Source organism: Carassius gibelio, chromosome B2 (assembly GCF_023724105.1).
Source record: "Carassius gibelio isolate Cgi1373 ecotype wild population from Czech Republic chromosome B2, carGib1.2-hapl.c, whole genome shotgun sequence".
Classification (NCBI taxonomy): Eukaryota; Metazoa; Chordata; class Actinopteri; order Cypriniformes; family Cyprinidae; genus Carassius; species Carassius gibelio.
In genome coordinates, this window is record NC_068397.1 from 3,711,836 (window position 1) to 3,834,094 (window position 122,259).

Sequence of the window (122,259 nt, forward strand, 5' to 3'; positions counted from 1 at the left end):
TTGGTGTTTCATTAGATAGTGTGTTGAAACTGGATAAGCAAGTGAATTCTTTTGTCAGATCTTGTTTTTTCCTTCTATGTATGCTGACTAAAGTTAAACCTTTTCTATGTCCCCAAGCTTTTGAATGGGTGATACATGCATTCCTGTCGTCTCGACTAGACTACTGTAATTCTCTATACTATGGAATAAATTCAACAACTCTAACACGTCTTCAAATAATCCAAATTGCAGCAGTGAGACTTCTAAAAGGCACTCGCAAACGTGAACATATTACCCCGATCGTAGCATCCCTTCACTGGTTGCCGGTTCGCTTTAGGGTTAATTTTAAAATTCTTTTATTTGTCTATAAATGCCTTAATAACCTAGCTCCCCTCTATCTATCTGAGCTCCTAGAGCATTACAATCCTTCCAGAGATCTTAGGTCAGGTACACAGAAACTTTTATCTATACCACGATACAGGTTAAAACACAGAGGTTATCGTGCCTTTGCCATTGCGGGCCCGACACTATGGAATAGCTTGCCTAATCATGTTCGCTCTGCACTTGACTTGTCAGTTTTCAAGTCACGCTTGAAAACACACTTTTATTCAATTGCTTTTAATAACTTGTAACTTGTGGTTTTTTTATGTCTCAGTTTGTCGTGTGATATTTTATTGCTTTGTAAAGCACATTGGTCAGCTTGTCTGTATAAATGGTGCTATATAAATAAATTTTGACTTGACTTGACTTGATTATGCGCAGAGAACATGAGGGTGAGAGAGCTTGAGGTCTGCAGTCTTGGCCATTAGTTGATTTCCTTGTTTTTGTATAGGTAATACGTTGTCATAAATGTTTAAACTTAAATAGACTACCTATACAAGTAGTTATGTCTCTTTGTATTATTTTGTCCTGTTATTGACGTAATGCGCGTCATTGACAACATGCGCAACCAGATTTTCGAATAGTTCAAATATTCGTGTTTTTTAGAGGGAATATTCGAACATCATTTTTGAGCAATTTTGACAGCCCTAATACCCACTGAGAAAAGGTAAATAGATAATGCCAACTGCCAGATACTCAGACGGTCAACTGTTCAGGAGTGGACAAAGAGAAAAGTTGATCACAAGACGGGGATCAAAGGGCAATGGAGGAGGTCAAAGCCATATGGTGGATGATTGCCCTCAGATTGTGTATACATGGCCGGGACCTGTGTCAAATCAATCAACACCTCTAATCCTTACATCAAGATCCAACAACTTTTTTTCTAAGTGAATATCCTGTTTCACGCAAAGATTCTTGTTGACTTTACTACTATTTGTGAACTTCACTGCTGGCAGTCATACGAGCCAACATAAACAGTGCAAGCTCAACTAGGAGATATCAGGATTATCACCTTAGAAACCCAATATAATAAAATCAAATATAAAAGAAACATTCAACTAGAGAAGATTTTCTATGATTTTCTAAAAATCAAGGTGAATTAAAACAGTGACCTAACATATTAAAGAATTTAATGAACAAACAATATGATGGTATATGAGGGTGGCATCATAAAAATGTCATTATTCTAAGAAAATTATCAACAGCTTTCTATAGCTTATTTTTATACATTTTAGGGTAACATAAGATGGAGCATTCTATAGGAAATGATTTCACTTTTAAATTGTTTACTTTAGCACTTAAATATGAGACACCCTTTTTTCTTTACCTCCTTCTACCCCACCATTTCTAGCTAATTTGCTGCTAAATAATAATTTTGTAACAACACGCATGATGTCATTTCCTCCCGGTGAAATAGCAACACCAAGTGCTTGGTGACAGTACATCACTGTAATCACTGATAAGTAACTCCAATGATTGATTACCTCTAAAGAAAGACAGGAGTTTATCCTGTGTCATTTGTGCCATGGCAATTGATAGGTGTGGTTGAAGAAACACTGGCAAGGTCGAAGAGAAGTTAACCTACAGTGTGTCTGTAGGCCAGCTGAATGCCTATGACATCAGGGGGAAAGAGGAACTTATCTCAACTGTATATCATGGCAACTGTCCAGGGCTTTTGACAGGTTTGTTTTTTTTAGCTTATTCTGATATTTGAACAAGTGCAGGATACATGAAAGGCGTCCTGGTCCCAGCTTTAACATTTGAGAAGGCTTTGCCGGACTTTTTGTTCATTTGCTGTTCTAAAACATGAATACACAAAGGTAGAGAATAAGTAATCTTAGTGAGCCGCAGTCCGCCCAGGGAAAGTCGCACAATATGTAAGAAAAAACTCCCTTGAGAAGGGTGTACCAAAACAGGTTTGACTCATATTAATAGCATTATTATCATCATAAAAATATGCCATGGTAACCATAGTTTATACCAAGATACCATATACTGTAATTGCTAAAAATTTCTTACTATAGTATAAAACATTACGATGATAAATAAATGTGTGTGTAGTAGTAGTAGTTGGAAATAAATTGCAATAAACATCAATATTTAACCATAAAGCCATATGAAATAATATTGAAAAAAATAAATAATTTTATGTTACTGGAACTTAACTGTAATGATGGAAATTGCTAAAATCATTAACATAGACTCTTCTCTTTTATAGGTTTCACTAGCTACCTAGTTAGCAGGCCTATTTATTTCTGCCTGCTAGTACAAGTGCTAATACAACAAGAGACTATTGCTGACTATTATTTACTGCTTTGGTCCATCCTTGACTTAAGCATAGGCTTTACTCTTTAGCAAAATCGTTACCTCCAAAATGTCTCGGGTTATACTTATTCTCAGCCTCAGACATCACGCCCATAGACCATTGGCTGAACGTCTGATGCATATGGCACACAAAAGTGGAAACACTTTAGGAGTGTCAGAGTCGTCATCGGATTGGTTGAATTCTACAGGATTTCCATGAGATGAGTGTGTCGCGTTCTTTAACGTTCTGCCTGGAAACATAGATAACATGGAGCCAAACCCCCCTTACGAAAGAAGAAAGCCTAGTGTTTAAACAGTGACAACGAGTGCTTATTAGGATCAACTAAACACTGGATTTTCAAAAATATGTGAAATATAAAAAATTCATGGCATAGAATCTTTAAAATATGTTCAAAAGCTTTACACACTGGTCTGTTATTGTGGCAACATTTCCACGCCTCACAATGTGATTTCAATAATGCTAATGAGAACATTATCTGTTCAGCCTGTTGTGAAGCACGTGTGTCAAACACGCCAAGAATTTTGCAGGTGACATCCTTTGATTACGTGCAACTGTGGGTTATAAATATACATGAAATGGACAAATCCTTAGGTTACCCTTTTGTCTGAAGAGACGTCCAGGCATGCCTACAGTGCAGCTTTGAGGCTCAGCATCATCAAGTTTAAAGTCACCCAAAATGTTCTCTATCAAAAGCTACTCTTGATGCTGTGTTGCGGTAATACTAATGGCAATGAGAATACCAACGCTGCCACACTGGAAGTGTCCTGACCCCCCAAGGTTGTGTAGTGTGTTGTAGTTTGACTACAGGACATGCAAGCCCGGAGTAGCATGGATATCCAAACTGTAGAATCTGAAAAATGTTGGGGGAAGAGGACCAGCCTGCTACACCACACACTTGAAAAAATCTTCCCTGAGCCACGAGATAAAAGATCTCTCCTAACTGGAATCGCCCATGGTGAGATCTGAGGACCATACTCTGGTCGACCAATAGGGTGCTATCAGTAAGAGAGAAGGCCCTTGTTGAAGGACCTAGGCGAGGGATCGGAGGAAATGCATAAAGACGCAGTCTGAGTCACATATAGGCCACTGCATCCAGATCTATGGGAGTTGGAGAAGTTAGAGAGACGTAGAGGGGACAATGTGGTGTTTCCTGTGAAGCACAGAGGTCTACCTCCACTTTGAAAATTTGTCTGACTACCTTGGGGTGGAGTTTCCATTCCCCATGTAGCGGAGACCACACCATTGAATTGCAGAGTATGATACATAAACCGCATCCTGTAGCCCTTTCTACAGTCCTTAAGACCCAAGAAGAGATTTTTTGGCAGTAGCTTTCACACTGCCAATTCTTCTGAAAGGGACACAAACTGTAACACTTTGTTTCACTGAGGGGAATGTTGAATGTTTGGTGTCCTGAAAAATTTTACTGGAGACTGCTGCTCTCCGAAACACCGGTGGTGGCGGTGGAGGATGTACAGCGATCCCCTAAGGGTGCCAAGAAAGAACCCCATTTCATCTGTTGGAATTTTCCATGTCCTTGGGCACAGCCTCAGGACCTCTGTTTGGTTGTAATGACCATTCTTATGTCTCTCTGGTTGTTAAGTTTAGTGCTAAGAGCTGCTCCCCAGTCTTTACAAGGGGGCGCATGACTCGCCACACTCTCTCTTTGAGCCGCTTGTCTCAGAAGAGCTGGACCTGGTCGGAACTGGGTGGCCAACAGCCACAACACTTGAGCACAGTGAGGCAGACACTTGTTTAAGAAGATCAGCCTGATATGCCTGCAGAACCGCCATGGTGTGGAGGGCAGCACAAGTCTGACCCACTGTGTGAAACACTTTCCCTCCAAAGCCCCTTTCACACTGCCATTCCGGCAAATACAGGGGTAAAGTGTTCCTGTAATTGTTCCCTGGTGGCTAGATTTGGCACTTTCACACTGCCAGTGATGACCCGGTATATGTGCGTGCTTTCATACACAACCCTTGAAGATCCCGTAACGACACGTGACATCAGCGCGTGACGTGTAATGTACGAGTCGACAACGCTTGGCACGTTATACTTTAACTGAAGCAAGCAAACGATCTCAGCGTCAGCGCGGAAAGTGAGGTACTAACTGATCTCTGCTTCATTATAGTTTGCACATATGTTTTCGTCGCGAATGTTGATCTTCCTTCAAAACAGTCGGTAAAAGAGTTGCGCGATAACGCGCGTCATCACTTCGATACGGAAATAGATCTGGCTTTTGTTCACACAGCGCTCGTTCCGGATCGATTACAGCAATGTTACTAGGTCCTCGACCCGGGTTCAATTCGGTAATCAATTCCGGGACGTGGTTGCTTTCACACAGAAGGCGACCAGGCAATGTTACGGGAATATTGACGTCACTACCGGCGCGACTATAAATACGCGCCTGTGGGACCCGTCACTGATCTTCTTTGTCTTCATTGACTGTTTTGTTTGAAGCATGCATCTGAGAAATGACCAAAACGGTAAGAGCGATCTATTATTGTTATCATAGCATCCACTAGCAAGGCATTTAAACAGTGTGTGCATCCATGTCAGCATTTTGACACCTGATGACACACAGTCTTTGTGTCTCTTGTTTGGGCGAAGAGCACGCGCGCGATGTCCTTGAGGGGGCAATCTGCGTGCACTGCTCCCGTTTTTCTGTGAAAAAGCTCCGCTCTCATTTGTCTCACTTTTCAAAAAAAGAAGGAAAAGCCATCTGGCTCCCGCAGCTCAGGAACCGCCGTTGCCGAGGCACGGAGGAAAATGAGCTCGTGGGGGGTCACAGGTGGATCTCGCTGAGGAGTGTAGAGAGGAACTTTTCCTTTCACACTCTCCGGCGGCAAACGAGAGTGAACTTCAGGAGGAAGATGAGTTGTCATTAACCCATTCTGACACTGAAGTTAGTGCTATGCTGGGTTCTACCCAGAAAGAGCAGGAGATGTCTGAGAGTGGCAAAGAAGCTGAGGCTGAGCCTTCTCAATCCTCCTGCCCTGCGTATAGGGAGCTGTTAGAGGTTATGGATTGTGCCACGGCAAAATTAGACTTGCCATGGAAGCATGCCAGAAATGAACTTTCAGTAACAGGCTATTTGAGTGAACTTAACTAATTTCCTTTAATAAACTTGACTTTCAGGTTTTACCTATAAATTATTGCAGCAGACTTTATAAGCACAGAGCCTTACTGTGTGCAGAGGGTAAAAGTAGTAGCCGGCAGGACTTGGGGGGGGGGGGGGGTGTTGGGGATGTTGACACATAGTTAAAGATCCTGCTTTGAGTGTAATCCTACTTTAATTAGCTCAGAGATCAAGGCAAATACAGTGCTCTTCTGACTGGTTGTGTTCTACAGTTTTTCTTCCTTAGTACAAAACAACAGTGCTCACAAAACAACAAGCCAACTCAGACCAGGGCATTAAAAGAGATACTCTAAAACAAAACAGTATTCTCTGGGCAATTAATATGGGAAGTATCCTCTGATTACCAGGGATGGCCTTAAACAATAGGGAGCCAAACATTTTACATATATTTATTAGGGCTGTCAAAAATAGCGCGTTAACGACGTTAATTAGTTGTTTGTCGTTAATTACGGCAAATTTTTTAACGCATTTCACGCATGCGTTAGGTCAGGAAAGTCTCGTCGATCTCTGAATTCTCAAGATAGTAAAAAACAGCGGCGAGTGCTGCGACGAAAACACAGAAGAAGCTTAAGGTTTTACCCCAGTTACTCTCAAATACATTCATGCCAAGCTCGATAAACAGAGACGACTTTGGTAGTTGATACGCTGGAGCTTCTTCCTGTTATAGCGTCCTGTGTTTCACAATGCCCATGCGCAGAACGCCTACATGCAATGCAGCGAAAAGTACAGCTGTTTGAAAAAGCATTTGCATTTTTACTTGGTTTTACTGGCACTTGAAGCCTTCAGAGCGTGAAAATATCGATCCTAAAGTATTGTGGCAGAGCAAATGAACACCTCCCAAAAACAAGAGTGCCCAGAGTGCAGAGGGCGCATGTTTGTGTTTCTGAGTTCATTCTTTCCAGTTTCTCTATGCATAATTTCATAGATATGTGGCTATATTTAACCACTGGTTCACCTAAAACTCTTACACTATCTGTAGTTAAATGGCATGGTTTGATATAGTGCTCAGGTAAATTTGATTAAGTAAATGTTAAACTTTGAAATTCAGAAAAAAAAGAACCACATATTGATGAATCAATACATGAAAATTATGTATCTGTGTCCTGTTATTTATCTTTTGGTACGCATTTCAGAAAAAAAAAAAATGGTTAGGATTCAGGTGTAATTGCAAATAGTGATTAATCATGATTAATCCACTGAAAATTCTGATTAATTTGATTAAAAATTTTAATAATTTGACAGCCCTAATATTTATATATATTAGGGGTGGCACGGTTCAAACTTTCACAGTTCGGTTTGTTTCACGGTTCAAGAGTCACGGTTTCGGTACAGTTCAGTATGTGCTATGTTTATGGAGAAAGTATATTTAAAAAAAAATCTATCTAACTACGAGCAACAGCAAAAATAAATACAATAGAGTAAAGATACAAATAACATTTTTTTTTTAGGGAGGTCTAGCATTAGGTTCAGAAATTGAATAATCAAATGTAAAACAGCATCGCATATTTGACTGTATAAATAAAAGATTGTTCTTCATTAAAGTTACAGAAGCTTTTTAATCAAGAGCAGTGAGTGATTTCTTTGTTGTTTTTGTTCGATTAATATAAAGACTGTCACTTTAAGAGAATACACTGATACAGTGGCCTACGTTCAGCCGGCTGTGTCTGCTGTACATAGGATACTTACCAAGACGGGCATTTTGACATCATTTTTGTCAGAATTTGTCATTTAAACACAATACTTTAAATGAGAGAACTTATATTTGCGCGTGTTCTGAGGCATGGGTTTGCGCACTACGGATGAGTGCATGCACAAATCTTCTCACTGCGCGGGCGAGCTCGCATCCTCTGCCTCTTAAATGTTCATATTCTGTCTGCTACATTCCCAGTGTTAGCAAACTCTAGCTAGTCTGTTAACATGAATATCGTAACTTTATTTGCAAGCCTCCAAGCTGCTGTCCCATTCCTTGTCATGCCATCTCATTTTCCCTCCTTCTTTTTCTATTTTTAGCCCCCGATAGCTTTTTTTATTTTATCCATCTTTTTTGAGTTTCAACGACAATGCACTAACGTTACTGCTGCTCATTCAGCGCTCACGGCGCCCCGCCCACTCGCGAGAACGCCCTTCTATGTCTAAATTATATGATGGAATATTATGAGGGCACCGGCGCCTGTTAGTTAAATTTATATAACTTTTTTTAATATATAATTTTTAGTATAAATGTATAGAAATTTTATTATTAAAAAATAAATAAAATATAAATAGTCATCGCTTTGACCCCCCCCCCATGGTCTATATGCACTGGAGAAAGGTCTGAGAATCTGTCCTTTGTCACTGAAGTTCAGACCAGTGTCTTATTCTCTTCATAACTGAGAATCCAGTGGGCAGCACAGTGTGAGGACAGACTGCAGTAGTCTGAGAAAGTTTGGAAATTTGTCCGTCCGTACTCTTTAAATCTCTCAAAACAGATCAATGCAATCGCACATTTCACGTGCTCCATTTCAGCTGTCACAAGCTAATTGTGAAGGCTTGTGTACATGCTTAGTAGAGAACTATGCTTGCTTTAGTGTGATGTTGAAGTTCAAGTTCAAATTCAAGTTCAAGTTAAGCTTTATTGTAATTCCGCTACATGTGTGGACATACAGTTGAATGAAATCTTGTGCTTCACAGGACCACGGTGCTACATAAATACATTAATACAACAATGACATAAACCGTATAAACCTATAAACAAATAACCTACTGACAGATTATGACTATAAATATACTACATATAAATGTTTACCTATACATAAGCTAAACTAATACAGACTATACGAATGCTTCACATAATACTATGCCTATACACAACTAACCTACTGACAGAATTGTTGTTGTTAAATATACTATATTCAAATGTTTACCTACTGTATACATAAACTAAAAAAATAAAATATATACAAATGCTTCACTTAAACACTGTACCTATACACCACTAACCTACTAACAGATTTTGCATATGACTATACTACACATACAGACTGCCTGGCTCAGTGAGGTGTTGAAGATATCTGTTAGGACTACTGTCAGCTGTGCAGCACAGTCTTTTAATACATGGCCAGGTATGTCGTCAGGACACGCAGCCATGTGTGGGTTAATCCTAAAACGGGTCTTCCTTACCTAGAAAGGGTCTATCTACCTATCTAGGTACGGGTCTTCCTTGAAGATCCAGATGCTTAAAGAACTGGATGGCTAAAGCCACAAGTTGCCCCTTCCCTCAACAGGCAGTAGAGCAACATCTCTCTGTGTGATAGTGGTATTGTTGAGTGAAGCAACAACAAACAATGGTAAGGCTAATTTGTCGCTAGAAGGCTGCATTAACTGCTTCATCCTGTCAGCTCATGCAAGGGAGGCTTGTTGACAGTTTTTAAGTGCTTCAACCAGTAATCCTCAGCCAAAGCATACTAGACAGGATGTAGCTTCTACAGTTCCTGCCCTAACCTAACAGGTTGAGGACCTTGCTTCCTGCCTTGAGTACTCAAGCTCAGCATCTACTATAGTGCAACCTGATAATCCCTACTTTAGTCCAGAGTTATCAGTACCAGATGTGCTTGAGGCCAATTGTGAGTCTATCACTGCCTTGCCTGATGTACTAGAGATTATGCCTACCTAGACTATTATTTTTATTATTTTTCTATTCTTTCTGAGACAATGTCTGAACAAATGTGAGGCCTGAACTTGTGCATGGGAGATGGTGGAATTTCTTCTCAATTTAATTGCAGACTAAAGCAGGTGCTGGGAGAAACTGGACAAGGTACCATCTTACTTGCAAAAAGGGCCTGCAATCATCCGAAAAGGTGAGATATTGTATACTCCCCTGCTGAAAATTTCATCTTAAAACATCATGAATACCATGACTGTCCAGGCTCGTTTATGCTGTTTATTGATAGTATAGAGCTGGTCTATCTGGTGGAATGGAGCTGGTTAAGCTGGTTCACCAACATGGTCTTGCAGGGTTGTGTACATTGCAAGAATACAACATCCAGGGATATGAAACGAAAGAAAAACCCCAAATTACAGCATAATTATAAACAGTTTGATCAATAACAGGGTTGTTAAGAAAAGTGTTATTGCTAATAAAGAGGTCTTGATAATGAAAGTTCAAAATTGAAAGTGGCTGTTTTAAAAGAGTAATGCTAATTTGAGAACTCATGTGTAAAAATCCAGCTGTCAGACACTGGTTCCAAAAAGTGTACATAGTAAAAGGCATTTAATTGCAGTTGGGAGCAGGAAATATTGTAGACAATAGTAATAGCAACCAAAGACAAGGGTCTAGTGCCTGAATCACCATAATGGTGACTTCAAACAAAATAGTTTATAATAATTGAATATTGAGATGATGATTTTGGAACTGTTAATCATGCTCTGGAGATATCATTGATTTCATTTGTGACCTGTGTTGTGCTAGTAAAATGAGTCTCCATGATCAAAAATGAGTTATTTTTATATATACATTCTCTACTAAAAGAAAAAAATGATGTATGATGTATTTTTGGAATCGGATGAAAAGTGTATTAACTACACCTGACGAAAGGGTCAATTTAGAGAAAAAACGATTCATATTTTTCTGAAGGTTCCAAAGCAAAATCACCTAGCAACATTACTTCTTCCCCCACTTCTTTTTTAAATAATTATTACTAGATTAATAATCACAATATATGTAATATATATATAGATTATCATTATCATTAATGCAACAGACGACATGTGTATGTGTAATACACATATGTAATATAATGTTACACATCAAATGTTTTTCCCCAATAGTTTTCCAAATGTTCACTTAAGACATAACAGATTACGTTTGTGTGAATACTTAAATATATTAGCCTACTGTAAATCTGTGTATAGCTGTTTATGGGGAAAGAGCACATACAGTGTCATCTTTATGCTTGAGCTTCGGATCTCAGTCAGTGTGAGAAGCAAATAAAGATACTTTTAGATGTTTAGTTACTATTTGGAGCACTGGGATCACTAGACGAGGGCTTAATGAACTCATGATTTGAAAAAAACTCAAATTCAACCATTAATAAATTTTCCAATTTTTTTTGCCTGTAGCTCAAAATAAAATAAAAAGTTTTTTTTTTTGTTTTTTTTTTGTGCTCTTTCCGACTCATTTTTGCCAGCACAAGTCACATTTGCAGTTGATTTCATCTAGGGCTGTGTGGCTGTGAGTCATTTGTAGCTGTGCTGTCTGCTAATCTCTTCCCTTTCTTCTGTTCTTGATGTCCCTCTTATCTTCAGTGATGTTTGTTAACTGCATTAACACTAATGGTCAATCTTGTAAAATGAATCTACTAGGGACCATATAAAACTGAGCAGTGTTTAATACTGAGCATTTTGCTGTGCCATTAAACATGTAACCTGCATCATATGGTTTCTTATATAATTCTTAAATATTTTTTTTAATCATTTATTAATAATTAATTGGTCTTTATGATCTATATACACACCAAGAAACATGATATGTAAAGGATACATGAGTTTTGTTGTGGTTTTGCTGGAATCATACCAACAATCAATAGATCCACCAGCCATAATTCACCATAATTCAAACCTGGTCCCAGCATGTAAAACATAATGTATGCTGGTCCACCAGGCACACCTGGCACCAGCACACGGTGTTGAAGACCAATCAACCAGAAACCAGCATCCCATGTTGGAGACCAGCAAACCATCAACCAGCATCCCATGCTGGGCACTAGCAAACCATCAACCAGCATCCTATGTTGGAAACCAGCAAACCAACAACCAGAATCCCATGCTGGGTCTAAGCAAACCATGCAACCAGTAGCCCATGTTGGAGACCAGCAAACCAGCAACCAGAATTCCCAGGCTGGGCACCAGCAAACCAGCAACTAGCATCCCACCAAGTTTGGTATCTTTGCTGTCTCTGATGTTCAGATAGTTTTAGGGTAGAAAAAGAATAAGGAGATTAAGAAGAAAACCCTCATGTACTTGGACCCCTAAAAATGTGAAGGGATTTTGCCTTCTCATTTCAGAAGAACACCACGTCACTGCCATGTAATGTAAGTAATGCTGAGAACTGGTGTATGTAAAACTATGAAAATATGCACAAATAGCTGAACAAAAATTTTATTATGCTTCATTGTAGAACCTATTCTCGTCATTGTGCAACAAACGAAAAGTCACTTTGAAATGTATCTTCATACCATAATGTTGAGGTTGTCTCTGGAATCAATTTAAGTTTGGACTTGGTTTTGAGAACATAATTGATGCCCACATATCATGGAAGAGAATCTAAAACTTCAAAAAAAAAAAAAAAAATAGCCTTGTCCATGGTTTGGTTTTACTTAAAGTTAACATACTCTCTCAAAAGAAAAAATGATAATGGTAAACATATAGCCTCAGATTTAAGTTTTATAGGCCTGTCTGGATTCTGGAAACACTTTTTCCTTATTCTGTTTTGGGTGTCAGCTGGAGAGAATGCCAGTAGTTTGGAAAAGTGACACAAGATCATGGTTTTCCAGCTTTGAATGTGTGATTCTTTTAGAGGGCAAGACTTTGAAAGAGAAGAGAAAGATAAAACAGGATGCAGGAAAAAAGCCATTCGATGCGGACCCCAGAAGAACCCCCTGCACACTTTCCACTGTTGTACACATACACACAAACACATTTAGGCTCAGTGCACTTCAGACCACCCATCCCAGACTTGACTCATGGTGTCCGGTATTGGAGAACCAGATAGATGTGATGTTCCCATGTCATACATTTTATTGTTTTTGGCACAGGGGCTCTGACTCGATTACACTGAGAGAGATGTTACCGCTAAACATTTGTCAAAGAACTACTGTAATATTTGGGTGAATTTAGAGCAGAATCTAAATGCAGATGAACTTTTATTAAACAAAATATCAAAAATATTGAAGGAAAACTGAGTGCAATGAACCAAGAATCAAAGAAACAAGTGAGAACAACCAACTTAAAACCTTCATGACGAGACCTGATCATTGAACACGGGGAACACAAGGGCTTAAATATACAAGGGTAACAGATTAACAAGACACTTGTAAACAGTCAAGTAAGAGGGGAAAGAGGAAACAGAGACAAGAACTGAAATACAAACTAAAAATGCATAGTACAAAAAGACCTATAATAATTTTTGTCTTATTAAGATAGGACAGATCAGAACTGACAGGAAGCAAAGTGGGAGAGAGACTGGGGTAGGTTCTCAAGTCAGGACACCTGAAGCACAAAGGCACTGTATGTCAGCACACTGTCCACAAGGCTATTGGCGCCGACAGAATTATTATTATTTTTAACATAATAGATAATACACTGAGCAAGGCAGTGTGGCGTTTCAGTAGGTAACCCTGCTGTCTCACTACAAGCAAGCCTGTGGTTTGAGTCTTGGCTCGGCAAAAAGGCCTGTTTGCATGTTCTTGATGTGTTGACGTGGATTTTTGGAAAAGCAGTTTGGAAAATGGGTGGATGGATGTTGAGCATGTCAGATTTCAACTCTTTGACATCCTTTTGTTTTCCTCTGGTAAGAATTTCCACAAAAAAAAGAAAGAAAGAAAGAAAGAAAGAAAGAAAAAACGTCTGCACCTAATGCCACTATTCTTACAAACATTTACTAGTTGCTGCAGTAGTACTACTGTATTTAAAGTACATTTTATATCAGTTCTTCGAATTAAATAAAAGAAACAAATACTACTTTTTGTTTGATAGCAGAGTTTTGACGGGCACAACACATTCTATCTAGTTATTGATTGCAGGAATTGTTGTGAGCTTTAGTAATTTTTCGGGTGTTTATTTATTTATTTGTTGGTTAGTACATAAAAGAAAATATGATGCATATTTAAAATATTATCTAGAAAAAATTTATTAAACATTAACTCTTATTTTTCCAAAATATCCAAACAATATCTAAAACCACAGGAACACAACCAAATCACACGGAGCTGAGAAATGACAACCAAACTAAGTAAACAGAGTATAAATACACAGGAAACTAAAGAAAACACAGGAGAAACTGATCAGAAATGAAGAAAACAGACAAAGAACGAATACTATGGAAGCAAATGATCTAATGTCAACCAAGAAAGCCAAAGCAGGAACTGATCACATGAAAGTTGTGACAGCTGAAACAAATGACAGAAAGACTTTACAACAATGAGGTGCCAAAATGTATGGATGTTAACTGATTAAAACTATTTCAAATTTAAAACTTAAAACATTTTAAATAACAAAGTGGATTTACTCGAGTGGAATTAGAAGCCATGGGATTCACACGCCACAGACAGAACAGATCATCTCTTGGAATCTGATTGATTTCATTGAAATCAAGATGCTATGAAAGTTTATTCCTCACACGCCAGTATCACTTCCTTTATGGCAAACACAGTGCCTGTGGGAAATGCCACAGCAGACAGTTCCTCAGCTGCTCTTTCCAACATAAGGTTTTTCAGGAGACAGAAGGAAGGTTTTTTTTACATGAAAACAACCACTTAGTAAATTTAAAAGTGCCAGGAAACCTCCGTTTTCAATCTCAGTGCATCCATAATGGTCTGATGTCAAATTTGTTTTAAATGCTGTGTGTTTGAAGTGGTGATTGGCCACTGTGTATGTTGGAAGTGAGCCTACTGTTCCATGTGCAGAGAGCTGGGATATCTACATAAGCAGCTTTTATATGGTTTCCTTTAGTGGCTAAAGAGAAATAAAACAACATGAAGAAGAAAAAAAACAGGCAAAGGATGGGCCACTGGGTTTATATGGATTCTCTGACAGTAGGCAACGACCTTTGCTGTCAAACAGACACCCAAACATGCACTTATAGGCAAAGGTCTTTTGCCTGGTTCCCACATCCTTTCACAGAGAGCCTCGTGTTGTCTGCACAATGTATTTCCAAACACGCAAGAACACGTAAGCTTTTTCCTGAAAATTTATACAGGAAAAGACGAAATATGCCGTCTGGTCTGGTGAACTCCTCAAAACCCCAAACTACCACCACAACTAACCCCCACCCTTTTAAAAAAGTAATCAAAAGTGCAACTTTCAACAAATATAATATTGTGGTCAATAAAAGAAAATGCATTTGAATTATGATTCATACCACAACATGTACAAAATAGCAACAAATCAATCAAAAGTCATACATTTCCCCTGTTTTTTTGTAGGTCTCTGCTGTCAGACAGTCTGAGGCCTCCTGGTCTTAATGTCTGGCTCAGCTGCTATATCTAAAAACTGAATATCAGTAGTCAATAGTATATCAGTAGTCCCATATTTCACAACTGTGACCAAAATTTTCAGGATATTGCCCATGGCTTAACTGCAAGAAAAATAAAACAATCTCACACACACACACACACACACACGCACGCGCACACACACACACACACACACACACACACACACACACACACACACACCGAGCAGTATGTATTTATTTTGTTAAATGGATTAGTAAATCTATTTAATTATTACAGTATGTTTTGTGATCATTTGTTAATTAACTGTGTCATTGATTTTTTTTACTGTGTCTAATGACATGGGTATTTTTCAATGTAATCCAAATGGCTCGAAACACATAATAAACAATGTTTGTTTGTTGATTTATTTATTTAGAAATTCAAAAAATGCCTGTGAACCTTCATTTTCTGTGAGGGTTAGGGGATAAAAAATATGATTAGCTCCATATAAAAATCATTATGCCTATGAAGAGTCCCTGTTAACCACATATACAAGTATGTGTGTGTGTGTGTGTGTGTGTGTGTGTGTGTGTGTGTACCTGGTATCCCCAATATCACGAGGAAAAAAGTTTATAAATCATACACAATGAAGCGTTTTGAAAATCTAAAAATCTAAAAGAAAGTTTTGTTTGAGGGGTAGGCTTAGGCTAAGAGGACAGAAACTAGAGTTTGTACGGTATTAAAACCATTATGCCTATGGAATGTCCCCATTATGGAAACCTGTGTGTGCGTGTTAAAAAACAAAGTATATTGTAACATTTTCCCTTTCTTTGTCTTTGCATAATTGGCATATATATTACAATGTAAAACAATGAATCTGAATGAAGTCATGGCCCAGCTGTACTACATTTGGTTGATATTAAACTGTTTCTCATAAAATAACTTGAATTGCTTGAATATATACATATATTTTTAGTCAGTTTGAGAGGTTTAAGGGGTAAGGGACTCTTAGGTTTGAATTCATCCTTTATTCAAGTTAATTCATTGTTTGAATGATATTGTCAGACTTTGCTGGTTGGGTGGTGGTGGGTGGTACACAATGAACTATTATTCTCAATTACAGGGCGTTCATTGTTTGGATTAGCTCTTATATCAGCTCATGGAGATAGAGCTCAAATGGTCCCACATCTATTAGATGTATCCTTAGTTCACAGTAATAACAAATCAACACTGTACTTTGGCACTTGCCATTTGGATAAAGTTTCAGGTGTTCGGTTGCTGTTCTTCTCTAAACACTGTACCTAATGGAAGAATACAGGACATTTTATTATGGCTTTCAGATATTATTAGTAAACATCTGCAAGCTGATAGTATCTGTCGGGACATCCCAGAATGACGAGGACAGGCTGTGGGAAAGTGGCACAGAAGTGCTGATCCATCTGCTGATGGTCAGTAATTTCTGTTCCCTGAGCCCCTCCCCAAATCAGAACTCAGAATTCTGTCACTTCCTATTCGCACATAATGATTGGAGCGGTGCTCGATGTCAGCAACAGACCCATTCAGCCTTATTCAGTGACAAATGTCATTTAATGTCATTAGAAATATGACAATAAGCAAACTAAATACAAGCACTGAAAAAAAAATGATTGCTAGAAAAGTAAATTATATAAAAAAAAATGTTTGTCAATTAAAAATATAAAATATGGCAATGCTGAGAGCATCACTGTGAAACGACAGAATGTGTGGATTAAATTTTTAACTCTTTCCCCGCTATTGACTGTTATATATTAGGGGATACATTCGTTGATTTTCACGGAAATATTGTTTGTGAATCACGCAGCTGACACTGCCCTTACGAAAAATAACCATGGTTTTATTATAGTAAAACTGTAGTAACCCATGGTTTTTTGGCGTATTGACTGCCATTTGTAAAACCACAGATTTACTACAAATACCATGGTTAAACTATGGTTAATATAGCAAAACCATGGTTAATTTGTGGTTACCATGGTTTAACTACAGAAACCATGGTTTTTTGGTTTTATTTGTAGTAAAACCATGGTTAATTTTCGTAAGGGTGAATAGCACACGCTGTTTACGTTCACTGGAAACTAGGGTGACATTTTTTTATAAAGTCGTTATTTTTGTTTTCTTTGTGTACAAAAAGTAATTTCCTTGTTACGTTTCTGAACCTTGATCGTGGTAATTGCATTGCTGTCTATGGGAGGGTCAGAGAGCTCTCAAAATTAATAAAAAATCTCTTAATTTGTGTTCCGAAGATGAACGGACATCTTACGGGTTTAGAGCGACACAAGGGTGAGTAAATAATGACAGAATTTTTATTTTTTGGTGGACTAAATCTTGAAGTTTATTTCAAACCTCCTTATAAAATTCCTTCAAAAACACTGATTTTGACAGGTTTCTAACAAAAATATTCAGTTATGAGTCCTTGGTCTCAGACCTTTTTAGTCTTACGTTAACTTGCATACTGTAGTTTGTGAATATGGAGGGCCAGGGTCATTGCTGTCATTCCAGGGTCCTATGTTCCCCAGATTTATATGGCCCTTAAGGAACAGATGACAATGTTCCTTAGGCTATAAAGTACTTAAGCACTAAAAGATTCACTTATTATGTGGGCTGGCATAATTAAGCTAACTGTGAGTCATGGCCTTATGGTTAGAGCATCAGACTTGTAACCCTTGAGTTACAAGTCCGTTTGGAGGTATTGTAGGTGGGGGGATGTACAGCACCCTCAATACCATCTCTGAGGTGAGACCTTTGAGCGAGACAGATGTGTGTTCACAGTGTATTACACCTATGGGATGTCCCCACTTTTCACAAAAACAAACGTGTGTGTGTGTGTGTGTGTGTGTGTTCACTTCTCACTAGGGTGACCATATGCACCGTTCATACGGGACACGTCCCAGCCAGAATTTTAACAATGCCTTAAACATCCAGAGCAGCTTGACCAATAACATGCAGGTATTGTATATAGTCGACCAATCGTGGGGCTGCGTGTGAGAAGGTGAGATCTAGAGAGAACAATCAAAGCTATGCAAATATGCGCACGTGTTTGTTCGTTCGATTGACTTGAAGCGTCGCTGCGCACAAATCCCAAAAAAACAAAAACAAAGTGCGCCACAATCCTTCAAGTCAAACGAACGAACATACACGTAAAAGGGATTCAAAAGCATAAGGAGCGGTCTGCTCTGCTCTTTATAGCTCTCATGAATGTATCACAACGATCAACCTGCACAGTACAAACAGCCAAAACCTGGATATTTTAGGCAATATTAAAATCCTGGCTGGGACGTGTCCCGTATGAACGGCGCATATGGTCACCCTACTTCTCACTGCTGTGTGTGTGTGCAATGCAGAGAACAAATTCTAAGTATGGGTCACCATACTTGGCCACACATCACATCCTTTCCTTTCAAAAAACAAAGTTAATGACAAAATAACCATATAAACTTCATACACAACATAGTTGAGTACATAGTACATAAGTACAAAGTATAAATGCCTAGTGTGTAGGCATTCGGATCCCTGATTAATATGACTGATTGTCTTTTAATGCAGCTGAAACTTTACTTTTATATATTCATTAATTGTGATGCCACACTTGTTTGGTCAACATGCATTAGAGATCACATATTAGATACTGGAACATTCCCATGGCGATCACTGCTATGTTTACACTGCCGCCCCTGTGAACAAGCGAGCCACACACAGACCTCTCTTACCTCAGCTGCAAACCCAATAGCTATCAGAGCAGCCAAATGCCTGTGCTGACCTGACCATGAACCACAGTATCCCATGAGTCACCTGCGTTATTGGGCGCAACCCTCTCCACCTCAGTCTTTCCCCAACACTGACAGAGACTCCAAACAACAAGACTCCCTCCTCTGTCTACTGTCAAACCCAATGCCGTCAGGCCTGACTTCCATCTGGAGAGCTCGCAGAAAGTCTTTTCACCTTTTCACACCTCTTGGCCTGATTGTTTTTGTTTATTTATGGAGTTTATTGACATGTACCAGAGTTATGACCATGAGGCACTGGGTGGAGTGATGGACAAGGAAAGGTGCAAGTGACTCAAACTACAGCAAGCAAGCAAGACAAACAAGAACGTGTACTGCTGGATAGGTTGTGTGTGTATTTACTTCGCCAATTATTGATTTGTTAGGGTTGGCCAGTCAGCATCTAGGTTTAGGATATATCCAAAGAGAGAAGAACCCTGTCTTGGCATCAACTAAAAATGTTTGCTTGTTTTGATTGCAGAACCTATATGCAGGACATGAATAAATTCCTTAAAATTCCTACTTCATGCACTGAAGAAATATTTCATAATCCATGTCCTCTGTAGGCTCACATGGATGCTAGAGCATATCCCAGCATCTCTGGTCACAGGCCCACTTAAAGAATTGTCATAATTCAAAAAACATATTGACTCATCTGTAAACCTACAGCGAATGGTTACCGTCCTCTCTTTGATTAGTGAGTTGTGCATTTTATGTGATTCAGATCAGAACTTTGTTTATCAAAGGCTTTTGAAATGCACTGGAAGCCTGGGAACTGGTGCAATGGTGTCTTTTTTTTTAAACAACAGCAAATTTGCCATGATAAATATTTACACAGCGACAACAATTTAGTAAGGATTAACATTCCAAATGTTTCTCTTTACACAGCAAGCCTGTGTGGGATTATCAGGGCATCATCTTATCACTAACTCTTCTACTAAACACATGTCTCAAGGGTCTGTAGAGACATGATGAATCATGAACCTCGTCTTAGCCTTGTTTGAAATGTTATCATTCTGCTGCACAGTCAATATTGCCGCTAACGACAATCTGTTAGCCAGCAAATGATCCCACCCACCTTAAAAATGATAAAATGAAAAAAACGAAATAGTCAGTAATTATTCTTTTTTAAATTGTGGGCATTGAAAATCTGATAAGTGAGAGGCACAGAACTCTTTATGCATACTCTGTTCTCTTCTGTATCTGTTAATGATATTGTATTACATTAACAAACTATGTAGAGGAGAGTGATGTAGATTTGTAGATTTGTATTACTGTGCAATATATATATATATATATATATATATATATATATATATATATATATATATATATATATATATATATATATATATATAAAATCATATATTGTGTGATGTCATTACGGTCATTTAACTGCTCCCGATCAAGACAGAGAATCCCTGAGCACAAATTATAAACATCAAACATGTTTTGATATGGCTGCCTCTGATATACAGTCATAGAGAACAAGCAAGTGCAATGGAGAGCCAGCTCACAATGCCGATTGTCCTCCACATGTTTTTCTTCTCTAGTCACGTTTGATCTCTCAAGTTCCCATGAGATCTCATGTCACTGTGAAATCGTTTCCACAATCAACAAGTGTGTGGTCTCTGGTCGAATCATCTAGTGTGCACTTCCAAAGGATTATAAGGCTAAAATTTTAAGTTTAAAACTGTCTTCGTGTCTGTTGTCTCCCAAGGTTTTAAAATCAGTTAAGATTTGAAAATATTCTAGTGTGTCCCAAGACAAAGTGAGTCTTCCTCTGATAATTAGCTGTCTGCTTTGATTTCCAGCATTATCTAGGGCAGTGCTTCTCAGAACTGTCCTGTAGATCCCACTGCACATTTGGATTTGTCTCTCATTGGTCACACTTATTTTTTGTCATCTCTACTAATGAGCCGATGAAGTTTGTTAGATGAGGAAGAACAGAAAAAAATGTGCAGGGATGTGTCTCCTATTTGAGGGGACAGCCATTTGTAGTGGTGTCCGGAATGATAGTGGGTGTTTATCACAATGATGAGAGTAAGGCGATGTACATTCAGCGGTAAGGGAAAACCCATACTGTCCTGTGAAGGTTGTGATGAATTAATTCCTAAATGGGGTCAGCACTGCTTTTTACCCTGAGCTATGAAACCCTGTTCCAGTGTTGACCCTGCTTTGGGGTGCCAAACTCGTACAGTGTGAAATTATGCAATGTTAAAATGTTGCAGCAACAGACATCCAATTGTGTGCTTCATAGTCACATGCTTTGGACAGTTGTGCGTTTCAGTGTTTGAGTGGAAAAATTTCAAATGGTGAAAGAAAATGCATGACGGATTGAAGGGCCAGTTGTAACTGATGGTGGGCCGTGTCCCAGACCCTCTCGCCCTCTCGGAACCAGTAGTCGACAGATAGTATGTCCGAGTGTTCACCTGACCATGGGAAGAGTGGAGGCTGGTAGCTGAGCACGCACTGGAATGGGGTGAGTCCAGTGGAAGGTTGACGCAGTGAGTTCTGTGTGTACTCAGCCCACCCTAGGAACTTGTTCCAAGAGTCCTGGTGGCCATGGAAGAAGGTACTGAGGAAGCGGCCGATCTCTTGGATCTTCCTCTCTGACTGCCCGTTTGACTGAGGATGATATCCAGACAACAGGCTGTCAGCCACACCTAGCAGGGAATGGAAAGCCCTCCAAACTTGAGAGATTAATTGGGGGCCTCTGTCGGAGACGATGTCCTCAGGGATGCCAAAGTATCGGAAGACGTGGTTAAACATCAGTTTGGCGGTCTCCATGGCCGTGGGCAGTCCCTTCAGGGGAATAAGATGACAAGACTTAGAGAATCTATCAACAACTACGAGAATGCATGTATGATTATCTAAGGATGGTAGGTCAGTGATGAAGACCACCCCTAGGTGCGACCATGGGCAGTTAGGAACGGGCAGAGGGAGGAGTTTGCCAGATGGTAGGTAATGGGGGTTCTTCGAGATGGCGCATTCCTTATATCCTTGCACGTACCTTCTAATATCAGAAGCCATGTTGCGCCGTGTCCTGGTGACATACTGCAAGCCCGGTGGGGTGTTGGTGGAGGAATTGGAGGAGGGCAGAGTTTTGGCTGACCAGGTTATGGGGCTGACGATTACCTTGTCAAGGAGTATGGTTTGGGGTTCCTCCAGGTTTTCTTTGGCAGTGTAACAATAGGATAAAGCGTCAGGCTTGACATTTTGGCCCCTGGCCAGTAAGAGATGGAGAAATTGAAATGAGTGAAGAATAGAGCCCAGCAGGTCTGTCTGGGGTTTAAACTCTTGGCTATGCGCAGATAGTCAAGGTTTTTATGGTCTGTGAGTACTAGGAAGGGGTGTTTGGCTCCCTCCAGCCAATGCCTCCACTCCTCAAGCGCCAGCTTGATAGCTAAGAGCTCTCGGTTGCCGATGTAGTAGTTAGCCTCCGCCGGGTTGAGCTTGCAGGAAAAGAAGGCACATGGATGGAGCCAGCTGGGGTTCCTCTGCTGCTGGGAGAGCACCGCTCCTACTCCGGTGGTGGAGGCGTTGACTTCCACGATGAAGGGCCTATCGCGATCGGAATGGACTAGTAGAGGAGCGGTGGTAAAGGCCTCCTTAAGGGAATTGAACGCCTCTGTGGTGGCTGGGGTTTAGTACAGAGACTTGGGCTTGTTTCTGAGAAGACTGGTGAGTGGGTTGGTAATGGAACTGTAACCTTGAATGAATCGCGGTAGAAATTGGCAAAGACGAGGTATCACTGGAGTTCTTAAAAGGTGGTAGGAGTTGGCCAGTTCCAGATGGCGTCCACCTTCCCCTCGTCCATCCGGATGCCACTGCTGTCAATGTAGTATCCAAGGAACTGCACTGAGGGCTGATGGAAGGAGCAATTTTCTGCTTTGAGATACAGCTGGAACGCCCTCAGGCGTTGAGGACAATGTTCCACTAGGCTCCGGTAGTAGATGAGGATATCATCGATGTAGACGAGGACGAACTTGTGGAGAAACACCCGGAGCACCTCATGTATGAAGTCCTGGAATATGGAGGGGGTGTTGACTAGACCATTAGGCATTACAAGATACTCATAGTGACCAGTAGGGGTGATGAATACTGTCTTCCACTCAGCCCCACTTCAGGACTTTGCCAGTTTTCCATGAGATGATGGGGTTATGCTGCTCCAACCACGGGCACCCTATTATCACGTAAGTGGTGGATTCCTCCAGAACCAGCAGAAGGAATTCCTCCACATGAAGTAGTCTGATCTTGAGGGTAAGCGGGCTGACACTGCGGCGAATACATCTCCTACTTAACAGTTTACCGGTTATTGAATGAACCTGGTAGGCTGCCGCCATTGTTGTGGTAGTGAGGTTGAACTGACGGCAGAGGGCGCCGGAAATTAAGTTGCCGGCTGATACTTCGAAGGGAAAATGCCACTCACCATGGGATGAGGAGGGCGCATCCACAATATAGACAGAGATTCTGGGCCAGCCGTCTTTGCCGTTCTGCAGCCGAGACTCTACTTGCATGGGTTCGTTGGCTGGTTCTGGGGAGCTGATGGTCTCTGGATGGCAGAGGGTTGAGTTGGTATATGACTGGCCCTGGTGCTCTTCGTGGAATGACTGCATACGAGTGCCGAAGCGGATGGATAGTTGGATGAAGAGTTCGAACCCGATGGTGTCCTCGTGTGCAGCAAGATGAAACCGCACTCGAGGATCCAATCCCTGATGGTAGGTGGTCAGCAAGGCTACCTTTAATCGCTCGGTGGGGTACAAGTGCAGTTGCATCTCCAGGACCAGCGACCATTGGAGTAGGAATCCGCTGCAATCCTCCGCCGAACCAGAGAAGGATGCTGGCTTGGCCATGGGGCTGGCGTGCACGTTTGGTGAAGAAGCGGTGGTGTTGTTACCGGAAGTGCTCACTGCTGAAGGGGGTGATGGAAGGTTGGTGCAGGTTTGACGCAAAGCCTCAATGAGGTCTTGGAAAGGGTCTGTGAGGTTGTGCCAATCGGTCTTGGTCCGGTCTTCTGTTACGGTAGTCAGGGACAGGAGATTGGAATAACAGGAGAACACGTTTTATTGAGGCACAAGCAGAGGAGCAGGTAGTGAATGGTGAGCAATGGGTGAGGATATGGTGCTGGAGGCTGGAGTGGTGAGATTATCCGGAGGGCAGTGACACAAGGCAATGGAGGCAGATGACACACACACACACACACACGATGGAGACAGGAAGATTCCGGAGATTGATGGAGAGAGGTAAGCAGGGTAAATGGTTAGTCCTTTAGAGTTAGCAGGTATGTAATGATCTAGTTGCGAAAGAGATCGGACGGTGACTGAGTGTGTGTGTGTGCCTTTTGTAGGAGGGGTTGATTGCAGGTGGATGAGGAGCAGGTGGATGTGATTAGTATTCCAGTGAGGGTGTGCAATGTGATTGGTTGGTGTTGGAGCCTGGCGTGTCCGTAACATTTATAGTCCAAAAAATCCTTTCTGTAAAATTTGATTGTACCATCAGGAATACAGTGTATATAGGAAAAAGATGAGCAACTCTATAGACTTTATGTAAACATTTCTCATGTTCGTCCAATCAATGACTCTGACAACACAAATATGCAAATATAAGAATGTAAAAGGGTTACTCTACCCAAAAATGAAAATGTTGTCATTAATCACTTACCCCCAGAGATGTATAAAGTACTAGAGAACCATACTTGAGTAAAAGTACAAGTGCTCTTTTAAAAAAGTGACTTGAGTAGAAGTAGAAGTGCTCTTTAAGCACCACACTTAAGTAGAAGTACTAAAGTATTCAACATTTTTTGTACTTAAGTATTGCAAGTAGTCTATTTTAAAATTTACTACTCCAGTACTGAAAGTAAAAGTAGAAGTATTGTGTTATGTAGCTATTAAAGGGGGGGTGAAATGCTCGTTTTCACTCAATATCCTGTTAATCTTGAGTACCTATAGAGTAGTACTGCATCCTTCATAACTCCAAAAAGTCTTTATTTTTATTATATTTATAAGAGAAAGATAGTCTGTACCGATTTTTCCCGGAAAAACACGAGCGCCTAGAGGCGTGACGTGTGGGCGGAGCTAAAGAATCACGAGCGCCAGTAGGCTTTTGAGTTGAGAGCATGTGTAAGCTGTGACACAGATCCAGAGGCTGAAATTTAACAAGAGCAGCATCAGCAAAGGCGGTATGCTATGTGGTATGTACTGAAACTGTATATATTTGCTTAGCGGTTTTGGAAAATGACTAAGTTCCACTTTGTCGTCTTTTTTTTTTTTTAAGCTGTACATGTGGAAACTGCAGTTTGATGACAACATCGCATGTTGTTTACTTGATAGAAGTAACTCGGTTACTCGGTAGAAGAGCGCGCACTTAGGACCCATATAAGGAAATTCCGCTCCATCTAACGTCACACAGAGCCATACTCGAAAAAAACTTTCCGAAACTTGTGAACAGTATTTTGGAACAAAAATACTCCTTCAAACGTACAACTTAATTTTTGAAACTTTGTCCATGTTTAGCATGGGAATCCAACTCTTTAGCAGTGTAAAAAAACTCAGTATGCATGAACTAGCATTTCACCCCCCCTTTAAAGAAAGTAGTCAAAAGTTTGAACATATTGTTTTTACTATTTCAAATGATTAACCTAAAGGACAATCACAATTCCTTTGACTGTAACTTCTTGTAAACAAAAAATGGTTACTAGGGTTAGTTAGCCCAATTTGCAAAATGATGTCATTAATAACTTACCCTCATGTTGTTTCAAACACGTAAGACATCAGAGGGTCATTTAGAATTTTTTGAAGCATCGAAAATACATTTTGGTCCAAAAAGAGCAAAAACTACGACTTTATTCAGCATTGTCTTCTCTTCCGTGTCTGTTGTAAGACAGTTAAAAACAAAGCAGTTTTGTGATATCTGGTTCGCGAACGAATCGTTTGATGTAACAGGATCTTTTTGAAACAGTCCACCAAATCGAACTGAATCGTTTTAAACAGTTCGCGTCTCCAATGCGCATTAATCCACAGATGAATTAAGCTGTTAACTTGTTTAATGTTTCTGACACTCCCTCTGAGTTAAAACAAACCAATATCCCGGAGTAATTCATTGACTCAAACAGTACACTGACTGAACTGATGTGAAGAGAGAACTGAAGATGAACACCGAGCCGAGCCAGATAATGACTCGTTCATGAGTCAAGAACCGTTTCTGTCAGACGCGTCCGATTCGTGAACCGAGGAGCTGATGATACTGCGCATGTGTGATTTAGCGTGAAGCAAACCGAAACACAGAGCGTCTGAACCGAACTGATTCTTTTGGTGATTGATTCTGAACTAATTCTGTGTTAATGTTATGAGCCAACGTGCAGTCAACGCCAATGACGCCATTGCATCGAGCGCAAAAGAATCGGTGAACTGTTTTCTTCAACTGGTTTATTGAATCGAACTGTCAGAAAGAACTAACGTTACTGGTCATCCGAAAACCTATGCAACCGGTTCTTGACTCGTGAACGAGTCATTATCTGGCTCGGCTCGGTGTTCATCTCTCTCTTCACAGCAGTTCAGTCAGCACGCGCAGTCTCGCTTGATTCGCTCAATGATGTGCCAGCGTAATCAAACCTCTCATCTACAGTTCTGGCAGTGGTTTGTAATGGAATGATTCGTAACATTATTATAATTGTAACGAGTAACGATGCAGCACATAAAAAAAATATTGGAGTAAAAGTATTAAACTCAGCGAAAATATGTACCGAAGTAAAAGTGGAAGTAGGAGAAAAAAATAATACTCTAGTAAAGTACAGATACCGCCTTTTAGTACTTAAGTACAGTAGTGAAGTAGTTCTACTTCGTTACTATACATCTCTGCTTACCCCCAGTCTCAGACTGCCATTTTTTTTCCAAAATATCTTAAATTGTGTTCTGAAGATGAACTAAATTTTTATGGGTTTGGAACGACATGGGGGTAAGTGATTCATGAAAAAAAAAATCATTCTGGGATGGAGTATCCCTTTAACGCAAACATCCTGTGAAAAGTGAAACATCCTGTTCTGATCTGTCCTGTTCTGGAAACCAGAGATGGTTCAAGGTTGTGTCATGGGGACATAACGTCTCCGTTCCCTCCATCAGGGAATGAGGGTTATCTGTTGGTCACTTAAAGTTATGTTGTGACCACATATGGGTCCATGGAAAGCACCACAACCTGAACCCCTGTCACAACCCTGGAGTGCTGCAAATGTAGACAACCAGCCGCATGTCAGACAAATGCTACACAAAGGTCGTAACCATCACTGCCCCAGCGCAAATTCGCTGACCTTGGTGCTGGAGATAGCCAAGCCGCTGTTCCTATGACAAAAAAGATTTTCTTGAGAGAAGAGATTTCGACCTTCATGAAAGGTGCTTCATGCATTTCCTTTTTTTTTTACTCAACATAAAGCCAAGTATGGTGACCCATACTCAGAATTCGAGCTCTGCATTTAACCCATCCAAAGTGCACAGACACAGCAGTGAACGCACACACACTGTGAACACACACAGCACAATACCACACCAGAGCAGTGGGCAGCCATTTATGCTGTGTTGCCCAGGGAGCAGTTGGGGGTTCGGTGCCTTGCTCAAGGGCACATAAGTCGTGGTATTGCCAGCCCAAGTCTAGAAAACACAACCTTAGGGTTAGGAGTCAAACTCTCTAACCATTAGGCCACGACTCCCCCCAAACTATTTTTAACAGCTTGGCAGTAGCGATGGGAAAGCAAGCCTTGTGGAGAAGAGCACTATGGAGACCACATCCTGCCAGTAGGGAGGTATCATGTGGAGACACAGATATGGACTGACCCAGGCCTGGGGCAGTATTTCTAATGGAATGGGTCTCTGAGGCTGGTCCTACCTAGGAGTAAGGAGGAACGGCTGCCAGCAGAGACTGACAGAGTGGTCTATTAAAGGAAAGACACGAGTTCACAGAGAGGAAAACCTTACAGTGGAAGAATACACAAATGGGATCGCCCGCAGGGAATCAAGCCATATGGACACCTAACACAATAAAGGGGCTGACCAGAAACCCGGGCAAGCTAACACTGATACCGGGCCTGGCAGGGGTGCTGGAGGACACTCAACCAAGGTTGGCCATCCGGGCAACTTATTGGAGGAGCAAAAGGTGCTTGCATCCCCAGGTGAGGCGGAATGGTGCAGCAAGAGTTGCACCGGCTGGCCTTTCCCGCCACTTACCTTTTACCCAAGACACGGGAAGAAACTGGATCAATGCGATGACTGTAAAATCTCACTAAATTGTTTGGTGTTGCCCAGCCTGCAGCTCTACAGATGTCTGCAAGAGAAGTGCCGTACTCTGTGTCGAGTGAGCCCTCACCCTCAGGGGGCACAGCTCGCCTTGCAATTGGTAGGCCAAGGTGAAGGCATCCAATATCCAGTGGGCCAACCTCTGCGTGGAGACAGCCTTCCTTTTCTGCTGACCTCTGTGGTAGTCATAGAGCTTCTCAGAGCTTCTGAAGCTCCGGGTGTGCTCCATGTATATTTGCAACCCTCTTATGGGACACAGCAATGCCAAGGCTGGATCTGCCTCCTCCAAGGGCAGTGCGCATAAGTCATTCACGAATGCAGCTTTAGCATGTTGGATGCCCAGATAAGCGGATACACCTATTGCCTATTTATACCTGTATGCACAGGGAGTGGCTCAGGTTTGCAAAATCAACTAGCCAAAATTCATTACCATTTTCTCTGAAAGTCAGAGCAGATTGGGGCTCTCCAGTAACCCCTCCCAACCAAACCACCCCCACCCCCATGTCGTAACAACATAACTCGTAGTGACAGACAGATAGGAAACACAGGGTTCTGTTTACTCAGGGGTTTAGAATGACCCAGGGTTAACTATTAGAAGTCATACAGAGACTTATAGAAACCAGAGAACAAAATATCATAGAGGCTGGGGATAAAGGCTGTACTTTTTAACCAGTTACAAAACTAGCCAATCAGAAACACTCTCTGCTTGTGATTCAGGTTTGCTGATGTTGGATTTACTGCCATATCTTTCTTTGGAAAGTGGGGTTTTGGAGAATGGATCAGTGACATTAGTGAAATAAGATAAGTTAAGAAGTAAGAAAACATAGAACAATGTATAGAACAGTGAGCTTAGAATGCAACTGCAAATGTTTGGGTCAAATCTACAACTCAGTGAATTTTAAAATAATTGTCACACTGTCCAAAATTATAACTATTACATTTACAAATTTAATGTGACTGTGAGCAATGACACATGAGATAGAACTGCATATACCGATCTTGTTTGTGAAAGAAATTATGTTACATAGCTAAGTCACATCTGATAACACTTTATATTAAGAACCAGATCTCACTATTAACTAAATGCTTGTTAGCATGCATATTATTAGCATATTGGCTGTTTATTAATAGGGTAGAGTGGGGGAAAACGCCCACCTACAGTTAAAAATGAATAAATAAATAAAGTTTTGTAACTACAGTATAGACTACGTTGTTGAAAGTGATGTAGAAGTTTTCACCATGAAGCTTACACTGGTACCAGAGAGAAAACGGATTTCACAGTAAATTATCTAATTTTCAGCAGTAAGAAAAAAAAGTTTTAAGCCTTGTTGTTTTGTAGAACATCACAGTTATGTAAAATATGAGAACATTAGGGCCTGTAGATAGGGAGTACATGTCATTTTATAAAATAATTTTTATAGTCAGTGGGGTAAAATGGCCCCAGGTGGCAATAGGTGATTTTTGTAGTTATTCTGTTCTGAACATCAAATCCTCTAAAACTATGATAACTTTCCTGAACAAATGTAACTTTTGTTTAACAGAAAAAAATATGTATAAATCACATACAGTATTAATAAATTATACTGCATGGCCATATTTTATATTCTTTAATCCATCCCCATGCCTACACTTAAAACCTACATACCTAACTATTAAGGCAGCAAGTTAGGAGTTTTTTGAGGCAAAGGTTGTAGTCAATAGTTAGTTAATGATGAAAATTTGTCCCTCAACTAAAGTGTGATCTCACTTTTAAAATAAGCAAAACTCACAGGTTTTGTTCAGAAAAAAAGCAGCAAAGATCAAACTAAATGTGTTGTTGTAGTTTGGAAAACAATAAATGAGTAATATGTTTACAAACCTGATTCAAAATCACATTTATATGTGGTTTAAATATAGAGTTAGTTATTTTTGAAATTTTTATTATTATTATTATTATTATTTTTAATTAACCAAGCTATTCAGAAAATCAAGTCGGATTTCAAGTGTCATCTTTAGGACATTCAAGACACTACACGCATTCACATCACCCACACAGAATCAGGATGTCATAATAGCATGGACAGAGTCAAAATTTCCAGTTTTCTGTCCTCTCTTTCCACAATGACAGCTAACTAAGGTGCTGTAAAGGAAAGTAACTTGATGTTGTGTTGATACTTAGGTCATTACTATAGCAACCAATGTAAATATCAGATACAAATGGAAGTGCAGACAGTCAGGGCCTTTTCTTTCTTCCTTTTTTTTTTTTTTTTTTTTGAATGATTGCAATGAGCTAATATCTCAGCGTATGCTTAATAGATGATTTAAGCAGGGCAGTGAACCTAAAATATTAAAAGTTGTACAGGTAATATACAGAATATAAAACTTTTCTTGTGGTTTCCTTAAGATTCAGATGTTAGGTCATTTCAATTCTTATTTTACTGTTAAAGTTGTCCACCATTTGGACATAAAGGATTTGAGGACCACTGTCTAGAGCAGGGATGCCCATTCCTGTTCCTGGAGATCCATCTTTCTGCAGAGTTCAGTGAAAACCCTTTTCAGTAGATATCATGTTCCTGAAGATTGTAATTAGCTGGTCCATGTGTGTGTGATTAGGATTGGAGCTGAACTTTCCAGGAAGGCAGATCTTCAGAAACAGGATTGGGAATCCCTGGACTAGAGTATAAATTTAAAGAATAAAGTTGAAATTCATTTAATAGTTTTTCCTACTAATCAACACGTTTCCACAACAGACTGAGATAAACTGCAACACTGCCCACCATTGGCAAACCAGCACCATTACAGTCATCAGGCCTTAAACCCACCACAAGACCCAAGGGTGCTCTTAAGGGCCTGCATTTGGTGCTCATCAATGTTGAGAGAACAGATTGCTTGGGGACCATGGAGCTGACATGCATGGCACATTCCCTACTAACCCCCCTTGCCGAGTGTGACCGCACTCAGTGCAGCGTTCCCCTTTAGCGGGGCTGGCAATCTAGTCTGAATTTGTTGGGCAGCAGCTTGGGCTAGCTTATTAGATCCAGATGGGCCCAGGCTCTGTCTTACAAGCTCAAAGTAGAGAGAAAAAACACACACTCTTTCTCATTGGCTTCTCTCAGGGCTTCTCTGGGGGAGCTGAGAGTTGCTGGTCCACCCATTTCCTTTCCTTGCCCTTCCCAGGCATGTCAGAGCGGAGCCTAGCCAAAACAAATCAGACCTGCAGTGGCTTCTGGACAAGCTTTGGCCTTCACCAATATAGTAATCTTCCATAGTTTGTAAGCAAAGGTGTACACTATAGAGGGGGCGAGGGAGCATCCTATGCTAAGAGTTTCCAAGAACTTAAAAAACTGAAGAAAATAAATAAAATTTTCAAAAGTCAGGATTGACAGCAACTTTCTCTGTACAGTATATATGTGGACCATCACTGCTTTTGAACGAGTGAAACTTGTAAGCTTTTGAAGAGCATCAAACATTTCCATTGCAGTCGTGAATGTTGCTCGTGTACAACAAATGTTTACATTTGACATTTGCAGAAAGTCTGTGGGAAAATAATCTAAAGATCATTTAGTCCTGCCGTATGAAACGTTTCTGTAGCATTGCTTCCTTGAATTCCTTGAACTAAATTGGTATTCACTCAGAAGGCTTTGACCATACAAATGTTTGTGGTTGACTGTTTGAGGTCTGGTGTTTCCTTCATTTCTCCCGTTTCATTGAAGGCAGATTTTTAGTTCAGTCAGGGTAGAACTGACAGGTAAGAGGTTCAAGAGTTGGGTCACATAATGAAGAGCCCCTGACGGTTTATATGTGCAGAAAAACAAGATTAATATAATTAAATAAATGTTTTTAATGTGCAAGCATACTGTGAAGGTTACCTACCTTCCAGTTATGTGTTAAACACTAGTTACATCCAACTATGAATCATTTACAATAAGAACAAGCATCTGAATTTGTGTTGCCTTTAAAGGTTACCAGATTTTACATGTTAAAACACTTGAAAGATGTGTAAGTTCTTAAATAGTAAAACACTTTCTCTCATTCCAGCTTAAACCAATTGTCAGCTTATTCCCCTGAAAAGTAAAAAAGAAAAATGTGTGTGAATGTGTGTGATAAATACCTATCATTGGGAGTTTAGGCAAGAAAAGGCAAGTTTAATTATACAGCACCTTTTATACACAATGGTAATTAAAATGGTAAATCAAAAAAGAAAAGAAAATAATCATAAAAAATAAAAAAATACAACAATAGTTTACATTAAACTGTTTGTATGAAACTATGTGGTGCTACTTAAAAATATATATAACCATAACTCCTTAACATTATATATGCATATGTTATAATGAGATCAGTTTTATAATTTCACAGAAATGTTACATCCAATTTTGAGGATACCAAGAGAAGATGTGACGGAATTAAGCAAGACAAAACTCCAGCTGTGGGAATTATGTCAGAGACTAATTCACCTAAAACAGTACAGCTCCTCTTCAAAAGGATGATTTAGATAACTTTATAAATATTTTGTATTGAATGATTCATACGGAGCCCCACACATGACATGCAAGAAAAAAGAAAGAAATTGAGTGCACGATTTACTAATTTGTTCCCTCAATGTACTAAAATGTGCACACGATTATTATTGCGTTCCCTCGATTTACTATTGCGGTCACTCTATTTATAAATTGTGTGCACGATTTACTAATTTGTTCCCTCGATTTGCTAAATTGCGCACACGATTTAGCAAATCGAGAGAACGCAAGAGTAAATCGAGGAACACAATAGTAATTGTGTGCACGTTTTAGTAAATTGAGGGAACGAATTAGTAAATCGTGCGCAAAATTTATTTATTTTTTCTTGCATGTCATGTGCGGGGCTCCGTAGATTCATGCTTTAAAAAAAATATAATAATAATCATAATAAAAATTAATAATACTCTTCATATTTTTATACATTTCCCCTATAGACATTACTTCAGACGAGTTTTATATTACAATACAACTCAAGATGTTTGTATTGTGTTGTATTGTTGAACATGCAATCCTAATTAGTATCATTGTTTATTTGAATTATCAGCCAGTTTATTAGTCATTTGACAAGCAATTAAACATGATTTATGTTTGCAAAATCTAAAATTTCTTGTATGGTGACAAATATTATCCCATGTCATTAGTAGGTGTGTTCTTGGGGAATTCGACATTAACTGTAAACATGATGTAAAATAACATGAATGGTTAGCAGAGATCTGTTGGAATGACTCATTCTGCCCAGAAGGAGCGCTCAGCATAAGCAAATGTATTTAATAGCTGCCTCCTTTATGATTCTACACAGAGACCAAGTGCATGAAAGACATTTCCAAACAGGTGGAGAAATTTTACAAGCCTGTTTAAATTTCCTGAGACGGGGAATAAAACACAACAGGAACTTGGACATAAGCTGAGGCTTATTAGAAGGGTTAGCATGTTTTTTTTTCTGTGTTTGCAGGAATGGTATGGAGTGTTGTAATGTTGCTGTTTTGTTTGGGTGGCCTTGCGCTTTCAGAAAAAAGAGGGAGAGCAAAAGGTAAAAACAGAACAGTTTTTCCCACTCCTTATGATATAATGTCATAGTTGAGGGATGAGTGTTTCAGAGAAAGAGTTCACACACACACACACACACACACACCATCAATTTGTCAGAGAGTGGGCCCATTTTGAGGCGCTAAACAGGACTACCATTGCCAAACCAGGGCTATTAAATTATGTTAAAAGGAAAGTTAAATGATTACTAAAGGCATAGTTCTCCAAAAAAGAACACTTCATCATCTTATCCAAGGCCAGACTGAGACCAGAATAGGACAAGACTAAGATCAGAGAGTACAGATAGAGATAGAGTCACATAATTAAATAAAAATAGTGGAAACTAATATCTTTTTTTTTTTTGCTTAGAATCTATGTTAGTTTAAATAAAAAATATTATCAACTGAGCAAGTGACCGATGTCTTTATGAATGGGTCGTTGAATCACTGTCATGGCCACAAATTAAGAATATGTTCATTTTAATTAAAAGGTCCCCCTCAGTAGGCCCACAATCAGCCAATGCATACCTTGCAAACCCAGGCGCTGTGCCCCGTGCCCACAGTAACCAGCTTCTGTGCCAAAAAATCCAGCATTGCTGGTTTCCAGCATAAGTTATGTTTTGCCATCTGGGACAGTTTGGAAGTGCTAGTGGAACTTTTGCATGCTGATATGAACTCAGCAAAAACCACAACAAAACTAACGTATGCATTACATATCACCTTTCTTAGTGTGTGTTCATAGATAAAGACCAATTATCCATTAAATTTTTATATATTATTTAAAAACACACATGTGATGCAGGGTGCATGTTTAATAGCACAGCAAAACCATCAATGGGACAGTGAGTCATATTGTCTGAGTCAAAAAAATCCACCCCTTCCCAGCTGAAGCATTGTCAAATCAGACCGACTGTCGGAGGGCATAATCTTGTGCACTGATAGAGATTCCAGCATACATACTGCTCTTAGGGACAGGACTTATCCTGCAGCCAAAGGAAGATATCCCACAGCCCCCTTTGGTGATTCTAATTAGACAGGGTTGCAGAGATCTACCTACCTGCACAGTTCAGCTCCAGCCCTGCTCTGACACACCTGTCTTTAATTATCAAGTGCTCTTGAATATCTTTATGAGCTGGTTTAGGGTTGAAACTGAACTTTGGTTCAGTAGATCTCCAGGAACATGACTGGGCACCCTTGAAATAAGGTATCACTGACATGAGAATAATAGCAAAGCATATCACAGTTATTATCTCACATGCTTATTATTATTAGTGGTGCTTGCAAAGAAAAGGATCACTACTGTTATTGTATAATATTATTATTATGCACCAAAGGTGCACATGCACCTATCCGTTATTGTTCTTATTAGAGGCCAAGTTAAGGCTCCAGTTAAGTCAAGTGACCTTTAGTCTGTAATGATTTTAATCGAACGGCTGGTCTCTTTAGATTCAGTGCAGAATTCCTAGTTGAACGAAACCCAATTATGACCCATGTCAGCCATTTTCTGTGACACCCATTTTGAATTTTAGTGTACAATGCTATATTTTATGAACACAACAGTATATCATTATGAAACTCGGCTTATGTCCCCTGCACCACACCCTAAAGGTAAGAAAAAAGTTTTGGTACAGCACCACCTTGTGGTCATAAAGTATAATAAAAATTATAGCAAGGCTAGCATTTTTTTTTTATTAGTTTTGCCTGTTGTCATAATTCAATTAAATGAAATTCAAATTATTTGAAAAATAAATACAAGACGTAGTCAGCCAGACGATGAACATTATTAATATTATTAATTAATAATTATTATATGATGCAGTCACACTTGTAGCAATGATTATTAGTTCTGTTTGTTGATTCAGGGTTGGCATCATCTGGGGTCCTCTGAGGGTCAGCATCATCTCTTCTCAGGTGTTCTGGATCCAGACTGGAGCTTGTGTAAATCCTAGTTACCACGGGATGTAAATCCCAGCAGAAACAGAGAAACACATAGAGACATCATTAGCATAGCTGCTGTTCAAAAAAAGTAAAATTAGTTTAACCCAAGCTAAAGAATAATAATGCACATTTGATCAGATGCAACTACACTCACAATTTAAGAGATACATTATTTGAATGCTTGGCGAAAGAGATGTGTTTTTAATCTAGATTTAAACAGAGAGAGTGTGTCTGAACCCCGAACATTATCAGGAAGGCTATTCCAGAGTGGGAGCCAACTGTGAGAAAGCTCTACCTCCTTTAGTGGACTTTGCTATCCTAGGAACTACCAAAAGTCCAGCGTTTTGTGACCTTAGGGTGCGTGATGGGTTGTAGCGTGGTATAAGGCTAGTTAGGTACGCAGGAGCTAAACCATTTAGGGCCTTATAGGTAATTAATGATAATTTGTAACTGATACGGAACTTAATAGGTAACCAGTGCAGAGACTGTAAAATTGGGGTAATATGATCATATTTTCTTGACCTCGTAAGGACTCTAGCTGCTGCATTTTGGAAGAAGTAGGACAACCACCTAGAAGTGCATTACAATAGTCCAGTCTAGAGGTCATGAATGCATGAACTAGCTTTTCTGCATCAGAAACAGATAACATGTTTCGTAGCTTGGCAATGGTTCTAAGATGGAAGAATGCTGTTTTTGTAACATGGGAAATATGATTTTCAAAAGACAAATTGCTGTCTAATATAACACCCAGATTTCTGACTTTAGAGGAAGTAACAGTACATCCGTCTAGTTGCAGATTGTAATCTACAAGATTCTGTGTAGTGTTTTTTGGTCCAATAATTAATATCTCTGTCTTATCTGAATTTAATTGGAGAAAATTATTTGTCATCCAATCTTTTACATTTTTAACACACTCTGTTAGCTTAGATAATTGGGAAGTTTCATCTGGTCTCGTTGAGATATATAGCTGAGTATCATCAGCTTAACAGTGGAAGCTAATTCCGTATTTTCTAATAATATTACCAAGGGGCAACATGTATATTGAAAATAGAAGGGGACCTAGGACGGATCCTTGTGGCACTCCATATTTTACTGATGATAAATGAGATGACTCCCCATTTAAGTAAACAAAATGGTAGCGATCGGACAGGTAGGATTTAAACCATCTTAGAGCCTGCCCTTGAATACCTGTATAGTTTTGTAATCGATCTATAAGTATGTCATGATCTATGGTGTCGAACGCAGCACTAAGATCAAGTAAGACTAGAAATGAGATGCAGCCTTGATCTGACGCAAGAAGCAAGTAATTTGTAATTTTAACAAATGCAGTTTCTGTTCTATGGTGGGGCCTGAAACCTGACTGAAACTCTTCATACAGATCATTTTTGTGCAGGAAGGTGCTCAATTGAGCAGACACAACTTTTTCAAAAATTTTAGACATAAATGGAAGATTTGAAATAGGCCTATAATTTGCCAGTACACTAGGATCTAGTTTTGGTTTCTTAATAAGAGGCTTGATAACCTCCAGCTTGAATGGTTTTGGGACGTGACCTAAAGATAACGACGAGTTAATGATATTGAGAAGCGGTTCTTCTGCTACAGGTAACAGCTCTTTCAGTAATTTAGTGGGTACAGGATCTAATAAACATGTTGTTGGTTTAGATACAGTGATAAGTTTATTTAGCTCTTCCTGTCCTATGGTTGTAAAGCACTGCAGTTTATCTTTGGCTGCGATGGATGAAACTGAAGTGTTAGATGCTGTAGAATCTACATTCGCTATTGTATTTCTAATGTCATCTATTTTATCAGTGAAGAAATTCATAAAGTCATTACTATTTAACGTTGGTGGAATATTTGAATCAGGTGGCGTCTGGTAATTTGTTTAGCCACTGTGCTAAATAAAAACCTTGGATTGTTTTGGTTATTTTCTATGAGTTTGTGTATATGCTCTGCCCTAGCAGTTTTTAGAGCCTGTCTATAGCTGGACATACTGTTTTTCCATGCAATTCTAAAAACTTCCAAGTTAGTTTTTCTCCATTTGCGTTCAAGACTACGAGTTACTTTCTTGAAAGAGTGAGTATTACTGTTATACCATGGCACAGTATGTTTTTCTCTAACCTTTTTCAATTTGATGGGGGCAACAGCTTCTAATGTATTACAGAAAATAGTGCCCATGTTGCCAGTCATTTCATCTAATTCATGTGTATTTTTGGGTACAGATAGCAGCTGAGATAGATCAGGCAGGTTATTTGCGAATCTTTCTTTGGTGGCTGGAACAATAGTTCTGCTCAGACGGTAACGCTGAGACATTTAGTTAATATCAGTGATATGCAACATGCACGATACAAGGAAATGGTCTGTAATATCATCACTTTGAGGTACAATATCTATAGCAGTAAGATTGATTCCATGAGATATAATTAAATCTAGTGTATGATTAAAACGATGAGTATTTTTCAAACACCTCCAAGAACACTGGTCCAATTTTCACCAATTTAACTTGGATCATGTTCAGAAAATGGCAGCAAAATGTTATAACAAATTTGATGCCATTATGCCAGATAGTAGCCTATCAGCTGCATCTCTGCAAAGTTTTGACATATTGACAACAAACTTTTTGTTTCTTTTTGACCCCACACTGACCACACCATATTGATATAAACCAACAGGACCACCTATTAGTCAAAAATGATGAGCAATTTTTGTGGTTATTTTATTTTTTTTTTTTTGCATTTTCAATCACTGTGCTTGAAATCAACAACAAATATCATTAATTACTTTTTTTCAGTTAGCCTGATGCTCCCTGCCAAGTTTATCACTTTGACTGTTGTGCTTAGTCCCTTAAAGGGTTAGTTCATCCAAAAATGAAGATTAGCCTGTGTTTTACTCACCTTCGAGGCATCCTAGATGTATTTGATTTTCTTCTTTGAGATGAATCCCAATTGGAGTTATATAAAAAAATTGCATTGTAGTGGGTGGGCATTTTTGTTCAACAGTCCAAAAAACATTAAATAAAGTGTGCACATTTTTAATAAAAAGTGCCTCACACAGGTCTAAGGGGTAAATGAAGACCTCCTGTAGTGAATCCATATTTCAAACATAAACACTTTTCTATCACTTCCACTATCTGTCATTCATGGAAGCCTTTCCGGCGGAAGACATAAGACGTCGGCGATGCGTGATTAGTGACGAGCGCAGAGAGAGAACGAAACAAAACACCTATCATGAATCAGAAGCACAAAATGAGGATTTGTAAAGAAAAATGTCGAAGGATTTAGAAATAAGTCAGCAAAAGTGAGTGAAAAGTGTTTTTTACATATGAACATATGGATATTTTTCTTACAAAAACACATTGATTTACTACAGGTGGCCATCATTCACCCCCCTGGTGCCGTGTGAGCCATGTTTTATTATAGATGCATGCACTTTTTTTAACGTGTTTTGGACTGTTGAACAGAAACACCCATCCACTACAATGATAAAGCTTAGAAGAGTCAGGACAATTTTTATATTACTCCAATTGGATTTGTCTGAAAGAAGAAAATCATATACACATAGGATGCCTCAAGGGTGAGTAAACACAGGCTAATTTCCAATTTTGGGTGAACTAGCCCATTAATTGCTTGCTGCTTAACATTGTTTTTTACATTCAGCATTTTTATATTTTCAATAATAAAACAAACATTATTTAGTACAATTTGTAAGCTATTTTCCTCATGGGGGACCAAAATCTTATCCTACAACTCAATTTCAGACTCAATCGTTTAATCTTGTGTAATGAAAGACTAGCATGTTTAATCTTTTTTTTTTTCATCATACCCGGCAAATTCCACCTGTGACACTGGCCAATAGGAACACAGAAGCGCCTTTGTACAAGCTTTCAAACATGCCGAAACGAAAGATAGACAATGGTCTCGGTCCTGCTAGGTGTAATTATACAATGGAGGAAATGTTCGTCGAGCTATGTCAACAATACTTCTGCATTTATGAGAAGGGGGCTAGTAAGGGGCTAGTATACCGCAACACTGAAAAAAGGGTCAAATAAAAACTATTTTATCTCAGTTTTCTTTGACAGTTCATACCATACTCTTCATAACAGCCAGATTTGTCAGGTTTTCTTTTTCCTTCATTTTTGAGCTTTTCTGATGACAAAACTGTTTGCTAGACATTGTTTGTTTCGCTCATAGCACCATCTGTCTTGTCTCACTGTATCGATGACAGCACATACGATGTTAATGATCAAAATCTTCAAAATCAAAATCACAAAATCTGACAAAATGGCTGTCGTAACTGAAAAAAAAAAAAGTCTGAACAGGGCTTAAAGATATGGATTAAAGAAAATAATGTATTAAATAATATTTACATTTACATTTAAAACACAGCCACAGACCAATCATTTCACTTACTAAGATCTCTATGTATCGTCAGGAACCACAGGTGTTAATTTTATGTTGCCTGATATAACTCTTTTTTTGACTCTTAAAGTAACTTGTATTTTATGAATCACTAACATTTCAGGGAAAAAAACCTGCTATACTGTTCCAGAGAAAAACTATTCACCTTGGATGGCCTGTGGGTGAGTAAATTAACAACAAATTTTCTTTTTTGGGTGAACCTTTTAATCACGTCCATCTGCAAACAATCACAGCCTAATCAAGGACTGCTTAAAAGCTCACCGGTAACTCCCAAACAATGTCTGGTTTCTCAAGTGAACATACCACTCTTCATAATAATGCTCATCTATCACTGCCATCTTAATCAGTTCTTTTTCCGTACACCACTACTTTGGGATCAGTCTGCACTGTCATCCCATTGTTGTGACTTGAGTTTGTACTCCATTCAGTTAGGGATCTCACCTCTGTGCAATAAAATCCTGCTAATGGGTTCATCACCATCCGTGTGTCTCTTTCATAATTTCTGACCTTACATTCAAAGATAATTTTTTGGAAGTAGAATTTTTTTTCTTCTCTGTTTAGTTATAGCTCCTTGTATTCTCAGGTCTACTTCCATCAAAAGAACATGTTGTATTTGTTCATTCATTTAATTTCTGGATCACTTCCTTTTTCTTATATTAAATATTTATATCAAATGTAACTCTTGCACAAATCACAATTATTCCTTGGAGGTAGAAGTAACAAAAAGAATATAGTACACTGTCCTTTTCCCCTGTAGAGTCTAAAGCATTTTAAAGAAACTTCAATCGCATGTTTTAAGGTTTTGCCTGATGGAGTTAGTTCCTATGCTTTGAAAGTTTTGTTTTTCTTGAGACCTGAAGCCTTTTAGTCTGAGGTGTGATGCTGTTTCATCAAATTGCTGAGGTCTGAGGATGTCTTGATAAATAGATTGTAATGGTTGGATGTCTTCTCTGAAAATCCCCTTGAGGAAATGAATTCCCCATCCTGAAGAACTGGAAGGTAAAAGTTTGCCCTGGTTCTGATAATGTCTTTCAAGAAGCCAAATTAAACTCCCGGTTCAACTGCCTTATGGCAATAGGGACTGATATGATTTCTTTTGACATATTTGGTCCTGATTTAAATGCGTTTAGGGTAACAATCACCCCTAAAATGTTCCATTTGCAAATAATGAGCATCTGATATTGTAATGTGACAGGATATCTTTTCGCTATAAATCTACCTCTGACATTTTTGGAAAAGGCTCTAGATAATGATTATTGTGATTCATAAACAGACATCTGGTTGAGCATTAGACTGGAGTTAAGCATTACTCTGGAGATTTAGACAGAGGACTTGAGCCTAAAGCAGAAAGTTACAATAGAAGCTCAGATGAGGAGAATTGGTGAACTACTTCCCCAATGTGCTCAGGGATCTCAGGCAGCTGGGAAATTTTGCAAGGCAATCGACCTTCATTGTGATTTTCCCCATCTGTATTATAGCTGAAACACATTACACTCTAAATCACTCTAGTGGGAAGGATCTTGACAATAACAAATTTAATGGTGTTTTATGGGCCTGAGAGGGTATATGGTCAATTAAATGCTGGATGGATATTGTTTTGAAAAAAAAAAATAAAATAAATAAATAAATTATATATATATATATATATATATATATATATATATATATATATATATATATATATATATATATATATATATATATACAGTACAGACCAAAAGTTTGGACACACCTTCTCATTCAAAGAGTTTTCTTTATTTTCAAGACTATCAAGGGCTATTTGACCAAGAAGGAGAGTGATGGGGTGCTGTGCCAGATGACCTGGCCTCCACAGTCACCAGGCCTGAACCCAATCGAGATGGTTTAGGGGTGAGCTGGACCGCAGACAGAAGGCAAAAGGGCCAACAAGTGCCAAGCATCTCTCGGGGAACTCCTTCAAGACTGTTGGAAGACCATTTCAGGTGACTACCTCTTGAAGCTCATCAAGAGAATGCAAAGAGTGTGCAAAGCAGTAATCAAAGCTAAAGGTGGCTACTTTGAAGAACCTACAATATGACATATTTTCAGTTGTTTCACACTTTTTTGTTATGTATATAATTCCACATGTGTTCATTCATAGTTTTTGATGCCTTCAGTGTGAATCTACAATTTGAAAATAAAGAAAACTCTTTGAATGACAAGGTGTGTCCAAACTTTTGGTCTGTACTGTATGTATATATATATATATATATATATATATATATATATATATATATATATATATATATATATATATATATATATATATACAGGTGCTGGTCATATAATTAGAATATCATCAAAAAGTTGATTTATTTCACTAATTCCATTCAAAAAGTGAAACTTGTATATTATATTCTTTCATTACACACTGACTGATATATTTCAAATGTTTATTTATTTAAATTTTGAGGATTATAACTGACAACTAAGGAAAATCCCAGATTCAGTATCTCAGAAAATTAGAATATTGTGAAAAGGTTCAATATTGAAGACACCTTGTGCCACACTCTAATCAGCTAATTAACTCAAAACGCCTGCATAGGCCTTTAAATGGTCTCTCAGTGTACTTCTGTAGGCTACACAATCATAGTGAAGACTGCTGACTTGACAGTTGTCCAAAAAACGACCATTGAAACCTTGCACAAGGAGGGCAAAACACAAAAGGTCATTGCAAAAGAGGCTGGCTGTTCATAGACCTCTGTGTCCAAGCACATTAATAGAGAGGCAAAAGGAAGGAAAAGATGTGGTAGAAAAATGTGTACAAGCAATAGGGATAACTGCACCCTGGAGAGGATTGTGAAACAAAACTCATTCAAAAATGTGGGGGAGATTCACAAAGTGTGGACTGCAGCTGGAGTCAGTGCTTCAAGAACCACTATGCACAGAAGTATGCAAGACAGTCGGCGTTATTTTGCCAAGACAGACATGTCCCTGGATCAACATCTTTTGTTGATCCTGGATCAACATTACTTTCCAAAAATACAGACTTAACCCAATCCCTACCCCTAAACCTAACCTTACCCATAATTTATTCTTAAAATAAGAGGGAAATGAAAGTTGATTAACAAGGGTGTAGAATCACCTAATCCTGATTGTAAGCCTAAAACTGACATTTCCTGAAAAGTTATCGCTCAATTCTGATTGGTTGATTGGAATGATATCCCTGGATCAACAAAGATGAACATGTTGTACTTGGTGAAATCACGCTCACCTATTCAAGACATGGGTTTCAGCTGTCGCATTCCTTTTGTCAAGCCACTCTCGAACAACAGACAGCATCAGAAGCTTCTCGCTTCAAAAAGGACTGGACTGCTGCTGAGTGGTTCAAATGAGTGTTCTCTGATGAAAGTAAATTTAGCATTTCCTTTGGAAATCAGGTTCTCAGAGTCTGGAGGAAGAGAGCAGAGGAACACAATCTACGTTGCTTGAGGTCCAGTGTAAAGTTTCCACAGTCAGTGATGGTTTGGGGTCCATGTCGTCTGTTGGTGTTGGTCTACTGTCTTTTCTGAGGTTCAAGTTCAATGCAGCCGTATATCAGGAAGTTTTAGAGCACTTCATGCTTCCTGCTGTTGACCAACTTTATGGAGATGCAGATTTAATTTTCCAACAGGACTTGACACCTGCACACAGTGCCAAAGCTTCCATTACCTGGTTTAAGGACCATGGTATCCCTGTTCTTAATTGGCCAGCAAACTCGCTTGACCTTAACCCCATAGAAAATCTATGTGGGGTTTTGTGAAGAGGAAGATGCTATATGCCAGACCCAAGAATGCAGAAGAGCTGAAGGCCACTATCAGAGCAACCTGGGCTCTCATAACACCTGAGCAGTGTCACAGACTGATCGACTCCATGCCACGCCACATTGCTGCAGTAATTCAGGCAAAAGGAGTCCCAACTAAGTATTGAGTGCTGTACATGCTCATACTTTTCATGTTCATTCTTTTCATTTTTATACTTTTTAGTTGGCCAAGATTTCTAAAAATTCCTTTCTTTGTATTGGTCTTAAGTAATAGGCTACAAATTTGAATTTTCTGAGATACTGAATTTGGGATTTTCCTTAGTTGTCAGTTAATTATCAAAATTAAAAGAAATAAACATTTGAAATATATCAGTCTGTGTGTAATGAATGAATATAATATTCAAGTTTAACTTTTTGAATGGAATTAGTGAAATAAATCAACTTTTTGAGTGTGTGTGTGTATGTGTGTGTATATATATATATATATATATATATATATATATATATATATATATATATATATAGATAGATAGATAGATAGATAGATAGATAGATAGATAGATAGATAGATAGATAGATAGATGACTTCAAATGTTTCTAAACCATAAATAAAATGTTAAAGAACTTGCGCTATTTTTATTTACAATCCTTGACCTGGAAGAAAATATAAGTAGTAAATCACATTGTTTAATGCAGAAACATTGAATGTAGCAGGAATTTAAAACTAATTTGGATAATGGAGCCTACCCCAGGGTCTCAGGCCACAGGCAGGGAACACCCTGAATGGATGGGCAGTCTATTATATGGATCACACACAGACGTACACAATCACTAATAAGTTATGACCATTCAAGACTAGTGTGAGCAGTTTATGCAACTGGCCCCTGGTTAATTCTTGGTGATTTTAACATCCATGTTGATAATGAAAAAGATGCATTGGGATTACACACATTCTATTCTCTATGGAAGTTAGACAACAAGTGTCAGGACCCACTCATTGTTGTAATCATACTATAGACTTAATTTTGAAATCGATTCTGCAGCAAAGCATCTTACTCTATTTAACCAAGGCTGCAAAATCAACTCCTTGTTACAAATATTGTAAAACTATCACTTCCACCACTAGAGATTTCTTTGTTAATAACCTTCTTCAAGCGTCTCAACACCTCAGCATGCAAGACAGCTTAGAAGAAACATGACTGAATTGAGCTGGATGCTGACACTACTGTCTTCTATAGAGCTGCTTTTTTGCTTAACCATTTTCAGTTCAAATTGGATGAAGTATTGAACTTAACTGAATCAACACTTAACTGACTCGAGCTAGATAATCTTACTATTGTATCTCCTCTTCGTAGAGCAGTAACTGAACTAATTTCATACTATTTATGCTTCCACACCAGAAATATCTGTCAGAAAATATGTTTTGTCTGATAACAGAACAACTATAAGACTTTATTAATAGTCTTCTCTCAGACAAGAAGTTGACTGAGAAAAGCCAGTGAAGAGCAGAAGCGAGAGACAAAGTGATGATGATAAAAAAGGAACAGAGATTATTGTATAAACTTGTGTTATTCAACAAGTGTTATTATACCACAAGTAATAGCATTGAACAATTAAACATTAAAAACGCTGAAAGGTGAAATCCTCTTATCTTGACTCATGAACACAAATATCCTTCGAAACCATACAATCAGAAGACTAAACAATGAAGAATATAGCATAAAAAAATAATAAACCAAATTTCTCACCATGATAATATAAATGAGTAATCAATAAATCAATTGAAATGAGAATATATTTTTTAAAACTGTTATTATAATAAATGATTATATTATTATATGAATAATACAATTATTACATGTCAAATGATCAATTATTATAAATAAATGAATATAATAGAAAGAAAGTAAAACACCAATGTACTGTTTGTATGATTGCTCTCTTGTATGCTGTCATATTACCCTTTTTTATTTTTCAAAAGATTATATCAATATAATGGTGATATTAGTGCATTTGCAAGTATCCCATCATTAACAATCCAAAGTTTAAAATGAAACTCAGCTAAGAGTCATAACATGGATATGGTTCTAGAGAAATTGCTCTACGCAGGTGTGATACCATACACGCCAACATTACCAATTCATAAGGACATTCTGCTGTATAAACACTGACCGTCCAGCACAAACCCCTTTCCAGATGTAACACATTTTTCATTCAAAGTTAGTTTTTCATTATTATTCAAAGCTTCTACGGTTTTGAACTCTTTAGTGTACTGTTGATCATAAATTGCATTGTGTTTTGGAAGTGATGTGATTTTTAGTAATATTTTTTAACTAAACTGTCTCTTGACAACAGTGAGCATTCCCATTTTGGTAACTTTTCATATTTCTTCCCTTTATAATGTACCCAGAGGGTAATCTTTGAGGACATTTGTTGTCATTCGAACACACTGCTGTAACTGTTTCAACTGTTAGACTCCAAGGTTATGACTTACACTGGAAAAGTCATTGTTCATACCTAACTTACTGAATCCAAGTTATGTCTACAAATCAACTGTTGGGACATATGTTTCAGTGGGTGTGCACTTCAATTCCAGGAAGACATTGTAGTTCTTCTGGCACTAAACGGCAAATTAGTTGTACTATTAAGTCTTACACCTTATTTCCACTGTGGTTCTAAAGCATATTGTAGTGGATTGAATTGCCAAAAATTCTGTCTCCTAATCTGTTTTCCCATGAGCAACTCCAGGAATCTTTTCAGTCTGCTGAGGTGATACCAGCTGGACCGGACAAAAGGCAAATTATTGTGGTACCATTCTAGTTTGAACTGAACAGATGTTTTAGCATTTTGTTTCACCGGCGATTTTGGGGAAAGTTACTTTTAAAGTAATGCATTACAGTATTACATTAAAAAGCAACGAATTGTGTTACCGATTTACTTTTTACGAAAAGTAATGCATTACGTTATTTTCATGTTACTTTTTGTTGCAGGAGCTGGGCATGTTTATTTATTTGAAATAACTGAAAATCCAAGAGTTATATTTTTGGCAACTGCGAAGTGAATAAATGAGACAACAAAGTAACTTGCATTTTGAAAAAGTAACACATATTTTCTTGTAAATTTTAAAGTAAAGTGTTACTTTAATATAGTTACTTGAAAAAAAGCAATCAATGCAAATGGATAACTTTTTTCAAGTTTTTAACCACGCCTTGGATAAAAACACCATTGGTGTGCATCTTGAGACAAAACAATGAAATTGATATGTTTTAAATCAGTCAGTATAAATTTATTTCGGTTAAAGCAGCCCACAAATGCATTTTAGTCTGGCATATTTTTCTATTCGTATATTATTTTTATAGTAAGTGTTCAATAAAAATAGTGTTCAGTTAAAAATGTGTCCTTTAGTGTAAGGCATATTTTGGTAAAAAAATAAATAAAATACATATATACGCTCCAGACAAATAAAGTTAAAATATGCATATTTAATAAAAAAAATTTTTTTGAATATCTTGGAAATAGTGGCGTTTTTGTGTTTTAGTATATTTCTCTTTAAAATGTCCTTACTTTCCTGCCACTTGTTTGTAGCTGTCCAACACAACAATCACACATTAAACACAAGTCTTCTCATATCAAGCTCAAAGCACTTTGCACAATGCCAAGTCTACACTTAAGAGCTCCCTAAGAATACCACCTCCACCCTTGGAGAGGAAGACTTGGCCTGAAACCTTATCTCCACCCTGCCGCTGATAACCGTGCAGCCCCCTCCCAGCCACATGCTCCTGAACACTCCTTTATGACTCACCCTGTGGCCCGGCAGAGGTGGAGAGCCCTGTGTGCGCTATGGCATCACTGAGGCTGAATAATTTATTGTGGGAGCTAAGTGTTTCCATTCGCAGCCAGGGCCACTAAAAACAAGCAGGATCTGGGTTTCTGGGGGGCCCTCTCATAAAATCACAATCAAAAATGGATGCATAGGGCTATGGAATTTTTGCACTTTTTACCACCCAGCAGGCGAAAATCAATCAGTTTCAAGTTTGATTTTTTTTTTTTTTTTTTCAAAAGTAATAGTCCATGTCTGCTGTGTGGGAGGAGTTACATATCTGCACTGAAAAAGTATTTAAACTAGTTCTGTCAAATGATTAATCACAATTAATCACATCCAAAATAAAAGTTTTTGTATACATATATATATATATATATATATATATATATATATATGTGTGTGTATATATAAATACACTCACATGCATGTATATATATTTAGGAAATAAAATGTTATATTTATAATTAATTAAATATATATTAAATATATATTAAATATATATAAATACATGTATATATTTTCAAAATATATGCTGTATGTGTGTGTCTTATATATATATATATATATATATATATATATATATATATATATATATATATATATATATATATATATATATATATATATATATATATATATGCATAATAATTATACACAACACACACATATATTATGTAAACAAATTTGCAATTAATCATTTGAAAGCATTTATTTAAACAATCATAATTTCTTCATGTGACTTTCGTATCATCGAATTAAGTTAAGTAATCATATTAAGTAGCTAGTCTGAAATAGATTTTATACAGATTAATTAATTCAATTTTATATGCACTTTTCATCATAGCACTGAATTGACCCTACTTAGGGAGTTTGATTGACAGGCAATCTGACCAATCAACGCTGAATCTGTCATTTTTGTTTGACACTCGAACCAAAAGAGACATTAGATTAACATTGATGGACTTGAACTTAAAAATGGTGAGTACTGACGTATTTTGGCAGTTGAAATTTGATAGCTTATGATGTTCGTTCCTTTTTATTTTGTACTGTAACTCGTAAAGAGGAACAGATAATCGGTTCATGTGCTGCTTGAACTGAGGCACTACATCGATCTGTCACAACACATTAGATAGACACAAAATGGTATTTATTGTTTGAATTTCTTAAAAAAATATATAAAATTTGAAGCTGAGACTTTGTTTCATACTGTATCTAAAGTAACCTGCTCTGCTTGTCTATGGGGTCTATGGGAGTTGTCAATTTTCTCTTTGCTCTGCAATGTATTTTTCACTGCGTGAGAACATGATGTGTGGTGTGAGAGCAGCTTGTTGGACATAGCAACAGTAATGAAGGGGGGCGGGTCTTGTAAAGGGTTGTTAGAGTACTAATTAGTTAACAAACTGTTAGTGAGCGATAGCACATTTTAGCATGATGCTAAATAATAGCTAAATCTGCTCCTTAAGTAAGGAAGCTTTGGAACATTTTTAATTTTTTCCCCCATCATATATTTTAATAATCATTAGATATCATTAATTAGATATCAATTATATATTATTTGAAAGCTTAAAGAGTTTTATTTTTTATTTTTAGAAAAATAACCATATATAAAACGTAATAATCACTTTAATCTAGCTTGTGCTCACTGAGCTCATATGTAATTCCCCCGAAACTGCTTCTGTAAACAAAACGGAGAGATCAAAACAAAACAATCGTCACTAATTAGAAGTACAAAACGGGCATTTGTAAAGAAGAATGTCTGAGGATTTCGATATAAGCCAAGAGGAAACTGGATTTCCTTTGCTAAAGTAAGGAAACTTTGCTTCCTTTGCTCCTGTAAACAAACATTGGTTTTCACCTCGAACCAGCGCATGTGCAACTCTGACCTCATACGTCATGCTCCCGGAGCTGCTTCTGTGTACAACTGTTGGTGCAAGCTAGATTAAATCAATTATTAAGTTTTGAACATAGATATTTTTCTTCCAAAAATTCATCAATTTGCCACAGGAGGACTTTGTTCACCCCCCGGAGCCGTGTGAGACACTTTTATATGGATGGGCACTTTTTATTTAACTTCTTTTGGACTGATGCACTGCAACACCCACTGAGTGCTTTTGAACAGCTTGGAAGATCAAAGACCATTTGTAATATAACTCCGACTAGATTCGTCTAAAAGGAGAAAGGCATATACACCTAGGATGCCTTGAGGATGATTAAAGGGGGGGTGAAATGCTCTTTCATGCATACTGAGTTTTTTACACTGTTAAAGAGTTGGATTCCCATGCTAAACATGGACAAAGTTTCAAAAATTAAGTTGTACGTTTGAAGGAGTATTTCTGTTCCAAAAATACTCCTTCCGGTTTGTCACAAGTTTCGGAAAGTTTTTTCGAGTATGGCTCTGTGTGACGTTAGATGGAGCAGAATTTCCTTATATGGGTCCTAAGGCACTTCTGCCGGAAGAGTGCGCGCTCCCGTATAGCAGAGCACTGAGAGCACAACAGACTTCACTGATCAGAGCGAGAGCGTCGCCAAATGTCACAAAAGAAGTGTATTTTTGGTTGCCAGGGCAAGACAACCCTGCACAGATTACCAAAAAAAAACAGCATTAAGGGACCAGTGGATGGAGTTTATTTTTACAGAGCATCAACGGAGTTGTGCAAGTGTTTGTGTTTGTTCCCTGCATTTCGAAGATGCTTGTTTTACAAACAAGGCCCAGTTTGACGCCGGATTTGCATATCGTTTATTTCTTAAGGATAATGCAATCCCAACGAAAAAGGGCCACGATCGTATGTTGGAACCGCAGGCGGTGAGTAAAACTGCTTCAAATATCTCTGCCTTCTTGTTAGTGCGTCCCCTCCCATGCCGAGACCCGGGTTCGAGCCCCGCTCGGAGCGAGTCGTTGCTGCTGCTGCTCTCGTTCAGTTTCAGCCTCGGGTTCTGATTCTGGATCATAAATAAACGGCTGAATCTGACTGTTAGCCATGGTTTGTTTTGGTTGGTTTTTTCCTCACGGTGTCACAGCTTCCAAACGCTCTCAACGCAAAAGCCTACTGGCGCTCGTGATTCTTTAGCTCCGCCCACACGTCACGCCTCCAGTCGGTCGTGTTTTTCCGGGAAAAATTGGTACAGACTATCTTTCTCTTATGAATATAATAAAACTAAAGACTTTTTGGAGTTATGAAGGATGCAATACTACTCTATAGGTACTCAAGATTAACAGGATATTGAGTGAAAACGAGCATTTCACCCCCCCTTTAATTTATGGGCTAATTTTAATTTTTGGGTGAACTAACCCTTTAAATACTCAAAATACATCCAACAGACATTACATTAACATGAATAATGGTACTTTAAATCCTTTCAGGCTCCTCCTCCTAGTGTGCAGTCTCTTCATAATACAAATGTATAATTTATAAACAAAACCTTTTTCTAATCTCAACAAAACGCATTGAAGGAAAGGTCTGAGTCTCAATGTTCATTATTTGGCGATAAAAGTAATATTGTGACAGTACTTCATAGATTTGTGACAGCAAAAATGTGTTTTAAAAATTTCTATTGAGTTGGGTGTCGCCCGGTGGATATTTTTGATACAGCGCCTAAACAAAATCTCACATGAACTTTTGTAATATCAACTTCACATTTGGAACATAACTCATTTTGACATATGACTTAAATTTTATAGAAATTTTTAATTTCTAAATATTTTGTAAAATTTTTTAAATACATTAAAATGATTGTATATAAACCAATTATAAAAAACAGTTTACTTTTCTTTACAGTAGACTTAAACTTCCCTAAATGTTATAAACTTAGACTTTTTAGTCTTTAGTCTTTTATTTACTCTTTAGTCTCTTAGTAGTTTAATACCTAGGGTTAGGGGTTTGTTCATATCACTAACCATGAGCAATAGTAAATATAATTCTTGTCCTTCTAGGTGTTTTGGGGTGTTGCTGCATTGCCTGCCTTTTATTTTTAATACAAATTCATAACATTAAGAATAACACTCAAGTAATTCCACCTAATTATAAGTAACTTTCCGTATGAGCTAAAGTCAAAGAACTCATAAGATTGTGTGTAATATTATGGCTAATAAAAAACTTGGCTACTCTTAGATGGATGGATATTGAGGGAAAAGCATTTTGAGGCAACTGGGACTTTCCTAGATTGATTGCTTCCACTTTTAAAATATATTTCTGGGAAGGTGCTGTAGTGAATGGTCATAGGAGGTGTTCTGGCAGAAATGGATCATAAGTCACGCATGCGAGAATGAGTGAGTATTTCACAAGAACCATGCATAAGTTGGAAATTAGTTTCCATTGTGAAGACATTCAGTGCGTATTGTATGAAAGTACAGTACTTAGGTATAAAAATAAATGGTCATGACATCTCATGTTGAAGTCTGCTGGACCTATGAAGTATGTATTTGCTCTTAATTTAGTGAAAGAAAAAATTATTTAAGGTCAGTGTTGCCACCTGCAGAGCAGTGGAGGACTGCTAGAAAGCTACTTATTTTAAATGCATGGTGTGAGAATAAAGAGAATTAAACTCCATATTCATAATGTTTTTAATGCATTACCCAGTAAGGAATACAAGTGAAGCAAGTATAAAGTATATCTAAATAAACAAAAAAGACCTATTCATGACCAATGGAATAATAATAATAATATTTGCAGGAGGCTGATGATATCAGATTCATCTCTGCATGGATCTTCAGTGTTAATGCATGTGCTTTACAGTCACATTGAGGACATTCATGCTGAGACAGGGATCTTTGCAAGGTGTTACTACCCACTGAAGTACTAAAATGCTGTAGTCTGATCAGCTTAAATCAGTTTTTGTTGCCTTTATGTCACATGCCATGGTTTGTGTTTGCATGTTATCAAGAACATATATGAAAACTATTGTAACATAATGGTGACCGATTGTATTGAAGGAATTCTTGATATTGTTTTAGCTTAGGTTAACAAACAGTGATCAGAGCAGCTGTTATAGGAATGAGGGTGACAAATTCTTGTTTTTTTAATTTTACCAACATCTGAGTAAGTTCATGGTTCATGGAGTGAGATGAGATGCAATGGCCAAAGATGTGCCCGATGCATTTTGTACATAAACCAACAATTGTTACTGTTAAATAATTGTTGCTCAATTACATGGTAATGACACGAATGTCAAAAACACAGCTGAAGGCCTGCTTGGGCCAATATATGTTTAAATGTAAATTTTCTAATGTAGCTCTGCAAATAAAGGCTTTTTAAAGATTGCACTGACATGGCATTTTGCTTCTTTCATGAGGAAGGATCCACTTATAATTGTGTAAAACAAATGACTAACAATAAATAGATAAATTATTAAATTTGCATTTTATTAAAGGAAATCAAAGTATAATTATTGTATTTTTTTATTGTTGTTTCTATTATTATTTCTATTATTAACTATAAAGCTTGTGCTGTTATGTATATGGCCCGTGTGCCGCCTGTTGCCCACACACAACACATGAAAATGATTTGAAAAGTGTAAATGGTCCTGAAAATAAAACACTTCACCTGTTCACGGTCAAAAATAACCACATTGAAAATGCGAGAATGGGAAGCAAATTTCATCTAGTAGAAACTTTTGCTACTGCTCGCAAACAAATCCTACTGTAAGCTAATTTTTGAGTTATCAACCTCAAATTTGTAACACAACTTGTTTAGATTTATATAACTTTGCATGTTTTTTAACATTTCTATTTTATGCAGTTTCAGAGTAAAACATGTTTTGTTAAATATATATTTAATAAAACATTTAAAAAATGTATTTTTGTTCATTTTTCATAATAATAAACAAACTTCTATAACTCCTTAAATAATAGACCAATCTTAAGTCTGTGCACTAAAGCATTCAAGATTTACAACAATTTAATTAGGAAATCTCATTTCCAGATCTATGCTCTATAAAGTGGTTAACAGGTAATAAACTGACTATTGCATAAATATAAATTGGTACCATAAAATCTGGTAAAATTACAAAATATAGTTTTAGTCATTCCTGTCTGTTGCATGCTTATGATAATTACAGTCCCATATATTCTCAACCATATGCCATATAAATCCATGTGTTTGTCTTCAAAGAACAGGATAACAATAATTAAATTAGTTGGCAGTGATATCAAAGATTATTTTGACATGCTTGGTAATAAAAAGCATGTTTGTAGTTCAAAGTAACCTATGTAGAAAAAGCAACCCAACAAGCGCAAATTTATAACCAATACTACTCAACTTCATAATCATTCTACCCAAACTGTATACTGGGACCGAGCAAAACCACAATACAGAATCAAAGTCCATGCCCTCATCAACCTTTTCCCATAACTGAGTCTGAAACTGATTGATTTACCATCAATAGAGACACCCATCTTCCCAGAGTTGCCCACCCCAAGTCCATCATGTAAACAGACCAGTAAGTCAAGGCCAGTAAAAATCACTAGCGTCTCCACACCATCCGCTGCGAGGCAGAGCCGGATCTCAAGTACAGCGACTGTGGTTGGGCCAGACCGCCGCCACTTCCTCACATTGCATGGCTGCTTCTAACCACACCAGTATGTGTTCATTCTCTCCATGTCTTCAGGCTACCCAATCCAAGTAGCTGAAAGGTACGTGTTAAGAGTTTACACAGAAATTCCCAAAAGAGCTTGCTGTTTATCACGCAATGGAGAGCGAGTGTCCTTGGGTTTAATGCTTAGGATGGATCAATGTGCCTAGATTTTCCACAGCAGAAGTGAAACACGCAAACAAGCACAGCACTTAGCTTATGCTGGATATACACTGCAAAATTTTCACTTTTCACATTGACAAAAGCCCGAAATATTAAGCGAATTGGTGCTTGTTCATGTGAATGACGATCACATGAAGCGAATCAAAGATGCGATCTGAGGGGCCATTTAAATGACGTTTTCAGCCAAAAACTGGAAACTTTTTATACGTTTTGCCTGTTCGTTTACACAAAACTGTCATGTAAACATCATTTATCATGAAAACATAATGTCAACATAATTTTTAAAACAGATTTCAAAGTGCAAGTTTTTGAGAACGCCACCATTACCGTTTCCATGTTAACACCCAAAATGGGAATACTGGAAACGGTGATGTCATGCGCGTGCATACTACGTGTCAGGTATGTAGACATGCGCAGTACATGTCGATTTTAAAGGCAAGCGAGAACAAACATACACAACAATGGCAGAGTATATGGTACTGTTGTTGCTGCTCAAGAGTTTGTTAACGCTTCTTCGGCAAAGTGTGCATTTACTTCACCAACATTACAACCAACAGCAGAGACGCTTCGTATGCACACGACAACTGGTACTGTTTACTAACAAGGTGACAGCACCAACTACTGGCCTGGCATATATAATAGAGTGTTTTTGGCCATTTTCGTGGATATGTGTAAACGCAAATCGTTTTGAAACCTTGTGTATATATGAAACTTTTTAAAAACGCAAGGGAAAAACTTTTCCATTTTTGACTACATAGGATGAGAGAAGCTCTAATGCATCACAAATTCCAAAGGGATATTTAAAAGGCTAAACATCTGGTTGCTATTGAAGTCGAATACTTCCCTATTATATAGTATGTGAAAAACAGTGTGCTAAAAAAGCAGTATATCTAAATTAATAGTTTTGCAAAAACAGTAAGCAAAAAGTAATTGGATGACATACTCATTTGAATGACAGAAGTTTTATGAATGGCAGTGAAGCATTATAAAGACTGGTAGGTGATGTGACATTAAAAGCATGGTGGATGTAATAAATCCGAAATGAATTCATAGTATATATCATTCATATAATTTTTTTTTTAGAATGTAGTATCTACTCAATACACAATTTTTGTCATGCCGAAAGTATGAAATGTGTTTTAACTAGAAATGACACTGGTGCTGACCTACAGCCAATGAGAGCGCACGATACATGGTAAGGCAAATCTCAGACAGAGGAGATATATTATTATGTTATGTATCATTTCTTGTGCATGCAATTTGTACATGAGGCAGAGTTGTCTGAGATTATTCCTAGAGAAATATTATGTAACATGAGACCCCCAGACACCGGCACATTGTGTAACATGCAATCCACAGAAGATTCATGATACCAGAAAATTGTGAAAGCAGATGCTTAACTTCTTGTGCCAACCAAATGCTGTAATAACAAGGTTGTTAGTGTGTCAGTCTAAGGGGCATTTACATGACGCCATTTTCAACCATTTGGCCATCCATTTACACATTGGCATTTTGGGGGCCTGAAAGCACAGACTTCTGAAAATGGGTTTTTAATGGCAAGTTTTAAAATAATATCATCATTGTCTATGATTTTGTAAACTACAGAAATGTGAATTTATGAAAACATGCGTATAATGTTTTCAGTCTATAGCTATGTGTGCAGTGTTTTTCTTTATAAAGTGACATCTTCAGGCATGATACAGAGTTTTTAGTTGTTTTCAAGAATCAGTGTGAACGGGGATCGTTTTGACAAGGTTGTTGTCTGTTTGTGAAACTTTTCAGAAGTGCAAAAAAAGAAGAAATTTTCTGTACATTGTTGTCATGTAAAATGAATCAACGTTGAACTAAATTGAGATCAATAATGGCACTATTGTTGGCAGATCTGCTTTATAGCTGATTTGATTAGGTTTCATATTTGATGAACTCTGCAACATTAACACAGTTCATCTCTATTAAACTAATTTATTGAATAATGACATAATTGTCTTTTGGAGAGCTACAGAATCAACTTTAACACTGCTATGTTTCTGTTTATTTCTGTGAAGTTGCTTTAAAATAATTTTTGTTTAACTCTAAATTGAATAATCGACAAATCAAAACCCTCACAGAAGAGAGACAACAAATAGTGACAATAAAGAGGTCGGAGTTTATTTTACACTTGATCACAAAAAAACATATACAGTAAATAAATATAGCATTATCGGTTTACGCTTATCAACTAAGTAATTTAAAAAAAATTAAATTACCACACATGAAACAATGACAAAGCAGGATTCTAGTGCATTACTGTTAAAGGGTTGATAATGTACAAAAGCTTCTGAAATTTTGAAATGTCACAATTTACACAACAACCGAAAATTGATTACAGTGTTTAAAATCTGCCGTAGTGCTCTCATTTGTTTCCTTCCAGAGGGGTGAAGTTGCTAAGCCATGCAGAATGACACTGGTTGCAGATCCATGTGGACCTGAAAAAAAAAAAAAAAAAAAATTCTATGATCCTCAATAGAGCTCAACAGTCACATTATAATCAATAAAAACTCTATAGCAAAAAAAATTTAATACATTAGTATTTTCCTGTAGATAAGGTTTTAACTTGATCCAACAATCAGATGCTGTCAGACATCATGGAAAACAGCAGCAAGTGAAAGTTAACTAGGCAATTATTACATTGTATTATTGCATTTTTAATAATAAAAACAATATCACTTACTTTGCTTCTCAACTACATGTATATGCAGTGTTTGGAGGGTTCCGTGGGATCTTTTTTTTTTTTTTTTTTTAACCTAACTACAACATTAGTTTGCATATGAAAAATTACATTTTTAAAAACTTTAACAATGATCTAAATTTACACTGTTACACTGTGTGTGTCCCGAGTTCGAATCCCAGACTGTGGACTTTTCCCGATCATGCCCCCCCCCTCTCTCCCACTTTGCTTCCTGTCGCTCACTACACTGGCCTATCTAACAAAAAAATAAAAATAAAAAAATATTTTGGGCTATTGAAAATATTAAGGGTAGAATAATGTAATCTGCTGGTTAGAGAAAAACTTACATTGTAGCGCTTAGGGACTTAGACGTGACAAAGAGAGGATCTAAGTGCAGATTAATTTTAATAAAAATTAAAAACTCTGATCAATAAAAAAAACATAAGAATGGAGTAGAAGAAGTGGAGAAGGCAAAAAGGGGCCTGGAGCCAAAAGCAGAGCAGGGAACCAGCATGGAGCCAGAGACTGAGGTGGAGTCGGTGGAGATGGACAGCACCAGGGTGGGTCCAGCATAGATGACCATCAGGGTGGAGCTGAGTATCCCACGAGATCATGGAACTATCAGGGCAGAGCTGGAGACCATGACAGAGGCGGAGAAGGTGAAGATCCTAATGGGGCTGGGAGAGCAGGAAGCCAAGGCAAGGCTAGCAGACTCAACACATTCTCACTCCCAACTTGTCACATATTGACGCTTGGTCAGAAACCTCTAGCGTCATTTTGGGAAGACAAAGACTGGGAAGCCATGGCAGAACAAGGGAACATTACGGCCGAGACAAGGACTTTCATAGCAAAGCGGGTTCAACAGGGCACCATAGCAGAGCCAGAAGACCATTGGGGATCTAGGAGCCATGGTGAAACTTAAACAAGGATCATAGGGATCTGGCTTCCATGGCTGTAGCAGAGTTGTCAGAGAGCACAGAGAGTTCAAGGACAGTCTCTATGGACATGGCCGTGAGCACAGAGAGTGCGAGGGTAGCCCTGAGAGTTTACAGAGCCAACGGGGGGCACTAAGAGTTCAGAGACAGACTCAGTGCCTTTAACCAAGCAAAAAGACAGCTTAGGGGATACTGTAATTGCATTACAGTTGTCATTACAGGAAGTACAGCTGACAGTGGAGGGACTACCAGACTTGAGGCCTCTGGGATCACCAGACTTGCGAATATAGAGACCACCAGACTTGGAAGCACAAGCAGTGCAGAGACCTCCACACTTTGGAGAGCGTTGGGACCACAGGAAGTGTAAGGTGAGAAACTGAGTCTTAAGGCCAAGTTGAAATCTAATAAGGACATCAGTAAAACAGTCCATGTGACATCAGTGGTTCAACTGGAATTTTACGAAGCAGCTTAAATGTAGATAAGTTTAATAAAGAATAATAACGAAGATAAAAAAATTCAAAAAACAGACCAAGGAACAGAACCAAGTAACCTCAAACATGGAAGGATAAGACCAGACAGTGAACACTAAAAACATGAGGGTATAAATACACACGGACCCAACAGGATAACAAGACAAAGGAGTGAACAATGAGGGACTAATGAGAGAAACTTATTTTATTGGCTTTTCTATTAATTGCTAATGTTGCATAAACCAATGGTGTTATTCACAAATACATGTGCTATTCAAAAATTCCCAAATACAAATGTGAGCATTCAAAACTACCTGGCTCCTATCTGACACTTAACTTTTATGAGAATGCTATTGCTATTGTATGTTAACATGATCAGACATCCGTCCCCAACCAAATTTGTGCATTCAGCTCTACAGCTTTCTAAATAGCCAAACCTTACTCATAAAGATCAAATGAATTTTTCAAGTATAAAGAGTGCTCTATTGAGAAACACACCCCTGTGTATACCTGTGCATATCTTACCATTTATCTGGTGACATTAAGTTCAAAGTAGTTTCCTCATGCGGCGAGTGTGTCTGTTAATGTTCATGGTGTTGCGGTCAGCAGAACAGCTCAGTTCATCCAGAGCCTCGTCTTGACGCTCCAGCTCGGTCTCAGCCTCCAGGGCTAGATTCTTCAGCTGCTGGAGCATCTACACACACACAGCACAAGATAATCATGAGGATAATGAATTTTTGGAATTGGAGTCCAATATAAGGATATTGGGGGTCACCTTTAATTTTTTTTTACTACTTGCTTTGGTACAGTGATTGACTGACAGATCAGTCTGCAGTCTAGATGCTGGTGTTCAGCAGACATCAAGGCGATATAATGGCGATGCATTTCCAACTACCTCAATGCTTTGAATGATGAGATAATCCAGACATCTACATTTGCATTTATTGCTGTCCATTTTCTGATCAGATCACCCAATATGGATTTTAATGTGTACATGTGATAAAAGTGACAATAAACCGATTCTGTTTTGCTACTCGCTACTCTTAGACAAAATATATCATTTTAAATTTAACTTATTTTGTCTTCTGAGAAACATGAAACTATCTTCTGTAGACTCCGAAGGGCAGTACTAAATTAACAAATAAAATAAATAAGGCAAACTATGAAAATATATATGCATCACCATTCTGTACAAAAGTTTTCACCCCCCGGCTCTTAATGCATGTTTTTTCCTTCTGTAGCATCAATGGGCGTCTGAACCTTCTGTTATAGTAGCATAAGAGTCCCTCAGTTGTCCTCAGTGTGAAATGATGGATCTCAAAATGACACAGTCTCTTTTGGAAAAGGTTAAAATATGCGGAAGATGCTGGAAAACCAAAGAATCTGCAGGAGATGGGAATTTTTTCTGAAGAACAGCAGGCAGTTTAACTGCTCAGGACCAAGGCAGGACTCATGAAAGACTAGATCAAAACAGAAAATCGGTCGTGGATCATCCAGGAAACGATACATAGTATTAAGATTCAAGGGTATGTAAACTTTTGAACGGGGACATTTTTATAAATTCAGTTATAGTTATTTTCTTGTGGAGTATTACATATATATATATATATATATATATATATATATAAACATCTGTTATGTGAAATAGCTTATTCAGGACAGTACTAAAAATATATCATGCAACATTTCTAACATTTCATGAGCTTTCTTAAGCAGAGTTCAGACTGTACAGTTTTAAAAGTAGTCGGGTCACTGTTTATTTCACACTGCATGACTATCACACTGCACGATGGATCGGCGACAGAAGGTTTCACACTCCTTGACTTTACAGTAGGAAGAATCGCCGACAACTCTGTCTGGCATGCAAACTGCGTTTCACAACCAAACATATATATGTACACACACACACACACACTCCCTGGCCACTTTGTTAGGTACATGTTGCTAGTACTGGTCTGGACCCCCTTTTGTATGTAATACTTGATCTTACAATGATCCTCGATCAATATTTCTGCCAATATTTTCAGTGATTGTGAATGTGGGGTGCAAATAGAAGAATATAAGGTATTTTATTCTTTTATTTGCACCCAACATCCTCAAATCGCTGAAAACAGGCCCGTGCCTATAGAAGATTTAAAGTTTTTATAACAATACAAAGTTAAAATGTCTTTCTTTATGGGCATCATGAGATTGAGCACTAGCAATAGTTTTCCTTCCTATTGTGGAGAGTGACAGGTTACAGTACTTTTTTATTTTTATTTAGCATTATTATGAACAGTCTGTGCTGAGTCTATGCATTACATTCCCATAAGACAAGCTGCCCTGCCTTACTCCTTTAAAACTTATTTTCCATCTCCTCATGACATTTTAACATGTTTGTTTTTAGTGTTTCTCAACCCCAAAACCATCCTGAAAAGTGATATCTGTGATGGTTGACCAACCATCAATTATCTCTGGTCATAGCAATAATATTGTGTTTTGAAATGGTTCAACACGAAGAGCACCATTCTGCACATCACCATTATAATGCACTCAATGAAAAACGCCTGACTGTTTTTGCGTCAGTGTTTATGTCTGGTTGCTGCCTACCATGCAGCACCTCGGCTGAGCACTGAAAGGGTTTTACAGCTGGCACTGTGGCCGTCTGACGATGATGGCACTGAGACCTTATATCTTTGTGCGGTGGGGGAATGCCTAGAGTCAGCTGCCCACTCCTGTCGCACAAAAAACACAAGCCACAGACACGTCACACTGTAGTTCAAGTATGTTTGCTCTGTTCTTGTGTACTTTTTTTTTTTTATTCTTTTTTTTATTCTGATTTGAAAAAGCCCTAAGCCTGATAAATGTAACTTGTCCCAAACCGTTACAACTACGGACATAAATTATACCTAAAATTGTGCAGGTTGTTGAAGAGAGGTGTACGGTTACTTTTCTAATCATTCGAAAATGCCTGAAAATCCAAATCAATCCCATAGACTCAAGGAGGAAACTGAGGCACTGAGGGACCAAAATATCATATAATAGACTCGTATGGGCCTTTTTGCCACCACTTAGTAATGCTCGAACCTTCAAAAGTTTACGAACAAGTTAAATCTTAAGTGTTTGATTCCAGTCGTCCATTCCTGGATGATCGATGACTGTCTTCTGTGATAGTTGTCCTAAGCAGTTAAAATGCCCACTGTTCCTCAGAGAAAATGCCCATGCCATTCACATTCTTTGCTTTTTCCAGGATATACGACTGGGTATATGATTATGAGATCCTTCATTTCAGACAATTGAGGGATGCTCATCAAGGAAACACACAACACAGAGCCAGGGGTGTAAACTTTTGAACAAGATGACCTTATCTGAATTATCTGAATATTGAGACCTAAAGGTGTGGATGCAGCCAAACACAAGTTGCAGTTATCAAGACTATAAAAAAAAAAGTGTGTGTGTGTGGGGGGGGGGGGGGGGGGGGGTCATCAGATGCAAAATTCACTTTTAGATGTTTGAGCATGTGTGTTGGCAGTGTGTGTACACAACCACCCTATAATGATAAAAATCCATTTTTTAATCCCCAACAATAATGATAACTTTTTCAGAACAGACGGTTCTGAGATTCTTGGCAGAGTGACATGGTTCTGCACAAGCTCCTCCCACGACTGTTGATTGACACTTCTGTTTTACCTTAGACTCGCCCTGAGTGAGCGGTCATCAGTCTGTCATCATTTTCACGACAAAGTTCTTGTAGACGCTTCTCAGAGATTGAGGTGTTGTTTTGTTGGCTGTAATAATGAACAGTCATTTACTCCCGACATCTGAGCTGCTGAAGACGCAGTGGATCACGTTTGTTTTTGAAAGGAATGCGTCCTCTGATCTACCTAAGTGCGTGTATGTTCGCGCAAATCATTCGTGATCTAGCCTCACCTACAGAAGAAGGGACTATAAAGAGTTTTTTATGTTAGCAAGTTCTTTGGCTACAGTTAACAGATTACAGTCTCAAAGAACAGCTCCTCACACAACGGAAAAAAGGGGGCAGGGTGAGCAGAGCTCATTAACATTTAAAGAAATATGCACCAAAACGGGTTGCTGTGAAAAGAGCTGTTCTTGGCAAGGTAAAAAGAGTGTTGTTTTACACTACCACTGAAAACTAAAGTATGTTTTAGACGTTTAATTAAGACCCTAAAGAATTATATCAACTTATGGAAAATGAGCATCCGATGACCCCTTTAATTTGGGAGTCATTTGTTAAATGGCCAAAAGCGTCCAACAATAAAGGGTTACCAAGATCAGTATTTAACTGATCACGTGATCACAACTTTTCTGCCCCCCTGAGACCATATCCTTCTAAAATATTTATCTATTGTTAAACATTTATTATGTGTAAAAATAAAACCAACTGATTTGAAACCTGTCTTAGCTCCTGTGCCTCTGCTTCAGTTACAGTGGGCTGAAGCACTTGCAGTTGCAGCTGTGTGAGTTCCCCAGCAGACACCTCCACTGGCACCTCCACATCCTGCCCATGACCTGAAGACACACAGAACCAAGACATTTATTTCCTTCACATGCTGATAAGATTAGAATAAAATGTTTGTAAACATTAACTTCTAAGTGTACAGTGGGATCTCTCTCTTTTAGTGACCTGAAGTAGATGTTGGAGCGTGACTGCCACCATGTGGTAGAAATACTTCATAGCCAATGCATTGTTAAAATAAAACACAACTTTAAAATGTCATGGATTAAACTTTGTTTAGTTTATGAACCTGTCATTCAAATTACATTTATCATGTGTAGTGATGTCAAATGATTATATTCATTATGTATATATAAATACACACATACATATGTATTTACATTTTTTTATGAAATATACATGAAGAAAGACAAGCATAAATAGTGATGAAAGTCAAAGTGTTAAATACTGAATTGTTTACTGAGAAATTTGTTTTGTAGATGGGGGTCAAGATAAAAAAATTTTCACCTGAAATTTTGAGCCAAATTACATGAGGTAAAAATTAAAGATGGCAGCATAACTGTATTTTATTTCATTTTTTGCTAAAGTTTGCATGCCTGTAACTCAACTATATACCTGTTACACGATATCTGCAGTTTTATTTTATTTCATAGATTTCAATGCGGCTCCATGTCCGAGATTTTTTTTTTTTTTTTTTTGTAAATGTGACTTTGGTCACATACTGTACACACTGTGGTAACTCACACTGTACGTTTTTGTAAATGCGGTTGTCATTACCTGTATACATTTGACTGTGGAATGCGGATATCACTCCTGTAAAGCACTAAAATTGGGCACTAAAAGGTGAATCAATAACTGAATTTAGCTGCTATGTATAAAGTCTCTGTGGGTGACTTTGCAAACAGCTGATATTTAGTGTATTAAGGGGAATGTCTGATGAACAAGAATAAATATAATGCAGACAAACAACTGATAAAAGCTGGCTTGCTGAATATTAGATCCCTTTCTACAAAAGCACTTTTGGTACACAAAATAATCACAGATCATAAGCTTGATGTGCTCTGTTTGACAGAAACCTGGCTAAAACCAGACAATTACATAACCTGAAGGGCACAAGGAGAGGTGATGCTACTATTTATAGTATTTTTTCAGTATATATATATATATATATATATATATATATATATATATATATATATATATATATATATATATATATATATATATAGGGATTGGCAATTACATTCATTTATTTGGGTCAAACTCTTAATTTATGAAACTTTCTGATTTGTCTGCTTTATTTCCTCAGCGTAAGATATAACTTAGAAGGTGCTGCAATAGAAACTACAGACTCTCTCTTTTCTAGCACATTAGACCAAGTTGCCCTTTGTGCTTTAAGACGAGTAGTCTCAAGCACTGCTATAAAGAGTGTACACGTGGACCCCAGAAATTGGAGCACTGTTGGAAGAAAACAAAAAGAGCTATTTTTATTGAATGGAAGGATAGTTTTTATACCTACAAAAAAAGCCATAACCACTTCAAAAAGGGCATAAAAAGTCCAGAGCTGCTTACTTTATACCCCCTTTAGAATAAAACCCCATTTAAAAACCCTATCAATCCCTGATGATTGGCAGCTGCTCTTGTGTGGATTTATAAATGATATGTGAAAAGTTTCTATTTACAATGTTTTTCAGACTTTAAACAGTGTAGCCAATCACAGTCACACACTTTGGTGAGTGCGAGAACACAATGGTCAATCAGAGGTGTTCAAGTTAGTCAGAATATAATCAATGTGCCACAGTTTTCTCAGCTTGAGCTCTGCACACAGACTTTTTTTAATGGGAGTTTTAACTCAAAACTTGCACTTGTGCTGCGGCTGAACAGTGATGTTGGCTTAATTTATTATGAAGGAAATGCTTGGAAACTTCATAATTTTACAAGTCCCATTTTTCATGCTGCTAAGGATATCATGCAAAGTTTTGGGAGTGCATTTGGATGGGTTGAGATGGAACAACCCACTTGCATTTCTTGCAAATGGCAAGAAAAAAAAAAAAGAAAAACAAGTGCAAAGAATCAAAGATTGTCTGGGAAGCTGCAAATGAAAGATCATTATTTGAAAGCTTTTTTTAAAATATTTGATCAGTTTAATGCATTCTTGACTAATAAAAGTATACATTTTGGTGTGCCTGAGGAGTTTGCAGAAAGTGATTATTTTAAGTCATGTGTCCCAAGGTATGTCTGTCCAAATAAGTGTACCTGCACTCCAAGGGTTTCCTCCACCTTCTGGACTTCCTGTAGTGTTTGCCAAAGTTGCCTGAAATTCTGCATAGTCACGCGTGATCTCAACTTTCTTCTTATACTGCATCTCCAGTACAGATAAAGCTTCAATCATCCTGGCTGAGAGAATTCGGAAACAGATGTCAGGTTTCCCGATGAAGCGCTGCCGAACACTGATCTCGTAGGGGCTGTGCACATAGACATCATCCACCTCTTCCTTCTCAAAGCAATGGAGGAGCTGTCCGTTTGCATCTCGAAGCTCCAGAGAGGAGACCAACACTACAAGGCTACCTGGTTTCATGGTTCCAGAGCTTCCAACATGGGAGACAATAGCTGGAATGCTGGTTATGACTTTTTGGCCCTTGGCCGGACCTTTAGCACAGGCCGCTTTGGCTGCTGCCTCAGACTTGGCCTGCTGGTGGCTCTTCCATGGCAGCTTGCCAAAAGGCCACCAAGAAGGACACTCAAGTTCAGAGAGAAGTCTGTACGAAAGAAAAAAAAAATCATCATAAATATTATAAAACAACCCGTGACTGTAGTGTTTGGTGACAGCGGATGTTCTTGATCTCCCATTTAACATTAACCAAAATACCTTACACATGAGGAATGCAACAAACTAAATTATGACTGTAAAGAAAGACTGTAGTATCAAGAAACTAAAATACATCAATGTAATGAACCAATAACAAACCGTTCCCGATTATGTTCATATGTAAAAATATCTTCACAGCTTCCAGCTAGCTGGACTTTTTTAGGTTATTAACACATTAGAGCATTGATCTCAAACTCAGTTCCTAGATGGCCACAGCTCTGCACAGTTTAGCTCCAACCCTGATCAAACACACCTGATCCAGATAATCAAGCTCTTCAGGATTACTAGAAACTCCCAAGCAGGTGTGATTTGGAGATGGTTGGAGCTAAACTCTGCAGAGCCGTGGCCTTCTAGAAATTGAGTTTGAGACCACTGCATTAGAGCGATAAAGAAAGATGGGTGAATGAGAAAGTATAAAGTGGGACATGCTTAACATTATAACGTGTTATTAGAAGCACAATAAGCCGTGAAAGACCTTAATGTATCATTCATGTCTCTAGTAGTTATGCATCTGAGCAAAACCTACTTATCTGCCACGCTCAGGTCTGACTCGATCTTGTCCAGGCCTTGCATCATGTTGTCAAACTGCTCTCCCTGGTGGTTCAGGACTTTCCCAGTGTCCTCCAGCCTCCGCTGGGCTCCAGATATCAGGCTGATCAGCTCCTGGCCCTTACTGAGAGGAGCCTCAGCTCCACGGGGCTCTGTGGGTGACAGCAGCCGCTCTCTCCAGAAGTGCTCTAGCACGTGGTAAACCACAGTACGGCAAGGCTTGAGAGACCCAAACCAGTGCTTGATGTTTCCCTGCTCCAACACAGTAAGAGCACTGAAAATGAAGCTGGACGACTCCATCTTGATCTCCATGATGCGGGAGAGCCTCAGGCTGATCAGATTCTCCTGATTCGGCTCGGAGTTGAAGCAAAGGGTGGTGCGAGATAAAGAGAGGATGCCGCTGGCCCAGCGTTTCTCGCTGTTGATGTAATAAGAGCCGGGCCAGCTATGGATGGATGCCTCCTGGCTCATCTTTTTATGACTTAGGAAGCCCACCTGCCAAGTGAGTGGTGTATATCGAAAATTATTAAACAATCATCGTCTGTCACTTTTTTTTCTTACATGAACAACTTATGCTTATTTTCTCAACAACACCTGGGCTGGGTTTCCCAAAAGCATTGTAAATTTAAGGTAATCCTACAACTGAAGCTCATGATGCTTTTGGGAATCAAAGCCATGTGCAATTTTCTTTAAGAGGAACACAAAAGCAGGAGGCATAACAAACTGCCAACAATGCCACAAAATTAAGATTTCCTTTACTAATAAATTATTATACCTAATATTAATATTACTTTTTTTTTTTTTTAAGAAAACACTAAATGAAGATGAAAAATCGAAATTCTTATTTTCTTTCGTTTTTATAGAACATGCAGTTCATGAATCTTCTGGATTTACAAAATAAATGGTTTTATTAATCCAATTTTTTTATTTAAAAACATTAGTTGAAGACCATTTACATAGATTTTTCTCATGGTTCTGTATGCACAGGAGCAGTAGATACTGGTGTGGTTGGCATTACGTGATCTACGCAAAACAAACACCATGGAAATCATTTATGTCTTACCTTTTAGGATTATGTTGACTTTCAAGTGACAGCTACAGCAGCGTGTGACGGATTTCACGCATTAAAGCAATAACATCTCTACGCATCGTTGTCAGTTGCGAGACCTTTACTGTTCCGCATCAGTGTTTGTCGTTAACGTTTAATACAACGCCCTAAATAAAGAAATGTGAAAACAAAATGTCAAACTCTGTTTCCCTGTCGCGTCGTAGCGATGTAAACACAGCTGAACGCAGCAGTGATCGTTTTAGCGCGCTCATGTTTACACTCCGACGTGCACAAAAACTTTATTAAACGTTCCGCTCAACGTCACACATCTGTATGATGTGGTGATAGCTAATCAGGGGCGTCGACTTAGATTAATTTACAGGTATTTTAATGCTATTCAAGTAACTTGCTTTTTTGTATTATACAGCTAATTTTATACGCACGAAGAAAAGCAAATAATTTGGTTGGTGTTCACACGTTTCTTTTCCGGTGGGAAACTGGGCAGACACGATCCAAGCCATGCGCAGAAAAACCCAATTATTTACGATTTAGAAGCATACAGAAAAAGATAATCGCCTATCGTCGATAAATTAATTACACGTACGCGTGACGTTAAACCGTCGATACATTAGTTGCGCTTCTACAGCCTAAAAATAACCATGGAACGCTGTCATCAGAGAAGCATGAGGTTGAGAAAATGTGTTCTGCAGTGCTATTAAGTCAGCAGTATTGAGTTATATTTTAAATATTATTACATCAAACATGAAATAACCTGCGGAAACTTCGTGTTATGTCATGGATAGGGAAACCTTTCATAACTGCAGCAGTTTGGTCAAAATGCCCAGGCAGATCCATCAACAGCACTGCTCCTCTCATTTTATTCAGTACTTAGAGAGAGAAATAGCCTACTCCAAATTCTTCAAGAACTACTTGATCCCGAACCAGCCCTGCATGTTTTCCAAAAAATTCACAGAAGACTGGAACTGCAGAAAAAAGTGGGTCACGGCTGATGGCAAACCTAACTTCCAAAGACTTCTGCAGGAATTTGGTGAGCAAAGAATGGCTCTTTTTTTAATTATTATTATTATTATTATTATAATACTAATAATAATAATAATAATAATAATTCTTGCGTCATTGTGTCATGCAATATATCTTAGTAATACTTTTAAACACGTACTGCTTCATCTCTAAAATTTCGATTGAGGAAATGTGTGAAAACCGCATATTACAGAACATTTTTCCTTTCAGCTTATCTAAGGGTGATTTGAAACATGTATCTCACATTGCTAGATTAAAATCTAATTGACTAAATACGTTTGCAATATCATTTCGCTGTGTATTGTTGAAAACCAATTCTTGAAAATTGGCCAGTTATTGGTAAATGTATAAATGTCTACTAAATATGTTACATCCACAAATGGCCTCGTTTTATTATGCAGATGAGACTCCTGTTCCTGTTGCAAACTGTAGTGCAAAAGAATACAACTCCAACCCGAAGCAGATCATGCCTTTTAGGGAGTTTATCCAGTACTGGAGAGAGTACATTCAGAATGGGCATTCTTCACCCAAAGGATGTCTTTACTTAAAGGACTGGCATATGCAAAGGTACAGCTCTTCAGAAGAGGGAAGCATGGGTTATTGTTCAATAGTTTTGAATGTGATGCACAATACTAGTTTGGAAACACTGCATAAAATAAAGAAAGAATAAGTGTGTAAAATGATTCTACTGTTTATGTTCATTTTAGGAACTTTCCTGAACACAATACTTACAAGACGCCAATTTACTTCTCCTCTGATTGGCTGAATGAATATTGGGACACAATTGAAGTGGATGATTATCGGTTTGTCTACATGGGACCGAAGGGGTCATGGTACTGTGTCATTTATTAATCATATACAGTTTAAGTGTGTTTCCATATTTAGAAGTTTTGCTACATTGGTTCTACAAACAATTTTGGGTGAGATTTTGAAGAAACATAAATAAGCATTGGAACATTATGATGCCAAATTAAGAAATGTTTATTATTCTGCATTATGTAATTTGCACAGAAGGTCAAAATCATTGGAAATCCAATCCGTCGAACATTCTTAAATAATGTGCTGTAATTAAAGCAAAAAGAAGACCTACCAAATGCTAAGAGATTTTGCTGTACATGTTTCATATTAAACTAGAACTTGAACATATGATCTTCTTGTCACCCCTTTAAATGTCATGCATTAAGTGATTTTCTTCTTGCCTCTAGGACCCCTTTCCATGCAGACGTGTTTCGCTCTTACAGTTGGTCTGCCAACATCTGTGGACGTAAGAAGTGGCTCCTGTACCCTCCAGGCCAGGAGGAGTTCCTTCGGGACTGTCACGGCAACTTGGCCTATGACGTAACAGCACCCGTGCTTCAAGACAAGGGTCTGTATCCACAGTTTGAAGAGGCCTGTCAGCCTTTAGAGATCATTCAAGAAGCTGGGGAGATCATCTTTGTACCTAGTGGTTGGCATCATCAAGTTTACAATTTGGTAAGTAATAATTGTTTAGAGGTGTCCATATATGCTTTAGAGAAATCTTCCTTGACCAGCCCTTCTAACTCTGTTTCAATAATGCATCTTTTAATAATAGGAGGATACCATTTCCATCAATCATAACTGGCTGAATGGCTGTAATTTGGATATCATGTGGCAGTTTCTGCAAGAAGAGCTTTCTTCTGTCCAGAGAGAAATCGAGGAATGGCGTGATACTATGGATAGCTGGCATCAGCATTGTCAGGTAACTCTTCATTTTTGACATCAGTCATCATCTATGTGGCTAATAAAGACTCACTGTGTGCTGCAGTACTACTGAAAAATCATACATCATTTTAACATTCATGTGTATTAACTGATTTATCATCTTTTTTCAGGTGATCATGAAATCGTGTACAGGAATCGATTATGGGGAGTTTGCCTCTTTCCTTAAAACTATAGCAAATAATCGAATGTCCTTTTTAAATTCATGTCCCAGAAATGCAGATAACAGCCAAGACGGCCTTGCTGAAAGTCTGTTCGCTTTAGGCCCTCAGCATGCGGCCTTTGACCTTCAGAGAGTATTGCATATATTTGAGAGCATGCTTAGTAATGAAGACTTTAAGAGACTTGACCCTTCAGCTCTGAGCTTCAAACCTGAGGAACTGCTTCAGGAGATCAGAGAGTCTGTTCGAACCATTGTATAAAAGCTATACTGTGTGTATCATCAGCTATCAGCTAATAAACATGTTATTTAATTGCGGTTTATTCTGTCATTATATTTTTATTATGGCAAACAGTGTTGGACAGTTACTTTTAAAAGCAATGCATTACAATATTATGCCATAAAAATTACTTACAAAAAACAGTGTTATTTTTGGCAGCTGTAAAGGTCCTTTCATACCAAAAGTGAAATGAATGAGTCTCAGGCTGAAGGAAATGCCTCTGAAGTTCACTCCTAATTGCTCTCAACATGGCAACTTGTTGCTGTAAAGTAATGCTGATTTTTTGTTGTAAAATTAATGTATTACTTTACTAGTTACTTGAAAAAGAAATCTGATTATGTGACTCCCGTGACTTGTAATGCATTACCCTCAACACTGATGACAAATATTAGGTTATGAGCACACAAACCTTTCATTAAAGATGTTGACATGCTTCTTCCAGTACATCAAAGATGATAAAACAATGTTTTAGATGTCTTGTTTAAAATGTCAGTAATGTGTTTGCTTTATGCAAATTAAATATGGACCACAAAACCAGTCATAGGGGTCAATCAAAATAAAAAAATACTGTGATGTACACATCATCTGAAATCTGAATAAATAATCTTTCCATTTATTTATGGTTATTTAAAATAGAACAATATTTGGTGAGATTTGGCAAATCTGAGTGCAAAAAAAAAATCTAAATATTGAGAAAATCACCTTTAAAGTTATCTAAATAAAGTGCTTAGCAATGCATATTGCTAATCAAAGATTAAGTTTTGATATTTACAGTAGGAAATTTACAAAATATCGTAATGGAACATGATCTTTACTTAATATCCTAAAGATTTTTGGCATAAAAGAAAAACTGATAATTTTGACTGGATACCACATAAGGGAAATGTGGCATCCATTTATTTTTAAAGAAATTTACCCTTTTTTTTTTTAGACAAACATTTTTTTTTTTTACATTTTATTTCAAGGTGTCAACTAAAACATCATCATCAGATTTCTGTGTGAAAGTCATTTTTATAATTAGCTAAATAAATATGATCTGCATCACAATTCACTCAAGTGGGCCTTTACCCTTTCTAGTGTTGCGGATTGATTAATCTTTACTGTTTTTTGGCCACCAGTCAGGTACAGTAGCCTTTAAAGTCACCGTCACGCCATCGGAGGATTTCAGTTTTAGTGGCTCTTTGGCATGAGCCAAGCGTACGAGGCTCAGTCCCAGCGTGTCCAGTCCTGCCCTGTGTTTCCCAGCTGGCTTGCCCCCCTCAGTCTCAAGAGCGGCACCATGGTCCAGGGTCTCGGCCGGAGCAGACATGGTGACAGGCATCAGGCGCTTCCTTATCACACCAGTGTGGTGAGTTCTGGCAGTCAGCTCCTGTCCGATGTAGCATCCCTTTCTGAAGCTAATTCCCTGCATGTAGACAAGGTTAGACTCCAGCGGAAGAGCCTCGCCTGGAGGAAGGTCTTTCACTCCTTCAGGCAGTCCTGTAGAAATGAGTTCAAGATCACCAGAAAACCATCAGATCTTTCAGAACAGTCTGCAATACTACCTTATTTAAATATACAGAATGCTACTATTATCAAACAATATCCATATGCACTTAGATGATGACTATTGCTTATGATTAACATACTGTATATATGAGTCAATGACGTTAAGACATCCTCATCAAAAGAAATTTACAGAAGTGATTTTAATGGTGCCCATAGAAAGCACATTAAATGTAAGTGAAGTGTCCAGGTTCCAAATAAGTTTTAGGAGAATAAAATGTGTTAAAATTCAGTGTCACACAATATTTATGTAAGAATTCAAACAACATGCTTATTCTGACTTGTCCATATTAAAATATATAAAAGAATGAGCAAGCATATTCAAATGTATCGTGTTTTAAATAAGTGAACATTTCTGACTTTTAGTCGTTTAATACCGATTTCATAGCGATGGCTGTGGTATTCTTCAGTGTTGCCCTCTTGACAAGCAGAGACGAGCTCCTGTGGGTTATTCTGACCGCTAGTGACCATCCTCCAGCCCATGAGTTCAGTTCTTGGGTCTGGCTCCAGTACTAACACTTTATCTGCTGCAGTAACGTCCGGCTTTGACTGCCCCGCTCCTGCAGCTTTATTTGGAGGTAACAGAGCCCACAGCGAGAGACTGGGACACAAGCTGAAGTTTACTTTGCGACGTATCTTGTAAACCTTCAGAAGCTGCATGACGGAGTCCTGTACAGTTCGGTCACACTCCAGAAGCACGCCATTAAATCCATCCGGGTTCCCTTTTAAACTGAAAAAAAAGCTCCATTAATACATGCATGAAAAACATGCAGAACTCGTTTGTTTAGCACAGAATCTCTAAAAATGTTTTTCTACTTCAAAATGTAATGTTACTATTTATTTGTGAGATTAACTAGCAATTCATTTTTTCCCTTGGGTTCCTTCGCACAGACGTTTGTGCCGTTTGCTGCAACTAAATCTGCAATAAAAACATCTCAGTTGTGGCTGAAAGATGTACTTGTGCAACTTCTGTGTCACAAAGACATCATTGTTGCTTTATCAGAAAAAGAACAATGAAATAATTTGGTTTGAGTTCATATTAGAAGGTTTCGCTTTTGAGAGAAGCATTGGTTTTACATATGCAGTTTATGATAGCTAATGATTTGCATTTGTGCAATAGATTCATTTCTCCAACTCTGTTCGCAAGAAGAAACAAGCTCATCCACATCTTGGATTGCCTGAAAACTAGTACATTTTCAGCAAGTTTAGATTTTTGGGTGAATGCATTTGATTCTCATTTGTAAGCGCTTTACATATCAACTCCTTATGATGTTTATGGCCTGCTAAACCATGCTGGCTTTACTGACACGTAGAAGAAGAGAGCAGAAGAACAACTTCTTAATCATATATCAGTAAGTTAACAGTCCAGGGTGGGACAGAGAGATAAAGCTGAGGTCACGCCCACATCTTACGAACCTTACTTACAAAACTTTTAAAATCACATTAATATGACTTTTCGTGTATACTTTACAATTCAAACAAGCTAGAAATATTCAAACAATGCGGTATATTACCTGTAAAGGATGATGTCGTACAGTGTCCTTCCTTGAACATTAAGGATGTGAGCATACATCGCGCGCACTGCGTCCTCTTCCAGGAGAAACATGTCATTGGTTATTATTCCTTGAAGAAATGAGCTCGTGTCTTGTCCGGACACATTGATGAGAGTCCTGTGCGGTAAGCTGTAACAGCTAAAGTGTACTCGACCATCGCTGGGTTGATCTTGAGAGTGTTTTCTAAACTGAGTCCAGCACGCATTCTCATGTCTCGAGCAGCGAAAACAGCGCGCGTGAAGTCCGCTTCTGAACGTACTGCTAAACAAAATCAACCTCTGCATTGTGTTGATTTCCTCAGCGCAACTATTAAAGCTCACAATTGCTCAGAACGACACAGGTTTGTGTTGTGTTGTCTCTCACCTTCCATTTTAATTCCCATGCTGCACTGCGTGTGCGTTTGAAACGACACGAATCCTACTATGGTGAAGGTTTACCTCATGAATATTTATTTATAATCGCGTACGTCGTTCCTGGCCCGTCCAATCAGATACGTGTTTTATTAATATGCATGAAACATCGCTCGTTCGCGAAAATGGTTAATATTTGAGTGTTTTCTATCGACCCTTTAAACTTTTAAACACCGCTTTGTAAACTTTATGCGATTCTAAAATAACATAGCAATGTTTGGTTCCTGAAATTTGGTGGCACTGATCATAATATTTCTTTGTTGTGGGCGTGTCCTACAACCCCTGCTGACGGAATCTCGGCATCTCAAATCGCAACTGATTTTATTGGATTATTTCGAAAATCTAATACATTTTCATACAAATTTGTCGCCGTCTTAGCTCCCTGTTTTGTAAACCTTTCCTTGGTCCTTATCATAGTAATTTGAAATTTGTAAAAAAAAAAAAAAAAAAAAAAAGAAAGTGACAATACTCAAGTATGATTGGATGAGCTTGTTTTTGGGAGTGATTGGAGTATACCTCCTATCCCAGCAAACCCTGATGGAAACTATTCAAGAACAACATACTATTAAGAGTTTTTCATAGTGTGCTATCAAAACTTTTACTTATTTCAATCTGAATACATACCTAGTTCATCAAGAAAATAGACTGCCTGGAAATAATAACTGGTAATACAGATCTAGAAGTGGTTGCTGACATGCATGGTTTAATTTTTTTTTCCATGACCATAGTCCGGGAGATGAGTCTGTAGTGCTTCAGGTTGTGTTATGATTGATTTATGTTCTTATCTGATATCCATTTGCTTATCCACATTCACGTTATCAATTTACAATTAGCTACATTTATGCATTTAGCATATGCTTTTATCCAAAAGCAACTTACAAAAGAGAAAGAATAAAGTGGTTTGTAAAAGAGCCAACACTATTTGTAATACACAGTGGCAAGTTTATTAGACAGGTTTGTTATCCATGTGCTTATCCGTACATATCCGGACACAAAGTAAAAAAAATACAAAGTAAGCTCACCTTTGACATGCCAAGTGATCCAGTTCTTGGTCAGCTATCACACCTTATACATGAATCTCTTGTGTTCATTTCTGGATTGCCATTCACACACTTGAACACTGTAATAATGCACATTTCTGAAATAATGTTTTAGTGTACAGTATATATACTAGTGGGAAAAAATCTCAAACCCAGTCTTGATAAATTAACCCTAGTTATTATTATTCTTAATCATCATAAAACATCAGCAGTAAAGCTGTAATTGGCAAAGGCACATTTTGGAATAGTGATTCTAAAGAAAACTGCTTTGAAATCTTGCTTCTCAAAAGTCCTACCCAAGAATGCTTACAAAATAATACTCACTTTTTTGTTGTTTGTTTCCGTATGAATCAAATCATAAAAATTTAACTTAATTTGCCACCAACACACCAAAACCTAGTTATATCTACTCATAGTTGTTACACCACACAGAGGTAAATTGCATGCGTAATGTTCTTGGAAACCATGGAAAACAAGTTAAATCAAAATCAAAGAAATGCTGCTTTAAGTCACCTTTGCTTCGACAGCCGTGACGGTGTTTACAGAATGACTGATGATTGAGATGCTCTTACCTGACCATCTTTATGAGGATAGTAGGGCTTTTCTGTATTTTTATTTGATGCATAATATAATCAATACCACCCTCTTTGACAAGGAACAAGTACATGCCAAATCATTTAAACTGTTCGTTAATTTTATATGAAATAAAAAAGATTTTAAGTGAATAATGATCTAAATTCACAGAACTGTTTTAGTGCTTCAGGAGACTTGAACTATAACACACAAGTCATATGGATCAATTTTTGAGTCCTATTGAAGCTTGAAAGCCTTAGTCCTCATTCACTGTAATTAAATTTCCTTCTTGCATCTTTAAAATATGCTTTCATAAGACAATGGTACAACTTATACCACTGTAGGCTCAATCCATCATTTTAGTGCCATATAACATAAATGCAAAAATAATCTATAAATGCACATTCATTTTATATGCACATCCATGTTTTTTCTTATAAAGAAGGAACCAAGAAAATCGTCATAATCTTTTTTTTTTTTTTTGACTAATTAATTATTTTGGCATCCCCCACCCAAAAATGCTCTCATCATTTACTTCCCCTTGTACTGTCCTAAATGCGTAGATTTCTTTCTACTGTGGAACACAAACAGAGATTATTAGAGAAATAATTCCTCTCTATAAGTCCATATAATGCAAGTAGATAGGTCTCTCAAAGCTGACACGTTGTAAAAACCCATACGACCCAAATAGATGAACCAATGTCTTCTGAAAGAAAACAATGAACTATAAACCATAGATTCTGGCCAACTCTCAAATGCAGGTTTATAAGTCGAAACTTGCACAAGAAGTGACACAGAAGCACAGAGGACGTCACTTATCACGCAATTTTCATAACAAAATAAAAATCTTTTGATGTCTAAGAGGTGCTTGTACTATAAAAACAAATGCAAGTTTTGTCAGTCCAAAAAAAAACTGTTTTTATTGAAAATAAGCTGCCAAAACAACTTGCTAAAAAATTCCAGATTTTTATTACATAATAGAGATGGATACATCAACACAAGGCTGCCTGAACAGACACTCAAATTCAGTCCTGGAGGGTCGTCACTTCGCACGCAATTGTCACAAAAAAGCCTACATCATGCTTCACAACATGCTGATGTTCACAGTAGGGTGACCGTTAAAGCAATGGTTTTATAGTCTATTAGTATTTTTCTATCATTCTACTTCTGAAGACATTGATTCTTCAATTTGGGAAGTGTGGATTAACATTGTTATATTTTGCATGGATTTAAAAGTGTCAGCCTGCATTATATGGACTCACCAAGAAGGATATTTTCTCTCAAATCTATGTTCGAGTTCCACAGAAGAAAGAAAGTCATCTAGGATGGCATGAAAAGTGAGTAAAGGATGAGAGGTATCCCTGAACCTCAAGCTGCCTCATTTTCTACTGTCTTTTAAGCATCATAAGATACATAGGTACTAAGCAACAATATTAAATGTCACTGATCAGCACAAATAATTCACAATTGACACTGACAATTGGTTCCAATTGTATTTGGCAAGATGTGATGTTATGAAAAATACATAAGCACATTCACTTGTGTCGTGTGAAAGTGCATTTTTAATTAGATAATTTTGATTAATACATTTTTTATAATATATACAGCAAGTATATTTATAGAAGGGTTGCTCTTCATCTGCCATTTGTGATCACATTTTCATCACAATGCATTCTGGGATTGCTTTATCCATAAGATATACAGTGACAGTGACTTTGGTTTGGAACAGAGCCATAGGTTAAGGGGCCGATTACACAACAAGTTTTTACCCCAAAACTTTTCATGCATTTTGCCTGTTCGTTTACACGACAATGACATTTTGGGGACTGAAAACAAATGGTGACGTCATACATGTGTGTAATAAATGTAAGGTATGTAGACATGCGCAGTACATGTCGATTTTAAAGGCAAGCGCGAACAAACATACACAACAATGGCGGAGTATATGGTACTGTTGTTGCTGCTCAAGAGTTTGTTAACGCTTCTTCAGAAAAGTGTGGATTTACTTCACCAACATTACAACCGACAGCAGAGACGTATCAAATACAACATATAATCCTCATTTCCCTACAGTTACTGTTTATTAACAAGGTGACAGCGCCAACTACTGGACTGGCATTCGTAATACAACATTTTTGGCCGCTTTCGCATATATGTTTGACGCAAATCATTTTGAAAACGTTGTTGTGTATACGTGAAACTTTTTAACAACATAAGGGAAAAATTATTTTCCGTTTTTGACTACATCATTGTCGTGTAAATGTAACCTAAAAATAATTAGACAACATAAAGAGGAGAACTTATAGGTCTCACAGTAGATACATGGGGTTGTTCATATATAGTCAAATTAAATAAATGATCCATTAAAGACTCAATTGTTTGACAGACTTCTAATATGGTCAATACACTTGCATGCATTGGAATTTAGAGGAAAGTCACACTTAATATATGTAACATATCTATAAAAGCACATAAGTAATTATTCAGAGGAAGGGAGAACACAGTAAAGCAAGGTAAAGAGTTTCATAAATGAATACTACCCTTCTACAATATATTTATTGTTCAATTTTGTTTAATGTTCAACAGAACTTGGGTACATAATGTTCAGTCATGCCCTCACTAACTAAACAATATGTTTTGGAGGATAATGCATCATGACTAGTCAGATAAGAGTTAAATCCACACAGAAGTCTTTCCGTTTCTTGCTATTGTCCCTGCCTTGTCAGTGCTGGCTTTAGGTCGTGCACCTTGTTTCTCCTGAGCTGTATTGACCCGGTTCTGCTCTGTCAATGTGCCACCAAACACAGGGCTGCTAGCTCTGGAGATATGAGCGTTTTTTGTGTTATATGTCTGAAACGCCATGTCAAGTTGTTCCTGAGCTATTCGTAAATGATGATGCAGTGTAGCCAGGTCAGAGGGAATATTCTCATCAGGACTTGTGCAATGCTGTTCAGGAATCACTCTGGCCATGTTCTGGTCCTGTAGGATGATGCTGTTGGGAATGCGACCTGGTTTGTCAGATTTAACCACCAGGTTGTATCCAGGCGGAGAACTAGAAATGTTCCTGGAGTAAGGGTAGCCATATGGAGGTTGTTGACCATTTCTTCGACGTTTACGAAGAGTGTCACGAAAGGCACCGATCCCCAAGTGGAACATCTCACAAACATTGAGCAGCAGACAAAGACAGCTCACCACGTACATGATGAGTAAAAAGATGGTCTTCTCGGTGGGTCGAGAGACGAAGCAGTCTACTCTGTGCGGGCATGGGATCTTGTTGCAGACATACGAAGGGTTAACGCGGAAGCCGTAAAGGAGATATTGTCCCATGAGGAACCCCACCTCAAAGATGGCACGGGATAAAAGCTGAAGCACATACATCCTCATCAAGCCTTCTTGCATGATCCGACGGCGGCCATCATGCTTCCCTGGATCATTGCATTTGCCCTTGTCTGTCTCTGGTTTGACCTCCTGCTCATCCAACGTGTCTTCTTCATAGATCATTGGCTCGGCGTCGTCTTCCTCCAAGACCTCCTCTAGGTGGTGTCCATTTCTCCACCGACTGTGGCAGTTCCTCTTTTGATAAATCTTGTTCTTGCACCGTTCCTCCTCTGAGTCACGGGCGATCTTATGGATGGCGTAACCCAGATACATGACGGAGGGGGTGGAGATCATGATGATCTGGAACACCCAGAACCGGACGTGTGACAGCGGGGCGAAGGAATCGTAGCATACGTTGTCACAGCCGGGTTGCTTAGTGTTGCAGGTGAACTTTGTCTGCTCATCAGAGTAGATTGACTCACCTCCCACAGCGGTCAGAACGATCCGGAAGATAATTAGCACAGTCAGCCAAACTTTCCCCACAAACGTGGAGTGGTTGTGGATTTCCTCCAACAGTCGAGTGAGAAAGCTCCAACTCATGTTGGTGACAGTAGCTCTTTACTTATGTTCTGCAGATAAAGGAAAATGAGAAATGTAAGCCAAAACAAATAAAAAATTTGACATGCATTCATATATAAAAGATACAAAAAAAAAAAATTACACAAAAGACTTGATTGCCATGACCTGTATTATGCATTTTCATTAACAAAGCAAGAAAGCAAGGAAGAAACTCATAGGTTTGGAACAAGTGGAGGGTGATTAAATGATAACATAATTTTAAATAAAGGCCTAATCTCTTTAGCATAGCATGCACATAACACATAATCACATTTGCTTATATCAAACTTTAGCATTTTTGCTTAGCTTATCCTGTTATATTGGATTCCTTTGTTGCGTAAATAAATATCCTTGCCTCAGCTTCACTCTTTTCTGGACCAACCCGTGACTGGTGTAACTGAAAGAACACCTTTACTTTCCTTTAAAAGCTGAGTGATGTCTGGTGTGTTTGAGGTACTGGAGAATAGACATAATGGGCTGTGCTTTTACATGCAAAATCCTTAAAATAGTCTATCGTAAGTTAAATACATGTAAGAGGTAGAATATTCTTTGTAATAATCAAATTTACTCAAATTTACAAATTTAAGGATGACTGTGAATGATGCACATTACAAACACCTTATACATAATCAATGCCCTTCTCATAGATCTTCCTGAGAACACTTCTTGGATTTTTTGCCAATGGTTTCCTATGGATGAACTTCCTATTGAGTGATTTTTCTGCAGGTAAGGTAACAGGATGTCTGTCACACAATGAAGCATTATTCGCTCTCACTACACACAAATCAAGTCATTTCCGGACTCCGGTTTATTTCAGGTCACAGCTGAATTGTTCCTAAACAAGACCCTAAGGACAAAACTCAAAACTGCAGTCAGAGCTCAGCCCATGGGTCTGTCTGACAAAGATTATTCAGAACATGATCCGACACATAACTGAGTCTTTTTAGCTCTTTTAAAAACAAAGTGATATCATAGTAAACATTATAAAATCATATTAAATAAACAAAAAACAAATATATAAAGACATTTTATATAGTAAACATTCTACTATTTCAAAAATTATCTACAGCACATGTGCATTAAACATGTAATTAATAAAAAAAACTATTTTTGACAGAAAACATTCAGTTATTTGTTAAAACCCAAGCACATTCTAAACATTAGATGCATAAAAAGGCACTTAAACTTTGGGAGGTGCTGCATTATTAATTATTTACTTACTTATTTTGGAAGGTAAGATAAGTTTATAATATTTTATACTATTACATATACTATTAAATTCTATATTTGAAGTGTTCATATACAAAATATGCAAAAAATAAATAAATAATAACATTACAAATGAAGAGTTCAGATGCAAAATCCTCTAAGTACTATCTGAAAATGCTGATTTCAGAAGATAATTCCAGATGGTTGGACTTCATTCTTGAAGTTTTTAACTTGATTTGTTTCATGTTCCAGTTATTCTCTATATTCTGGTTTCACATTGAGTTTTCTTGTTCCTAGTTTTTCAACGCTGAAGTAAGCTATTTTCTGTTTTCTGCAAGAATTATTTTTTAATATGTCTGGTGTGCAACCATCTTAATAAAGTAAAACTGTTTGCACTACAAAGTAGAGTGTTTATAATTATGATGATAAATTCAGACAATGATAAACAATTCCAGTTTGCAATATCAACCAGCATAATGAACTGCTTTTGTACTGCCAAAATAACTGGAAGATGCTGACAGCAAAAGTCCTAAATCCTAATCCTTTGGAATCTATGGATCTGATTTACTATTTACTCTCTTTTTTTCCCGTTGCTTGGGCGAATGGAGAAAATATTGCACAAACAAATTAAAAAGCAATGCAATAATTTATGACTGTGTAACAAACAGTTATCAACAAGTATTATGCAGCTTCATTTCAAAATAACTCGTTTATCATTGTGTTGCACGGGGGTAACTTCACACAATCTGCACCGTGACGTCAAAATCATATTGCATTGTGGTATATAGAGATGTCTGACATGTGTAGACTCACTCCCTCGATCAAAATCAAGGATAAGGATCCAGTTCATTAAAATCTCAACAGAGCGAGTAAGATCAACCCCAAGGGAAGGAGCTTAGAAAACAGCAAATTAGAACATAGATTTACGTGTTTGGAAAGGTTTGCAAAAGAAAAATCAGTTTCTCCCTGGAGTATACGAACTGGCCCCTGTTCGTGTTTTCAACATGCCATTCCCTAATGTGGGATTTGCCTTCTCCCATACCATCTGAACCGGCAGGAATGGCTGCCACAGGCTCACATTGTGTATCTTAGAGGAAAGCAAGGATAACTGGACACAGATGGTACTCACTATTTGTGGAACCTCATAGCCTGAGACACCTCAGGGAAAATAGGTGTTTGGTTGAGTGGATCCTTTCAAAGGAACATGTTAAAAAAAGTGTGGCATCTTTAAATGCAGCTGCTAAAACCTCAGCAGTGATTTGAGTCTGAAATGAAATATTTCGAATTCAGTTTTTCAGGTTGTGTACATGGGGTAAAGAGTAAAGAGGTTGTCATTTATCCAGGTCAGTTAAGGTAAGGTCATGTCGAGTTCAGTTATGGTTATGCATTTCTATTAGTCACTTTTTTGCCACTCAAATCATTATCAATCAATGAGAAATAAGTCCTATTGTTACCACTGCATATTATTTTACATTCAACATTGTTTATGACCTTATTACTTCAGTCTCGTTCCTGGAATCAAATTCTCTTTCCCAGAAGTTAATAACACAGATGAGATTCAGTTGTAAATGTTTAAATATTTCTTAGCACATGGGGCTAAATCTGCAGTTACAGTACTGTGTGCATCTGTTATCTGTTCTGTCCATAAAACTGCGAAACACAGACAAAACTGAAGTAAATCTGCAACGGAAACTTACACAATGTGCAATTAAACACCAATACTGTCACAGCCAATTCAGTGAGGTAAAACACGTGCTGTGTTTGATTTACCATAGAGTTAAGGAAGACAAAATGTCTTAAAACATGCCCAGTGAACAAAATCTGTTGGCAATAGTCTTGTTGATTTGAGCCGTTTTCAAGAAATCAACTTATATTTTTTTATACAGTACAGAGAATGTGTATAAAAACGAATTAAAGGGGTAAGCATTTTGTGATGAAAGCAACATTTATTTTACAAAATGTTGGTAATCTACATTTTTATGTTAATGGTCTGTAGTTATGATACTATAGTACATTTCACACATTTGTTCATATACATTCGAATATGACTGAAATTAAGTCACTTACAACACATACATAATATTCTGCATGGACATCCAAATGAATCAAAGTCTGAAAGCAAGTCGTTTCTTTTACTGTAAACCTGGAATTAAATAAACTAACAATCAGAAAGTTTAATTTGAAAAAAAAAAAATGGATCTGCTGTAGCCTTTATGTGTATATATATATATTATTTTGTATGTATTTTGTATCTGTATTTTGTAGCGCTCATTGCATTGACCTGTGGTTTGGAGTTAAAGGAAGTGTCCTTAATATTAATAGTTAAATTACCAGTAGCCTATATAAAGTTTTATTTATTTATTTATGTATTGTTTTTGTTTTATTACTTATTTATTTTTGACATAAAGAAATTCTAAATACTAAGAACTACTGCATTATAAAATAAATACGTTTAACAGACGAATAATGTTCGTGGGATCTTTAGATCGCTGATATCTTTGGTCTGTCACGCGTGTTATTATGATGAAACTACAGACCTTGGGAAGTTTCGCCGAGGAAACACCTCCAGAAGACGCGCGCTCCATCCGGTCAGAACTTCCCGCCAAACTGCGGTGAGCCCTCAGCGTTCCATCTCAGGTGCGCGCAGTGAAGCAGTCAAAGAAATCGTGATCCATCATCATCATCATCATCATCTAACAGCCGCAGAGATCGCTCCGCATCCCGTGAGCCCATTGTAGACCGCCAGTCAGTCTCATTGACGCCTCACACTCATCACTGACTCTCGCTTGCTCCGTCGGGAGAGGAAGTATAAAGAGAAAGAAAAAACCGCGAGAGAAAGAGTTCCTCGGGCTAATGGCCCTGAATCAAGAGTTTAAACTCCTAGACTGACCGCTGGTGTGTTCCACTTCCAGAACACTTGCCATGGCGCCCTCGCGTGCTGCAATCATAACAGAATCACTTAAATATGCTACAAGAGAAAAGATCAAATGTGTTTATAAAAGCGTGACTGGCTCAGTGTTCTACATGGAGGAACAAAACCTAAACATACTGAACACGAGCAGCTTAATCGCCTACTTTCAGCAAGATTGACTAAATATAAAGCATCTGTGTGCCTGGCATTTGATGCGTGCCATAATATTTAGATGTTATGCCCATGCGAGGAGTAGGAGATGGGATGGAAAGACAAGATCTTCAATGCACCACACGGTGTCTTATCCAACATATTGCTTGGATGTTCTCCAAGGAACACTGTAGCATATTTGGGTTTGGCAGAGGTTCTTATTCTTGATGGTGAGCAGGTCAACCAACTCTGTGTCCAAGTGTATTCTGGCTTGCAAAAATACTGTTTCAATTTAAACAGTTTCCACCAATAATATCTATAAAATATGTTGAGTGTCATGATAGTTTTTAAGAGGTCATCTTGTTAAAGTATTGGAAATCAGAGATAGGCTACATTCAGAAACAGTCTGGAGTAATTGTAAAACCAAAATTCAAGTAGATTTTAGATCATGCTCATGGTATTTGTCAAAATGTAGTTGATTTAGCTGAAAATGTATTTGTCATTGACATGTTATTTCAAATGCTTCATGTGTCTTCCTGTAATATTGCTTGACCCCCATTGTGGATTGTTGGCTGTCAAGCTGGCATTGGAAAAGTGGAGACATTGTTTCGACGGGGTTCAAAATGCATTTTTGGTTTGGATGGATCATAGCAATCTGGAGTGCCTCCAACAAGACAAACATTGACTCTTTATTGGGCTTGATGGCCTCTTTTTTGACCAGTTTGATTTCACTTTATTTTACTGTCCAGCCACCAAGAAGTAGCTTTCTCCAGACACTTTCCATCTCATCTAGGGAGGTTATTGTGTGTCCCATCATTCATGCATCTCAGATTGTTGAACTTTTTCATTAAAGGGGGGGTGAAATGCTCGTTTTCACTCAATATCTTGTTAATCTTGAGTACCTATAGAGTAGTACTGCATCCTTCATAACTCCAAAAAGTCTTTAGTTTTATTATATTCATAAGAGAAAGATAGTCTGTACCGATTTTTCCCGGAAAAACACGAGTGGCTGGAGGCGTGACGTGTGGGCGGAGCTAAAGAATCACGAGCGCCAGTAGGCTTTTGAGTTGAGAGCGTTTGGAAGCTGTGACACCGTGAGGACAAAACCAACCAAAACAAACCACGACTAACAGTCAGATTCAGCGTATATTTATGATCCAGAATCAGATCAAGAGCAGCATCAGAAATCATTCTCTATGTGGTATGTACTGAAACTGTATATATTTGCTTAGCGGTTTTGGAAAATGACTAAGTTCCACTTTGTCGTCTTTTTTTTTTAAGCTGTACATGTGGAAAGTGCAGTTTGATGACAACATCGCATGTTGTTTACTTGATGTGCTTAAGCGCCGATAGCTAAGTTAACAACACAGAGATATTTGAAGCAGTTTTACTCACCGCATGCGGTTCCAACACACAATCCTGACCCTTTTTCGTTGGGACTGCATTATCCTTAAGAAATAAATGATGTGCAAATCCGGCGTCAAACTGGGCCTTGTTTGTAAAACAAGCATCTTCGAAATGCAGGGAACAAACAAACACTTTCACAACTCCGTTGATGCTCTGTAAAAATAAACTCCATCCACTGGTCCCTTAATGCTGTTTCTCTTTTGGTAATCTGTGCAGGGTTGTCTTGCCCTGGCAACCAAAAACTCACTCGTTTTGTGACATTTTGCGACCCTCTCGCTCTGATCAGTGAAATGTCTGTGCTCAGCCTCGCTATACGGGAGCGCGCTCTTCCGGCAGAAGTGCCCTAGGACCCATATAAGGAAATTCCGCTCCATCTAACGTCACACAGAGCCATACTCGAAAAAAACTTTCCGAAACATGTGACAAACCGGAAGTAGTATTTTTGGAACAGAAACATACAACTTAATTTTTGAAACTTTGTCCATGTTTAGCATGGGAATCCAACTCTTTAACAGTGTAAAAAACTCAGTATGCATGAAATAGCATTTCACCCCCCCTTTAAGATGCAATACTTGCATCATCTAATTGATTTCCATGCATGGGCATTTAAACATATTTTAATTTATTTAAGGTAATTAATTATCTTATTAAATGCCTTTGTGTTTTATTTTAGGTCAAATGTTTATTTGATTATTTATTCAATCAGTCAGAATACTGTAGGCTGTTACCAATACAATTTTTCAACATCAGCAGAAGTCACACTGCAAAGGTGGTAATGAAAGTAATGAAATCATCACCCTCAGTTATTTCCTCAGATATTGTAATAATGATTTTTAATGTTGATTAATAGAACACATTAAAAATTGCCACATCTGTGAGAAAACTGCGTGTCATATTATAGTTGACTGCATAGACAAACTAAACTGAGAACTGTTTATGATGTAGATTATTGCTTTTATGTATTAAAATAGCAAGACTTCTCATATCCTGTAATCTTAGTAGTATGAAGAACAAAACAGTTATTCAAACTGGGAATAAAGTTAGCAATGAACATTCCCATTCCCTGAAGCAGTCAATGATTTTAATCATGACTTGTGTGGGCATATTTTGGTGCCATTATTTCCCCGTTCCCTGCTTATTTCGAACCCTGCAGAGAACGAAAATTGTATATATTCTGTGTCTGACTATACTTGAAAAAAATATATATGATCATGTGAATATATAATAGTTGTACTTTAGAGCACAACAGAAATTATGCAGTATTAATGATCTGAATAAACATGTAACTAAAAAAATGATTATTCAGAACTTGAATGCAGAAAGATGGAGATGAACCTTAATATCTTTGTGTTATATAATGGTTTTAATTTGTTAAACTCATCACAGCTCTGCAGAAGAAAGGCTGTTGTCTAGAGGGAGTGCCTTACGATCTCATTCGCTGTATACGTGCCATGACAGAGCACTGTATGTTCAGTGAGCAGAAAACTATCAGTGGACTTCCATGGACGTGTGTTTTGAAGCCTGATGTGCAGGACTCATTCAGATGGGCTCTTGGCCTCCATCCTCCAGAGGCCATGCCACTCTGACCACTTCCATGACAGAACACATTGCAAATTGCATTAAACCCTTCATTGGTCATTCTCAAGATGAGTGTCTGCTAAAACTTCATAGCCATTTAGGTACAGCACCCATTCATGTCACCCGTTCTAGGGATGCAACCAAGTCATGTGCCATGCATTGCTCCAAAATCTGTAGGACTTCAAAAATGTAAGCAAAAGCATCCATATGCAATAACTTAAATACTTAAAATCAATAAGCAATCACCAATCATCATAAAAAAAAGAACATACATTGTATGCAAATATGTATTCTGCACATGTCTGTGGTTTATCATGATCAGAGGAGACATGTGCTAGATATCCTGGTCAATCTGTACTTATAAAAAAACTAAATGAACTCTTATTCCTAAATAAATAGAAATCTGGGAAAACTCATAATTTGCACACTCTCTAAACCTGATTGACTTTCTCTCTCTCGTGTATAACACAAAAGCTGAATTTTTGTAATGAAATGGAGACTGGAGCTGTCAAGCTTCAAAATGACTAAGCAAGCACCATTAAAACAGCATAAAAGTGGTCCATCAATGACACAGTATGCACTGATTCACCATTTTCATCTGGAATCTATAATGAACATAACCTTAACTGTCAAGTATACATTCATGACATGATCTTTATGTATTGTAAAAGTGGTGCTCAACAGCTTTTAATCGACACAGTCTCCGATAAATGGTGGTGAATGTAATGATTCATTAAATTTGAAATATATTTAAAGAAACATTAATTTAAAGCGATCTACTGTCTTACAACATTATGGTTAGTATTACTGTATTTGTCAGGGACATCATTTCATGCATGAAAACCAAATTTAAATGGTCACTTTAACTAGTTTCAGTAGTGGGTGGGCAACATCGTCTGTCCTCAAAGCTTTGGTTGCTTTCTTCAATCAGAATGATGCAGCTGGACTGACAGGTGAAGTGAGCAACCAATATTTTCTCTTTCTAACGTCAACTTTAGTTTCTCCAAAAATCTTAAATTCATGGGGATGGTCCCAGGTCACAGATGTCAGGGTTTATGTAATAAATCAAGTTCAACTGAGAAGTGGCCTCAGAGAAACACTGACAGAAACCCCCATCTAAACAACAAGCATGTTTCTCCAAAGCCTGTCCAAAGAACCGCTATCATATACTGACTCTCCCTCTGTCACACACACACACACACACACACACACACTGGGAGGACCCATCAGCTAGTGTGGCAGGCTAACCTATCGGCAGTTTCTGTTGTGGCAGTCTCATTTGGTTACATCTCATCATTGAGCCAGGCTTAGGGCTGCCTTTGGGTCAATGCCACTTACAGAGAGTTTGATGAAAACATGAATCTACTGAGATGACTTAGAACAACTGCCCAAAGGTTCATGCCAACATTGCCAAAGAAACTTCCCTGAGAAGTCTGAAGTGTCTCGTGCGGCTAGCACTATATTCAAGTGCAGAAGGACTTTGCTGGAACATCACACAAATGACAAGATCATGTATATCTACTGCTGCACGCTGTGAAGAGGCTGTACAGAGTTACAAACACATTCCCTTATCCAAGATCAGTGCGCTCACACTTAAACCGGTCAGTTGTTTGAAGACAAAACTGTAAAAATTATAGATCAAACTTAAATACAAAAAAAAATTATAAATCTGTAATCTGGAAAATCAGTAATTCAAAGCGTAGCTGCTGAAAGAAAAAACGTTTCTGTCTGTTCAGTAAATCATGAAGTGCTTCACTTTTATTGCAGAGAAGAGTATAAATTGTAATCTTTTCTGGATTGAAATGGTGTTTTCCTGGATCCGAATCTTTTTTCCATTTCCTTCAGTCCAGCTGAAGTTGAAAACAGTATTTCACAAACAGCAGTTTGACAGACGGACCGTTCTGTTCTCCATGGCTAGGTCACAGATAAATACCTGCATTGAATAATAAAAACAAAAATAAATAATAGCTTTAATAGATAAAAACTTTGACATATTCTGAAGAAAAACGTCTCACTGGCACAGGTTTACCGTGTTATAAGCCATTTCTATTCAGTTTCTTATTTTTTTTCTGAGTTTTTTTTAGCATGTCTGTATTTAATATTTTGGTCTCTAATTGGCTTTGTTTTTTTTCTTTCATTATAAGTCCATGGATTTGAAAGTGAACCCAGACACCAGAACATGTGGAGCTTACAGCTGTTGCATGCATGCCAACACAATCATAGACACTGCGCTCGTCGTATGGAATAGTTTTTAACACTCCACTTCAGCAAGCCTGGGGTTATTTCTCATTCACATGATCTTGTCAAAATTTTCCATGTCATGCAGGGTGTGAGGCGAAGCCTACGGACTCTTCTTCACTCCCGGGGTCGCCAGTGTTGTAATAGCAAACGGAGAGCCAGATCTCTTCCTCAGAGGCGTTCTGGGTGAACTTAGCCAACTCACACACCCCAGGCCTCCTCACTTCAGCTCTGACAGCAATAATTACTCTCACGAGTGATATCTCAGGCGATCATATATAGCATGACTGACATGAGAAGAAGATATGTGCATAATTTATGCAATGATGATGCTTCTGCGATACTGATAAACACACTGACATGCATGCTGGTCTCACAATATTTCTGGTTCTGTCAGGTGGCTGTTATCCTGTAATCAGATGTTTTGTGCTCTGGAAAGTAGCCGACATATATCTGTTTTGGAACTGGAATTTAGAAGATGACATCATGTCACTGGTAACATCCCCCGATTCCATTAAAGTATTCTATTATCACTTAAAAGGGTTACTTCACCCCAAAATGAAATTCCTGTCATTAATTACTCACCCTAGTGTTGTTTCAAACCCGTAAGTTCATCTTCGGAGCACAAATTAAGATATTTTTAGGTTAGTTAGATTTGTTGTCTTTCATCACATACTTCAATAGTATCTGAATTTGCTGCTGTGGTATTTTTGGAGACCACTAGATGGCAGGACTGTGAAATGTAGTGTACCCCTGCGTACACCATGAGCTTAGAGTGACTTTGCTTTCTATCCATTTAAATAAGTGTTCATGTAGAAAGATCCATAACCCAAAAAATGAAGTATTCAGTTGTAATGAATTAGTTAAATGAAGACAAAATGTGTGAGCGAATAATAGTGTGACCTGTGCAGTAGAATTTCTCATCGACAAATTATATATAATTAAATATATTAATTTTGCACTCATTAGAAAATTCAAATGATGGACCCTCAAGAAGTGTTATGCCATTATGTCAGTGGTATCAAAAGCTCATTGGCCTTTGCTTGCTTCATCACTAGTTGCAGCCCGATTGTGGATTATGGATTGTGACCAATGTTTTTAAAATGATAAAATCTAGACTAATGAAATATCCAAATTACAAATGCATTTACAATTATGATTAATTTAAACAGAGTCTCAGCCTTTTGAGATCTAATTTGAATTAAAGCCTAATTAAATTTATAATTGGGTTCAAATATATTTGATTAGATTTTAATTATTTTAAAATACAGCTTCCAAAAGCACAATATTTACTTGCAGGAAACCTTCACCCAATCTGTAGGTGGTGATTGTATGCAAACAAGAAATGCTGATATAAACCCTCTCTTGCAGACGCAGGAGCTAATCCAAATAAAGTTGAGCATTTTAACTTGGGTCAGAAGCCTCATATTGTTAAATGTTATATCTATAAATAAAGTTTATAGAATATACAGTAAATTCCTCATGTGTACAGTGTCCTTGAATATTAGGGTGTAGGCTACATTTAATGATGTATGAATGATGTATAAATGTTATTGCATGAGATACAAAATACAGTATTGGTTTTAAAACGGGCACATTTTCAAGCAAACATATCTGATAATTAATAGTTTGCTAATGTGAGGCTTTCAATAACGGATGGTCAATAACTGATGCAATGCCATGCAACCAGCAGCGGCTCCTGACCGTAAATTTAGGTGGGGCAGATTCTGGGTCGTAGCGATAATATGAAAAACATTTTGTAAGCTTTATCTCTGAACACACAGGGACAATATTTCAACAGAGATGTCCTTGCTTTATCAAATATATATGCCTTGGTGAAAATAAATGCATGGGATTGTAATATATATACTGCTTACTTTACGACTTAAGATAGTCTAGAATAGTCCCAAAAAAGTGTGTATGTATATATATATATATATATACAGTATTGTTCAAAATAATAGCAGTACAATGTGACTAACCAGAATAATCAAGGTTTTTAGTATATTTTTTATTGCTACGTGGCAAACAAGTTACCAGTAGGTTCAGTAGATTGTCAGAAAACAAACAAGACCCAGCATTCATGATATGCACGCTCTTAAGGCTGTGCAATTGGGCAATTAGTTGAAAGGGGTGTGTTCAAAAAAATAGCAGTGTCTACCTTTGACTGTACAAACTCAAAACTATTTTGTACAAACATTTTTTTTTTCTGGGATTTAGCAATCCTGTGAATCACTAAACTAATATTTAGTTGTATGACCACAGTTTTTTAAAACTGCTTGACATCTGTGTGGCATGGAGTCAACCAACTTGTGGCACCTCTCAGCTGTTATTCCACTCCATGATTCTTTAACAACATTCCACAATTCATTCACATTTCTTGGTTTTGCTTCAGAAACAGCATTTTTGATATCACCCCACAAGTTCTCAATTGGATTAAGGTCTGGAGATTGGGCTGGCCACTCCATAACATTAATTTTGTTGGTTTGGAACCAAGACTTTGCCCGTTTACTAGTGTGTTTTGGGTCATTGTCTTGTTGAAACAACCATTTCAAGGGCATGTCCTCTTCAGCATAGGGCAACATGACCTCTTCAAGTATTTTAACATATGCAAACTGATCCATGATCCCTGGTATGCGATAAATAGGCCCAACACCATAGTAGGAGAAACATGCCCATATCATGATGCTTGCACCTCCATGCTTCACTGTCTTCACTGTGTACTGTGGCTTGAATTCAGAGTTTGGGGGTCGTCTCACAAACTGCCTGTGGCCCTTGGACCCAAAAAGAACAATTTTACTCTCATCAGTCCACAAAATGTTCCTCCATTTCTCTTTAGGCCAGTTGATGTGTTCTTTGGCAAATTGTAACCTCTTCTGCACATGCCTTTTTTTTAACAGAGGGACTTTGCGGGGGATTCTTGGAAATAGATTAGCTTCACACAGACGTCTTCTAACTGTCACAGTACTTACAGGTAACTCCAGACTGTCTTTGATCATCCTGGAGGTGATCATTGGCTGAGCCTTTGCCATTCTGGTTATTCTTCTATCCATTTTGATGGTTGTCTTCCGTTTTCTTCCACGTCTCTCTGGTTTTGCTCTCCATTTTAAGGCATTGGAGATCATTTTAGCTGAAAAGCCTATCATTTTTTGCACCTCTTTATAGGTTTTCCCCTCTCTAATCAACTTTTTAATCAAAGTACGCTGTTCTTCTGAACAATGTCTTGAACGACCCATTTTCCACACTGCTATTTTTTTGAACACACCCCTTTCAACTAATTCAACTAATTGCCCAATTGCACAGCCTTAAGAGCGTGCATATCATGAATGCTGGGTCTCATTTGTTTTCTGAGAATCTACTGAACCTACTGGTAACTTGTTTGCCACGTAGCAATAAAAAAATATACGAAAAACCTTGATTATTCTGGTTAGTCACATTGTACTGCTATTATTTTGAACAATACTGTATATATATATATATATATATATATATAGCCAACACTGAACCCCCAGGACAGTGATCCTGATTAAGCTTGCATTCAACATTACTCTTAAAAGCATAGAGCCATCTAATAGAGGGGGTCTCTTGCATTCAAAATGGTTTTGGCAAGCAAATAAGCACACATGAGCCAGAATGCCTATCCCCAGAGTCAAAAACAATTGGGTGCATTATATTTTGAGATTTAACTCTGAGAACAACGAATGAGAGACATAAAGATATAAATGCCACTTATGTCACTAAAACCAAGTATAACACTAATAATAAGCATTGACATGACATCTGAATACAGAGAGGACTGCTTCAACAGCAACACTGCTTTCTAAGGTGAGAAGAGCTAACATTATCAGGCTAATAAAGAAAAGAAAAGAAAACTGAAGTCAGAACCCCTGGGCACAGAAATGGCATCTTAAATGCTAAAACTCATTTAGAGTAGAAATTGAATTCACTAGAAGTTCAACAAGCAATGAAATATCAACCACAAGGGAACACACCACTTTAACACCTCTCTGAACCTGCTTGTGGACACCCTGAGAATCACTGCTCTCCATAAGCCTCAAAAAAAAACCCTGCTTGTAATAGCCAAAGTATACCTCTTTCAGGGAACGTTTCCCAGTTAGCATTCCCAACCCCAATAAAAGAACAGTAAAAGCTCTGTTGTGTTTCCAATGATATTAAGTGCTCATTAGACATCCAAACAGTGAGAATGATTTTGCTCTGTTAGAATGTTTGAGTGAATATCTGTTTTGCAATCTGGTCACAGTCAAGTGCATGACCCTCATGTTTGTGCCTGGCTCTGTCATGGATCCAGACCACACAGGAAGCAGAAGAGAACCGCTGCTGTTACAGTCTGGTCTCTGTTTTGGGGTACATTTGCACAATGTACTCAAAACAGTACATTGAAGTGTTTCCTTTGCATTTAAAGTGTTGCGTACAGAGAACAGCACTGTCAAAACCATTCCCTTTCACAAGGAAATGCAAAAACGACTACAAATGCTTTATTATGCATGCCAGGCCAGTAGTTGGCGATGTTGATGTCCCTTTGTAACGAAACACTACACGCATACACACTTGCTGTACCTATATACTGAACATGTAATAAGCAATGCATATGACATCATTTTCAAACCAAATACATGAGACACATTTTCAAAAGTTTGCATTTTCAGGTCCCCAAAATGCTGTTGCTGTGTAAATAAACAGCCAAAAATGCATAAAAAGTTTTAAATCAAAAACGCTGCTGTGTAAAAACCCCCTTAGTTACTTGTAGAATCCCAGTAAGACAATGCTGACTAAACTGTGCTTTTTATATTATTTTTAGAATAGGCAAAAAGGCACAGAATAACACTGGATAGGTACCTTTGTGCCCCACATGAGTAAATGACTCTTTGGTCAGTCAGTTCACAGAACGAGATCACCGATGTAGGTCAAAGATTTGGCTGCAACAGTAAAGAGCCCTTAAAAAACACTTGCTGCACACACTAGAGATTTACACTCAAGTGCACTTCGATCTGAACAATTGGGGTTACTTTAGGTAAAAATGTGGCATTAACCACAAGCATTTAAATTAACTTTATTACATGACATGAACTTATTTTTATAAGGCTGTCAACAATGTGAAACTGTATTGTGCAGTATTAAATGGCTGAAATGTTGTCTTGCCATAGGTTTTGCCATATTTTATTTTTCAAGTTTTTTTTTTTTTTTGTCTGTTAACATTATTTTGTTTTGAGTAATGATTTTTTTTTTTTTTTTACGGTTTGATTTTCAGCACTTTTTTTCCAACTTCTGCACAGTTAAAAGACTTTGCAATGGCCTCTGCTTACACCATTTTGATAACATAATTTAGATTGCAGATTTTACAGAAATTGCAGATTGCAGTGACTTGGAACGCTGCTTATACGACTTTTAGTTTGGAAGACAGATTGTGATCTGAGAAACATACATTGCGATGTAGCAACAAATATGAGATTTTGCATAAAATTAAAGAAATTGTGCTGATTATTTGACACTGGTTTACAGTGAAATCATGTTCAATTAAAATTATTCAGCAATGTATAAAATTAAAAACAATAATACACTTCCAAGAGCATGCAGATAAAACCACCCAAACACTAACAAATGACAAACACACTGAAGAGATCACCTACCACTCCATAGCAGATCTCTTCACCAAGTCTTTGAAGAATCAGCTGGAACTGATCACGAACCCACAACCTTTGACACTATCGCACCAGTGAGAAGTAAAGAGACACAATGGATCATTTTCTCTCAAAGCCATTCACCACCAAGTACAGGCAGTGACCCTCAGGAGCAACACTACACACAAATAGAGCCATTGTTCTCCCTTCTGTTTGTATGTCTCTTTTATTGTGGTTTCCGACGTGATTCAGTCAGAGAGATTAGTCAACTCTTTCTAAGTCTAACCCATTTTCATTTTTTTCTAGATTTTAAAATATAAAATTGCTGCCCAGGCAATGGAGATATACAGTAAAAGACATCAAATCTAAATATGATAGTGTTTCAGTGGCATTAGAAAGTCTCCTATCACAGCTAATCATAAGCATACGGTGTGTTTTTCACACTGGAGCCAATGTGGGATGCTGGTTTTGCTTATGCATTAAGCATGTTAAAGGAAAACACCACAATTTTTTCCATATTCCACTATGTTCTTCCCTCAACTTAGACGAGTGGATGCATTCCTCTCCCATCTCAGGGAGACGGGGAGAGGGAGGGGAGTTTTCAAAAGTGATGATATCACTAAACCGAGGTCGAAGTGCTGCAACCTGCTCTTCCTCCATACATTATAATGATATTTTTTTATCTGCTTAGGAAATTGCCACTGTTTATTTTGTAACATCATACTTACTTGTGTAATTACTCATGTAAAAGTCTTTAAATAGGGAAAACATGAAAGTGTTTGGTGGCTTCTATTAGGTTCGCCTCACCGCTCCCGGCCAGAGCCGGATTATCCATAAGGGCACTTGGGCCACCAACTGTTCACAACAACTAGGGGAGCACCACATGACACAAGCTTTAAAAATATTTTTCGTAAATGTTAATGAATTACATTTGAGAAATGACCTTAATTATGTCTGATGGGGGGGGGGGCTTTTGAGGTACCACACTGTCTTAATACAGCCCTGCTCCCGGCCTGCGAGGGGTAATGGGAGTATGTGATGAATGGGGGCGGGGCTGTGGGAACAGAACAAGGCCAGTGCAGTGAATCCACTCACAGGTCTTGAGTCCCACGGAGGAGCCCTGGAAGGATAAAAAAGAGGAGCGACAAAGAGTGAAAAACGAGAGAGGCCTGGATTTTATTTTGTGCTTTGGTTCTTGTTGTTGGTGCACAACAGTCATCTGTGAGGGGCTGTTGCACTATTTTGTGGTTGTCTTATTATTAAAGTTTTATTAAAATGTTTGCCAGTTCCCGCCTCATTCTTCCCGTAATATGAACACTGTTACAGTATTTACTTACTAGAAGCTTTTATCCAAAGCGACAAATGAGGAAAACAACTATAGCTCTGTTCAGAGCTTGTTCTTGTGAGTGTCAATGAAGTTTATTCTTCTGTTTTTATGACTGAGTCTTTTTACCATTGTTGGGTAACAGACCTGTGTGTCGTTATTAGGGATGATATTTTGCTGATCCCTGCATTGCTACATTAGAGAAACAAAAGAGCCCATTTTTCATTGGTCTTTCAACAGAGAGAGTACAGTGTGCTGGTAAACCAGCTTCTAACAAGAAATTATTGTGTGTTATCAACGATTTTCTTTTCCAGGAAACTTCCTGCCTACAAAAACTGACCTGGACATGGTTCCTTCCTGTTTAACAGAATAAACAAGATCTCATACGGTATTCCACTCCCAGAAAAGGCTGACAGAATGTAAACACAACATGTTAAACTGTCTTCCTTATAAAACTGATGAGCAATATCCCTCACTTGTAAACAAGTACTTTGGAATGCAGATTTTGTCAAAAAGCAAAGAAAATTTTACACGTAGGAAGGCTAGCTCTCATACTTTTTACTCCACAGATTTCTCGGGATAGGTAAAGTAAGTCATGTTTGTATAGACACACACCTTACTAATCTTTTTTCACTTTATCAATGTAATTTGCCTGGGAATTAATCATTTAGTTTTTAGTTTGTGAGGCAATTCACATAAATATTTTAATTGACACTTCACCCAAATATTATCATGTACTCACCCCTCATGTCATTACAAAATTTTCTGGCATATGTTTTTTACTGTTTTAATTAATCAAGCTTGAAATATTATGCAACAAAACTCATTGGGGTATAAAACAATTAGAACTCCACTAACATTGTGTTTGAAGAAAGACATACATGTTTAGTAAAACATGAGGTTGTGTAAATGATGTTAGAATTTTCATTGAACTGTGGAATTTTCATGTGAACTTTTCCTAAAATGTTTACTCTGAAAAGCATAGCAAAAGTGTTCTCTCTTGCAGGGTCATAAATGACCTTTAGAGGCAACAGTTAGATGCATAGCCATCATGCTGTCAGAGACAATAGATTTTAATGATCATTTTATATTTATTTTCATTTGCTGGGGTATTTTATTTGGTTTTAAGGAGATTTAAGCACATTTCAATCACAACACACAAATCACCACTTTGCACTGTGCACTTTGCAGACTGGAACATTGCATTAAAAATAATAAATCTATTAATCTTTTAACAACTTCTAGCACATCTAGTTTATTTGGACCAGGAGTGTTCAATTTTTATTATTTGTATTTATTTATTTATATATATATATATATATATATATATATATATATTTATATATGAATAAAAATAAATTCATGTTACATGAAAAAAAAAATAGGAGAATAAATTTACTTTAGACTGAACTTTTGTTAGAGTTCCTTGGTGTAAAGGTCAAGACAATAAAGTCAACCCTATATGAGACTTTTTTCCCTGAATCACAATAAGGAACAACAAAAAGGCAAGGAGTAAAATATTTATTTTATTTGATATATAACATATACCTCATATATCTTGTTTTTCTCTTAAATCGCAAAAAAAGCAATCTGCACAATATGTTGAAATTTTTATAAAAATGTAGATTTATTATGCACAAAATTACATGTTTTTATAAATACATTGTTCCTGTGTATGCAGTATAACCTCTGTTCTTTGCACTGGCACAGTTTTTGGGCAACACAGAGTAAATGCAAAACTCATTGAACTGTTGAAACATTCAGGTTGTGAGATACTTTGGGATAATTTAAGACCCAGTAAATGTGAGCATGCATGTCAGTTTTAAAGCATGCTTTCATTAAGAAATATTGTTGAAGCTTTAGTGTATGGGATCGCAGTGTAATATTAAGATGAAACCTTTTAAAATCTGAGTCTGTATCTAAACTGGACGTCTTTAGTTGGCTGCATGGAGCCAAAGCCCCATCGTCTGATATCAATACCTGGAATCTCTTCATTGGGATTTTTCAGCTCAAAGTCAAAGTAGGACAGCATGAGAAAGACAAACTGCTTCAGCTCATTTGTGGCGAAGAATCTTCCGGGACACATAGTGGTTCCTGCTCCCCAAGGCATGTTGTAGTACTTGAGTTTCTTTCCACCTTTGTAGAAATCAGTCTTTTTGCTTCCATCGGGCGTGAGAAAACGGTCGTACTTGAAGGTGTAGGGATCTGGGTGAACTTCAGGGTCCACCTGAACGGCTATGTAGGGGAAAATGGCCACTCTGTCGCCCTTTCGGATCTTGTACTCCAGTCCGCTGGCCATGTTGATGGTCATGTCCTGCAAAACTGCTCTCGTAAGGACCGGGGCAGCTGTCAGACGGAGGGTTTCCTCGACTGCACTGTCTAGGATGGGAGTTTTAAGGAGCATATCCCTAGTCAGGTCAATCAGCGGCCCGCCTCGTTTCACCTCCTGTCCCGTTTCTCTCAGAATCTCCTCGACTTCTTTCTTCACGGCGATCATTGCATCAGGGTGCTTCATCAGATACAAGAGCAGCCAGAACGCAGCAGGACCCGTGTTTCCCTGAGAGGCCCACAGAAGCAGAAACATGTATCGATCCTGCATGAACTCCTGCATGCCCTGTTCGTCTCTCATCTGTTGCTGCTCACTGACCCAGCCGCTGATGTTGTCTCTCGATCTCATCTTCTCTATTGAGAGCGTGCTCCAGAACAGCCTTTTCAAACGCTCGGCTTCCATCTTCTCGCTGGGTCCCAGGACACCATAAGTCAGATTCGGGAACAACTGGTCATATTTTCTGAATTCCTTGAAAAGTTCGTCAGAATTCTGTCGGTCAATTGCCTTCGCTTTGTCTAAATTTCCTGTACTTTTGACCGACTCGTTCCCAAACAGAGCCAGGTAGCCAGCACGAAACACGATATTGTAGCTGTATGTAAAGAGTCCGGTTTCTTGCCATTGCTTGTCCTGATCTCCTGATCCAACGCTATGGAGCATCAGATTCTGAAGATTGGACATCATTGCCTGAGTCATGACGACCAGACCATCTCCCATGAGATGTTTGGTACTTGAAGCCTGGAGAACCTTGTGTTCATTTTCCATGGAATGATAGCCAAATACTCTCGCAACTAGCTGCTCTGCAAATTTAGAAAAGTCCAGTTTTGTTCTGGCTTCTTTGACCACAGAGCCAAAAGAGAGTGGATCTGTGATGAAATGGAAATAAAAGCCTCCCAGCTGGATGGTAAAAATATCTCCATGTTTTTCTTTCATTCTCTGCAGGAATTTGGCTGTGTCCTTCCTGAATTCCAGCACATGGCCAAACCAGGGAATAGGGCCCTTATCAAGAGGGGGTTCTCCAGCTCGTCTGCGGCGAAAAGACCCCAGAAGGTAGAGAGCACCTATGACAGAGATGAATAGAGCAAGCAGGATTTGGAGAAGGCTGCCCATGTTCCTCTTTGGCGTTCTCCTGGCTGCGCTCTGCTGTTTTTAATTCCTCTCTCTGGGCAACGGTGTTTATGTCCCGCCCCTGCTCTCATCATGTGACCTCATGCAGGGGAAGATATGACTCTCAGTGACTCTAAAGTTTCTTTACAATATGTTTTTTTTTTTGTCTCTGGAGATACCATTTTTGTAATTATATAATGCTTTCTGCCATATTTTGCAACACCAAACACTATCAGTTTTTAATAAACATTAAATCATTTAATCTTTAAAACTTATGCTATAATTACTAACAAATGGTCTGAGAAAAGAAGAAATGGGGTTAACCTTAGTTCAGAGGCCATTTGACACAATTACCTAGCTATTTATTATCATGCCTGCATGATCATATTTTAGATCCCTTGATTATATCCCAAACCTAAATGTAACAACTACCTTACTACATTTTATGAAGTATATAGAGGCAAAAGTTGTACTTAATATTTATTTTTCAAATCTGTCCTCTAAAGTGTGAGCAAAATAGGATTTAAATCACAAACTGTAAGAATAAAAGATTAATAAAACTTAACTAAATTAAAAATGTTATTCTAATTATTCACATACTATGGCTAGCTGAAATGAAACAGCAGTGAAGAATAGCTTATGATGAATTTAGCATATAATGTCTAGCTCCTACATAACATTCTGCAGATAATGTAGTGATGTAGAAGGGAAAGGATCAAGGTTATTCTTATCACTGAGATAAGAGCGATCTGGTTGCAGTTGTTAGATATGACCTTGATGGTGCAATAAAGGTTACCTTCAATCACTGTCTGTTGCTTAATGCCTTCCCATAGCTACATTTACCTTACACACAGCTGAGCAATAATGAATTAGATAATGCAATGAAAGTGGTGTCTTTTGTCCAGGCCAACAGAGACAGGCAAATTACAAACTGAAATGGTGGAGTTTTCAAGCTGGAACAACAGGTAAAAATATTTATCATCTGTGTTTATAGAGAAGTTGTGTGTCTTAATGATTGAGTCCAGTTAGGTGCAGTATATTTCAAAACACTAAAACCAGTCATAAAGTAATGCCTTATTTAGTAAGACTTGGTGCATGATAGATCATGATGAGTGGAAAACTCTAGAGTGTATGGCACCTAAAGGGTGCTTCATCCTACAGTACTTTACTGATAAAATGTAAAACAAGTGAACAATATACAGCAGCCGGAACAAACCACTCAAGGTTCCAAGAAACAGTGTAACTCTTGGCATCTGAATGTGAATGCACAATGACCTTCCTTAAATTTTTTTAAAGGGGTCATTCACCTAAAAAAGAAAATTCTGTCATGAATTTCTCACCCATATGTTGTTCAAAACCCATAAAGCTTCATTTCCTCTTCAGAACACAAATTAAGGTATTTGCAATAAAATCTGAGAGGTTCCTATCCCAAGTGTTGGGAGTAATTTATTACAGGTAATCAGATTACTTTTTTAAGTAACTAGTAAAGTAAAAAGAAAACTCTTGTTACTCTTTCAAATGACTTTACAGTTGCCAAAAATATAACTAATTGGGTTTTGATATATATATATATATATATATATATATATATATATATATATATATATATATATATATATATATATATATATTTAAACAAATATGCAAGCTTCAGAAGTAATGCAAAAGTAACGCAATGCATTACTTTCGATAAAAAGCAGTTAGTTAATTTTTGTGTACAGTAACACTAATTTTAAAAGTAACTTTCCCCAACCCCGCCTGTTCCTCCATTGACAGCCTACACAACTATCACTTTCAAGGCACAGGAAGTTAGGCGATGGAAATGCTTTTTGAGCACAGAAAAACAAAAATAACTTGTTTCAACAATTTCTTCACTTCCTCATCAATCTCTAACACATGTTCATGAAAGCACTGTGACGTCTCTGAAGTGATGCACTGAAGAGGAATTGTGTATGCAATTCTGCATTGATGTTTCTTAAGGTCTTAGTTTACTATTATTATTATTTTTTTTACTCCTGCCTGCTCTTGATCTCATCTTTTGATCTCATGTGCACTGATTGCTAGTTTTGATCTCTTCCCGCCTGGACACTATTTTGTTCCATTTGTAATGGGTTTATTTAACTTTTAATAAAGCTTTACCAATATCTAGCACCAGTGCAAATCCTCTTTTGGTGATAAAAATGTACTGTCAGGATTTAAAGACATTAGCAATGAAAAGGTGTAGACATTTAATTTCACAGCTGACCTAAATGCATATACATTTATATGAGTTTCTTTTTCAGATGCTAAATTTATGGGAGGGTCAATTTTATATTTTAAAGATTTATTAAGGTTTGCTGGGATCAGTTTACAGGTCAGTCACGCAGTTACAAACTGAAGACTAAGGCAGCATACAATGGAAACAATCCAGCGAATACAGGATACACATGTAGTACTCTGACTTTAACATCCGTCCATTCTCCAAAACAGCTCATTCTCTGAGCACATGCATGCTGAGGCCACAGGGCACACACACACACACACACACACACACAGAGAGATAGAGAGAGAGAGAGAGAGAGAGAGAGAAACAATTGGATGTCTCCAGTTGACTTATGCAGCATTTCTTTGAATTGTAGGGGAATCCCACAAAGACACAAGGAGAACAACTTAACACAGAAAGTCATCTTGGCTAGATTTTGAACTGTACCTTCAGAATACTTGATAATTTCTTAGAACCCTTTTCTCTAAAGTTTTTACAAACTAAAACATTTGTTAAACAGTTGCAATATCAATATTACCTCCTCAAAAATACACCATAGAGTATTCATCTATAGGCTTTTAGACTTATCTTTTCAGCTGATACAAGTCCTGATACAACACAGCTGATAAAAAATGGGTAACACATGTTCATAGGTGGACAGCTGTCATAAACTGTAACCTCACTTTTTTGAGCTGGAGAGCGATCATTTAAATGGGCCTTGAACTTTGCATCATTGATACAGGTTTTTAGTTAGTTTGTGTTTTACTATGAGAGACAAGACCTTTAAACAACAAATAAAGATTGAATTTGACCTTCCATTCTGACTTTCTGGGAAAGGATTAAAAAAGTTCAAATAGAAAATACCAATGGCCTGGTTCTTTCATTTGGAATTTAATGTTTACATGTTGTTCAAATAAATCCTGGTAAAGACATAAAGATTATTTGGATTAAAAAAAGTTTCAAAAAGTTTCAGTTTCAAAAGTTATTGTTTCTGTTTAATATATATTGTAATAAATATAAAAAACTGGTTGTTGTTGTCTCCAACAGTGAAGATATGCCTCGTTGTATTTAAATGTGAATGTGTGCATATTGTGTGCTGGACTACTCAGAAAAATTCCTTGGCACATACTTTCTGCTTCTGAATTGAATTATGATTCTGAAATAAAAACATCACATCTATCCAAATTTCTCTGAAGTTCTTGAAGATAAAATAAAAAAGACTAAATATCCATTGAGTGTTGATTAATTGTTCTAACAGATAGCAAGAGGGAAGGGCCAAGGCTACCGTTATCTTTATGATAAGAATGTTGGGGAAAGACCACTGGGTGAACTGATAACTCAGAATCAGTGAACTGTTGAAAGCAGAGTCAATTCAGAAGCATTTTAGTTTGACAGCAAAATGGTGATATATAGCATTTTTATCATTTTTGGAAACACAAGCTCACACATGCATGAATTTGTCTTTTGGTTATTATATGGAACAGCCATTGCTTGTGGAAAAACTTCAATAGGTTTTACTAAAAGCATTATGTATTGGCATATAAACCCAAGCTAACATAAACAGCATTGTTGGCATAACTATTAAAAGCTGCGATAAATGAAACAAAGCTTCTACAGTAGCTCAGGTAAGAAGTTATTAGGTCGTTCAGCGCTAACGCTCAAGTCAGCTTGATATTGCTGAACCGCTTTCAACTCAATAGCTCCGCGCTGACTTAACATGACTGATGAACTGTTGGATTCCTCCAGCAGATACTCTCTTGGCGTTTTACAAGCATTTCTGAGTCGTCTCCAGACTTTTTTGTTTAAGGAGATGTACAGGACAGGATTGGCGAAAACATGCATGAAAGCAATACATTCTGTCACATGAATGGCAAAGTCAAAGTGTATGTTAGTGGTGCATGCCAAAAAAACGTGAAGGTCTTGCAAAGCGTACAGGAATATGACCACACTGTAGGGAAACCAGAGGAGAAAAAAGATGACGGTGAATCCAGCTTCGTGTCTAAACACCTTGAACGTGCTCCTCACCTCAGCTACACACGGTAGTCTGACAGAGCAGAATAGGAGCACGAGAAACGGTACGACGAACCCGAGGATGTTCATCTGAAATCTTGTGTAGATTTTCCAGCCGACTTTATCGTCGAAGTGATACGTGCAAACGTACTGGTCGTGGAACTTTTGAGTCTCGACGAAGCTGACATGAACAGCTGCACCCAAGACTGAGAAAAGCCAGACCAAACTGCACATGATCGTATTCCTCTTTGGACTTTTAAAGATGCTGGTGGTAGAAACAACACACGCGAGATCCATAAATCTCTCCAAGCTCTGACTAGCAACAAACAGGTTGCTGCTGTACAAACTCACCATGTAAACCAATGAGACTGCCTTACAGCACTGATCACCAAAGATCCACTCGCTGCTGGCATACACTGCCCAGAAGGGAAGGCTCAGTGTGAAAAGAATATCCGATATGACCATGTGCAGAGGCAACACCTTCCTCAGAGTTTTATATTTGATGAACAATGTAAGAAGGGTCAAATTGGCAATAATGCTCAGTACACAAGTAACGGAGTACAACACAGGTAGAAACACACGGCTGAAATCCTTTACGTGTGTCTTCTTGCAGATTCCAATTTCCTCAAGCCCCTCTGAGTTATAATAGTCCTCGTAGCTGCTGTCCTCGGGGTCTGAGACATCCATGGTTTGTGATCAGCTCCGAGTCTTTGTTGCTGAGAGAGAATCAGTTCCCTTTTACTCACGAATGTAATTCCCCATCAGTATGGCACTCAAGGACACTTGCCCTTATGCTTTTATTCGTTTCAGTCACCAGGAAACAAAACAGAGCCTGGAAAATATTAGCATGCAGTGAACACCCCTAATCTCTGATTCAACTGCAATGAATCAGAGGAGTAAAAGCGATTTTTTTAGAGTATAACTATATCAACAGTAAGAGAGGAAATATGCTTCATTGGGAGGAGCAAGAAAAACACACACACACACACACACGAGTGGCACATTTGTTCATTATTCAGGGTATTTCAATAAACTGTGAAAGAAAGAAAGAAAGAAAGAAAGAAAGAAAGAAAGAAAGAAAGAAAGAAAGAAAGAAAGAACTTGGATATTTATTTTAATTAATTTAAAATGTATTAAAATTTTTACATCGAAGGCATTTTTAACAGTGGAGATTCAGTGCCGTTCTAATCCATTTTATTTTTCTGTTCATCTTTTATTAGACTGTAGATCGAAATTAATTCTTGGTTATAGGCTTATCATTTCGAAGATGTGAGAAAATAATGCTTATTCTGAATATATAGAATCCAGCTTGATTCTAAAATAACAAGCAGGGAGAAAAAGAAAGGAATGCAGACGGATGGATGTAATTCTAAACAGGGACGCCCTCAGGGTTTCTGCCCCCCCCCCCCCCTCTGAACGGCATACTAACTCGGGCGCCTCGGTTGAAATGTACCCCTTCTCTGATCAGTGTCCTAACCTTCCCCCTGTTATTCTACCCCTGGCTCTAAATGCAATAAGTTTAATGAATGACAGAACAAAACAAGAAACTGGAAACAGGAAACTCATATTAAACAAAAACATAATGGATAACCATGACAGGAATAAATAATACACAGAAGGAAACGGAAACACTGCAGAGTTCCATGGAGACATCCAAATCAGTGGTTACATCCGCAATCTCTGACCCCAAAATGTGTGATTAAAAGCTTTGAGGGTTTTTGGGGGGTTTATTGTTTTCACAGAATCACGCAAGTGGCAAGAAAGAAAGACTCTTTTTTTTCTTTCCAGTCACGTGCATACTTTACTTTGCTTGTCAGAAGCTTCGAACCCCAGACCAGTGCACTGCAGAGTTTAGCTCCAACCCTGATCAAACCCTCCTACCTGTGATTTTCTAATGATCCCAAACACATTGATTAACAGGCTCATGTGTGTTTGATTAGGGTTGGAGCTAAACTCAGAGCACTGGCCCTCCAGGGCAAGATTTGAATTGTACACCATATTGATATTCATTATACTGGAATTTATTGATACATTTTAATGCGGAAATTAATTTATCAGCGGGAGAAATTCAACACACACACACACACACACACAATGAAACTATGGTGTGTGTGGTGGCTGCTTCATCCAACAATTTCTTAAACAGGCTGTTTGGCTCCACCTATGAACGTGTGTATTTCACTGACCACCAGATGGCGCACACTCTGGAAGCTTCGACTCTTTTCTGGAACTGTAAGGGGAGTACCTCAGAACTTTATGAAGCTGGTTTTCACATTCCTAAGGCAAGGAAAAACACAATGTAAATAAACACAAGGGATAATGAGAGAGCTGGAAACATCTGGGAAAAATTGCCTTATTAAAGAGCAAAAACAAACAAGAACCAGGAACCTCAAAATTAGATAAATTTTTACATTGTGGGGTTTTTCTTTATCTTTTTTTTTTTCACTTGGTTCTGTATTTTATGCATCATGTCATGGTATTTGAGTCCAGAGTAGAAATGTTGAGCCGCAGATCAAATTGTTCATGATGGCTCATTCTGAAACACTCAGAAACCAACAGCGGTCTATCAGAGATCCCTGAAACACTGAAAAATGGCAATGTCTTCATCAGCAGACATACCATAAACAAACCTCCCTGAGAAGCCAGTCGCTCTTATGTGTAGAGTGCTGTCTACCCTTATGAAACAAAAATATATTGCAGTATATTGGAAAATATCATGTAATATATTAGGCATATATTTTTATATCTATTTATTTTTTCCAATATATTGCAATACATTGAAAGCGGCAATCATTTGTATATTTTGCAATATATTATATATGTATCATCAACATATTATTAGATGTATTCAAAAACATAAAATATTAGAAAATAAAAAGGGAAAATAATATATTACAATATATCACGATATATTTTAAGAAATATATTGGTAAATATATTTTCCTTTCGTAAGAGATAGCCAACAGGGCTGAAGGAAATCCACGGAGATGGGCTGAAAAACATTACACACAATAAAGAGTTCCTTAGCATTCGTTGCCACTATTTCAGTAATAAGGATAAAAAATTAATTAAAAAGTGTAAAAAAAAAAAAAACATTATAAGCCATATACATTTACAATAGATGCTCACATACCACCATTTCACTTACATACTGTAGCAAGAGATATTGTAAATATAGTGCATAAGTAAATTTTACGGTGTACAGTGTCGTGTTACTGTGATAGGTGAGTCAAAGCATGCTGGATCTCCTGAAGGACCCAGTGACCATTCCCTGTGGACACAGTTACTGTATGAGCTGTATTACAGACTGCTGGAAACAGAAGAGAGTCTACAGATGCCCTCAGTGCAGACACACATTCAAGGCAAGGCAAGTTTATTTATATAGCACATTTCGTACACAATGGTAATTCAAAGTGCTTTACAGAAAAGAAAGTAAAATAATAATGAAGAAAAATAATAACAAGAATTAAATAAGCAATTTTAAAACTTAAAAATATAAAAAAAAAAGTACTTATTTAAAATGAATTTAAAACAGTTAGAAAATTATTTTACATAAAATAAAAAAATAAAAAAACAGTGAAAATACAGTGCAATCAGTTCGGACATTGCACAGACGCTCATTCAACAAATGCACAGCCAAACAGACGAGTTTTGAGTCTAGATTTAAATGTGACTAGTGTTTTAGCACATCTGATCTCTTCTGGAAGCTGATTCCAACTGCGGGCAACATAGTAACTAAAGGCAGACTCCCCTTGTTTTGTGTGAACCCTTGGTATTTCTAACTGACTTGATCCTAGTGATCTGAGTGCTCGGTTAGATTTATATTCAGTGAGCATATCTGAAATATATTTAGGTCCTAGGTCATTTAGTGACTTATATACGAGTAAAAGTACTTTAAAATCAATCCTAAATGTAACTGGAAGCCAGTGTAAGGACCTGAGGACTGGTGTGATATGCTCAGATTTTCTGGTTCTAGTCAGAATCCTGGCAGCAGTGTTCTGGATGAGCTGCAGCTGTCTAATGGTCTTTTTGGGAAGGCCGGTGAGGAGCCCATTACAATAGTCCACCCTGCTGGTGATAAAGGCATGAACAAGTTTCTCCAAGTCTTGGCTGGAAACAAACATCTAATTCCTGCAATGTTTTTTTAAATGATAGTATGCTGATTTAGTTACTGCTTTGACATGACTACTGAAACTAAGGTCTGTCTCCAGAATCACACCAAGATTCCTGACTTGATTTTTAGTTGTTTGACCCCTAGAGTCAAGGTATGCATTCACCTTAAACACTTCATCTTTGTTTCCAAATGCAATGACAGGTTGACGATTTTAGGTGCTGCACTATGTCTTCCAGAATTTTGCTATCAATTGCTTAAAAAATAGACATAATATCTTTTTGATGTTGTGGCCGAATATGTCTGACCTCTGCATTACTTGAGGATGTGCTAATCGCCTTCCTGATATTTATGATCTTCTCAGAAAAGAAGGATGCAAACTCATTGCATTTGCTGTCTGAGAGCATATCACTGGGAATCTGACTTGGGCGGTTTGTCAGTCTCTCAACAGTGGCAAAAAGAGAACGGGTGCTATTTAAGTTACTGTTTATAAGGTTTGAGAAGAAATTCTGTCTAGCTGTGGCTAGTTTCACATTAAAAGCATGAAGGAAGTCTTTATAGATGCTATAGTGAATTTCAAGTTTCGTCTTCCTCCACATCCGCTCGGCTTTTCTGCATTGTCTTTTCATAGTCTGAACTGCTGTTGATCTTCTCCAAACTGATTTCTGTCTGTTTGTTTTCTTACTGACTATTATTGGTGCAATATCATCAATAACATTCTTAACTTTTGAGTTGAAGGAATCAAGGAGAGTATCAACAGAGTCTGCAGAAATGCTTGGTGTTAAAGATATAGCCTCCATAAATAGTACACTTGTGTTCTCGTTTATGCATCTCCTTCTGACAGAGACAGATCTAGATTCAGTTGTAACAAACATCAAAATATCAAAGAAAATACAGAAGTGATCAGATAGTGCTATGTCCTTAATAACAATGGATGAAATGTTTAGACCCCTACTGATGATTAGATCCAGAGTGTGTCCACCTTTGTGTGTGGATCCATGCACATGCTGAGTCCAGTCAAAAGTGTTTAGAACTGTTATCATTTCTTTTGTAGTTTTGTTTTCTGCATTATCTATGTGAAAAATAAAATCCCCTGCAATAGCAAAACAGTCAAACTCTGAGGAAATTATTGATAACATTTCTGTGACCTCTTCAACAAAGGCTGGAGAGTATTTTGGAGGCCTGTAAATAAAAATAAACAGGATGCGTGGAGCACCTTTCAGCACAATCCCTAGATATTCAAAAGACAAGTACTGACCAAATGACACTTGCTTGCATCAATAGACATCTTTAAATAGAGCAGCTACACCCCCACCTCTCCTAACAGTCCTGCAAACACTCATGTAAGTAAAGTTAGGAGGGGCTGCTTCATTTAGGACTGTTGCACTGCAGCTGTCTTCAAGCCATGTTTCATTTAGAAACATAAAATCCAGATTGTTTGTGGTTATAAAGTAATTGATTGGAAAATTTATTTTTTAGTGAGCGAATGTTTAAAGATGCTAACTTAATGGCAGTGCTTTGTGTCTTTACATCAATCTTAGTTTGATGCATAATAGGCCGCAGATTAGATGAGTTTGCCCTTTGGCTTGAGAAGGCCTTAGACTTTCTATCACGTGATAAAACTGAAATAGAGAAAGCTACAGGCACACTGGGTTCCCGCTTATTCAGTAGGCATTTGTGAATGTTGCTGTTATTATAGCGGGGACCCGACACATATAACTGAGAGCTGCTATCAGTTGTTTGGAGAAGCTGGAGAGAGTGATAATGTGTCTGGTGAGATGGGCTGTGTCTCTGGTGTTTCGGTGGCTGTGATGTGTTGTTCTGGCTTCCCTGGCTGATTTCCAGCAAGTCATCCCTTGGTGTTGAATCTTGTAGCTGTTTTGATACATCACAGTCAGTCTGTGAGGAGCTCTGTGGGCAGGGCTCGGCCGGGATATTGTCTATCAGCAGTGATTGTTTTGGCTGCATGGTGTTATCAGTGTCCTTGTGGGATATGTCAACCACATGATGACTCGGACCTGGTGTGTGTGTGCTGAATGGATTGACACACTCTGCTGAAGGATGACGGAGGGAAAAGTAGATATTGGCTGTGTCCAAATTCAGGGTCTCCTTAGGATCCTTCCTACCCGGTTGAAAGAGGAGGGGTCCTCCGACGACCGCAAAACCCGGAAGTCGGTGTTTGTGAATTTGGACAGCCTACCCTTCTTTCAGTTCCCTCCCTTACCCGTTGCTCATGTCCTGTTGCCTAGAAACCATGACAGCGCTAAGCAAGAAGCGGGAAAATGGACAAACAAAGAGTTATTCTCCTCATTTTAATTCTTTTGGAAGAAATAAAGCAATTAAATAAATTAAATACTTTATTGGCTTGTTGTCGGAGAGTTTTTTTATATCAGACTACAAGACAGTCATATCCAGGTAAGCCATTATAGCCTATTTTTATTTATGTTTTAAAACAAAATACCTAACTAGACCACTGAAAAAATATTTTTTTTTTGAAAAGCCAGTTTTTAAAAAACGTACATCGAAAAGCATACTCCTCTCCCACTCCGCTACCGCTCACTTCATCCGCCATTACGCTCTGCCGAAAATAATTATGGGATAGGTAGGACGGGAAAGGATCCACCACACCCATCCTTCCAATTCGGGGAAAAGGAAGACGTATTTGTTCAGTCCAAGCATCCATGAAAACATATTTGTTCCCCTTGCTGGGAGTGGTCCACTGATTAACTTTGAGTCTTTGAAGTTTTTCAAAGAGTTCACTGAAGTCCTTCTTAAGGAGTTCTGACTGCTCTTTCTGAATATCATTCTTTCCCACATGGATGATGATTCGATTTGCAGTCTTGTGCTTCATCAGAATGTTCTGAAGTTCCTTGTCCACATCAGAGACGGCTGCTTGAGGAAGGCAGCATGTTGTTGTAGTCCTGCTATGGATGTTTCTGATAACAGAGTCACCCACTATCAGAGTCCTGGGCTCGGCTACGCTCTGAGCTGAATGATGCTGTCTGCTCGACCTTGAGCGCCTGTAAGTAGTGGTGTTAGCTGATGGCTGATCCAAAAGATGTTTAATCACATTTGGGGATTCCTCACCCACATTCATTAATGCTTCAAATCTGTTCTCAAGATGTGTAGGGGGTGGTTGAATAACAGTATTTACAAGCCTTGTCATAGTCAAATTTGGGGTAGAGGAAGCTGCGGCAGCAATACGAGAAACTTGTGACAATCTGATGTCTCGTGTTCCTTTGGGTCTCACTCCCTGTTTGTGCCATCGGTTAGTGTGATTCGGCTTGTTCCTCTACACTTGGTATAAACTGTTGAGATTCAGAATTTATCTCTCTTCTGTTTGAATGTAGGCAGTTGTTTTCCCATCTCAGGAATGTAAGCTGCTGGCAGTGGGAGGCAAAGTTTTCTTTTTGTAGTATTATTCAAGTCCCAAAGAGTATTTAGTTTTAGCGTTTGTGCCAAAAATCTGTTGTTTGAGCACTGTGCTGATCTGCTGATGTAGAAATCTTAGAAAAATCTGAAAAAAGTACAGAAATAAAAAGCAAAGCGCAGAGCAGTAAGCTAGAACGTCCGAACGGTAGCAAAGCCTGAAGCACTCATAGCTCCCTCACTCAGGTAGTTCCTCACTTTCTACCATTCACTTCAAGACCTGCTTTATGTAAGAATGTCATAATTGCTGAGATGGTAGAGAAATTGAAGGCGAAAGATTGACCAGCTGAACCTGGAGATGTGGAGTGTGATGTATGTACTGGGAAGAACTATGTGTGGAGTGTCTGAACTCTTACTGTCAAACTCATCTTAAACAACAAGAGACTCTCTTTAAAGACAGGAAACACAATCTGATGGATCCCATTAGACGTGAGATGATGTGCCCGAAACACAACAAACAGCTGGAAATGTACTGTCGTACTGACCAGCAATTCATTTGTTATCCATGTTTAATGGATGAACCATGACACAGTAACAGCTGAAGCAGAAATGACAGAGAAACAGGTATGAACTGAAATTAGACTCTAATGTGCTAATGTTTAATGGGTCATTCCTTTTATAAAGTGACTTTTTTGTCCCAATGATTTATTTAACCATATTTTCTCTAAAATTAGACACATATTTATAAGATATGGCTTAAATTGTATATTTAGGTCTTTTTTATCACTTAAACAGGGATAATAGAAATTATAAAACTACTATTTTGTTTTTTACACATCTTTTCATTGATATACTGTATGCATTCAGTTTTATTATGTCCTCAGGACAAAGTAATCAACTTACACAAGAAATATAAACCATAAAATTATATATATATAAAAAAAATAATAATAATAAAATTAGTTTCATGTTGTAGACTAGGCTAAGCTGTCTCTAATCATACTTATAAATCAAGTGAAAATATTTGAATATATTGTGAATATATTTTTTCACAATTTTCTTATATTACCGTGTCCCTGAAGTCATCTTCCACCCTGTTAGTACATACTCTCTCGCCTTCTAAAACCGGCTGCAATTTCAATGAGACCATTTTATAAAAGTGACATAATTTATTTTCCCCACAGGAATTTATCTGTACAAACTGATGTAAGCTACAGCTCTCACTCCTAACTTTTTATTTGTTTTTGAAATGTTATCCTGCTTGTCCCACCCTTAAAGTTCCACCCTGTTACAGTACATTACAAAAAAAACAAATCTGACATAGTTATAAAAGTTCTGTTAATTTGTAGAAGGTTAGCTAGCAATGTGTGTGTGTATATGTGTGTGTATATATATAAGAACCTCTTAAGCTCCCAGGTCACTGGTACAGAACTCAATCTCGGAGGTAAAAAAAAAAAAAAAAAAACACCCACTAGGCTGAGCCTGGAATTATTACAATATTTAATACAATTAAAGCAGCATCCATTTTTCCATCAGAATTAATAAAAAACACAAAAGATGCCTTCACTGTCCATTTCTGTTTCTTCTTGTGACTGTTTTTGTTTTTGTTTGTTAATCTAGTTAACCCAAATGATTTATAACATCTTTATTTTTAATCAAATATAAATAATACATAATTTATTAATGTCTCTCCTCTCTATTTCTCTAGACATTTGAACAGATAATCGTTTTGCCACCATGATTTATTGTGATAAGGAACCACATAGCTATTTTTTTGTGTCCCTCCCCCAAAAGAAATGGTTTATTTATTTCTTTTATTAAATTTTTTATTAAATTTTTTTATATCATTTTGAAACAATATTATATAGGTGCAATTTCGCACATTACAGATTGGAAACAATGCAGGACAATGACGGAAAGCTTGTCCACCGTTAACGAACCTGTTAACACTGGTGTTCCACCCTGTTGTTCTCCTTTCCACCCTGTTAGACAAGTCATTTTAAATAATAATTTCAAAGCAACATTAAATTTTTTGCCATACTTTTGTCTTATTATATGAGGTGGGGAGCACTAACAGCTTACATGTTTTGAGCAATTTTTTATTATTATTTACAACGCTATTGGCAAGAATTGGCACAAAAAGTACCTGTTCTTAATAATTAAGACATATTCTATTCATCAATAATAGTTTTGTTATTGTTTTTAAAATAAAAACAAATAATAAGATAGCCTAAAGGAAATATACTATCCGAGAAAAGCTCATTATTGTTTAACATTTACATTATTAACATGTTGTGATAACTATCTATATGTCCCTAACAGTGTGGAATATTTTCATGGCCATGCAGTGTCTGAACAATCTACCCATAATTATTATTTTTTGAGTCCCTGAGCTTGACCAACATCCATTCCTAATAGTTAAACATTTCACTATTTTGGTAGAATACAAAAAACATAAAAATCATGTAACTTTTTTTCCAACACTTATGAAGCCAAAATGTTACCGCATACCAGGAATGACCCACATGCTAATAATAATGCTAAAATATAGCTGCAAGCAGCAATTAAGGGGGCACCAAAACAACTGGCACAATGAGTAATTAAAGACATTTTAGGATGATTTTATTCAAAAATCATAAATAAAACGTCTCAGGTTATGAATGTAACCATGGTTCCCTGAGAGGGAACGAGACACTGCGTCCTCTGAAGGGACACTATGGGGAACACCTCGTCGTGACCCATGTCTGAGCCAAAGACCTAAGCTACATACCCAACTTACCTGAAGGGCCTCGGCCCGGGGTAGAGCTGAAGGCTTGGAATCACGAAAGATTCCTTTAAAGGGATACGGCTAAGAACCTAGCACTGTTTATTACCAAGTCTTGCCTGTCACAAAGGAGGGGCTCTCGTGGCACCTCCGATAGAGCAGCTCGTAGATGGAATGGCCCGGGAGCAGAGCAATTGGAGGACGGAACGTACAGATGAAGCCTCGGCCACGCCTGTACCATGGCTTCCAGCCCCAATGGAGCTGGATGAGTCAGAGGAAGCCAGAGGGGATAGTGCGACGCTCTCTTGAGCCGCAAAACCGATCCACCCAGGTCTGGCCAACCTCTCTAATTCTGCTTCAACACCTTGGTGCGAAGGCGCCATTCCCCGAGCCTCAGCCCCTGCCTCAGCAGGATGTCTGCTCTCACAGTGCGTCTCAAAACATTATGTAGTACTGGAGCGCTCTGAGGAAAAAAACGAGAATTCAGTCTACCATGAGAGGAGGACTCCGAGCTCTGAGCAGCATGCTCATAGGCGACCCATTTTGAAAAGGGGAGCGCTGCTAAACTACCGCGAGAATTGCCCACACAGCCCCCCATGTTGAGGGGTGGTGCTTGAGGTGTATAACAAATACACAATGGTTGAATGAAGCCCAAGGAACCCCGGGCTAATCATCTTAAGAAAGGGAATGAAGTGCAGCGTGTAACCCTTACCGTACAGGATTCCAGAAAGTGCGCAGAGCCTTGCGTGTACACTTACCACTTATGTGGATTTCAGACAGTGCGCAAAGCGTTAACATGCACACTGACCGCCATGTGGTTTTGAGAAAGTACACAGGCTTAGCGTGTGTACTGAAAAGTTTCCTGACAACCACTGTATGAGGGAGCTCACCTTCAGAGAGACCTGGTGAAGCCTACTATCTGAAAAACCACAATATGCTATTTGGTGGAAACGCACAGTATGTGGGAGCTAAATCTCCAGGGAGGCCTGGTGAGGCCTACTACCTGATAACCACAATATGTGGGAGTCCACACAGCCCCTCATGTTGAGGGAAGCGATGCTTGGGGTGTGTAACAAATACACACTGGTTGAATGAAGCCCATGGACCCCATCTTCAGAAAGGGAACCAAGCAGAGCGCGTAACCCCTACCGTACATGATTTTAGAAAATTCGCAGAGCCTTGTGTGCACACGTACCACTTACGTGGATTTGAGACAGTGCGCAGAGTGTTCACGCGCACACTGACCACCATGTGGTTTTGAGAAAGTACACAGGCCCACGCGGCACGGTCGCCTGCCGAAAGCCTGTGATCATGGCCAGAGCACGAGGCTGGAACTGAGCACTGTAAAGGAAACTCACAGAGTTTGTTAGTAGACATAATACCACCAGCCACATAACACCCATAAGCAGAAAGGGTTACATACTCACCCACCCTCCTGTAGTGGAGTCCCGCTTTATGGGGCACTCCCTTTCGGTCTGGACCGTCAGTAAGGTGGTCACTATGAAAACATGACCAACCAAAACATAACAGGTCCAGGATAGGAGACTGTGATGTGAGGAACTTTCCACCTAACCCCGATCAGGTGGAGCACTGGTGGCTACAGGGGAATTAGGCAGGGGAGAAATAAAACAGAAGTTAAAAACATCCAAAAGGAAGTAACTAAATCCTAGGTATCGCTCCGATCCGGACGAGAATGCTGCCTCGTCTGAATCACATCCCTCAGACCCTGCTTACCTCTTCGTGACCCACGATTCCTCTTGCCCCTGCCCTCAGGCGGGGGAGGAGCACGAGCCGCGACACTAGCCTTCTGCGCCCGTCTTCGATCCTCAGATCGAGATGGGCCAGGAACCCTTTGTTGTTCGGGCTCTGCTGCTGCGTATGATTAACCATTTAAGCGGGATGTATCCTGGAAGGGCTTAGATGGCAAAGAGGGAGATTTTAGAGATGATGTTCCCCCACTGAGAGATCGCTAGCCAGCATCTCTTCTACAGGGGCATCCTCTCATAGCCATTCTCGTGCATGCCATCGATATCAGCATAACTCGTATGCTGAAACCCATGGATGCGAGAGAAAAATGGCCTCTTCCATTCCTTTTCGACTTCTGCATGTAAGTCAGGCAAGAATGGGAGGCTCACCTGGGCTGGCGGGCTATGGTCAGATAAATAATGCTCATCGAGGCTACCTCGCGACGTTGCCTTTCTGGCACACTTACATGGCAAGTTTATTTATTTATTTTTTTCTAATTTTGCCGCGGCGTGATGCATAACCTCTAACAGCTCCCCATACGCAGAGCAGGAGAAATGAGCGGCTCAGCCTCAGCTTCTTCGCCACTCTCAAATATCTCGTGCTCTTTCTGGGTAGATCCCAGCAGAGCACTAACTTCAGTGTCAGAATGGGTTAATGACAACACATCTTCCTCCCGAAGTTCGCTCTCGTTTGCCTCCGGAGAATGTGAGAGGAAAAGTCCCTCTCTACACTCCTCAGCGAGATCCACCTGTGATCCCCATGAGCTCATTCTCCTCCGTGCATCGGCAACGGCGGGTCCTGAGCCGCGAGATCCAGATGACAAACGAGAGCGGAGCTTTTTCACAGAAAAACGCTCACAGTGCGCGCAGAGCTCTTCGCCCAAACAAGAGACGCAAAGACTGTGTGTGTCATCAGGTGTCAAATAACGCTGACATGGATGCACACACTGTTTAAACGCCTTGCTAGTGGATGCCATGATAACAATAATAGATCGCTCTTACCTTTCTGGTCGTTTCTCAGATACACGCTTCAAACAAAACAGTCAATGAAGATGAAGAAGACGAGGTGTTCCCCATAGTGTCCCTTCAGAGTACGCAGTTCGAAGTTCCCTTGACAGGGAACCACTATTAATATGACTAGTTTATTCACTAGTTTAATGGTTTATCACTTATAAAATTGACTTGGGGTGTTCATTGCAAGGTGACAATGACACACAAAGTTTGGCATCATGTCATGAAATTCCATGATTCGTTAAACACAAACTGTTTCACCTATCGACACCTATCTGAAATGACTTTGGTGAAAATCTGACCAATGGACTAGGAGTTGTTTTAAAAAAGTTTTCATTATAATTATAAACCACAAGGTGGTGCTCCCCTGATTAACTTTAGGGCATGATGCACATACCAATGCAAATGCATTTATAAAATACATCATAGCCATTTTTCATATTGCCCAACCACCAGGTGGTGCTGTGCCAAAGCTAAGCAGGTACTCTCAGGTCATGGTTATAACATACACAAAGTTTGGTCTCGATAAAAGCATTGTGGAGATATAGTCTCAGAAACCTTTTTAAAAAAATTTAATGACAGAGTGCCGTTGAATTATCTTGAGCCAAGAAATCAGAGCAAAATAACATTGTTATCCTTATGGTTAAGAAATTATTAGCATAAATGTGAGTGCAAATTTGAACTGTTGGTGGCGCTAGAATGTCTGAGTTAGAGATTCCAAAACTGCTGTTTTTGTATAGTTGAGACTGTCCTCTCTCTGTATGCCAATTTCATATTGGATAGTGATCTTTTGATGGACAGGTGCTCTCTGACCGGGGAGTACAGACACCACTCAGTGGCGCGCATATTGGAAAGCTTAGTTCTAACGAGCTGATTATCTGAATCTAGTGTGTTAACAAAGAGAGACATACAAAATGTGCAGAGCAGGGGGATGCGAGGACTGGAATTGAGAACTGCTGTCATGGACACTTCAGCAGTTTGCAGTGATAGTGCAAGGAGCCCGGGTGGGGCCGGCAAAGCAGGAGGTCAGGGATGGAGCCAGCAGAGCAGGAGAGCACCACAGCAGATCTCCATAGTAGAGCAGATGACCACCACAGGACTGGAGTGGGTTCATGAGAGGACTCTGAAGGCTCCCGCACTGGAGCGGCTCTGGAGTGGACTTTGAGGGCTCCTGGATTGGCTCTGTGGCTCTGTAGTAAAAAGACAACTGATCAGTGTTTGTTCATGTTTTTGCTGATGTTAACATGATGTAGCAGTGTATGACTAGGGTCAAGATGTGGGGTGATGACGTCATCATTTCAGAAAATATACAGTTTCACTGTCTAAATGAAAATGCAAGGACTGCGTTTTCTGATTTATCCACTCTGGGACCCAGTTTCAAAAAATATTGGTTTCTGTGTAGATGAAATGCCTATCTGATACCAAATTCATACGTATACAGCGAAACGTGTCTCCATGTGGACGGGGCCTGAGTGAACAGTGAGGGGAATTAACTAGGCTTATGACTATGGAGCCAAAAGAGTCTCAATAAAGATAAATGCACACACTACATTCACATATGCACACATAGGATTCATACATGCATGCACATAATTCATAAATACACACAAGATACACAAATACCAATTCTGGGAAGTCTCAAAATTCACACAAATGCAGTGAAGTTCACAGACCACAAGCAGTTTGTAAATCAAGATATATGTGTGTGTTCAACAGAAATACATTTCTGAATCTTGTCCTGTGCATTTGTGAATCTTGAGTGCATTTGTAAATGTTGTTTGCATTTCTGAATTGTGTGTGTATTTCTGAATTTTGTGTGCATTTCTGAATTTTGTATGCATTTGTGAATCTTCTGTGCTTTTTACATTTTGTGTGTGCATTTGTGAATTTTGTGCGCATTTGTGTATCCTGTGTGTGCATATATGAATCCTGTGTGTGCAAATGTGAATGTAGTGTGTGCATTTATCTTTATTGAGACTCTTTTGGCTCCATATATGACACACAGTTGGAAACAATGAGACCTGATATACAGAGAAAAGGGAAATGAATGGCAAATGAAGTCCACAAACAATGGGCAATGAGCTGGGTGGAGTGCCCTCTGGTGGCTGTCACAGGCACTCCAGCAGATGGCTGTGACAGAATCATGTTTGTGAAAATATTTATACTAATTTTTCTTTTCTTCTGATATTTAGATGTTTCAGTACATCACTGCTCCTCCTGAATCAACAGACTTATGCAACATTACTGTCAGTTCTTTCTTCTCTTTTCATGATGTGATTAATTTAGTCTCTCAAATGAAGGAAAAACTAGAGGGTTTCTGTAAAGAAGAGGTAGAAAAGATCTTTGATAGAGGTTAAGTATCTGTAGCAGACATTAATTTACTCTTAAAAATAACTCTGACATTATACAAGTACATCATACTAATATATATATATATATTTAAAAATCATAATTATCCTAATTTTGTCTGTTTTCTGTAGTAATGTGCATTGATATGACCACCAATAAACCAATGAGGACCAGGGAACAGCTCCTTCAGTGTAAGGATTTATTAAGCACACACACACACACACACACACATACAGTATACATGCAAAAGCCACATTGTCCATAGATTTATATTTTAACAAGCTGTCGTACATGAGCAAAGCTTTAAAAAAAATGGAATTCTAAATTCTGTTATTATTTACTCATCCTCCAATCGCAAACCCATATAACTTTTAATTTCTTCCGTAAAATTCAAAAAGACCTACGTCTGTGGTAAATACAAACTGGCGATACTTGAATGTTTTGCTCTACAACATAAATTACACACACATTAACAAAGATTAACCTAATTGTGTTTTACCTCGATTAGATTCCTGCCAGCTCACTCTGGATTCAAACACAGTGAATCGATTCTTCCGCTAGTCTGAAGAGAACAGTGTGGCAACTTGCACAGACACATCCCAGTGTTATCCTGCCCATCCAGACAGATTTGATGCTTGCGTGCAGGGGTTGTGTAGAGAGAGTGTGTGTGGACGCTGTTATTGGGAGGTTGAGTGGAGTGGGAGGAAAAGTGTATGTATATCAGTGTCATACAAGAGCATCAGCAGGAAGCAATGGTTTGGATTTAATAATCAGTCGTTGAGTTTGTCCTGCTCTTCCTCCAGTTACGTATTCAGGCACAATAACATAAAGACCAAGCTCCCTGTGTCCTTCTACAGCGTCTCTGACACAATGAGCCTCATCCACAGAATCCAGACCACATTCACTGAGCCTCTCTATCCTGGGTTTTGGTTTAGCAGTGGATCATCAGTGAAACTGTGTATATGAGGAATGCTGCATATGTCTCCTTCACATAATCTGTAAAAATTGTGTTATAAGAATGAAGAATGCCTTAGCTAATGCATTTTGTGGGATGACACAGCCTTGTATTTAAAAATACTCTATGCAGATAATAAGACCTTTTAAAAATGTTAAAGCAAACATATTTTAGTAGTTACATTTATGTTCATGCGATTCTGCTGTTACATTAATCTTATCCCAAACCCCAGCAGTGGGCACTCTCACTGTTTAGTCCACATTCCTCCCACATATAATACAGTAATTGACTTAATTTTGGTATCACTTTGTGTTTGGGTCAGTATCACTGTGGGTGCCTTTTGGTGTCCTGTACATAAATAACTCATTTGCCATGATAACATAAAAATGACAAAAGTTTTTATATTCATAACAAAAGCATTGCTTGGCTTTTTAGATTTCTAGATTTTTTGTGTAAGAGGATGCATGTTATTTTGCTATATGTCCCATGCACCACTCATTAAATTTGAATGATAGTAGAATATTGGCAAAACTATAAAATATTTTGTTAAATAACAGATTACTCAGTTTGAGTGTTTTGATAATTTGGTCCTAAAAACTATATTTTTATTTAATAAAAAAGAAGAGTTTGTCCATGTCTATTGAATGGTTCTCCACCCTGTTGTTTTGGGGAATCCGCCCCTTTAAGAAAAGGCCAGCCCCTTTAGTGACATAAGGACAACAATTTTTTGTCTCTTCAGTGGAGGGAATTTCAATTACTGAGGTGATTAAGTTAGTGGCTTTTCAATTGACAAATTTTCTTTGTATGAGTTTGCTTACTTGCTTTGCCAAAGCTTAACATGTCCACCCTGTTGGCAAAAAGTGATTAAATACAATATAAATATACAAAATTCTCTTCAACAACCAGATTAACTATTTAGCTAGTCACAGTCTGTTGTAAGCTAATATGCTGATTGAAGCTCAAAATGACATAGCATTCATTTGTAGTTAATATTGCAACAAGCTAAAATGAATGTGGGGGTATATCAGTGTGATTGAGGATGTAATTATGTTATTTATTTTTATTTGAATGTTTCTTAACCATTTCATATTTTGTTCTGCTTTTGTTTCCACCCCGTCATGTGATGGTCCACCCTGTCATCTTGATATTTTACAATAATCTTTGAAATAATAATTCAATCATATCTATGTAATCCAATGTGTTCAATAACTAGAAGTTTCTTTAAAAACACATGGTTTACATGAAATATTTTATGTATTTATAATTTTAAAGCAAAAAGATAACCCTGCTTAAGAAAGAGACATCATACCTTTTTCACCTATTTCAAACTTCTTTGTGCGCTTGCATCCATAATTAAGACTAAGCCACTGACATTCACATAATTATTTTGTTTAGTGCACAGTTTTTATTCATTTATTCATTTTCCATAATAAAGCACAGTTCACAGCTTTGTAAAGTCCTCAAAAACATTCCACTGTGTTAAAGAAATGACCACTGAAGGAGAACGCCAAAAAGTCAAAATTGTATACATTCTTGTGCTGCCACAGAGAATGAAATGTTTGGTCTAACAAATCCTTCTCCTCATAAACCGCAAGTTTATCCATAAAATATTCAAACAATTTTGGCTGCAGATATTTGACTTGCTCTCTGCTTAAGGAACTGGCTTCAGCTTGAGTTCTGGTTTCAATTACCATTTCCAAAGATTACTGACGCACAGTAGATGTTTATATAAAGCAAAATAAATAAATGAAGGTGGAGTTGGAAAGATGGTAATTCGACAGAGTGAGAAGCAGCTGACTGCACTTCAATTATTTGAAAGATTACGTGCTTGCTGCTCCCAAATTAACCTTCGTTAAATTAGAGGCAAGTTTTACCATTTTTGTTAATATTCTCAATCAATTGCATAGACCTGAAATTTGCTTCAATTAAAATATTACACCTACAGGAATAATGTTCTTTGCCAAGTCCTTTCCTTCTGTGCCGTGTGAGCTCCAATCCTGCCTGGACCCTCTGGGTAACTTATGTTGCCATTTATAGTTTTAACATTCAATTAAAAGACTTTCTGCATTCTGCATGTGAGTCCTTTCCCTTTCCTAAACTCTGCATGTGACACCTGGCCATTAGAAGACTCTTCCCACCTCCCATCTTTTAGGGATCAGATGACCCGGCTTGTCTAATGACAGCAGAAACTCAGCCTT

General features: G+C 38.1%; 6 protein-coding genes across 8 annotated transcripts; 1 reads left to right on the forward strand and 5 right to left on the reverse strand.

Moving 5' to 3' along the window:
* Positions 1-56,430: 56,430 nt before the first annotated feature.
* On the reverse strand, positions 56,431-66,761 carry snap47 (synaptosome associated protein 47). The gene is made up of 5 exons (XM_052548464.1): positions 66,268-66,761; positions 65,129-65,631; positions 62,810-62,925; positions 58,942-59,110; positions 56,431-56,769 (listed from the first exon to the last, which is right to left on the reverse strand). Exons 1-4 carry the CDS (start codon positions 66,759-66,761, stop codon positions 58,964-58,966), a joined length of 1,260 nt encoding a protein of 419 aa, XP_052404424.1. The 3' UTR covers positions 56,431-56,769; positions 58,942-58,963.
* On the forward strand, positions 66,654-70,600 carry jmjd4 (jumonji domain containing 4). Of its 2 annotated transcripts, XM_052548463.1 has the most exons (7): positions 66,654-66,792; positions 68,224-68,386; positions 68,781-68,946; positions 69,087-69,212; positions 69,585-69,852; positions 69,953-70,099; positions 70,233-70,600. In XM_052548463.1, the coding sequence occupies exons 2-7, from the start codon at positions 68,290-68,292 to the stop codon at positions 70,539-70,541; spliced, it is 1,113 nt and encodes a 370-aa protein (XP_052404423.1). In that variant the 5' UTR covers positions 66,654-66,792; positions 68,224-68,289; the 3' UTR covers positions 70,542-70,600. The 2 variants fall into 2 exon arrangements, with proteins under 2 accessions (XP_052404423.1, XP_052404422.1); XM_052548462.1 differs by lacking the exon at positions 66,654-66,792 and having other exon boundaries at positions 67,675-68,386.
* An 813-nt stretch (positions 70,601-71,413) lies between these two features.
* On the reverse strand, positions 71,414-74,087 carry iba57 (iron-sulfur cluster assembly factor IBA57). Its single transcript, XM_052548469.1, has 3 exons — positions 73,619-74,087; positions 72,482-72,834; positions 71,414-72,038 (listed from the first exon to the last, which is right to left on the reverse strand). The coding sequence occupies exons 1-3, from the start codon at positions 73,939-73,941 to the stop codon at positions 71,650-71,652; spliced, it is 1,065 nt and encodes a 354-aa protein (XP_052404429.1). The 5' UTR covers positions 73,942-74,087; the 3' UTR covers positions 71,414-71,649.
* Positions 74,088-77,159: 3,072 nt separating this feature from the next.
* On the reverse strand, positions 77,160-94,902 carry gjc2 (gap junction protein gamma 2). 2 transcript variants are annotated; one of them, XM_052548466.1, is made up of 2 exons: positions 94,758-94,902; positions 77,160-79,627 (listed from the first exon to the last, which is right to left on the reverse strand). In XM_052548466.1, the coding sequence occupies exon 2, from the start codon at positions 79,596-79,598 to the stop codon at positions 78,354-78,356; it is 1,245 nt and encodes a 414-aa protein (XP_052404426.1). In that variant the 5' UTR covers positions 79,599-79,627; positions 94,758-94,902; the 3' UTR covers positions 77,160-78,353. The 2 variants fall into 2 exon arrangements, with proteins under 2 accessions (XP_052404426.1, XP_052404425.1); XM_052548465.1 differs by lacking the exon at positions 94,758-94,902 and adding an exon at positions 83,363-83,962.
* A 2,677-nt stretch (positions 94,903-97,579) lies between these two features.
* Positions 97,580-99,556, reverse strand: LOC127950969 (5-beta-cholestane-3-alpha,7-alpha-diol 12-alpha-hydroxylase-like). The gene has a single exon (XM_052548451.1). The coding sequence runs from the start codon at positions 99,506-99,508 to the stop codon at positions 97,973-97,975; it is 1,536 nt and encodes a 511-aa protein (XP_052404411.1). The 5' UTR covers positions 99,509-99,556; the 3' UTR covers positions 97,580-97,972.
* Positions 99,557-101,811: 2,255 nt separating this feature from the next.
* LOC127950975 (atypical chemokine receptor 2) lies at positions 101,812-104,667 on the reverse strand. Its single transcript, XM_052548468.1, has one exon. It carries the CDS (start codon positions 104,442-104,444, stop codon positions 103,359-103,361), a length of 1,086 nt encoding a protein of 361 aa, XP_052404428.1. The 5' UTR covers positions 104,445-104,667; the 3' UTR covers positions 101,812-103,358.
* Between the last annotated feature and the right edge of the window lie 17,592 nt (positions 104,668-122,259).

Bases quoted from the DNA above. Each gene is read 5' to 3' on its own strand.
- snap47 (XM_052548464.1), bottom strand. From the start codon at position 66,761: ATGAGCCAGGAGGCATCCATCCATAGCTGGCCCGGCTCTTATTACATC. The intron at 65,632-66,267 runs GTAGGTTTTGCT...TCTTTCGTACAG, and splicing joins GACCTGAGCGTGGCAGATAA to ACTTCTCTCTGAACTTGAGT. The intron at 59,111-62,809 runs GTTTCAAATCAG...GTGTGTGTGTAG, and splicing joins AGGCACAGGAGCTAAGACAG to ATGCTCCAGCAGCTGAAGAA.
- jmjd4 (XM_052548462.1), top strand. From the start codon at position 68,134: ATGGATAGGGAAACCTTTCATAACTGCAGCAGTTTGGTCAAAATGCCC. The intron at 68,387-68,780 runs GTGAGCAAAGAA...TTTATTATGCAG, and splicing joins AAGACTTCTGCAGGAATTTG to ATGAGACTCCTGTTCCTGTT. The intron at 68,947-69,086 runs GTACAGCTCTTC...TGTTCATTTTAG, and splicing joins AAGGACTGGCATATGCAAAG to GAACTTTCCTGAACACAATA.
- iba57 (XM_052548469.1), bottom strand. From the start codon at position 73,941: ATGCAGAGGTTGATTTTGTTTAGCAGTACGTTCAGAAGCGGACTTCAC. The intron at 72,835-73,618 runs GTAATATACCGC...CTTTTTTTTCAG, and splicing joins TACGACATCATCCTTTACAG to TTTAAAAGGGAACCCGGATG. The intron at 72,039-72,481 runs GTATTAAACGAC...TCATTTCTACAG, and splicing joins CAGCCATCGCTATGAAATCG to GACTGCCTGAAGGAGTGAAA.
- gjc2 (XM_052548466.1), bottom strand. From the start codon at position 79,598: ATGAGTTGGAGCTTTCTCACTCGACTGTTGGAGGAAATCCACAACCAC.
- LOC127950969 (XM_052548451.1), bottom strand. From the start codon at position 99,508: ATGGGCAGCCTTCTCCAAATCCTGCTTGCTCTATTCATCTCTGTCATA.
- LOC127950975 (XM_052548468.1), bottom strand. From the start codon at position 104,444: ATGGATGTCTCAGACCCCGAGGACAGCAGCTACGAGGACTATTATAAC.